We start from the raw sequence: 144,179 nt of genomic DNA on the forward strand, positions 1-144,179 counted from the left end.
CTGGAGCATTCCTGACTGCAATTCATTCTTTATATTCGGTTCCTTCTGCTGATGTTAAATTCCCAAATGCGGCCTCCCGTCTCTTTCCCATACGGATTGGGAAGCGACAGGGTTGCCCCCTTTCCCTCCTAATTTTTGCCTTTTGTATAGAACCGTTGGCTGCTAGAATTCATTCAAACCCGGACATTGCTGGGGTAAAGGTGCGTGATAGGGAATTCAAGATCTCCTTGTTTGCGGATGATGTTCTTCTTACCCGACTTCCCTCCATACTACCCTTCCTAATTTATTGACTACTCTTACAGAGTTTGGTTTTTTTCTGGCTATAAAGTGAATCCTACTAAAACCGAGGCTCTCCGTATTAATATTCTTACCACCTCTTTGCAATTACTCAAGGGTAATTATAACTATCAGTGGCGTATTACATCTCTTAGATATTTGGGAGTTCAGCTCTCCTCCACCTATGCTGGTTTGTATTCTGCTAATTACCCACATTTGTTTGATGAGCTTCGCTCGATGCTAGATAAGTGGCGCCCCCTTCATGTCTCCCTTATGGGGAGGATGTCGGCAGTTAAGGTGTCCCTCCTCCCCAAATTACTTTATTATTTTGAGACCCTTCCTGTTGCAGTGCCTAGAGGTGAGTTGCAATCTCTGCAGAAAAGTATGTTCCATTTTATTTGGAATGCTAAACGTCACCGCATTCCCAGATCTGTGATGCTTGCTGGCAAGGGAGAGGGCGGACTGACTGTCCCGAACTTGCTACTTTATTCTTGGGTTGCCCATCTTGGGGTTATCCCGTTTTGGGCAGCCTCCAAGGCCTACACTAAGTGGGTCGAGGTGGAGAAACTTTGGATGGCTACTGTCCATCCTAATGCACTCCTCTGGTCTCGTCCCCCCCCCCCTCACTTGCCACTCCGCTTCTAGGTCCTATTAGGTTCACTACAGAAGTCTGGAATGCATGTTCTGAATGTTTTCCACTAGCTTCTCCCTCGTCCTCGATGATCTCATTTCTATGTAATCCTCTTCTTTCGGGGGGTCTCTCCTCTGCTATGGTACACCAGTGGGGGGGGGGGGGTTTGTTCCGTATTGCTGATTTGGTTGACTCTTTGACATTGGAGCTCAGACCCTTTGAATGTTTTACTTTGACCCTGGATATGCCAGTCACGGAGTGGCTACGTTACCGACAGCGCATTTTGTTCATGCACAGGTGGGTTCCTCACGGGTATCTCCCCTCCCCCCACGGATTTTGAGAGACTGTGTAAGGCGGGTACCTCTACTAGGGGCCTCATTTCTGTCATCTATAGACTTCTTTCTCTGTCGGAACTGCCCTCCACTTTGCCGCATAAGTACATGTCTAGATGGGAAGAAACCCTTGGACATCAGATCTCGCCGGATTCTTGGCGGGTTATCTGATCCCGGGCTGCTAAGTCGTCCTCGTGTATTACTTATTGAGAAACCCAATATAAAATTCTCATGTATTGGTATCACACGCCAACTTTACTGCATAAACTTAATCCTACCATATCTCCTTTTTGTTGGCGTTGTCAGTCCTCATTGGGCACGGTTTATCACTTATTCTGGGATTGCCCTCTCCTCCGTCCTTTTTGGGAGTAGATACAGCTACTGACGAAGAGTCTTTTCATCCAGGGTGTCCAATTGGACCCAATGGTCTACTTGCTCAATCTCCCTCCTAAACAAATGGGCAAGAAGACCTCCCAATTGTTTTTGTACTTGTGTACAGAGGCTAAAACGCTTATTGCCCGTCATTGGAAGGATGTTCTTCCGCCTACTAGGTCTGAACTGATTGGGCATCTCAAGGATGTGCGCACCCTTGAATACATGACGGCTACGCTGAACCACATGGTAGAGGGCTTTAATTCCATATGGTCGTGCTGGGATGCTTGCTGTATCATGGGTTTTAATTTACTGTTTACCTGTTCACCTTGTATCCCCCCCCCTTCTCGTTTCCCTCTCCCCCCATGTCTTTGTCTGGTTTTCTTTTTGTACGATGTTATTTCTTCTTTGCGGTCATGGTGGTCGTAGCTGCTTTGGTTTTCTATTTGTATTGTTGCTGTTTTACATACATGTTTTTTCTCTTTTTGTTCATCTTTTTGAAAAATTTAATAAAAGTTACAGTTGAAAAAAAAAATAAAAATGAGAGCTTGGCCATGATGGAAATATCCCTTTAAGGCTAAGTTGACACGTGAATTATGTGTGGAGTAATTTGGTTTGGAAAAAAAAAACTTTCCCTAATTAGGAAGCGGTTTTTGGACCATGAGACTTTTTTTTGGAGCATTTTCTGGAGCGGTTTTCTGTAAAAATTGCTTCAGAAAACGCCAGGCTGCTCTCCCATCCCGGGAAAGTGAATGGACCGTAGAAAACCGCATCGTGGTTTCTGCCTCCCATTCACTTCTATTGCCTTTCTGAGGCGGAATCCGCGTCCCCAATGCTGTGAGAGAAATCTCCAGCGCCGCCTCCATCTTCTCCTGGACGGCCTCTCCCTGCGTCTTCTTCCGTCCTGGGTTTCAATCCACAATTACTGTGTAATCGGCCATTTTCTTGTGGCTGCCGGGCATGCGCAGTCGGTTCTGCTCGAGGCCCGATGTCAGAGCCGACTGCGCGTGCCTAGAAGATTGAAACCCAGGATGGAAGAAGACACAGGGAGAGGTTTGAGCGCCCCCAGTTCTGCAAGAGAACTCATTTGCATACAGACGAAAACCGGGATTTCTACTGAACAGCGGCAAGGAGAAGACATCTAAAGGTAGGAAAAGAATAGCCTTTCTTAAGGCTATTCCTACGTGTGATTAAAATCACATTTTTTCTCAATGATAGAATCACTTTAATATTTAGTTTTGTATTTTCTTGTACTAGCCATGGATTTATCAATTGGAGACCAATAGGAAGTATACGTAGGCAGCCATTGTTTATCAGACCCAGCACCTAGGCCTTTATCGGGGCCTCATTACTTCTAAGAAAGAAAGTGGGAGACTGCTGTGGATGAATACGCCATCTTCTCACAGTCCATACGTGTTTATAGCCCATGTCTCCTTAGCAGTGATACAGAGCCTCCCCCTGACTGTACATATGGAGGAACGGGCTGAGTCTGATGAACACAAGAAACATGCATGGAGTTTTGTTTCGAGACACTTGGGATATTGGACAACACTTTCAAGAATCCAGGAGGTCTCCCCTTTTAACATGAGTCTCCTGGATGTTCTGTCATATCCTTCATCACATCTAGTACAATTATAGGCAATAGGATCTTAGTAAGTCATGCAAAACCATTTGCTCTGACTTAGGCCTCATATACACTGCCATGTGCAATACACCTATATCTTAGTAGGGCACTGCATGGTACATCCATGTGTGTACAGGATTGTCCAGAAACACTGCATGCTCCATTACATGCCATACTATACAGGAACATAGTATCTTGGGGAAGGAGGGGGTACAGTATAGCAGTGTGTTATGGTGACTGCCAGGTCGGACTGGACCACCAGAGTGGCAGAGAGTCCACAACTAGACTTAGGCGCTTACTAAATAATAGGCCTTAAAAGTCCCAAACAAACAACTCCATTTGCCTGTGACTTTGTGAGTCAGTCTCTTACCAGGAGGGTCTCTATTTTATGGGCTAATTCACAAATAATCTTTTAGGACTTGGTCTCTTTTAAATCAATGCAAAATCTGTAATACGGCCCTCACCAACCAATTTGTAATACTGAATACCTTTGGGCCTTTTTTGGGTCACTGGGCATTGGTGCTTTTGCTATTTCTGCTCTACAGCCACAAATCTGGATTTATCAATAAAAAATGAGCAATTCTATTTTACTTTTATTATTATTTAAAGGGATATATCCATTTTATCTTCCAGATAGTGTAATAACCCTGAACGACAAGACACTGAGGAACTCACTAAAAAAAGAAATGCCAAGCAAATTGGGAAGGTAGGTATCACCCTTATGGCATATCACTTTATTTGTCCCCTTGTGTTTGGCTGTTTCCCTTTATTATGTTAGATTCAGTGGGTGATGGTGAAATGGGTTGCCTTGGTTGCTGTTAAGAGGAGGGATGTGGTGTCAGCCTAGGCCCAGGCAGTGCCCAATATTGATGTAGGGGGCAGCATTGGGTACCATGAAACTGACATTTGGGTGAGTGTGACTGTGACCATGTGGGCAGACAGAGGGACAGGCTATGAAGGCTGTGATCGCAAGAAAATCAATCCGCATGAGACTATCCAGATGGAGACAGTGACAGCGGGGTTAGAATGAGTGGACAGAGTTCTCCATCTATAAATTGTTGGTATGACGCTCATGTTTTATTGCAATTTAAATGTCTGTGTGATCCTTATTGACATGATGATCTCAATGGTTTGGACTGTAACTGGGACAGTCCTATTGGGCTTGTGATCATTCTCTTGGCTGCCGCTCAGGGATCATCCAACAGGCACGTTACATGTTCACGGTTATTGAAGATCAGAGCTTTGTGAAAGGTAGTGCTGCAGCCACAAGGACCAATGGAGGCACAAAGTGACTACTGCATACCAGTGAGTGGCAGGTGGTGGCAGAATTAATTCTTACTGTGGCATAGGAGAGCAGGCTGCATGGCCTACACTTACTTAGGTGTATCCTGACCTGGTGTAAACTGTAATGAAGGCACGTTTACAACCCAGTTAAGAACCAAGTTGTACCATATATTTCCAAATGTAAAGCACCATGGAATTAATGGTGCTATATAAATAAACAATAATAATATTTCCAATAAAATATGTGTTTGCACCTTTGTGATCAGCACTTCTTTAGTTTAGAAGGCCCCCAATGTCTACTGTTTTCAATCTTTTTGCAGGTAGTATGTTGTATATAGAATTGAGGACACACAATGTTATTACTCCCATCACAGAGTCTGACCCCCATAACACTTGGGATAGGAGATGACATGGAGTTATATGTGATCTGCTCTCAGTATATGGCGCCCCCTATAGTCCCTAATCCTGCTGCAGCAGCCGCCATGTATATAGGAGATGATACACTTTGTTATATTCTGGAGCAGCAGACAATTTTATTTCTAGATGAAAGATCACTCTCATCGTGGTCAGAATATACAGTAAGAAGAAATCGAGTCAAAAGACAAACACCACAATATTTTCTTTCTTATTTTTTTTTTTATTGAATAGCAATAAGCAACATTGTAATAAAATTATTACTGGCCTTTAATAAACTATAAAATGGGTCACAGTGACTCTCAGGTCAGGCCGATGGAGACTACAGACCTCGCTGCATTCTGACCACCATGTCCTGAGATAAGAGCCACCCGACCCAAAGATCCAGAGGAAGGCGAAACAAACCCCCCGGAGAGTTATACCTCAGGGGGGAAAAAAATTCCTTCCTGACCCCAGATGTGGCGATCGGATATCTCCCTGGATCACGTCTGTCCTGCTGCATATTGCTGTATATTTGTATATTGTTATATGGTCCGGAAAGCTGAATCTGTAAGGGAAGAAAGAGACAAAGACATCCTGCTCCTAAGAGCTTACAATCTAATACAATACACATCCTGCTCCTAAGAGCTTATAATCTAATACAATACATATACAAGTATGCAATACATCACCTAAGTAGCAGAATACTTATTATAGTTTACGTTCACACGGAGACATTTTCACATATATTGTGGTGTATACGATGCACCAAAATCTGCGTGAAAACAGCTGTGGATTTAAAATTCACATTGTGGAAACAAGTAGCGGCTCTTACTTCGTGTCCTGGATTCTGCACAAAGTCATGTGGAAACCGCGGCAAGTAGGCACATCTGGATTATCCCCATTGAATTAGGCTAACCCTATAGTCACACTAATGTCATAATAGGCCGTGTGAGGGCAGTTTTTTTAACAACTGTATTAACCCCTTAGCACTATTTCATGTACAGGTACGTCAGGGAATGTGGTTAGTTCCCGCATTCCCACGTGCATGTACGTGATGGAGATCGGACAGGCTCAGAAGCAGAGCCCGTACGATCACCATGGGAGCCCAGCTGTATCTGACAGCCAGGCTCCTGCTGATAACACCGATCCCCGCTGTTTCACCCTTAAAGTGCAGCGGTAAATAGTGACCGCTGCATCTTAAGTGTTTCAAAATTAAACTAAAACTTCCCGCGGCATCGGGAGCCAGTGTTAGCTGTAACACACAGTTAACATCCTGCTCCTTAACCCCCGATCGAAGCCGCGTTTCAATCGGAGGTTTTAACCCTTTGGATGCTGCGGGAAAATATGTCCACCGCATCCTATGGCCTTCACCGGGTTAAGGGGCCGCTGGGCACCCCCCGCAGTGAGATCGGGGGATGTCCATATGAAGTATCTGCAGCCCAGGGTCTGGACAGTGACCCCAGGCTGCCTGCAAGCTCTACATACCTGGCTAATCCTGCCAGGAAGGGAGGAAGTTAGTCTATGCGTCTGCATAGGCTAACTTCCTCTATAGACTGCAATAGAAGTGTATTGCAAGTCTATAATGCTGAATCAGCAATCCAGTAGATCACTGGTTCGGGTCCCCTAGTGGGACATCAATAAAAAAAAAAATTTAAGTGTATGAAAATTAAATAAATCAATAAATTAATCAAGCAAAGAAATAATGATTTTTTGCCATTTTCACAGATCACTTCATTCACTGTATGAGAGATCTGTGAGAATTGGTCTCCCGCTGCTGCACATTTTTCACGGCCATTTTGCACAATGATCATGTGAATGCAGCCTTATGTGTGTGCAGTGTACTCTACTGCAAATACTCACACAAAACACTGTGTGAACATGGCCTTAGATAGCTGTCAGCTGAACACTCATTCAGCCAAGAGCTATTCCTCTAGCTTCCCCGTATACCTGCTATACATATGCAGACTCCGCTGAGCCTGAATGAGCTTTCAGGAGGGAGCAGTAACTGAGCTGCTTACAGACTTGTCACCCACTAGACAATAGGATCAGGCATGTTGAAATGATAACATGTCCCATCCTTCTTTTAACTGACCCCTTCTGTTGGGGAAATTGGGTATCAATGCCAAATGACACCGCTACGGATTTGTAAAAGTTTTCACACTTAATCCAACAACAAGTGTAAAAACTTGGAATCAGCCTGAAACAGATCCTATTCCTGTCCTATTTTACGGTCCTTGCTTCCGTCAGTCCTATTCATTTAATGAAAGTGGCAGCGGAAGCACGGCCAGTGCACTTGTGGCATATGGGTGATATTCACATGTCGCTTATGTGCCGCCCGTGCCTTTAATTCACAACCGGCCAGAAGCACATGGTTTTCTGCAACCGGCCTTACATATTGCATGGTGAAAATATCCTAACGTGAACATAGCCTTACAGCGCCGCACCTCCCATGAGGCGACCTGAAGCGACCACTTCAGGCGGCGCTATGCCAGGGCCCCAGGGAGGGCGGCATTTTTGCTTGCCTAAGCCAGTCCAGGACAAGCTGTCCTAGACTGGCTTAGCACCGAGCCGTGGATTGGGGAGGCCACTGGAGCAGCGCTACTCCAGCGGCCTCCCCTCACGCTCAGGCAGAGAGCAGGTCCTCTCCCTGCCTGAGAACGCCACTAAGCCCCGCTCCCTTTGCTCATGGGGGAGGGGGGCTTTCTGTCGTCCGCCTCGGGCGGCGAAAAGGGCAGGTTCACCCCTACCTTACAGTCTCAGGAAAATTTTCCTGAAGCCTGTGCCATTTCAAGGAGCTATACCAAAGGACCAGCAGATTGAACAAATGGACCTTAAAAATAGCAGACAGCAATGGAGCCCAAGGGACCCCAGTAACTACAGTCCTATGAAAAAGTTTGGGCACCCCTATTAATCTTAATCATTTTTAGTTCTAAATATTTTGGTGTTTATAACAGCCAGACAAACAATTCAAGTTCAGTTAAGTTAGATGGTCGCCGAGCATGGACAGCCCGCTTCAAATCATCCCACAGATGTTCAATGATATTCAGGTCTGGGGACTGGGATGGCCATTCCAGAACAATGTAATTGTTCCTCTGCATGAATGCCTGAGGATTTGGAGCGGTGTTTTGGATCATTGTCTTGCTGAAATATCCATCCCCGGCGTAACTTCAACTTCGTCACTGATTCTTGAACATTATTCTCAAGAATCTGCTGATACTGAGTGGAATCCATGCGACTCTCAACTTTAACAAGATTCCCGATGCCGGCATTGGCCACACAGCCCCAAAGCATGATGGAACCTCCACCAAATTTTACAGTGGGTAGCATGTGTTTTTCTTGGAATGCTGTTTCTTTTTGGACGCCATGCATAACGCCTTTTTTTTATAACCAAACAACTCAATTTTTGTTTCCAAAATGAAGCTGCCTTGTCCAAATGTGCTTTTTCATACCTCAGGCAACTCTATTTGTGGCGTACGTGCAGAAACGGCTTCTTTCTCATCACTCTCCCATACAGCTTCTATTTGTGCAAAGTGCGCTGTATAGTTGACCGATGCACAGTGACACCATCTGCAGAAAGATGATGCTGCAGCTCTTTGGAGGTGGTCTGTGGATTGTCCTTGACTGTTCACACCATTCTTCTTCTCTGCCTTTCTGATATTTCTCTTGGCCTGCCACTTCTGGGCTTAACAAGAACTGTCCCTGTGGTCTTCCATTTCCTTACTATGTTCCTCACAGTGGAAACTGACAGGTTAAATCTCTGAGACAACTTTTTGTATCCTTCCCCTGAACAACTATGTTGAACAATCTTTGTTTTCAGATCATTTGAGAGTTGTTTTGAGTAGCCCATGATGCCACTCTTCAGAGGAGATTCAAATAGGAGATCAACTTGCAATTGGCCACCTTAAATACCTTTTCTTATGATTGGATACATCTGGCTATGAAGTTCAAAGCTCACTGAGGTTACAAAACCAATTTTGTGCTTCAGTAAGTCAGTAAAAAGTAGTTAGGGGAATTCAAATCAATAAAATGATAAGGGTGCCCATACTTTTGCATCGGCCAAATTTTGGTTTAATGCATATTGCACATTTTCTGTTAGTACAATAAACCTCATTTCAATCCTGAAATATTACTGTGTCCATCAGTTATTAGATATATCAAACTGAAATGGCTGTTGCAAACACCAAAATATTTAGAACAAAAAATGATTAAGATTAATAGGGGTGCCCAAACTTTTTCATAGGACTGTATAATGATTGACTATAATGGGGTCTGTTGGATGTCCGTTGTTTTTAACTGGAATTGCTGGGTGAAAAAGTCGGGCTTGCAGGACTTTTTCATCCAGTGTTTTTAGATGGATCTGCACTGGACGGGCACCCGGCACAGATATGAACTAAGCATAACCCATTCTTTTGTAAGAGGGCCCTATAGGTCCTGCAGGGGCAGTAAGTCCCCCAGGGGTAGCAGCTGATCGGGGCTTCAGCTGTCAGACCCGTGACCATCAGCCAATTGCCAGAAAGTCATCATTTATAGTAGGGATGGTCCAAATGGATCACCCCTCTAAGGACGAGTTCACACATGGCCTTTTGAAAGTGCAAAAAACCGATACCCTTATGTGTAGATTTTACATAGATCAGGTTGAGGAACATTTCTTAGAAATTCATCTTCCTGACAGCTAGAAACAAGTAAAAGGTCCTTGCTGAGATTTGTTTGGTGTTAATGGCGCAGTTCAGAACTTCACCACACACCCCCAGTTAATCCATGTGTGAACAAGGCCTCTGTACTGAGTGGAAAGCCACCTACCTGAGCATATCGTCCTCTTCAGGATCAGCGTTGTGTGAAGAGCTTCCTACCTGGAGACGCTGAACCTTCCTCTTCAAGCTGTCAAGATTAAGTGACACAAGATGGCTGAAGTTTACAGCTTTACAGATTCTAAACCACTTGTGATGTCATGTGGAATCTGTGATGTCATCGGAACTGTCCGTGTTCTTTTATGTGTCACATTCACAATGTTAAGGAAGAGTTGTATTAATTATAAAATGGGGAGGAGGGGGTTAACTACAGCCTGGGATTATTTTACTTATTCTTAAAAATATTTTTTCTTTTTTGGTTTTTATAATCTAGATTTAGTTTTACAGCTCTAGATGAATAACGTGTATATAATTCTCAGTTATTTCTATGGATTCTCATCTGATAATGGCTGGTACAGTTTGTCTATATGTACTCATATATGGCTACATTATCTGTCTATACTGAACCCTAGAGGTGGAATAGTCATACTTGCCAACTTCTGTAAACTGGAGAAAGGGACAATGGTTTATGTGGGAATTGATGAAGTGGCGTGTAGCACACTGAAAAATTTTTCACACCGCACAACTGATCTTCCACCACATGTGAACCTAGCCTAAGGTTACGTATACATCTGTATCAGATCATATAAATCTATATATCACAGGGCTCAGCTTCTCTCCCTCTGTCATATAAATCTATATATCACAGACCTCAGCTTCTCTCCTCTATCATATAACCCTATATATCACAGAGCTTAGCTTCTCTCCTCTATCATATAATCCTATATATCACAGGGCTCAGCTTCTCTCCCTCTACCATATAATCCTATATATCACAGAGCTCAGCTTCTCTCCTCTATCATATAATCCAAAGTCCTGCGTCTCCAGCATAAAAAAAAAACCAAAAACTGTTTCACCACGGAAAGGCCTTTGACCGCGGCGCCGAAGGGGTTAATGCCTCCGATCGGTCCGGGGACCGATCGGAGGCATTAGAGCCGGTTGTCTACTGCTTAAAGCAGTAGACACATGGCGGCCACCCGGCTCCCGGGCGGTCGCCATAGTTACAGACCCGACATGCGCCATACTATTACGGCGCATGTCGGGAAGGGGTTATTACTGGTGGTTTTGGATTTAAGAAAGATACAGGTGTGAATGGTGGTGGGAATACACGTGGAGATAGAGTCAGAGACAAGGAAAGGATCAGCTGAGAAAAGTGGGGAGTACAGAACCATCTAAGGCCTTGTTCACATCTGAGTTTGGATTCTGTCCGGGGGATTCTGTATGTGGACCCCCCTGAATGGAATACCGAACGCAACTGCAAGCCGTGTGCCAGTGAAAGGACACGAACCCCATAGACTGTAATGGAGTCCGTGTTCTTGCCGCCAGATCTCCGCAGTGATCATGCGGACAGGAAAGTAGTTCACACTCTACCTTCCTGTCCGTATGATTTGTGCGGGCAGCTCTAGGCAAGCACTTGGACCCCATTATAGTCTATGGGGTCCGTGTGCTTTACTGCACACCGCTTGCAGTTGTGTTCGGTATTCCTTTCAGGGGGTCCCCGTACGGAATACCGAACGCAGATGTGAACGAAGGGTCACACACCAGGGGAATAGAGACAGCTTAAACTAATAGAGGAGCTTCTCTCCCTCTGTCATATAAACTTTAGAGATGAGCGAACAGTGTTCTATCGAACACATGTTCGATCGGATATCACGCTGTTCGCCATGTTCGAATCGAATACCGCATGGTAAAGTGCGCCATTACTCGATTCCCAGGGATAGGAACTGCGACACCGGTGACGTTGAAAAAAGTAGGAAAAACCCATTGGCTGCCGAAAACATGTGACCTCTGATTTAAAAGAACAGCGCCGCCCAGGTTCGCGTCATTCTGAGCTTGCAATTCACCGGGGACGGAGGTTTCCGTCCATTTAGCTAGGGGTTAGATTCTGGTAGGCAGGGGTAGAATAGGATAGGAAGGAGAAGAGAACCAAAAGCTCTTTTAAGAGCTAAATTCCAGGGAGAAGCTTGTCAGTGTAATGTGGCACTGACGGGCTCAATCGCCGCAACCCAGCTTTCCCAGGATCCTGAATGGAGTACACTGAAAGTGTATTCCCGTATACCCTATATACCTCCGATCCACGTTCCAACAGTGTGCCCCCCACCTCCACCCCAGAAACTATCTTGAATACACCAGAAGTCCCCTAGCAATAGAATTGGGGCTACATACACCCACAATTTTTGCTACTGGTATATAGTGCCATTTTCTGACTGGGAATTCAAAGAATATATTTTGGTTACCTACACCCACAATTTTTGCTACTGGTATATAGTGCCCTTTTCTGACTGGGAATTCAAAGAATATATTGGGGTTACATGCACCCACAATTTTTGCTACTGGTATATAGTGCCCTTTTCTGACTGGGAATTCAAAGAATATATTGGGGTTACATGCACCCACAATTTTTGCTACTGGTATATAGTGCCATTTTCTGACTGGGAATTCAAAGAATATATTGGGGTTACATACACCCACAATTTTTGCTACTGGTATATAGTGCCATTTTCTGACTGGGAATTCAAAGAATATATTGGGCCTACATATACCCTCAATTCTTGCTACTGCCATATAGTGCCAGTTTCTGAGTGGAAATTCCCCAAATAATTTGGGGATACATTCACCCTACATCTCAGGCTCTTGCCATATTCACCCAGGTTGGCAGTGCTGCACCAGCTCGTTCCCAGACAGCTCGGCCCAAAAACCCCATTACCTATATAGAGGATTTTGACAATGAAGACAACATGTTCTAAATCTAATGTCTGCACCTTCTCCAGAATTAAAATGAAGGCAGCTATTAACTTTCAAATAGCACTGCACAAAGGAAGATCTTATCAGCTTGTCTCATGACATGCAGCGCCGCACCTCCCATGAGGCGACCTGAAGCGACCGCTTCAGGCAGCGCTATGCCAGGGCCCCAGGGAGGGAGGCATTTTTTGATTACCTAAGCTGGCTTAGCACCGAGCAGTGGTTTGGGGGAGGCCACTGGAGCAGCGCTGCTCCAGCAGCCTCCCCTCACGCTCAGGCAGAGAGCAGGTCCTCTCCGTGCCTGCGAACGGCACTAAGCCCCACCCCCTTCACGGGGCCACGCCTCCTTCGATCCGCCATGCCCCCTCCTCCGGGGGGAGGGGGGTCTTTCTGTAGGTCGCCTCGGGCGGCGAAAGGGGTAGGTTCACCCCTGATGACATGCTACTAAAAAGTGTCATTTGTGTATCTTAATGTAAATATAGTTGTATAAGCTTGTTGGGTTTTATGCACTGCCAAGTTATTTATTACCACCCGCACCCTTATAATGACGACGCCAAAGTCACTGTGGGTGTTCAGAGCTCACATCTTTTATTGACATTTGTCTTGCTCTCTGTCGGTACCAGCTGTCTTTTTGGATACTGTAAAGTTATGTTGACTTTATTAACAGCTATAGAAGCTTTAGCCAGGTTGTGACGGTGTGTAACCCCAACAACACTAAGTGGGATACACATTAATAGTCAGTCTATGTACGCTAAACGCATCACTTAAGTAATTTTTTTTTCCACTCCCCTAATATAAGAAAGGAACAGACATTAGACCTAGACCGTGGTTCGAGGCTTGTAAAAATCCAGTATTATTTGCTCTCCATGATGTGAAGTATGCGTTAGACTCTTGAAAAGCAACCCAACATGAAGTCAGCCATATGTGCCAGTGTGTTACTTGGCATGCCTTTGCTGGCCCCAACTGTAAGGGTCACTCTCCATTTCCTCCATTTTCCACTCCCCTTCACACCATTTGTGGTGAAGCAATGGGATGCACTGAAGTGCACCCTCTAGCCTCGTGTGGGACAGGGACATCAGATGCCACTCCATCCCCCTCGTCTTCCTCCGCCAGCCAACGGTGCGAAGATGAGAGGAGTGTGCTCTGAATGTTTTCTGCCTAGCAGAGGCTAGTTCTCACTTACGAAAATGGCCACACTTTGACCTGTATATCAGGCACAATGGTGTAGGTTTCAAAGAAACATGGCACCAACAAGTTGAAAACGTGGGTCATGTGTGGACCGTGTTTGAGTCTGGCAAGCTCCAGATCTGCTACCAGGTTCCAGCCATTATCACAGGCGCAAAAATGCCAGGCCCCAGGTGTAGCAGGGAAAAAAAACATTGCCATCTCAGCCAGGATGGCATCCCTGACCTCGGAGGCACTGTGCTGTCTGTCCCCCAAGCTGATGAGCTTCAGCACGGCCTGCTGACATCTCCCCATGCCAGTGTTACAGCATTTGCCGCTAGTTGCTGGGGTGGAGGTTGCAGCTTCGTAGGGTTTCAGTCTACTCCTGCCATGAATTTTGTCCTGGGAGAGGAGATAGGCCACCCCAGTTTGCACCCGGGGAGCAGACTCCACCACATTCACCCTGCCTGTCATTAAAGATAAGCACTGCAGCATCCCTGACCACAGGCGCTTGTCCATGTGTCGGTGGTCAAGTGGACCTTGCAGCAAAGCGCAGAGCTCTGGGCCCGACTGATGTTATGGGACACATGCAGGTGCAAGGCAGGGACAGCACACCAAGAGAAGTAGTAACGGCTAGGCCCAGCATAGGGAGGTGCCCCAGCTGCCATCTGCTGACAGAAGGCCTGGGTATCCAGAAGCATAAACACCAACATCTCCAGGGCCAGCAGTTTATCGATGAGGCCATTAAAGGCTTGGGGGAATCTGATGTGTTTCTCAGAACGCAGAACACCTCTTCTGAGATCACAAAGGAAGTTGGCAAGAGATGTGCAGTGCATAAAAAAAGATGAGAAAATAAGTGTAGGCTGTAGAGCACAGAGGGATCGGAGAGGACAGAGCTGGTGTCGGCCAGGTATTCCCACAACATGCGCCTATACTTGTCCCTCCTTTTGACACTAGGCCTCTGAGTGGCAGTAATTTGTCCAGGGGGGGCCATTAACGTGTTCCAGACCTAGGAATAAGTCTTCCAACAGGGTAGAGTTTTGCATGCCTTTGCTTCACCCACTGTTTTTGCTGCTTAGCTTCCCTCCACATCTACACTGCTTTAGCCCCTAGACATCACCCCTGTCCATGTGGGGTCGGTGGCCTCGTCATCCACCAACTCCTCTTCCAATTGCGCACTGTCCCCTTACTGCAAACCGCACATGACCACAGCTTTCCCTGATGGCAACTGTGTCTCATCGTCCTCACTGAGGTCCAGAAACGTCAGTGGCGGGTCCACAACCACAAAATTGGAAGGAAATGGCGGATGCTGCAGTATTTCTAACACCTGTTCCTGGTGCTCGGGCCTGGTCTGTGTTGTACCCTGCACCCTGCTGAACGTAGCTGCCATATCCGGAGTTGTGATGAGCGCATGCTAATGTTTCGTGTCCACTGCAATGGATGGGATAGGATTTCACATAAGTCTGCCACCCATGGCCACTCATGGTTGAGTAACTGAGGGAGCTGACTTTGACGAATCCTAGGGTTTTGCAGTTGGAACTCCATCAAAGGTCTGTGCTGCTCACACACTCTGCTCAAGAGATGATATGTTTAGTTCCAGCAGTGTGGAGACGTCGCACAACAGCCGTTGTTCGGGCAGATACCGGCGTTGTAGGAGTGCATAGAGGCTAGCGGCGGCAACTATAGACTTTCAAAACTATCCACACAAGCGCCGCACTTTCACCAGTAGCTCAGGAACATTGGGGTACTTTTTTAAAAAGATTAGCAGCAATGAGTTAAAAACGTGGCCCAGGCATGGAATATGTTGCAGGCTGCCAAGCTACAGAGCCGATCCCAGGTTACGGCCATTATCACACATGACAACATGCCTGGGCCCAGGTGCAGTGGCAAAAACCACATTGCCGTCTCATCGAGGATGGCATGACTCACTTTGTAGGCAGTGTGCTGTCTGTCCCCCAAGCTGATGAGCTTCAGTACGGCCCGCTGACGTCTCCCCACACCAGTGTTGCAGCGTTTCCAGCTCGTAGCTGGGGTCTGCTTAACGGCGGAGGAGGAGGGTGGTGTTTCAGCCCTCCTCCCAGGAATGTTGTGTGGGGAGACAAGTCAGTCCACCACATTTAGCGACGCAGTCCCCGCCTCAAGTACATTCAATCACTGTGCCAAGATTGAAAGGCAGTGTCCCTGTCCGCATGCACTTCAGGTGGAACTTTGTGCAAAGCGTTGAACTTAGGGACCGCCTCATGTTTGGTGAAAAGTGCTGGTGTGGACGGCACAGTGAGGTGGCGCAGTAGACACTCTGCCCAAAAAGGGCAGAGTGTCCACAAGCCGGGACCCCAACATCTCCTGGGTCAGAATTTTTGAGATGAGGCCGTTAAAGCCTTGGGCATGTGGGTGGGTTGCGCTGTACTTTAGCCTGAAATGAAAGGCCTGGGAGATGGGGAGTTGCTGGGAAGAGGCGCATGATGACACAGGCAAAAGGAGAAGTGGCAGGAAAAGGGGAGGATGAGGGTGAACTCCCCAAAGTGTCAGAGTTAGATTTGGAGGTGACCAGGATGGTGGTCTGGACTGCAGCGCCAGCCCTGTCAACGGTGGGAGAGGCAGTGGTCGCAAGGCCAAACGACGATTATCCTGCGCTTGCTCTCACCCAATGAGCCCAGGGCTTGCTTTCCAAATGATAGCACACGCAAGAGGTGGTGAGATTGCTCTCTGCAGATCTCCAACTCATGTTAGACTTGCAAAGTGAGCAAACGCCACTAAATTTGTCATGTAACTGACATGTATATGATGGGTCTATCCATTGTCTGTTCATTTGGGTGAAAGTCAGCCTGTCGGTGATGATGCCACCGGCTGCGCTGTAGATCCTTTCAGATAGCTCGCTGGCAGCAGGGAAGGACCTCCAAAGCGAACAGCGCAAGTTCCAGCCACAAATCACACTTGGAGACACAATGAGTGTAGGGCGCAGGGGGATGGGAGAGGACAGAGCTGGGGTCGGCCAGGTAGTCCCGCAACATTCACCTATACTTGTCCCTCCTGGTGACACTAAGCCCCTCAGTGGCGGTAGTTTGCCCAGGGGGTGCCATTAACGTGTCCCATACCTAGGGAAAATTCTTGAAACGGGAGAGTTTTGCATCTTTGCCCTTTCTGCCTCTGGACATCCCTTTGCCTCTAGCCACCTTTTTCCCTGCTTAGCTTGCCTCCACATCCACACTGCTTTTGTCCCTAGACATCACCCCAGCCCATGCCTCAGCTTGTATCCCCATTTTTTGCTGCTTAGCTTCCCTCAACATCAACAATGCTTTCACCCCTAAACATCACCCCAGTTTATGCCTGTGCTTTCACCCATTTTTTTTGTTGATTTAGCTTCCTTCCACATGCACACTGCTTTTGCCCCTAGACATCACCCTAGTCCATGCCTCTTCTTGTACCCCCAGTTGTTGCTGCTTAGCTTGCCTCCACATCCAGCCCCTAAACATCACCCCTATCTCTGCCTCTAGCCATAACTCTGCCACCCTTGGAAACTCATGGTGCAGAAACTGAGGGAGCTAACTTTGAGGAACCCTTGGGTTTTGTAGATGGAACTCCATCAAAGGTCTCTGCTGCTCACACACCCTGCTCAACATACGGTATCTAGGGTTTGAGCGTGTGGTGACCTCGCACAACAGTAGGTGCTTCAGGCAGATGTAGGCCTTGCTGGAGTGTATTGCGGCTAGCTCCAGGTACTGTAGACTTGGGAAAATGGGTGTACAAGTGCCGCACTTTCACCCTTAGCTCCGCTAATTTGGGGTATGATTTTAAAAATCATTGCACCACTACATTGAACACGTGGGCCAGGCATGGAACGTGTTGGAGGCTGGCAAGCTCCAGAGCCCTCCAACAAGACAAAAAAGCCTGGCCCCAGGGGCAGCGGGGATAAACAAATTGCCATCTCATCCAGGATGGCATTCCTGACCTCAGAGGCAGTGTGCTGTCTGTCCCCCAAGCTGATGAGCTTCAGCACGACCTGCTGACGTCTCCCCACACCAGTGTTTTAGCTTTTGCCGCTAGTAGCTGGGGTGGAGGTAGGCGCAAATATGCCAGGCCCCAGGTGTAGCAGGGAAAAAAAAAAATGCCATCTCAGCCAGGATGGCATCCCTGACCTCGGAGGCACTGTGCTGTCTGTCCCCCAAGCTGATGAGCTTCAGCACGACCTGCTGATGTCTCCCCACGCCAGTGTTTTAGTGTTTGCCGCTAGTTGCTGGGGTGAAGGTTGCAGCGTAGTAGGGTTTCAGTCTACTGCCATGAATTTTGGCCTGGGAGAGGAGATAGGGTAACCCAGTTTGCACCCCGGGACCAGACTCCACCACATTCACCCTGCCTGTCCTTAAAAATAAGCAGCATCCCTGACCACAGGCGCTTGTCCATGTGTCGGTGGTCAAGTGGACCTTGCAGCAAAGCGCGGAACTAAGGGCCCACCTGATGTTGAGTGACACGTGCTGGTGCAAGGGGGGGACGCCACACCGGGAGAAGTTGTGACGGCTAGGGACGGCATAGCAAGGTGCCGCACTTGCCATCAGGTCCAGGAAGGCGGGAGTTTCAACAAGCCGGAACACCAACATCTCCTGGGCCAGCAGTTTAGCGATGTTGGCGTTCAAGGCTTGCGCGGGTGGGTGGTTAGCGGTGTATTTCTGCCGGCGCTCCAATGTCTGAGAGATGGTGGGTTGTTGTAAAGAAGCGCCTGATGGTGCCTTTGATGGTGCAGGAGAAGGAGATAAGACAGGAACAGGGGAGGACGAGAGAGAAGTCAACAAAGTGGCGGAGGCAGATGAAGTGATGTTCTGGCTCGTCCTCTGGAGTGCATCGCCAGCACTGTGAGCAGAGGCAGTGGCATGAACGGTGGGCGACGTTTGTCCTGCCGTTGCTGCCTGCCACTGATTCCAGTGCTTGGATTCCAAATGACGGTGCATTGAAGTGGTGGACAGGTTGCTCTTCTCAGATCCCTTACTCGATTTCGAGAGGCAAATTGTGTAGACAACACTATATCTGTCCTCGGCGCATTCCTTGAAAAAACTCCACACCTTCGAGAAATGTGCCCTCGAGGCGGGAGTTTTTCGGGGCTGGGTACAAACTGGAACATCTTGGGAGATTCCGGGTGTGGCCTGGCTTTGCCTAAGCTGCTGACCTCTGCCTCTAGCTACCCTTTTTGGTGCTGCACCTGCCTCAACAACCACACTACTTTCCTCGCTTGATATCCGCCCTGTCCAGGTGGGGTCAGTGTCCTCGTCGTCCACCACCTCCTCTTCCAACTCCTGTCTCACCTCCTCCTCCTGCACAATGCGCATGTCAACTGGCTGCCCTGACAACAACTGCGTCTCATTGTCGTCTATGAGGGTGGGATGCTGGTCATCCGCCACCAAATCGACCGGAGATGGAGGAGACTCTAGTGTTTGAGCATCTGGACACAGATACTCGTCTGTTAGGTTTGTGGAATCGCGAAATGGAGGGGCAGGTTGCGGTATAGTCAAAGGAAGGGAGAACAGTTCTGGGGAGCAGGGACAGTTGGGGTTATTGTTCTGGGAAGATTGGGAATTTTGGGTGGAAGGAGGACAAGACTATTGGGTAAGAGGAGGAGAGGAGGTAGAGGCTGACTGGCTGGTGGACAATGTGCTTTAAAGAGGACCTTTCACCATTTTTCCCAAAGGCAGTTCTATATACTGCCGGAAAGCTGACAGTGCGCTGAGTTCAGCACACTGTCGGCTTTCCCGATCTGTGCCCGGTGTGAAGAGCTTACGGTCCGGTACCGTAGCTCTTCTATGGTCAGAAGGGCGTTTCTGACCATTAGCCAGGAACGTCCTTCTGCCTTGCGGCGCCAATCCCGCTGTACTGTGGAGCGGGGAGGAACGCCCCCTCCCTCTCCTGATAATACTCATCTATAGACGAGCTGTGTGAGCAGAGGGAGGGGGCGTTCCTCCCGGCTCCACAGCACAGCGCGATTGGCGCCGCGAGGCAGAAGGACGTTCCTGGCTAATGGTCAGAAACAACACCCTTCTGACCATAGAAGAGCTACGGTACCAGACCATAAGCTCTTCACACCGGGCACAGATAGGGAAAGCCGACAGTGTGCTGAACTCAGCGCACTGTCAGTTTTCCGGCAGTATATAACACTGCCTTTGGGAAAAATGGTGAAAGGTCCTCTTTAAGCATTATCTGACAGCCATTGCAAGACCTGTTCCTGGTTCTCGGGCCTACTAAGGTTTGTACCATTCAGCCTAGTTAATGTAGAACTTTTGTGCAAAGCGCAGAACTTAGGGCCCGCCTGATGTTAAGGGACACACGCTGGTACAAGGCTCAACTCACCCTAAGGGCCAAAAACACTGCTGGTGCAAGGCTCTACTCATGCCAAGGGCCTCAATCTCTGCTGGTAGCTCAGCTTAAGGTCCTGTAACTTTGTTTGGAAGGGCTCATGTTAAGGGCTAGAAAAGTGAATTTTGGAAGGTCTTACCACATCACACACACACACACACACACACACACACACTCAAAATGACAGTTAAGGGTGAGGGCTTTTGGATTTCCCATTGTCTATTCCATCCGTGGTTGTCATGGGGAATGTGATTTAAAGGGGTGGTTGTTACTGTTTGTTGAGCTTAAATTGGGGTTTGTGTCCATCCATTTGGGGAGTAAAGAAGGTTTCCAGGTATTTTCCCACTTTGATAGAGGTTTTTTGGAATGTGTACAGTGTGTAGTTGTTAGGCTGTGATGTTGGGGTAATAGAGGGTCTTTGGTGTGTTAGATGCCCCCAGACATGCTTCCCCTGCTGTCCCAGTGTCATTCCAGAGGTGTTGGCATCATTTCCTGGGGTGTCATAGTGGACTTGGTGGCCCTCCTGAGACGGATTTGGGTTTCCCCCTTAACGAATATATGTTCCCCATAGACTATAATGAGGTTCGAAACTCGTTCGAACACTCGAACAGTGAGTGGCTGTTCGAATCGGATTTCGAACCTCGAACATTTTAGTGTTCGCTCATCTCTAATAAACTTATATATCACAGAGCTCAGCTTCTCTCCTCTGCCATATAGCCCTTTTTATCACAGAGCTCAGCTTCTCTCCCCCTATCATATAACCCTACATATTACAGAGCTCAGCTTCTCTCCTCTATCATATAACCCTACATATTACAGAGCTCAGCTTCTCTCCTCTATCATATAACCCTATATATCACAGAGCTCAGCTTCTCTCCTCTGCCATATAGCCCTTTTTATCACAGAGCTCAGCTTCTCTCCCCCTATCATATAACCCTACATATTACAGAGCTCAGCTTCTCTCCTCTATCATATAACCCTATATATCACAGAGCTTAGCTTCTCTTCTCTATCATATAACCCTATATATCACAGAGCTCAGCTTCTCTCCCCCTATCATATAACCCTACATATAAATTTTCACACCGCACAACTGATCTTCCACCACATGTGAACCTAGCCTAGGGTTACATACAGTCCTATGAAAAAGTTTGGGCACCCCTATTAATCTTAATCATTTTTAGTTCTAAATATTTTGGTATTTGCAACAGCCATTTCAGTTTGATATATCTAATAACTGATGGACACAGTAATATTTCAGGATTGAAATGAGGTTTATTGTACTAACAGAAAATGCGCATTATGCATTAAACCAAAATTTGACCGGTGCAAAAGTATGGGCACCTCAACAGAAAAGTGACATTAATATTTAGTACATCCTCCTTTTGCAAAGATAACAGCCTCTAGTCGCTTCCTGTAGCTTTTAATCAGTTCCTGGATCCTGGATAAAGGTATTTTGGACAAACAATTCAAGTTCAGTTAAGTTAGATGGTCGCCGAGCATGGACAGCCCGCTTCAAATCATCCCACAGATGTTCAATGATATTCAGGTCTGGGGACTGGGATGGCCATTCCAGAACATTGTAATTGTTCCTCTGCATGAATGCCTGAGTTGATTTGGAGCAGTGTTTTGGATCATTGTCTTGCTGAAATATCCATCCCCGGCGTAACTTCAACTTCGTCACTGATTCTTGAACATTATTCTCAAGAATCTGCTGATACTGAGTGGAATCCATGCGACTCTCAACTTTAACAAGATTCCCGATGCCGGCATTGGCCACACAGCCCCAAAGCATGATGGAACCTCCACCAAATTTTACAGTGGGTAGCATGTGTTTTTCTTGGAATGCTGTTTCTTTTTGGACGCCATGCATAACGCCTTTTTTTTATAACCAAACAACTCAATTTTTGTTTCCAAAATGAAGCTGCCTTGTCCAAATGTGCTTTTTCATACCTCAGGCAACTCTATTTGTGGCGTACGTGCAGAAACGGCTTCTTTCTCATCACTCTCCCATACAGCTTCTATTTGTGCAAAGTGCGCTGTATAGTTGACCGATGCACAGTGACACCATCTGCAGCAAGATGATGCTGCAGCTCTTTGGAGGTGGTCTGTGGATTGTCCTTGACTGTTCTCACCATTCTTCTTCTCTGCCTTTCTGATATTTTTCTTGGCCTGCCACTTCTGGGCTTAACAAGAACTGTCCCTGTGGTCTTCCATTTCCTTACTATGTTCCTCACAGTGGAAACTGACAGGTTAAATCTCTGAGACAACTTTTTGTATCCTTCCCCTGAACATCTATGTTGAACAATCTTTGTTTTCAGATCATTTGAGAGTTGTTTTGAGTAGCCCATGATGCCACTCTTCAGAGGAGATTCAAATAGTAGAACAACTTGCAATTGGCCACCTTAAATACCTTTTCTTATGATTGGATACATCTGGCTATGAAGTTCAAAGCTCACTGAGGTTACAAAACCAATTTTGTGCTTCAGTAAGTCAGTAAAAAGTAGTTAGGAGTATTCAAATCAATAAAATGATAAGGGTGCCCATACTTTTGCACCGGTCAAATTTTGGTTTAATGCATATTGCGCATTTTCTGTTAGTACAATAAACCTCATTTCAATCCTGAAATATTACTGTGTCCATCAGTTATTAGATATATCAAACTGAAATGGCAGTTGCAAACACCAAAATATTTAGAACTAAAAATGATTAAGATTAATAGGGGTGCCCAAACTTTTTCATAGGACTGTATTCATCTGTATCAGATCATATAACCCTATATATCACAGAGCTCAGCTTCTCTCCTCTGTCATATAACCCTACATATTACAGAGCTCAGCTTCTCTCCTCTGTCATATAGCCCTACATATCACAGAGCTCAGCTTCTCTCCTCTATCATATAACCCTTTATATCACAGAGCTCAGCTTCTCTCCCTTTATCATATAGTCCTATATATCACAGAGCTCAGCTTTATTGTTGAGCGAGTAGTATTCGTCGAATACCTCGTCGGCATAGGAAAGTGTGTAATCGGCCGAACACTAAGGGGTTAAACGCTTTGAAGATTCGATGCGTTTAACTCCTTGGTGTTTGGCCGATTACACGCATTCCTATGCTGGTGAGGAATTCCACGACTACTGCTCGCTCAACACTACTCAGCTTCTCTCCCTCTATATCACAGAGCTCAGCTTCTCTCCTTTATCATAATCAACCTATATATATGTTCAGTTCAATTCTACCAAGCTGTGCTTCAGCTTATGTATTCGGCCAACATACAAACCATTTCTCCCAGCCCAAGTTCAACTGTGTGAAACCATCCATAAGAATCTGGACACAAGTCCCAACCATTTTGGGGGGATTTATGGAAACGGCCAGCTAAAGCTTTTCTACGCTGTTATGTATGTATGGGAGCTTGTCCATGATGGAAATATCCCTCTAATATTTAGTTTTGTATTTTCTTGTACTAGCCCTGGATTTATCAATTGGAGACCAATAGGAAGTATAAGTAGGCATCCATTGTTTATCAGACCCAGCACCTAGGCCTTTATCGGGGCCTCATTACTTCTAAGAAAGAAAGTGGGAGACTGCTGTGGATGAATACGCCGTCTTCTCACAGTCCATACGTGTTTATAGCCCATGTCTCCTTAGCAGTGATACAGAGCCTCCCCCTGAATGTACATATGGAGGAACCGGCTGAGTCTGATGAACACAAGAAACATGCATGGAGTTTTGTTTCGAGACACTTGGGAGATTGGACAACACTTTCAAGAATCCAGGAGGTCTCCCCTTTTATCACGAGACTCCTGGATGTTCTGTCATATCCTTCATCACATCTAGTACAATTATAGGCAATAGGATCTTAGTAAGTCATGCAAAACCATTTGCTCTGACTTAGGCCTCATATACACTGCCATGTGCAATACACCTATATCTTAGTAGGGCACTGCATGGTACATCCATGTGTGTACAGGATTGTCCAGAAACACTGCATGCTCCATTACATGCCATACTATACAGGAGCATAGTATCTTGGGGAAGGAGGGGGTACAGTATAGCAGTGTGTCATGGTGACTGCCAGGTCAGACTGGACCACCAGAGTGGCAGAGAGTCCACAACTAGACTTAGGCGCTTACTAAATAACAAGACAACTCCGTTTGCCTGTGACTTTGTGAGTCAGTCTCTTACCAGGAGGTTCTCTATTTTATGGGTTAATTCACAAATAATCTTTTAGGACTCAGGCTCTTGTATCTCAATGCAAAATCTGTAATACGGTCCTCACCAAGAAAGTGTGAACCAATTTGTAATACTGAAGCCTTTCTATGTGGGAAAAGGACCTTTGGGCCTTTTTTGGGTCACTGGGCATTGGTGCTTTTGCTATTTCTGCTCTACAGTCACAAATCTGGATTTATCAATAAAAAATTATATTTTACTTTTAGTCTTATTTAAGGGGATATATCCATTTTATCTTCCAGATGGCGTAATAACACTGAAAAACAAGACACTAAGGAGCTCACTAAAAAAAAAAAAGTCAAGCAAATTGGGAAGGTAGGTATCACCCTTATGGCATATCACTTTATTTGTCCCCTTGTGTTTGGCTGTTTCCCTTTATTATGTTAGATTCAGTGGGTGATGGTGAAATGGGTTGCCTTGGTTGCTGTTAAGAGGAGGGATGTGGTGTCAGCCTAGGCCCAGGCAGTGCCCAATATTGATGTAGGGGGCAGCATTGGGTACCATGAAACTGACATTTGGGTGAGTGTGACTGTGACCATGTGGGCAGACAGAGGGACAGGCTATGAAGGCTGTGATCGCAATAAAACCAATCCGCATGAGACTATCCAGATGGAGACAGTGACAGCGGGGTTAGAATGAGTGGACAGAGTTCTCCATCTACATATTGTTGGTATGGTGCTCACGTTATATTGCAAATTAAGTGAATGTCTGTGTGATCCTTATTGACATGATGATCTCAATGGTTTGGACTGTAACTGGGACAGTCCTATTGGGCTTGTGATCATTCTCTTGGCTGCCGCTCAGGGATCATCCAACAGGCACGTTACATGTTCACGGTTATTGAAGATCAGAGCTTTGTGAAAGGTAGTGCTGCAGCCACAAGGACCAATGGAGGCACAAAGTGACTACTGCATACCAGTGAGTGGCAGGTGGTGGCAGAATTAATTCTTACTGTGGCATAGGAGAGCAGGCTGCATGGCCTACACTTACTTAGGTGTATCCTGACCTGGTGTAAACTGTAATGAAGGCACGTTTACAACCCAGTTACGAGCCAAGTTGTAAAGTTGTGTCATATATTTCTAATGAAACATGTGTATACTTTTGTGATCAGTAGAGATGAGCGAGTACTGTTCGGATCAGCCGATCCGAACAGCACGCTCCATAGAAATGAATGGATGCACCTGGTACTTCCGCTTTGACGGCGGCCGGCCGCTTAACCCCCCGCATGCCTGCTACGTCCATTCATTTCTATGCGAGTGTGCTGTTCGGATCGGCTGATCCGAACAGTACTCGCTCATCTTTAGTGATCAGCACTTCTTTAGTTTAGAAGGCCCCCGATGTCTACTGTTTTCAGGTTTTTCAGGTAGTATTTTGTATATAGAATTGAGGAGACACAATGTTATTACCCCCATCACAGAGACTTACCCCCCCCCACCCCATAACACTTGTCATGTAACCTGGGATAGGAGATGACATGGAGTTATATGTGATCTGCTCTCAGTACCGTATTTTACGGACTATAAGGCGTATTGCCCATGAGCGCCTTATAGTCCGTCTCGGTTCATATATAAGGCGCACCGGACTATAAGGCTGTATTCACACAGAGTAACGCCAGGCGTTTTTTGTGTGTTTTTTGCACATAGCACCGCGTTTACGCCGCGTAGCGCCGCGTATACGCCGCGTTAACGCCGGGCAACGCCACGGCTAAATAGCGCGGCGTTAACGCGGCGTATACGCGGCGTTAACGCGGCGCTACGCGGCGTTAACGCGGCGCTATGTGCAAAAAACACACAAAAAACGCCTGCCGTTACTCTGTGTGAATACAGCCTAAGGCGATAATGTTATTGAAAGCGGCGGCAGGCAGACTTTGCCAGCGGCTGCTTAACCCCCTACGTGCCAGCCGCTTCTATTGGAAGCGCTCGGCAGGCGAGGAGGGGCTCTATCAGCAAAATCATGCTGATAGAGCCCAACCGTAAAAGTTACACTAAACTACCCCCCCGCCCCCCCGTTTTAACATAAAACCCTGAAACAGAATGTGAAACTTACCGAGCGGTGCAGGGTGGGCGGGCATTCAGGCCTCCTCTTCTTCCGATGTTCCGTCCTCCTCCGGCACTCGCGAACTGATAATGGCCTGGGCGCATGCGCAGTAGCCGTAGTAGAAGCATTATGATATTGCGCATGCGCCCAGGCCATTATCAGTTAGTGAGCGCCGGAGGAAGTGGTCTGGACATCGGAGGAAGAGGAGGCCTGAATGCCCGCCCGCCCACCCTGCACCGGTCGGTAAGTTTCACGTTCTGTTTCACGCCGGCGTGACAGCAGGGCTGCCGGACACTTCCCATTCATTTCTATGGGAGCCGGCATCCGAGCGCTCCCCATAGAAATGAATGGACTGCTTTTTTCCATTCATTTCTATGGGAGCCGGCATGCGAGCGCTCCCCATAGAAATGAATGGACTGCTTTTTTCCATTCATTTCTATGGGGAGCGCTCGCATGCCGGCTCCCATAGAAATGAATGGGAAGTGTCCGGCAGCCCTGCTGTCACGCCGGTGTGTACGGCTGTGATACACGCTGGCGTTCCGTAGTGTGGATGCACCCTTATGGTGCCTTTTATGTATGTATGGAAGCGGCACGCAGACTTTGCCACCGCTTCCATCCATATATAAGGCGCACCGGACTATAAGGCGCACTTACGATTTCTGAGGAAATCGTAGGTTTTTATGTGCGCCTTATAGTCTGGAAAATATGGTATATTGCGCCCCCTATAGTCCCTAATCCTGCTGCAGCAGCCGCCATGTATATAGGAGATGATACACTTTGTTATATTCTGAATCAGCAGACAAGTTTATTTTTTACATCAAAGATCACTCTCATCGTGGTCAGAATGTACAGTAAGGAGAAATCAAGTCAAAAGACAAACACCACTATATTTTCTTTTTTTTTTTTTTATTGAATAGCAATAAGCAACATTGTAATGAAATTATTACTGGCCTTTAATAAACTATAAAATGGGTCACAGTGACTCTCAGGTCAGGCCGATGGAGACTACAGACCTCGCTGCATTCTGACCACCATGTCCTGAGATAAGAGCCACCCGACCCAAAGATCCAGAGGAAGGCGAAACAAACCCCCCGGAGTGTTATACCTCAGGGGGGCAAAAAATTCCTTCCTGACCCCAGAAGTGGCGATCGGATATCTCCCTGGATCACGTCTGTCCTGCTGCATATTGCTGTATATTTGTATTTTGTTATATTATCCGGAAAGCTGAATCTATAAGGGAAGAAAGAGAGATAGACATCCTGCTCCTAAGAGCTAACAATCTAATACAATACACATCCTGCTCCTAAGAGCTTACAATCTAATACAATATATGTCCTGCTCCTAAGAGCTTACAATCTAATACAATACATATACAAGTATGCAATACATAAACTGTAATAAGTATTCTGCTATTTAGGTTATGTTCACACAGAGACATTTTCACATATATTGTGGTGTATACGATGCACCAAAATCTGCGTGAAAACAGCTGTGGATTTAAAATTCACATTGTGGAAACAAGTAGCGGCTGTTACTTCGTGTCCTGGATTCTGCACAAAGTCATGTGGAAACCGCGGCAAGTAGGCACATCTGGATTATCCCCATTGAATTAGGCTAACCCTATATTCACACTAATGTCATAATAGGCCGTGTGAGGGCAGTTTTTTTACCAACTGTATTAACCCCTTAGCACTATTTCACGTACAGGTACGTCAGGGAATGTGGTTAGTTCCCGCATTCACACGTGCATGTACGTGATGGAGATCGGGCAGGCTCAGAAGCAGAGCCCGTACGATCACCATGGGAGCCCAGCTGTATCTGACAGCCAGGCTCCTGCTGATAACACCGATCCCCGCTGTTTAACCCTTAAAGTGCGGCGGTCAATAGTGACCGCTGCATCTTAAGTGTTTCAAAATTAAACTAAAACTCCCCGTGGCATCGGGAGCCAGTGTTAGCTGTAACACACAGTTAACATCCTGCTCCTTAACCCTCGATTGAAGCTGCGTTTCGATCGGAAGTTTTAACCCTTTGGATGCTGTGGGAAAATATGTCCACCGCATCCAATGGGCTTCGCCGGATTAAGGGGCCGCTGGGCACCCCTGCAGTGAGATCGGGGGATGTCCATATGAAATATCTGCAGCCCAGGGTCTGGACAGTGACCCCAGGCTGCCTGCAGGCTCTACATACCTGGCTAATCCTGCCAGGAAGGGAGGATGTTAGTCTATGCGTCTGCATAGGCTAACTTCCTCTATAGACTGCAATACAAGTGTATTGCAAGTCTATAATGCTGAATCAGCAATCCAGTAGATCACTGGTTCGGGTCCCCTAGTGGGACATCAATAAAATAAAAAAAAATAAAAATTTAAGTGTATGAAAATTAAATAAATCAATAAATTAATCAAGCAAAGAAATAATGATTTTTTGCCATTTTCACAGATCACTTCATTCACTGTATGAGAGATCTGTGAGAATTGGTCTCCCGCTGCTGCACATTTTTCACGGCCATTTTGCACAATGATCATGTGAATGCAGCCTTATGTGTGTGCAGTGTACTCTACTGCAAATACTCACACAAAACACTGTATGAACATGGCCTTAGATAGCTGTCAGCTGAACACTCATTCAGCCAAGAGCTATTCCTCTAGCTTCCCCGTATACCTGCTATACATATGCAGACTCCGCTGAGCCTGAATGAGCTTTCAGGAGGGAGCAGTAACTGAGCTGCTTACAGACTTGTCACCCACTAGACAATAGGATCAGGCATGTTGAAATGATAACATGTCCCATCCTTCTTTTCCCTGCCACCTGCTGTTGAGGAAAGTTGGGTATCAATACAAATGACACCGCTACGGATTTGTAAAAGTTTTCACACTGATTCCAGCAACAAGTGTAAAAACTTGGAATCAGCCTGAAACAGATCCTATTCCTGTCCTATTTTGCGGTCCTTGCTTCCGTCAGTCCTATTCATTTAGTGAAAGTGGCCGCGGAAGCACGGCCAGTGCACTTGTGGCATATGGGTGATATTCACATGTCGCTTATGTGCCGCCCGTGCCTTTAATTCACAACCGGCCAGAAGCACATGGTTTTCTGCAACCGGCCTTACATATTGCATGGTGAAAATATGCTAACGTGAACATAGCCTTACAGTCTCAGGAAAATTTTCCTGAAGCCTGTGCCATTTCAAGGAGCTATACCAAAGGACCAGCAGATTGAACAAATGGACCTTAAAAATAGCAGACAGCAATGGAGCCCGAGGGACCCCATTAACTATAATGATTGACTATAATGGGGTCTGTTGGATGTCCGGTGTTTTTAACTGGAATTGCTGGGTGAAAAAGTCGGGCTTGCAGGACTTTTTCATCCAGTGTTTTTAGATGGATCTGCACTGGACGGGCACCCGGCACAGATATGAACTAAGCATAACCCATTCTTTTGTAAGAGGGCCCTATAGGTCCTGCAGGGGCAGTAAGTCCCCCAGGGGTAGCAGCAGTAGTAACAGCTGATCGCTGGGGGTTTCAGCTGTTAGACCATCAGTGACCATCAGCCAATCACCAGCAAGTCATCATTTATAGTAGGGATAGTCCAAATGGATCACCCCTCTAAGGCTGAGTTCACACATGGCTTTTTGCAAGGGCAAAAAAAATCCCCTTATGTGTAGATTTTACATAGATCAGGTTGAGGAACATTTCTTAGAAATTAATCTTCCTGACAGCTAGAAACAAGTAAAAGGTCCTTGCTGAGATTTGTTTGGTGTTAATGGCGCAGTTCAGAACTTCACCACACCCCCCCAGTTAATCCATGTGTGAACAAGGCCTCTGTACTTAGTGGAAAGCCACCTACCTGAGCATATCGTCCTCTTCAGGATCAGCGTTGTGTGAAGAGCTTCCTACCTGGAGACGCTGAACCTTCCTCTTCAAGCTGTCAAGATTAAGTGACACAAGATGGCTGAAGTTTACAGCTTTACAGATTCTAAACCACTTGTGATGTCATGTGGAATCTGTGATGTCATCGGAACTGTCCGTGTTCTTTTATGTGTCACATTCACAATGTTAAGGAAGAGTTGTATTAATTATAAAATGGGGAGGAGGGGGTTAACTACAGCCTGGGATTATTTTACTTATTCTGAAACATATCTAGATTTAGTTTTACAGCTCTAGATGAATAACGTGTATATAATTCTCAGTTATTTCTATGGATTCTCATCTGATCATGGCTGGTACAGTTTGTCTATATGTACTCATATATGGCTACATTATCTGTGTGTACTGAACCCTAGAGGTGGAATAGTCATACTTCATATAAAAATACTTCACATTGTATAGATTCAGGTAATTAAATGAACATGGCCATGATTAGATAGGATCTGTCTGTCTGTATAAGTGTGCTAGGGTGATGCCTAGATGTGATCTGATAGATTTCTATGAACTACATGTAAGATAGGCTTCCCTCCCGCCCTACTATTGTGGAGTTTCTTTCACATCTTTGTATATTTGCTTTTTGGGATGTCCTTCTTTGTTATTTATGGTGTACTGATTGAGTACTAATATTTATTGATATTCTCTATGGAAGGCGTATCCCAAATGTTTTTGTATATTTAACCCTCTACTATTAGTCGAACAGAGCCTCGATATTCCATATTCCTGTATCTAACATTGTAGTGGTATAGCACAGCGCCTTATGTCTTTTATTCTGTGTCTATTCTTCTGTGTCTCTGGCTATATCCATCTGCCCTGCTGTATAATTTGTTTTCATGGTAATTATTTACCGAATACTCAATAAATATTTGTAATTTTTATTGGTGTTTGACTGTTGATTTGGTTCATAGGCTTGTGCTTTTTCTGTGGTGTCGTGTAATAGTCATACTTGCCAACTTTTGTAAACTGAAGAAAGGGACAATGGTTTATGTGGATACTAGCTGGTACCCGCGACTTCGTCTGCGGTGATTGTAGAAGTGTGTAAATCGAGTCGCGGGTGAAATTTTACGATGGGGTTTACGCGGCGTTAATGCCGTGTAAATGCGCACCGTAAATAGCGCGGCGCAAACACTCCCGTAACGCGGTGCTCGGCGTAAAAATAAGCACCAAATGGGCGCCATGTTACGCCATGTGAATGGACCCTTACACATGTTTTTGTAGACGTGTATTTTCAGCAAATACATGGGCGTTTAGTGGGTGTGAAGGAGAGCAGGGGGTGCGCTGAATAATGCAATGCATTGCCTAATAGTGTGAGTGTATGCAGACGAAATGTTTAGTTCAGTTAGTAGAGTGGGGTATTTCAGAGGCAGGGATAGGTAATGTATGTGTTTCACAGTATTGTTTTTTTGTTTTTTTATTTTAATGCTAATGAGGTTTGCAGGCGGCATCCAGCAGCTTGCAAAACAATACCGTTGTACACCAGCAGGGGGTGTCCTGAACAATTCAATGCATTGTAATCGTAATGTATTGCTACGTATTGCATAATTGTGCCAGTGCTATTGCAGGCTACGTAGCATAGCCTGCAGCAGAGCTGTGTGGGAGGCATGGGAGAGCTAGCGGCTGCTATAGGAACCTTCGCGGCAGCAGCCTAGCCCAGTTTTGGCGGCGGAGATGAGCAGGAGGATGCCTCCGCGCAGCGAGGGACAGACGGGAGCTGCGGGACAGGTAAGAGAAGGCGGCGGAGGATGCAAAGTTGGCAGGAACCGGAGACATGACGGGGGTAGCGCAGTGTATGCGCGATTGTGTAAGCGAAGGGCTATGGCGGATGGATCGTGCAGAGGAAACAGCAGGGGGGTGATAGCGGGTTCGAGTACTGTTGCGGGCTGGAGGCAGGATTTCGTGTGCTGCGGCCTAAGGTGGAGGCGCAAAATGGTGGCGTGCTAGTAACAGGTTGTTTATGTGTGCAAAGTGCGCATGCTCCTGTGACGCTAGTGGAGTAGTGTGGTGGGCGGTGCCGCGGATCCTCCCAGCGGTGGGGGTTGGCAAACATGGCTGGTCCGGAGAGTGACAGAGGTAGCCTCCTGCAGGCTGGTGAAGGTGAGGGTGAAAGTGGGAAAGTATATGTGAATGTGAGTGTGTAGGGTTAGGGGCTAGGCTGTAGAGGGTAATGTGAAGTTTAGGGGCTTGCTATGGTCCAAAGTGTGTGAGATTGCAGAGATGGTGATGTCAGTTTGTTTTTTGTGGGGTTCATGTGGAAAACGTATGTGGGTTATTGTGTTCAAAAGTAGCCTATTGCGCAATCGGGTGTATTAACTATGTTTGTGGAATATTTCAGCCAAATCGGTGGAGTGGGTTTTGCGTGATTGGCCGCCAAACATTCGAACATCCAAAGTCACAAACCCACAAACTCACAAACATTTCACATTTATAATATTAATAGGATTGATGAAGTGGGGTGTAGCACACTGAAAAAAAATCCACACCGCACAACTGTTCTTCCACCACATGTGACCCTAGCCTAAGGTTACATATACATCTGCATCAGAGTCTAGGTTCAGAGGTCATTTAGTGAGACTGACATAATTCCCAGACAAAAAAGCCCTGCAGACCCAAAATTTATATGATAGAAAAGCAGAGTAAGGGAGCATTCACACGGTGTAACGTCCCGCGAGATTTGGCACGTGTACGCCGCGTGACCCTTTGCGTGCCGTACACGCTCCCATTGAGTTCAATGGGAGCGGGGATCGTATGCGCCGCGCTAGTTTGCGGCCGTGCATTTATTCACGGCCGCAAACTAGCGCGGCGCATACGATCCCCGCTCCCATTGAACTCAATGGGAGCGTGTACGGCACGCAAAGGGTCACGCGGCGTACACGTGCCAAATCTCGCGGGACGTTACACCGTGTGAATGCTCCGTTAATCATCACAGGACTCCTAGGAGAGACAGTAAGAGTCCTGAAATCTCCACCGACACAGGATGATTGACAACCTTCTCTCTATACAAACTGATACAGGCAGAGTTGTCAATTACTGTATGGGCGGGTTGATCAGGTCTCCCTACTGTCTTTTCTAAGAATCCTGTCAGAATTACTCTGCTTCTCACTTGGAAAACCTGCTTGAAATCATATAACCCTATATATCACAGAGCTCAGCTTCTCTCCTCTATCATATAACCCTATATATCACAGAGCTCAGCTTTTCTACAGTTATGTATGTTAAATGGGAGCTTGGCCATGATGGAAATATCCCTTTAATATTTAGTTTTGTATTTTCTTGTTTCATGTGTGGAGACCAATAGGAAGTCTAAGTAGGCAGCCATTGTTTATCAGATCCAGCACCTAAGCCTTTATCGGGGCCTCATTACTTCTAAGAAACATCCAACGTTCTCCTTAGACCCCTGACAACGACTGAAGACAGTAGCTCAGTGTCGTACCTCCCAACTATCCTGGTTTTTTTTTTTTTTTTTTTGCAGGATTGTTTCCCCAAAAGAAACTAATAATGTATGGTTTCTATACAAATATGGAGAGGTTTAGGATGACGATACAGTTTAGGACAGTAGTTCTTAACCGGGGTTGCGATTGAACCCTAGGCCATATGCATGGTTCATTTTATGTACCAGTAAAAAAAAAAACATATACCTTTGTCTTGAGTTTGGAAAAAATTCATATTTGATTTATCCTTAACGAAGGTTTCGGTGAATATGCAGATGAAACTGGTGGGTTCGGTACCTCAAACAAGGTTACGAACCACTGGTTTAGATCGACCTGGATTTGGCCCAGATTTTCAGCCTCCTGGGTGGCGGTATGACGCTTGCTTAGCATCCTCTTTCTGGGTGACCTCATGCACTCCAGGTGGACCAGAGAGGCTTGTGATTGGACCTTAGTGGTCACATGGGGTGCCCCAATATCCTGACGCCTGCAACCAATATTACCACAGTATAAAAGCATGCCAGACTAGCTCAATGAATGGTATGTTCTTATATATTCTGATAAACAGTACAAATACATATTTTCTGTATATTTTACTGTATTTTTTTCAAACATTTTACTGAAAGATGCAGAAACAGAGATCAAAACTAGATACAGTTCAGGGTTAAACCGTGGTTAATGGGTTCTATGCTAATAAGGCCGAAATTCAGTGTAGGCATCCCCAGCAAATTATTATAAGTGCCTCCTGATCACTTTAGTATCAACATATGTGAAGATATAGAGTTAAAGGACATCTGTCATATTGTACATGGTGTCTAACCTGCAAGCAGTATGCTATAGAGCAGATTGCTATATGAGATTCAGTATCCCTTTACTTCCTGCCCTTTCTATATGTAGGAGTCCAGTAGGCGGCGGTCCCATTTAGTGAATGACCGCTATCTCTGACTGAATATTCTTATCTCCTCCTGTTCTATAGCATTCTGCTCATAGATACGACTGCATGTGCAACATCACAGGTTCCCTTAAAAGGGATGGTCCAGGATTTAGAACAAACTCAGGGGCGACCAGAGTGGGTGTAAAACAAACAAACAAACCAAAAAAAACATGCCCATCCCCAGTACTCTGTTGTCCTGTCCCGTACTATGACTCAGTAAGGGACCAATCATATATGTGAGTAGTGTCATCGGTCCCTCTCCTGTGACTTTAGAGGGCACTGACTGATCTCAGCGGTCATGTGAGTCTCTGCTCTAGATGCAGCAAGCCTTGGCACAGGAAAGAAAGGGAAGCTGGACAGGACAACGAAATACTGGGGATATGTGAGTATGGGTTTTTGGTTTTTTTTTACACCGACCCCTACCACCCAGTTGTTTTATAAATCTTTGACAATCCCTTTAATGACACACAGGGCAGATCTGTTTGCATACCTCTTACCTACCCTTCAGGTGTCCTTAGGCACCTGCCTTGTTTGACCGGCTGTGTCCAAATGCCACTATAGACCTATGCATAATGTAAATAAATACAGAATAGTGGTTCTCCTGGGAACCTACAGCGTAGAACAATGTTAGAACAGAAATCTATTACTGTCTGGACTTGGCACCACACATGGTCAAATCAATGGAAATCATTAACATATAGAAGGCACCGATTGGCCCCACATAGTGCTCTACAGTATCAATAAATTCTCTTTTGCTACAAGAATGTTTTTTGTCCTTTGTACATGTCCAACATATGAATCCCTTTTATAGAATCTCAGGAAAAAAAGTCTCAAAAGTTCCACCATTCCCGAGCCACAGTCTTCATTTCGCCCATCCCGTACTAGCTTCTCCATTTATGTAGGCAAAGCCCGGAAAATGCTGCATGTGTTCATAGTCAGAGTTACGTCTTGTAGCCAGAGATGTGTACATGTCAGTCGAGCTTCCATATCTGGTAGAGTGCATGGTTGGACTAGAATAACAAGAGTTGCTGGACGCTACTTCTTGCCATCGTGGTGTCACCTGGCTCGGATGGAGTCTTGGCGTACTGGTCATGAGGCATGGCTCCATCCGTGTCTGGCTGTTGAATGGGTACTGCAAGAATAAAAAAAAAAATTACCATTAGATGTAGTACTAAATAGTATCCAAATTGGAATCCCATTGGCAGAAGGTTACAGTGTCACATGTTTGTCTACATGACATGGCTACAGTACATTAGGAACCTGATATTCTAGTCTTGAGCTTTTTGGGACTTTTTAAGGCATCATGAATCTGTGAGAATCCAGAACCATAGAGTGCCATAAAGTGATAACCATGTCAGGTACAATCAGGTTGGGACAATATCAGGGATGGGAGGCATCTAATTATCTTAGGTTGCAAAATGATAGGTGGTCATGATTAAACTTTGAGGGTAGTTGGGAGGGGTTTTTAAACTGAGGGTAACTGGAGAACATAAAACTATTGGTGCACGAGGAGAGGGACTTTATACAGGAAGCGGGGCAATTGGAGGGGGACATTTTAATGTGGGGCGATATCATGTTAGGGCGATTGTAGGAGTGTTATGGTGTGTGGGGGCACAAAGAGAAATGGATGGGAATGGGTGGAGCCAAAGCTGAAAAGTGTGAGGCTAAATTCACTGCACATGCTATCTCTGTTGCTGGGCTTTGAAATTTGGGAGGTATACAGATGAGATATTATTCACGTACGCTAAGCAGCTTTCCTACTGTGCTCATAGATCTCCTATATTATGGTCACTTGGACTTTTCTCAGCTATTTGCATGCTATTGTATAGTTACTCCTGGAAGAATTGCATATAAAGAAACCAGTAGTGTCAGTAATGGATAGGAGTGTGTCAGACTGTTCCTTATTGAACATGCCCACAGACAGAGACAAAATGAAAATGTGCTGCAGCCATAATTATTATCAGCAGAAAAACTGATAGGACACCATGTATGGAGGCTTATACAGTCATAGAACAGTCTGCCAGTGAGACCCTTTAAGTATTCTTGTTGTCCTATTCATATGGGACACTAGGCCATAACTGGCCCTTGCTCACTGGTAACTTGGTCCTTACTGGTCGATCACTATATCCATTAATTCTTTGCCCTGTAGATATTACAGCTCAGCTAAATCTGTTACAATAATACTGTGGTAGTTTTCAAAAATCTAAAAGAAACTCTCATCACTTTTCTATGTTTTTATACATTTGTATTTACATTTTGTATAGACTTTAGTGCTATGGTCTCTACATCCCTGACTCTATATACACTGTGAATATGTTGCTTGTCTCGGGTGTAATATCCTTCCTACCCATGTACAAGCCGAAGAATTGTGTCAAATAGACAACGGCACAGAGATGTTTTATTTTTCCAGCTTCTCGGCCGCAGCTGTGAATGTCAGAAGTTTAAAGGACAGAAAATAAATTCTAAAAATAATACAGACTGTAAGTAACTTGTGCTGTATAATAAACGCTATTATGACGGCGAGATGGAAAGTTTTGGCGTCTTGGGTCAGCTAATTGAAAATGACTCATTACTTTTCTTTTCCTCTAGCTTTAGTGAAGAGACCATTGAAAGACAATGTTTTAAGACCGTGTTGCTGGCATGCGTCTGACCAGCTCTCCAGTGAACTCTCTATTCAGTCCTTATAGGCCATGCCATCTGCACAGATGTTGGCATGTTGCTGCCTCGGTCACCTTTCACACTGAGCATCCGGTTTTATGAAGGATATTTGGGCTCTGTGTTCCCAGTCATCTTTGTCGATGATGAAGGCGACATTTGTTGTGCTATTCTGGACAGGAAATTACCATTTTTCTGGTGCAACAAGCTTTAAGCTAGCAAAAAGTGTTAACCCCTTACTGTATGCAGAATTAGGGGGCAAATGTCAACAGGCTTGTAGAGTTCATTAAAGGGAATGTATCACCAGAAAATAGTATAAAGTCTATTCAATGAAACATTCTGGAGAACTGACAATGCGGCAGACATTTCCCTCTTTTCTGTAGCTCATGTTTCAGCTCTACTGTGTAGACTGGTACATATCAGCAGAGTCATCTTATTACAGCGCTGCACCTCCCATGAGGCGACCTGAAGCGAGCGCTTCAGGCGGCGCTATGTCAGGACCCCAGGGAGGGCGGCATTTTTGATTACCTAAGCCAGTCCAGGACAAGCTGTCCTGGACTGGCTTAGCACCGAGCGGTGGTTTGGGGAGGCCACTGTAGCAGCGCTGCTCCAGCAGCCTCCCCTCACGCTCAGGCAGAGAGTAGGTCCTCTCCGTGCCTGCTCTCTGCCTGCGAACGGCGCTAAGCCCTGCCCCCTTCGCTTCACCACGCCCCCTTCGCTCGGCCACGCCCATTCGCTCCGCTCCCTCCTCGGGGGGGGGGGGGGGCTTTCTGTAATTCGGGCGGCGAAAGGGGTAGGTTCACCCCTGTCTTATTATCATTAAAGAGGGTTTCCCATGAAAGACAGTTATGGCATATCCACAAAATACGTCATAAATGTCTGATAGATGCAAGTCCTACGCCTGTCTCTAAAATGAACCCCCTAGATTCCATCGCCTGGTTTCACCTCACCATGACCTGGCTGACAGTGAAATCCAAGCCGCCCTCTATGATCGAGATTTACGGAAAAGGTAATGTGCTCACTGTTCTATGCTGTTTCTATGAGAGTTACAGAAACTGCATAATTCAGAGAACCTCACCATCGAGGACTGTCTGGATTTCACCTTTAGTAAGGTCATGGTGATGTAGAGTTGGGCAAAACAACCTGGAGGTAGATTCAGGTCCAACGTGTAGGACCTGCATCTATCACACATATCCTATATTATATACTATGCACACATAGACACTATGTATTTAGCTTCTCTGTCTGTACTCCATTTTGTACTAGAGATTTTACTAGCACATTGACATTGCATAGTGACCACATACTATACAGCCATGGTGGGTCTCCTGAATTCTCTTATTGTTATGTGGTCATACGACATCCAGTGATCGAGCAGGTACCAACCTGAGAGGGGCTTCTGTGATACGCTGTATAATGGAGCGGTGTAGTAATCCCAGATTCATGTGGTAGGGATGTATACTGTGATGCGATTGGATGTGGGCTCTGGTTGCTGTAGGTGCCATAATTATAACTCCCTGTGTATCTGGAAAAAATGAGATATAAAAAAAATTGTATGAGAAATATTTAGTGGTGTTTTTGTTTTTTTGTTTTAATTTAATTTCACATTCTGCTTACCCGTGTTCCTCTCGGTGTGGATAGACGGGTATTCTGTGCGTGACAGATGGGGGCATGTGTGGACTTCTCATACAGGGTAACTGCTGGGCGCTCTCTCCCGGTCCATTGGCAGCTGTGGTGACAGTATAGGTCAGTGACCATGTATATGACTGCATTGCACCTGCAGAAATTAAAGGTGATGTGTCATGAGAAAATGACCTGTTGTTTAAATCATGTTTTTATTGTAAACATATTTTTTTAAGAATTTTTGGTGTGTATTTTCCTTTTTTTTTTTTTTTTTTTTTAATTTTCCATGTTATTAATGATTTAACCAGTGTGCTGGAGTTGGAGTCAGAGTCGTGGAATCCGAGTCAGGACCAGTTTTAGGTGAAGTTGGAAAAAGTTACTGACTGATTTCAAAATCAAAGAATTTTTATAGATTATTTTACACATTTCTTGATATTGTATAATTTTTAGATACATGGCATTGTTACATCAGTTCTTGTCGGTACTTGCAGACAATTTTTGAAGGAGCTCAGCAGGGATGTTGTGCCCTCCATCTTGAAGAACTAACCACAGATCTTCTGTGGATATAGGCTTGTTCCAGTCCTTCTGTCTCTCCGTGTAATCCCAGACAGACTGGATGATGTCGAGATCGGGGCTCGGTGGGAGCCATAACATCACTTCCAGGCCTCAAAAAGGCAAAGGTCACTCCAAATATTGATGGGATTTAGATTTTCTTTGTTCACTTCATTTTGTTGATTGACAAAAATATACTATTAACCCTTCTATTTCTGAAAGCATTCTTGCTTTGTAGAATATTTCCACACTGACCTAAGACTTTTGCACTGCACATTGTTTTTTTTTTCATGTATTTATTTAGTATATTTCTTAATATATCTGTTATTTTTATCCAGTAATGTTTGTGCTACTTTGTCAGCCCTTGTGTAAATTTGGCTTTGTAGTATCAGGCCGCAGTTGAGCATCTACAGTATCAATTGAAGGCTATTGTTGTGGGGTCTTTTCCCCTTACAGGAAGGATTTTGCTGTGCGGACCACCCAGCTAGTCGGCTCATTAGTATTTACTTATGTAAATGAGTCAGTGAAAAATGTCAAACGCGACAAACAATGAGGGCAATAAGAGCTATCATTTGCATTCCTTTAGAGACTTATGTATATACAGCCAACCAGAGCAGTCAGTGACACCGGTCTGCATCACAGAGTTTCAATAAAAACTGGGAGTTGGCGTAATGAAAGGGAATATCTAATCACATAAGCTGAAGGACGCAACGTCTACAGTATGTTCTTTGAGGCGTATGGATAGATATAATTAATCCAAAGGTGGGCCATGTGGGCTTATAATTAAAATATAAGTACATACAAAAACAACAAAAATAGAAAATAAACATTTACAGTGAAAACTCTTTGAAATAACCACACAAAATTACATTTCTCTTGTGGTTTTAGAGAGGTTTTACTGTATCTCTTCTGCCTGAAAAGAAAAATCTATAAGCGTCTTGGACTTCCATCAATTAGCTGTCTAGAAGTAGTGTTACTCTCTCAGGAGGACTTCACCATGTAATGCTTGGTTTCTCCTGTGGAGGTGCTACAGGGGTACTGAGTACTTGCTAGACAAACAAATACTTAATTTGTCTGTGATTACTGGTGTGTTCAATAAATAATATGTGGGGTACATAGTATATCACCTTCTGATGAAGTCTGGATAAATAACTTCTATTAAGGGTTAATTACTTTAACTATAGTTTCTCTACAAGGTGGTCCACCAAAGAGAGATCCTCAGTAGCTGCTCTTCATTAATGGCTCCCTACTCTCGTTCATAGAAAGGTGTCCCTAGATGACATCTGTGGGGCATGACTAATAGGACATATGGGAAAAGGTTGTCTTTATACAAACCAATTTGAAAGGATTTTCCCACAATGGACAAGGCCTTCCAATAATCACTATAAAGATGGTACTGAGCCCGCCATTTCTTCTTACTGCAGCCAGGAGTAGTGTGTGAGCATGAGCAGTGCCGCACCATTCAAAGTCTATGGGACTGGTGGAGACTGCCAAATACAGCGCTGGGTGTTTTCTGTCAGCCCCATATACAATGAATGGAGTGGCAGAGCAGAAATGTGCCCATCACCCCATTCTAACTCCTTGAGATTGTACAGTGAAGAACAACAGGGATCTGAGGATCCCACTTCTGGTCATTCTGGAGGTCCGGCAGTAGAACCCCAGTGATCAGACATTTACCACCTATCTTTTGGCTGTGCGATAAATGGCCATAGTCAGTCAAACCCCTTGATGCAGATGTGAACGTAGCCTAAAAGTGTCTGCTTGGAGCCTCTAGCTCAGGGTCTGTCAGAAATCTTGGACTAGAAAAGTCCTGCAAGTCTGACCTTTTCGTTTGCCGATGTCTGTTCAACATTAATGGACGCCTAATGGATCCCATTATAATCAAAGGGGCCCTCAGGATCCACTGTTGCCTGTCATTAGACATGTCCGTTTTCCATTCTACTGGTCCTAGCAACGAGACAACGGTGCAGACGTGACCGTGTCCTCCAGCAGACTTTTTTGTTACCATAAATAATTCCGCCATTATAAAACATCATATGAGATCTGAATTCCTGTTCCTATCTGGTGTAGGGAACGTTTACAAACAAAAATCGATTAGAATGGCCCAAATTTAAAAAATTTTAAAATATTTTCTTTGCAATTTATTTTTACAGTAATTATAATTTTTGTGCCAACATTTATATTCTAACCCTTTTGATATTTCACATTCAGATTCCCAGGTTTTTTATTTTTGCTACATTACTATTTTTTTACTCTGTACACAGCTACAAGATTTTATGTTCGCCTCTCAGACCATGTAAATAACTTTAGTCCTTTTCTAAATCCATTAAGGTTCTTAAATACAGATCGTTGACTGAAAGGTTAAACTTCCTTTCAGGTCAGCCCGGCCTCTATGCAAAGTTTTTTCTTCCCCGTATTTTATAATGTTTGCACTGTAGGTCACCACTTCTGAGTCCTTAAACATTTCACTGGAGGGTAAACTTGCTGCGAGTACCCAAACAAATAGCTCCCGAGTGTGAGAATGGCTCAGTGTTCTAGGCCGTAAAGTAAAGGCTCCATTGGAAGCCAGTAAGATAGATGAGCTGAATAGAAGCTGTGCGCGTTTGTAATGGCCAACAATGTCCCATCATAAGTTGTAGGCCGGGCATTGACCAGAAAGGCATACATCACAGCTCTATAAACAGCCAACTTAACAATACAGACATCCGTGGAATGTAAAGCAGAATCCTTTTGCCCAAGGGAAAGTACCAAGACAATAAAGGCAGCCTTATACTGGTGAATAGGGGTTTACATAAGAGATTGTAAACTGTTAAAGCGGCATCACTTTACTAGAATCTACCTGTTTTCTGGGATCTAAAGTTATGTTCACACTAGTCTTTTTGAAATTTATGTCTGTTATTATAAGAAAGGAGCTGCTGTATTGATGGATCCCATTGGGTTTAATAGGACTGGCTGCATAATGGTCTCTTTGTCATCCACTTGCATTCATGTCTATGGAAAACTTTTTTTTTTTTTTTTTCCGGGTCTTAAACTAACAATTGAAGGGTAAAGCTAACTAATTACAAATGATGAAAACTGTGAGCCCAGAGGGTTAACTTCACATTCTTGGGCCACAATGCAAAATCTGGACCATTGTCTGGTCATTTATATCATGGGTCTTCTTATATGTCCACCGAAATCTCCAGGGTCTTGTTGCTCTATTTGCATCCTCTAGCTCCAGCCCTGATAGTGACCTCACTTTCTGTGGGTACATAGCAGTAGGGGTCTTACGGTGGTCAAACACCTTCAGTAACTAGCAGTCAAACACTTGTTCAGCCTGCAGCTATTCCTTCCCACTCCCTTTTACATGCACACTTGGATTTAATAGGGAGAGTAAGCCACTGCCAAACACCTCTAGGGGCAGATAATCTCCATGGAAAGCATAAGAATTGGGCATTGAAATTCAACATGCCCAGTCCTTCCTTTCCCCAACAGATGATGTAAATAGACTGGATTTTGGATATTTTTTTTTTTTTGTTAGAAGGATCACCAATATTTGACCAATTGTAGGATGTTCTGCTGCGAGGACCTTCAGTGATCAGCTCTTATTCGTAGTACAATCCAAGAGCAAGTATGCAATTCCCCTGCTGGGCCAGTACCAGAGCTTCCATTGGTATTGACTGGCGGTCTGTGTATACTTGGATGTCCGCGCTCCAAAGAGAGACCAAAGTTGAGCCTGGTAAAGAATGGAAGCACCTGATGAGTGTCCTACCTGTTGTTACCACCAATGCACTACTCTCTGGAGAATGGTTGCTCACAGGGGATATTGTTGATGGGAGGTCAACGGAGGTTGAAGAGGTGTTTGGTGAGAATGGTATTGGAGATGGTGTGGAAATTGCAGGTTCTGCCAGTATAATTTCTTCTGTGTCCTCTGAGAAAAAAAATACAAGCTTAAAGGGGTTGTTTAGGAATTGTAGCAAAGGTAGATGTGAAAGAAACAAAAAAAAGTCTTGCTTTCCTATTCCCGTATCTCTGTTGTACAGTGTCAGTCCTCTTTCCCTCCTGTACTAGGACAACTATCCCTGGCCTCAGCAGTCGCTACAGAGACACCAGTGATATCTCTGACATACTTCACCAGTTCCTTACCAGTGATCTCTAAAGCCACTGGTTGGTCTCAACAATCATGTGAGCCTCTCCACTTCCATCCGGGTGAGTCCTGGCACGGGAGGGAACGGGCCCAGAACTGTGTACCAAGGATAGGTGAGCATGACTTTTTTGTGTGTGTTTTACACCCACTCTTTCATAAATACCCCTGAGTTTGTATACATTCCTGGACAACCCCTTTAAATATTTATACAATTATCAAGAAGTCCCAACATTGTGTGGGTGGTACTAGATGTATAGCGCCAAAGCCATGGACAAAATAGTCAGCGTATCAGCTACATCTTTCCAGAAGACATTACAGGTCAAGTTCCCTCAAGGTTGTCTAGGTTTATTAGGCTGGTTTCATAAGTATTAAATGGGTAAGCAACTTACCGCTATGAGCTTCACCTTTCATTGCCCTCATAAGTTCGTTGGCTCGTTCCTGGCAGTGTAATGACTCCAACAAATAAAGGACGTAGTCATCAAACATCAAGTGAATGAGGTGAAAGGAACCTGGTTTAAGGAAGGAAATTACACATTAGATGTTTCCATATCATCAAGAACATCTATGTCATCGTTATACAATGAAGACATACATATGATCGGCATATTGTAAGAGTCAATAGTCAATGGTTCTTATCATTGTGTGCCCTTTATATGACTAATCCCAGGGGGTAGTTACAGGGTAGCAGAAGGGGGTGAGAAGGCCTAAAGGTCCCTCTAAGAAAAAAAAATAAGAGGACACCAGTATTATAAATACACATGGAAAATGCGGACCCTGTTTCAGATTTTGCATTGGGGTCCAGGAATGTCAAGTTACACCTCTGGACAAACCATCCTTTCTAGATCTCCAATGACTTGGAATTGATTTGGAGACTTGGAGTTTCCTTGATTTGCCATTGGGAGTTATTTGGCATAATTGGTTCATTCAGATTTTTAAGTAAATTTTACCGCAGAAACAACAGAATTTATAAACATACCAAAACTTGGTGCACTATGTAACGTCATGTCCCGAATAACTCGTGTACCAAAACAGGACCAGATTAAGAGGAACTGCTGTGCCACCCTCTTTAATGAGCCCGGTTTCTTGGACGCTACCTAGAATGTAAATCAAGAAAAATTATATAACAAAGCTCATACCAGTTTAGTTTACCAGTAGTACACAAGGGGTAGCACTTTTTGTGGTTTAATTAAAAGCATCGAAAATGGAAAAAGTTAATTTCTTGTGTAGATCTGTGTGTCTCCATGGTAACAGACTACAAACATACCCTGTGTGATTGTGTAGTTATGCTCCCTTCTATCTGTTCCCTACTTCTTGGTTCTTAGGGAATGAGAACCTTCACAGGCGCATGGAGACTTACAAGCCATTTTCTCTCCACTGGGGGATTATGGGAAAAATATGCCAATCTGTTTTCCAGGATGTAGGAAAATAGTGCCTCTGTTTGTTGTCTCTTAGGACAGCCCCCTTAACATCATGCATGCATCCCCTGATCCTGGTCTATAGTCTCTCACTCTGCCAAACTAGTATCCCTACACTGTGCTGAAGAGATCCAACAGATCGAAACAGCGCTGTCCTTTTGGAATAGAAATACTAGTTTGGCAATAATCCCCTCGTTATGTCATTAGGCTTATTAAAAAAAAAGTCATGCATGATGTTAAGGGGGCTGTCCTAAGAGACATCAAACAGAGGCACTGTTCTCCGAATTACATCCTGGAAAACAGATTTGTATATTTTTCCTACTTCTTGGTAACATGTATACGATAGGTTAAGAAGTAAGGAGAAGGTGGAAGAGAGTGGGATTGTAGTTGTGTGCGCTTTTTTTTTTTTTTTTTTTTTAGTGGGTTGTCCCATTAGTCTCCTACTTGACATCAGACATACATAAACTTACCTTCACAACACACCTGTCCACCATGGAATCCAACCAGTCAATGTAGGATTCAATTGGAGACTGTTCTTCCAATAAATGGTCAAACTCCTGATACACTGCAGAACAAAGGCCAAAGTTTTACATGTAGTATTTGTCACTTAGTCAGCAATGTATATACCGGCCATGTATCCAGAAATACATATCCATTTAGTGTTATTTGGCAGTTAAATTCTGCATAAAAACTTTAGAAAGACTTTATTATGTATTCTGAAAAGCTTTGTCTTTTTCTCAATTCTAATACAGTTACTTTCTAAATTTTGACTGTTGTCCTTGGAAACAGACTACAGTTTAGTTCGACCCTGCAGTCAAAAGAGACGGCCTGATGTCTGGCCGGGTCCTCTGGTCTTCTGTGACTACTCTATGCGCTCTCTGTCTTAGTAGTCGGACACACACCCTGCACTGGGCTGGTACACCCAAGATACGTGGGAATGTCTCAGGCCACCAAAACACCGTGTGCGAGTCTGAAGAGTTGGTGGGTCATTTTAGAGAAATGAAGAGGGGATTGGAAATTGGAGGAACCAAACCAGAAAAAAGGAGGGGAACCAGGTATGTAAACTATTCATTATACGTTTATTGTGCTATTTTTAATCCGAGAGAGTCTGTTTAAGGAAGTTGTTTTAATCTTTAATAGAGATGAGCGAACAGTGTTCTATCGAACTCATGTTCGATCGGATATTAGACTGTTCGGCATGTTCGAATCGAATCGAACACCGCGTGGTAAAGTGCGCCATTACTCGATTCCCCTCCCACCTTCCCTGGCGCCTTTTTTGCTCCACTAACAGCGCAGGGTAGGTGGGACAGGAACTACGACACCGGTGACGTTGAAAAAAGTAGGCAAAACCCATTGGCTTCCGAAAACATGTGACCTCTAATTTAAAAGAACAGCGACGCCCAGCTTCGCGTCATTCTGAGCTTGCAATTCACCGGGGACGGAGGTTTCCGTCCAGTTAGCTAGGGGTTAGATTCTGGGTAGGCAGGGACAGGCTAGGATAGGAAGGAGAAGACAACCAACAGCTCTTGTAAGAGCTAAATTCCAGGGAGAAGCTTGTCAGTGTAACGTGGCACTGACGGGCTCAATCGCCGCAACCCAGCTTTCCCAGGATCCTGAATGGAATACACTGTCAGTGTATTCCCGTATACCCGATATATACCCCGATACCCGTTCCAACGGTGTGCCCCCCCACCTTCACCCCAGAAATACCCTGCAAGTCCCCTAGCAATAGAATTGGGGCTATATACACCCACTATTTTTGCTACTGCCATATAGTGCCATTGTCTGACTGGGAATTCAAAGAATATATTGGGCTTACATATAACTTCAATTCCAGGGAGAAGCTTGTCAGTGTAACGTGGCACTGACGGGCTCAATCGCCGCAACCCAGCTTTCCCAGGATCCTGAATGGAACACACTGACAGTGTATTCCCGTATACCCCATATATACACCCCAAATCCCCGTTCCAACGGTGTGCCCCCCCACCTTCACCTCAGAAATACCCTGCAAGTCCCCTAGCAATAGAATTGGGGCTATATACACCCACAATTTTTGCTACTGGTATATAGTGCCATTGTCTGACTGGGAATTCAAAGAATATATTGGGGTTACGTGCACCCACAATTTTTGCTACTGCTATACAGTGCCATTGTCTCACTGGGAATTCAAAGAATATATTGGGGTTATGTGCACCCACAATTTTTACTACTGGTATACAGTGCCATTGTCTGACTGGGAATTCAAAGAATATATGGGGGTTACGTGCACCCACAATTTTTGCTACTGCTATACAGTGCCATTGTCTGACTGGGAATTCAAAGAATATATTGGGGTTATGTGCACCCACAATTTTTACTACTGGTATACAGTGCCATTGTCTCACTGGGAATTCAAAGAATATATTGGGGTTATGTGCACCCACAATTTTTACTACTGGTATACAGTGCCATTGTCTGACTGGGAATTCAAAGAATATATGGGGGTTACGTGCACCCACAATTTTTGCTACTGCTATACAGTGCCATTGTCTCACTGGGAATTCAAAGATTATATTGGGGTTATGTGCACCCACAATTTTTGCTACTGCTATATAGTGCCAGTTTCTGACTGGTAATTCAAAGAATATATTGGGGTTACGTGCACCCACAATTTTTGCTACTGGTATATAGTGCCATTGTCTGACTGGGAATTCAAAGAATATATGGGGGTTACATGCACCCACAATTTTTGCTACTGCTATACAGTGCCATTGTCTCACTGGGAATTCAAAGAATATATTGGGGTTATGTGCACCCACAATTTTTACTACTGGTATATAGTGCCATTGTCTGACTGGGAATTCAAAGAATATATGGGAGTTACGTGCACCCACAATTTTTGCTACTGCTATACAGTGCCATTGTCTCCCTGGGAATTCAAAGAATATATTGGTGTTATGTGCACCCACAATTTTTACTACTGGTATATAGTGCCATTGTCTGACTGGGAATTCAAAGAATATATGGGGGTTACGTGCACCCACAATTTTTGCTACTGCTATACAGTGCCATTGTCTCACTGGGAATTCAAAGATTATATTGGGGTTATGTGCACCCACAATTTTTGCTACTGCTATATAGTGCCAGTTTCTGACTGGTAATTCAAAGAATATATTGGGGTTACGTGCACCCACAATTTTTGCTACTGCTATACAGTGCCATTGTCTGACTGGGAATTCAAAGAATATATGGGGGTTACGTGCACCCACAATTTTTGCTACTGCTATACAGTGCCATTGTCTCACTGGGAATTCAAAGAATATATTGGGGTTACGTGCACCCACAATTTTTGCTACTGGTATATAGTGCCATTGTCTGACTGGGAATTCAAAGAATATATTGGGGTTACAAATACCCTCATTTCTTGCTACTGCTATACAGTGCCATTGTCTCACTGGGAATTCAAAGAATACTTTGGGGTTACGTGCACCCACAATTTTTGCTACTGCTATACAGTGCCATTGTCTCACTGGGAATTCAAAGATTATATTGGGGTTATGTGCACCCACAATTTTTGCTACTGCTATATAGTGCCAGTTTCTGACTGGTAATTCAAAGAATATATGGGGGTTACGTGCACCCACAATTTTTGCTACTGCTATACAGTGCCATTGTCTGACTGGGAATTCAAAGAATATATGGGGGTTACGTGCACCCACAATTTTTGCTACTGCTATACAGTGCCATTGTCTCACTGGGAATTCAAAGAATATATTGGGGTTACGTGCACCCACAATTTTTGCTACTGGTATATAGTGCCATTGTCTGACTGGGAATTCAAAGAATATATTGGGGTTACAAATACCCTCATTTCTTGCTACTGCTATACAGTGCCATTGTCTCACTGGGAATTCAAAGAATACTTTGGGGTTACGTGCACCCACAATTTTTGCTACTGCTATACAGTGCCATTGTCTCACTGGGAATTCAAAGATTATATTGGGGTTATGTGCACCCACAATTTTTGCTACTGCTATATAGTGCCAGTTTCTGACTGGTAATTCAAAGAATATATTGGGGTTACGTGCACCCACAATTTTTGCTACTGCTATACAGTGCCATTGTCTGACTGGGAATTCAAAGAATATATGGGGGTTACGTGCACCCACAATTTTTGCTACTGCTATACAGTGCCATTGTCTCACTGGGAATTCAAAGAATATATTGGGGTTACGTGCACCCACAATTTTTGCTACTGGTATATAGTGCCATTGTCTGACTGGGAATTCAAAGAATATATTGGGGTTACAAATACCCTCATTTCTTGCTACTGCTATACAGTGCCATTGTCTCACTGGGAATTCAAAGAATACTTTGGGGTTACGTGCACCCACAATTTTTGCTACTGCTATACAGTGCCATTGTCTCACTGGGAATTCAAAGATTATATTGGGGTTATGTGCACCCACAATTTTTGCTACTGCTATATAGTGCCAGTTTCTGACTGGTAATTCAAAGAATATATGGGGGTTACGTGCACCCACAATTTTTGCTACTGCTATACAGTGCCATTGTCTGACTGGGAATTCAAAGAATATATGGGGGTTACGTGCACCCACAATTTTTGCTACTGCTATACAGTGCCATTGTCTCACTGGGAATTCAAAGAATATATTGGGGTTACGTGCACCCACAATTTTTGCTACTGGTATATAGTGCCATTGTCTGACTGGGAATTCAAAGAATATATTGGGGTTACAAATACCCTCATTTCTTGCTACTGCTATACAGTGCCATTGTCTCACTGGGAATTCAAAGAATACTTTGGGGTTACGTGCACCCACAATTTTTGCTACTGCTATACAGTGCCATTGTCTCACTGGGAATTCAAAGATTATATTGGGGTTATGTGCACCCACAATTTTTGCTACTGCTATATAGTGCCAGTTTCTGACTGGTAATTCAAAGAATATATGGGGGTTACGTGCACCCACAATTTTTGCTACTGCTATACAGTGCCATTGTCTGACTGGGAATTCAAAGAATATATTGGGGTTATGTGCACCCACAATTTTTACTACTGGTATACAGTGCCATTGTCTCACTGGGAATTCAAAGAATATATTGGGGTTATGTGCACCCACAATTTTTACTACTGGTATACAGTGCCATTGTCTGACTGGGAATTCAAAGAATATATGGGGGTTACGTGCACCCACAATTTTTGCTACTGCTATACAGTGCCATTGTCTCACTGGGAATTCAAAGATTATATTGGGGTTATGTGCACCCACAATTTTTGCTACTGCTATATAGTGCCAGTTTCTGACTGGTAATTCAAAGAATATATTGGGGTTACGTGCACCCACAATTTTTGCTACTGGTATATAGTGCCATTGTCTGACTGGGAATTCAAAGAATATATGGGGGTTACATGCACCCACAATTTTTGCTACTGCTATACAGTGCCATTGTCTCACTGGGAATTCAAAGAATATATTGGGGTTATGTGCACCCACAATTTTTACTACTGGTATATAGTGCCATTGTCTGACTGGGAATTCAAAGAATATATGGGAGTTACGTGCACCCACAATTTTTGCTACTGCTATACAGTGCCATTGTCTCCCTGGGAATTCAAAGAATATATTGGTGTTATGTGCACCCACAATTTTTACTACTGGTATATAGTGCCATTGTCTGACTGGGAATTCAAAGAATATATGGGGGTTACGTGCACCCACAATTTTTGCTACTGCTATACAGTGCCATTGTCTCACTGGGAATTCAAAGATTATATTGGGGTTATGTGCACCCACAATTTTTGCTACTGCTATATAGTGCCAGTTTCTGACTGGTAATTCAAAGAATATATTGGGGTTACGTGCACCCACAATTTTTGCTACTGGTATATAGTGCCATTGTCTGACTGGGAATTCAAAGAATATATGGGGGTTACGTGCACCCACAATTTTTGCTACTGCTATACAGTGCCATTGTCTCACTGGGAATTCAAAGAATATATTGGGGTTACGTGCACCCACAATTTTTGCTACTGGTATATAGTGCCATTGTCTGACTGGGAATTCAAAGAATATATTGGGGTTACAAATACCCTCATTTCTTGCTACTGCTATACAGTGCCATTGTCTCACTGGGAATTCAAAGAATACTTTGGGGTTACGTGCACCCACAATTTTTGCTACTGCTATACAGTGCCATTGTCTCACTGGGAATTCAAAGATTATATTGGGGTTATGTGCACCCACAATTTTTGCTACTGCTATATAGTGCCAGTTTCTGACTGGTAATTCAAAGAATATATGGGGGTTACGTGCACCCACAATTTTTGCTACTGCTATACAGTGCCATTGTCTGACTGGGAATTCAAAGAATATATGGGGGTTACGTGCACCCACAATTTTTGCTACTGCTATACAGTGCCATTGTCTCACTGGGAATTCAAAGAATATATTGGGGTTACGTGCACCCACAATTTTTGCTACTGGTATATAGTGCCATTGTCTGACTGGGAATTCAAAGAATATATTGGGGTTACAAATACCCTCATTTCTTGCTACTGCTATACAGTGCCATTGTCTCACTGGGAATTCAAAGAATACTTTGGGGTTACGTGCACCCACAATTTTTGCTACTGCTATACAGTGCCATTGTCTCACTGGGAATTCAAAGATTATATTGGGGTTATGTGCACCCACAATTTTTGCTACTGCTATATAGTGCCAGTTTCTGACTGGTAATTCAAAGAATATATGGGGGTTACGTGCACCCACAATTTTTGCTACTGCTATACAGTGCCATTGTCTGACTGGGAATTCAAAGAATATATTGGGGTTACAAATACCCTCATTTCTTGCTACTGCCATATAGTGCCAGTTTCTGACTGGTAATTCAAAGAATATATTGGGGTTACGTGCACCCACAATTTTTGCTACTGGTAGATAGTGCCATTGTCTCACTGGGAATTCCACAAATAATTTGGGGATTCATTCACCCTACATCTCAGGCTCTTGCCATATTCACCCAGGTTGTCAGTGCTGCACCAGCTCGTTCCCAGACAGCTCGGCCCGAAAAACACGTTACCTATATAGAGGATTTGGACAATGAAGACAACATGTTCTAAATCTAATGTCTGCACCTTCTCCAGAATTAAAATAAAGGCAGCGTTTAACTTTCAAATAGCACTGCACAAAGGAAGAGCTTATCAGCTTGTCTCATGACATGCTACTGAAAAGTGTCATTTGTGTATCTTAATGTAAATATAGTTGTATAAGCTTTTTGGGTTTTAGGCACTGCCAAGTTATTTATTACCACCCGCTCCCTTATAATGATGATGACGCCAAAGTCACTGTGGGTGTTCAGAGCTCACAGCTTTGGTTGACATTTGTCTTGCTCTCTGTCGGTACCAGCTGTCTTTTTGGATACCGTAAAGTTATGTTGACTTTATTAACAGCTATAGAAGCTTTAGCCAGGTTGTGACGGTGTGTAACCCTAACAACACTAAGTGGGATACACATTAATAGTCAGTCTATGTACGCTAAACGTATCACTGAAGTAATTTTTTTTCCCTCTCCCCTAATATAAGAAAGGAACAGACATTAGACCTAGACCAGGGTTCGAGGCTTGTAAAAATCCAGTATTATTTGTTCTTCATGATGTGAAATATGTGTTGAAAAGCAACCCAAGATGAAGTCAGCCATGTGTGCCAGTGTGTTACTTGGCATGCCTTTGCTGGCCCCAACTGTAAGGGTCACTCTCCATTTCCTCCATTTTCCACTCCCCTTCACACCATTTGTGGTGAAGCAATGGGATGCACTGAAGTGCACCCTCTAGCCTCGTGTGGGATAGGGACATCAGATGCCACTCCAACCCCCTCGTCTTCCTGCGCCAGCCAACGGTGCGAAGATGAGAGGAGTGTGCTCTGAATGTTTTCTGCCTAGCAGAGGCTAGTTCTCACTTACGAAAATGGCCCCACTTTGACCTGTATATCAGGCACAATGGTGTAGGTTTCAAAGAAACATGGCACCAACAAGTTGGAAAACGTGGGCCATGCGTGGACCGTGTTTGAGTCTGGCAAGCTCCAGATCTGCTACCAGGTTCCAGCCATTATCACAGGCGCAAAAATGCCAGGCCCCAGGTGTAGCAGGGAAAAAAAAATGCCATCTCAGCCAGGATGGCATCCCTGACCTCGGAGGCACTGTGCTGTCTGTCCCCCAAGCTGATCAGTTTCAGCACGGCCTGCTGACATCTCCCCATGCCAGTGTTACAGTGTTTTCCGCTAGTAGCTGGGGTGGAGGTTGCAGCTTCGTAGGGTTTCAGTCTACTCCTGCCATGAATTTTGGCCTGGGAGAGGAAATAGGCCACCCCAGTTTGCACCCGGGGAACAGACTCCACCACATTCACCCTGCCTGTCATTAAAGATAAGCACTGCAGCATCCCTGACCACAGGCGCTTGTCCATGTGTCGGTGGTCAAGTGGACCTTGCAGCAAAGCGTAGAGCTCTGGGCCCGACTGATGTTATGGGACACATGCAGGCGCAAGGCAGAGACAGCACACCAAGAGAAGTAGTAACGGCTAGGCCCAGCATAGGGAGGTGCCCCAGCTGCCATCTGCTGACGGAAGGCCTGGGTCTCCAGAAGCATAAACAAACACCAACATCTCCAGGGCCAGCAGTTTATCGATGAGGCTGTTAAAGGCTTGGGCATGGGGGTGGGTTGTGTTGTACTTCTGCCTGCAATGAAAAGCTTGGGAAATGTGGAGTGGCTGGGAAGAGGCGCATGATGGTGCAGGCCAAAAGGGCGCATGAGGGTGAACTCCCCAATGTGTCAGAGATAGGTGTGTAGGTGTCCTTGCATCATATACTTGCACCATATTTGGCTTTGGAAGTTAATTTTGTGCCAAAAAGTAGTTAAGACAGCGATCCCTCAGCTACTCCCGTTACACTGTCTATTGAAGTTACCATCTGTGGAAGTGGACCACCATTTCTAAGATCCCAAAGGAAGCAGGCAAGAGATGTGCAGTTCAGAAAAAAAGATGAGAAAATAAGTGTAGGCTGTAGAGCACAGAGGGATCGGAGAGGACAGAGCTGGTGTCGGCCAGGTATTCCCACAACATGCGCCTATACTTGTCCCTCCTGGTGACACTAGGCCCCTGAGTGGCAGTAATTTGTCCAGGGGGGCCATTAACGTGTTCCAGACCTAGGAATAAGTCTTCCAACAGGGTAGAGTTTTGCATGCCTTTGCTTCTACCCACTGTTTTTGCTGCTTAGCTTCCCTCCACATCTACACTGCTTTCACCCCTAAACATCACCCCAGTTTATGCCTTTGCTTCTACCCTGTTTTTTTTGTTGAATTAGCTTCCCTCCACATCTACACTGCTTTAGCCCCTAAACATCACCCCAGTTTATGCCTTTGTTTCTACCCTGTTTTTTTGTTGAATTAGCTTCCCTCCACATCTACACTGCTTTAGCCCCTAAACATCACCCCAGTTTATGCCTTTGCTTCTACCCTGTTTTTTTTTGTTGAATTAGCTTCCCTCCACATCTACACTGCTTTAGCCCCTAAACATCACCCCAGTTTATGCCTTTGCTTCTACCCAGGTTTTTTGTTGATTTAGCTTCCCTCTACATCTACACTGCTTTAGCCCCTAGACATCACCCCTGTCCATGTGGGGTCGGTGGCCTCGTCATCCACCAACTCCTCTTCCAATTGCGCACTGCCCCCTTACTGCAAACCGCACATGACCACAGCTTGCCTTGATGGCAACTGTGTCTCATGATCCCCACTTAGGTCCAGACAAGTCGGTGGCGGGTCCAAAACCCCAAAACTGGAAGGAAATGGCAGATGCTGCAGTATTTCTAACACTTGTTCCTGGTGCTCGGGCCTGGTCTGTGTTGTACCCTGCACCCTGCTTAACGCAGCTGCCATATCCGAAGTTGTGCTGAGCGCATGCTAATGTTTCGTGTCCAGTGCAATGGATGGGATGGGATTTCACATAAGTCTGCCACTCATGGCCACTCATGGTTGAGCAACTGAGGGAGTTGACTTTGACGAACCCGAGGGTTTTGGAGTTGGAACTACATCAAAGGTCTGTGCTGCTCACACACTCTGCTCAACACATGATATGTTTAGTGCCAGCAGTGTGGAGACGTCGCACAACAGCCGTTGTTCCAGCAGGTACAGGCGTTGTAGGAGTGCATAGAGGCTAGCAGCGGCAACTATAGACTTTAAAAACTATCCGCACAAGCGCCACACTTTCACCAGTAGCTCAGGAACATTGGGGTACCTTTTTCAAAAGATTAGCAGCAATGAGTTAAAAACGTGGCCCAGGCATGGAATATGTTGCAGGCTGCCAAGCTACAGAGCCAATCCCAGGTTACGGCCATTATCACACATGACAACATGCCTGGGCCCAGGTGCAGTGGCAAAAACCACATTGCCGTCTCATCGAGGATGGCATGACTCACTTTGTAGGCAGTGTGCTGTCTGGCCCCCAAGCTGATGAGCTTCAGCACGGCCCGCTGACGTCTCCCCACACCAGTGTTGCAGCGTTTCCAGCTCGTAGCTGGGGTCAATTTAACAGCGGAGGAGGGTGGTGTTTCAGCCCTCCTCCCAGGAATGTTGTGTGGGGAGACAAGTCAGGCCACCACATTTTGCGACCCGGTCCACGCCTCAACTACATTCAACCACTGTGCCCAAATTGAAAGGTAGCGTCCCTGTCCGCATGCACTTGTCCATTCGTAACTGGTCACATGGAACTTTAGGGCTAAGCGCTGAATTTAGGGACTGCCTCATGTTTGGGGGAAAGTGCTGGTGTGGACGGCACAGTGCGGTGGCGCAGTAGACACTCTGCCCAAAAAGGGCAGAGTGTCCCCCAGCCGGGATTCCAACATCTCCTGGGCCAGATTTCTTGAGATGAGGTCGTTGAAGCCTTGGGCATGTGGGTGGGTTGCGCTGTACTTTAGCATGAAATGAAAGGCTTGGGAGATGGGGAGTTGCTGGGAAGAGGCGCATGATGGCGCGGGCAAAAGGAGAAGTGGCAGGAAAAGGTGAGGATAAGGGTGAACTCCCCAAAGTGTCAGAGGCAGATGTGGAGGTGTCCTGGCTGCTGGTCTGGACTGCAGCGCCAGCCCTGTCAACAGTGGGAGAGGCAGTGGCCGCCAGGCCAAACGACGATTATCCTGCGCTTGCTCTCACCCACTGAGCCCAGGGCTTGCCTTCCAAATGATGGCACCCGCAAGAGGTGGTGAGATTCCTCTCCGCAGATCTCCAAACCATCTTGGACTTGCAAATTGCACTAAATGTGTCATGTAACTGACATGTATATGATGAGTCTATCCATTGTCTGTTCATTTTGGTGAAAGTCAGCCTGTCAGCTGACAGACAGCTGTGCTTGTCAGTGATGATGCCACCGGCTGCTTGTACCCCCAGTTTTTGCTGCTTAGCTTGCCTCCACATCCACACTGCTTTTGCCCCTACACATCACCCCTATCCATGCCTGTGCCTCTAGCCATAAGTCTGCCACCCATGGAAACTCATGGTGCAGAAAGTGAGGGAGCTGACTCTGAGGAACCCTTGGGTTTTGTAGCTGGTACTCCATCAAAGGTCTCTGCTGCTCACACACCCTGCTGAACATACGGTATCTAGGGTTAGAGCGTGTGGTGACCTCGCACAACAGTAGGTGCTTCAGGCAGATGTAGGCCTTGCTGGAGTGTATTGCGGCTAGCTCCAGGTACTGTAGACTTGGGAAAGTGGGTGTCCAAGTGCCGCACTTTCACCCTTAGCTCAGCTAATTTGGGGTATGTTTTTAAAAATCATTGCACCACTACATTGAACACGTGGGCCAGGCATGGAACGTGTTGGAGGCTGGCAAGCTCCAGAGCCCTCCAACAAGACAAAAAAGCCTGGCCCCAGGGGCAGCGGGGATAAACAAATTGCCATCTCATCCAGGATGGCATCCCTGACCTCAGAGGCAGTGTGCTGTCCGTCTCCCAAGCTGATGAGCTTCAGCCCAGCCTGCTGACGTCTCCCCACACCAGTGTTGCAGCGTTTTCAGCTCGTAGCTGGGGTCAATCTAACAGCGGAGGAGGAGGAGGGTGGTGTTTCAGCCCTCCTCCCAGGAATGTTTTGTGGGGAGACAAGTCAGGAAAATTCTTGAAACGGGAGAGTTTTGCATCTTTGCCCTTGCTGCCTATGGACATCCCTTTGCCTCTAGCCACCATTTTCCCTGCTTTGCTTGCTTCCACATCCACACTGCTTTTGCCCCTAGACATCACCCCAGTCCATGCCTTAGCTTGTACCCCCAGTTTTTCCTGCTTAGCTTGCCTCCACATCCACACTGCTTTTGCCCCTAGACATCACCCCAGTCCATGCCTTAGCTTGTACCCCCAGTTTTTCCTGCTTAGCTTGCCTCCACATCCACACTGCTTTTGCCCCTAGACATCACCCCAGTCCATGCCTTAGCTTGTACCCCCAGTTTTTCCTGCTTAGCTTGCCTCCACATCCACACTACTTTTGCCCCTAGACATCATCCCTATCCATGCCTCTGCCCCTAGCCATAACTCTGCCACCCCTGGAAACTCATGGTGCAGAAACTTTGGGAGCTGACTTTGAGGAACCCTTGGGTTTTGTAGATGGAACTCCATCAAAGGTCTGTGCAGCTCACACACCCTGCTCAAGATATGGTAATGTAGGGTTTCAGCGTGTGTGAATGATGGAAAACAGCCTGTGTTTGGACAGATGTAGGCCTTGCTAGAGTGTTTTTAGGCTAGCAGCGACTCCTGTGCACTTGCAAAAGTGGGCGCACAAGCGCCGCATTTTCAACAGTAGCTTCGGTACATTTGGGTATGTTTTTAAAAAACTTTGCACCACTAGGTTAGACGTGGGCCAAACATGGAACGTGTTGGAGGCTGGCAAGCTCCAGAGCCGCTACCAGGTTCCAGCCATTATCACAGGCGTAAAAATGCCAGGCCCCAGGTGTAGCAGGGAAAAAAAAATGCCATCTCAGCCAGGATGGCATCCCTGACCTCGGAGGCACTGTGCTGTCTGTCCCCCAAGCTGATGAGCTTCAGCACCGCCTGCTGACGTCTCCCCACACCAGTGTTTTAGCGTTTGCCGCTAGTAGCTGTGGTGGAGGTTGCAGCGTCGTAGGGTTTCAGTCTACTCCTGCCATGAATTTTGGCCTGGGAGAGGAGATAGGCCACCCCAGTTTGCACCCGGGAAACAGACTCCACCACATTCACCCTGCCTGTCATTAAAGATAAGCACTGCAGCATCCCTGACCACAGGCGCTTGTCCAAGTGTCGGTGGTCAAGTGGACCTTGCAGCAAAGCGCGGAACTAAGGGCCCACCTGATGTTGAGTGACACGTGCTGGTGCAAGGCAGGGACGCCACACCGGGAGAAGTTGAGACGGCTAGGGACGGCATAGTGAGGTGCCACAGTTGCCATCAGGTCCGGGAAGGCGGGAGTTTCAACAAGCCGGAACGCCAACCTCTCCTGGGCCAGCAGTTTAGCGATGTTGGCGTTCTAGGCTTGCGTGGGTGGGTGGTTAGCGGTGTATTTCTGCCGGCGCTCCAATGTCTGAGAGATGGTGGGTTGTTGTAAAGAAGCGCCTGATGGTGCCTTTGATGGTGCAGGAGAAGGAGATAAGACAGAAACAGGGGAGGATGAGGGAGAAGTCAACAAAGTGGCGGAGGCAGATGAAGTGATGTCCTGGCTCGTCCTCTGGAGTGCATCGCCAGCACTGTGAGCAGAGGCAGTGGCATGAACGGCGGGCGACGTTTGTCCTGCCGTTGCTGCCTGCCACTGATTCCATTGCTTGGATTCCAAATGACGGTGCATTGAAGTGGTGGACAGGTTGCTCTTCTCAGGGCCCCTACTCGATTTCGAGAGGCAAATTGTGTAGACGACACTATATCTGTCCTCGGCGCATTCCTTGAAAAAACTCTACACCTTCAAGAAACGTGCCCTCAATGGGGGAGTTTTTCTGGGCTGGGTACAAAAGGGAACATCTTCGGACATTCCGGGTCTGGCCTGGCTTCGGCAAAGCAGCTGACCTCTGCCTCTGGACATGTCTCTGCCTCTAGCTACCCTTTTTGGTGCTGCACCTGCCTCAACATCCACACTACTTTCCCAGCTTGACATCTGCCTTGTCCAGGTGGGGTCGGTGTCCTCGTCGTCCACCACCTCCTCTTCCAACTCCTGTCTCGCCTCCTCCTCCTGCACAATGCGCATGTCAACTGGCTGCCCTGACAGCAACTGCGTCTCATCGTCGTCGATGAGGGTGGGTTGCTGGTCATCCGCCACCAAATCGACCGGAGATGGAATGGAGGAGACTCTAGTGTTTGAGCATCTGGACACAGATACTCGTCTGTTAGGTCCGTGGAATCGCGAAATGGAGGGGCAGGTTGCGGTACAGTCAAAGGAAGGGAGAACAGCTCTGGGGAGCAGGGACAGTTGGGGTTATTGTTCTGGGAAGATTGGGAATTTTGGGTGGAAGGAGGACAAGACTGTTGGGTAAGAGGAGGTAGAGGCTGACTGGCTGGTGGACAATGTGCTTTAAGCGTTATCCGACAGCCATTGCAAGACCTGTTCCTGGTTCTCGGGCCTACTAATCTTTGTACCATTCAGCCTAGTTAATGTGGAACTTTTGTGCAAAGCGCAGAACTTAGGGCCCGCCTGATGTTAAGGGACACACGCTGGTACAAGGCTCAACTCACCCTAAGTGCCAAAAACACTGCTGGTGCAAGGCTCTACTCATGCCAAGGGCCTCAATCTCTGCTGGTAGCTCAGCTTAAGGTCCTGTAACTTTGTTTGGAAGGGCTCATGTTAAGGGCTAGAAAAGTGAATTTTGGAAGGTCTTACCACATCACACACACACACACTCAAAATGACAGTTAAGGGTGAGGGCTTTTGGAATTCCCATTGCCTATTCCATTTGTGGTTGTCATGGGGAACGTGATTTAAAGGGGTGGTTGTTACTGTTTGTTGAGCTTAAATTGGGGTTTGTGTCCATCCATTTGGGGAGTAAAGAAGGTTTCCAGGTATTTTCCCACTTTGATAGAGGTTTTTTTGAATGTGGAAAGTGTGTAGTTGTTAGGCAGTGATGTTGGGGTAATAGAGGGTCTTTGGTGTGTTAGATGCCCCCAGACATGCTTCCCCTGCTGTCCCAGTGTCATTCCAGAGGTGTTGGCATCATTTCCTGGGGTGTCATAGTGGACTTGGTGACCCTCCAGACACGGATTTGGGTTTCCCCCTTAACGAGTATCTGTTCCCCATAGACTATAATGGGGTTCGAAACCCGTTCGAACACACGAACATTGAGCGGCTGTTCGAATCGAATTTCGAACCTCGAACATTTTAGTGTTCGCTCATCTCTAATCTTTAACCCTTTCAGGCACATACTCCAAACCTCATTCACACCATCACATGCTGTATCTCTTACATTGAATAATGAGTTTTCTGTGCTCATCTCTGGAATCTTCTATAGTATAAAGACTTTGTTTGGTAATGCTATTAAGGTCAACATTCCTCCAGTCTTCCAGCATCTGAAATGTGATATCGGCGCTGTGTATAACCGTCCTCGAGGCCTGAAAAATCACAAAAAAAATTTTTTACTATGTAAAATGGGCTCATATCTGAGAACATTTCCAGTTATGTAAAATTGTCCAATACTAATCTAGTCATTTACTAATATTAGATGCAAATGCTTTAAAAAATATCTACTTTTACTACTACTAATATAGATGTGGTTACAACTGAGTCAGGGCCGACTCCAATAGAAAAGGCCTTAGCATGGTTAGTAAACGGTAGAAAAGTCACATTGCTGAGGATAGCTGGGCGGTCCTGGCACCAACTCCGATTCAGTATTGACACGTTTTCATCATTCGGGGGCCCAACACCATTACACTCTCTACCACGCCTCTGGTGCTTTTTAAGGGGTTGTCTGGGCCACAGTTAATTGTGGCTTTAAAGGGAATCCAGCCCCCAAAAAGGAAAAAAAAATAGGGGGGGGGGGGCTTAATCCTGTGGGGACACTGCAGGAAGATTGAATACTTGTTGCCAGATTTACCAATAAGTTATAGCAATCTCTTTGAATGGAGCAATAACATACTGTACCTGCATGACTGCTGCACCATATATATCAGGAGACAAGGGATGATCCATAGGGGTCCCAGTGATTGGTTCCCTACAAATCTGCAGTTTACTTCTTGGGGATATGTTGTTAACGAAGAACAACCCCTTTAATGTTACAATATACAGTATAATACAATAGATTTCAGTCTAATATTGAAGTGAATTAGGAGAATTCTTACTTGGCATAAGTGGTTCAATGATGTCTGTCGTCGAAGAACTTGGGAAAATCTTTTTGATACTATGAGAAAAAAAACCAAAGTAAATCTTTAATTTCAGCTATTGAGATCCAGTTTGCAATAATCCAGTACAACATATTCCCATGGATTATACAAGATCTGCTAGGAATAGATCCTTTTTATTGTCATCTATCATATATAGATATATATATCTACCTAGTCTCATTCTTCATACCTTTATCCTATCTATCTATCTATCTATCTATCTATCTATCTATCTATCTATCTATCTATCTATTTATCTTTCTTATATCTAACCATATTCTATTTTATCTTATCTATTATCAATCTGTAGTGTGTGTATGTGTGTATACACACACACACACACACACACACACACATATATATATATGAACAATAATAATTTACCCCATAGCTGTACAGTATGTTCAGCTCATCCGAGAACAAAAGGATCGGTTCTGGAATTGAACATGCCTGATCCTTCTTTTCGCTGACCCCTTCTGTACAAAACCTCATACACAGTAAATAGTTGACTAGTCCTGACAAACTCTGGTTTGGCCACTTTGCTGTAATGTGTATGTGGGCCATTCCAGAGGTATAGGCCTCTTGTGCCTAATGGAAACCATGTAGTCCCAATTAGGCAGTCCCATACAGACCCCATCCTCTATTCTGTGATATATTCAGGGTTGTTGGAATTAGACGCCTCCTTTTATGTTCTACTCTAATTAATAAACACTTTTATATAAAAAATGCAAAAAATTGTAAAAAAAAAAAAAAAAGTCACTTTTTACATGTTGTCTTTATTATTGACATATCCCCATATTGGGCGGTTATTCGGGTATTATGCGGCTGATGACATCCTCCTCGCTCTTGGTATTGATCGCCCGCTAATCCCTTTTCTTAATTACTAGATGTTGCTGAACGTTTTTTCTTAATGGAGAAAGCGTCTGAGCTCTGAAAGGATTTATGTGCAGGTGATGGACTCCATCCACCGCAGGATCCCGCAGCACAGTCAGAAGGGGCTGACTACCTGCTGAGACCAAGTCATCTGATAACGTCCGTCTGCACACGGTATTAATAATCTGCGCCTTTTATTCCTGAGTGTAGATTAAGAGCCTTTTATCATAGAGCGATATTGTATTATCCAAACCATTGAATGGAAGGTGCCATAATGAAGGACCCTACACATAAAAACACTACACATGCACTCAAAAAAGCCCTTAAAAATATTAATTAAGCCGCCCCCTACCCAAACTTCATAGGAATATTGGAAGATTAAGCGCATTCAGTATACAACTTCATCAGGATTTAGCAAGGTGAAAGAAAGTGAAGCTGCTACCAAGTTATAAAATGCTGCAGAATATGTTGGCGCTATACAAGTAAAATGTCTTCGTCTTCTTCTTCCTTTTTTATTATTATTATTACCGTATTTTCCGGACTATAAGGCGCACATAAAATACTAGAATTTTCTCAGAAATTGCAAGTGCGCCTTATAGTCCAGTGCGCCTTATATATGGATCTGTCCTACCTCTAATGAGAGTTGCAGAAACTCAATTTGAAGCTGTCTCTTCCCCAATACAACTGGTTGGGTCCCGGTCGTGCTGTCGCTGGTCTCTCCACCACGCCGAAGTGACCGCTGTGTGACTGCTGCACTCTGTGGCACGATGTTAGGACAGCGTCCGGCCATGTTGGCTGCTGGCCACGCCCCCTCGCTGCCTTACGTGTTCTTCACAGCAGTCTGTTGTGTGGGCAGGGCCTGGGCCGCAGCCCCGCCTAGTTTGTGTCACACTGGAGAGCTGGGAGCGCATCATCCCCCGGAGCTGCTGCTGCTTCTGTCCCCTGTGTCTCACACAGAACAGAAGCAGTAGCAGCTCTGGGGGATGTTGCCTTCCCCGCTCTCCAGGCAGCCGCGGGCAGGAGGTCTGTGGGGGTCTGTGCTGAGGGCACCGGCATTACTGGCAGTGGTGTTGGCTCTGTGCTGGGTGCCCGGGCAGTGCTATGAGCCAATCAGAACATCTGCATCAGAGCAGGCCCCGCCCCTAAGACGTGTTAAGCCCCGCCCAGTTTTGGTAAACTTGTGGGCCCCGCTCACACAGCAGCCCAAGCCTCTGCCCACACAGTAGATAATTTTAAAATGGTCAATTTATAAGTAGCTCAACCCCTATACAAGTGTGAGCACCCCTGCTGTAAATGGTTTGAGCACTACGGCCACCGTATACAGAAGCTGTGATATGTACAGCTCTGTGTGCAGCAGCCCAGTGACATAACTGTGCTTCATTCAATATCCAATGTACAGCGTCTTATAATTCAGCACATCTTATAATCTGGTGCATCCTATAATCGCACCCTATATGGTGCGCCTTATAGTCCGGTGCGCCTTATATATGAACCTAGATGCCTTAGCAGGCATTTTTTGCAGGTGCGCCTTATAGTCCGGTGCGCCTTATAGTCCGAAAAATACGGTATTATTATTATTTATTTAACATGAGCAAAATATGCATTAAAAGGAATCTATCACAATTAAAAAAAAAAATGTATTAAAGCCAAACTTTTTTTCTAACGTTCTTAATTTCTGATTGTAGATTTTTGTATTCTATCTTCACTGAGCTTCTCCTCTGCTCTGTTAACAGCATTTAGTGATGTGCTTTACAGTAGAGATATGGTCATAGGCATGAGGTCTATAGGAGAGATTCCTAGACATTCTCTGTGCAGGCAGGTGGAGTAGATAAGCTGTGACATGATCTATTACCAGTAGTGGATGTAATGATGGTTCACTGGTACTCTCTATAGAGGCGTTATCTTTTATTGTAATAATGCCTCTGATGGCACATGTCAGTATATTATTAGGGTTAGTAACCAGTGTAAAAATTAGGATTAGTAACCAGTGTAAAAATTGAATAATTTAGTACTTTTTTTTTTCAAAAATACCATGAACACAGTTTAAAAAATTTCATTTTGCGGCAAAAAGTTCCCTTTAAAGAGGACCCATCACCTTTTCTGTCATGTCTGTTTTATTAAATACTGCTATTAGAAATCTTCTTTGTGATGTTCCTCTAGTATTTCTCCTGGAAATGTCTGAATAGGTTCTAGAGCAGGCATGTCAAACTCAGGGTACCCCAAGGGCCTCATGAGTAACAAGAGGTTGTTGCGAGGGCCGCACACAGCAGCTAGGGCATAGGGGACTGATCACTAATACCATGCATTGCAAAAATCCAGCATTTCTATTGCAGGCTACATAGAGTAGCCTACAATAGAAAGTATAGAATGACAGGCTGGAGCCTCACAAGGCTCCCGGTTGCCATAAAAATGCACGCAGGCCCCAAATCTTGCTCCGGGTGCTGGTAAAATGGCACCTCAGTTAAAGCTGGCAGACGCCATTATTGTGTTGGAGTGCTGGGGAAGGGGGGGGGGCTTCTGGATGTCTGGCCCCTCCTTGGGCCTGAGGACTGTTTTTTTTTTCCCACCCACTTGCAATTCTTGCACTTGGGGGTTAATAGGAGCACTACAGACTGTAATGCTCCAATTAACCCCCAAGTGAAAGAATTACAAGGTGGGTTGGAAAAAAAACAGTCCTCAAGCCCAAGGAAGGGCCAGACAGACATCAAAAAGCCCCCCTCCCCCAGCACTCCAACCCCCCCCATCATCATAAATCTAGTATTTATCCCCTATCCGTAGGATAGGGGTTAAATACTTGAAAAATCACAATTTCTTCTGCAGAAGCTTACCTGCTTCTGCTCTTCAGCCTGCGCAGCGGTCTTGTGAGACCGCGTAGGATGCAGGCACACGTCGGGTGCGGGTCTGATTACGTGTCCACGTCACCCGGCATGTGGGGAGGAGGGGGTGGAGCGGAGGAAGGAGGGGTGGAGGGAGGAGGGGGAGGAGCGGAGCAGGCAGGGAGACCTGCTCTCTGCGAAGGGTGAGGGGCGGCCGCTGGAGCAGCACTGCGTCCAGCAGGGCCACCCCAATCCACCACTCACATTCCTTGTACATCTGCGGCCCGCACAAAAGTCTCAAACTTTGTCTCTAAAGTTTAGAGACAAAGTTTGAGACTTTTGTGCGGGCCGCAGATATGCCTGTAAAGGGCCGCATGTTTGACATGCCTGTTCTGGAGAGTTCCACCTGTCAATAGAGATGCAAGGAAAATAGTAACACCCAATGGTCAATTTATTCATACATTTCCATGAGGAATAACAGAGGAAAGGCAAAATGCAGAAATTAACAAATACCATGAGGACTACAAGTATTTACGAACATGTCATGATGACTGACAGATGCTTTTTAAAAGGAGTATTCCCCTCCCTGCCCTATTACTACCTCCCTTCTAACCAGCAAGTAAGAGCGGCAATGCACAAGGATTTCCTAATGATCATGATCTAACTAATCTATATCACAGAGAATATCCCTTTAAAAAAATAGAATAAAAAATATTTACTTTCCTTTGGCCCCAATAAGTCTGATTATCTTGCCTCTACGCGATTCTATTGATGCTATTACTAGTGAGTCACTTATTTTATGGGAACATTTTTACTCTACTAAACACACAAGACAAAAGAACACAAATAGAATCAATACCTACGCTCAAATTTGATATTCCTTAAATTTTCAGGAAGGTCATGAAGAGCGACTTTCAGCCATTCGTCCAGCTGCTTTGCAAATTTTCTTATCACTTGTGTCAGACTTGAGGAAAGAAAAAATACTGGTTATTCTTGATATCATATAGAGGGAAATTGTAACCTGTAGAGGCAAACATTTCCATGACCTGGCCTACAGAGAACTGCTACAAAACATGAGCTCCTAGGGGGCGTAGTCAGATAACTCATGGGTGGGGCTTATGCACGGTTTCTAGGTGTTTCCCATCATACACTGTTATGGCATAAGATGTGTGCATGAAGTGACACAATGATCAGCCCTATAATCTGCATACATAAATAAATACTAAATCCGATGGATCTTATAGTATCCATCTGTGTGTGCTTATATACAGAGGGTGGAGCAGACAACATAATTCCATCTCTAAATTAATAGGAAACAATTCCCTGAAGGGAGCGGGCTTCTTGGGCTTCAGTGCACAATCTGTACCAGGTCACCCAACTATAATGTATCATTTAAAGTACTAGCCTCCTCGTATTGGGAAGAGACTCCCATATGGGCCCCCTAAGACTCCTGGGCCTGGGTGCAATTCCACCTTCAGAACCCCCTCAGGTTATACCCCTGGCTGGCCCTTCTGACACATAAGAAAACAATAGTATTATAAATGGAACATGGTGTGTGTGGGGGGGGGGGGTGATACAGTCCTATGAAAAAGTTTGGGCACCCCTATTAATCTTAATCATTTTTAGTTCTAAATATTTTGGTATTTGCAACAGCCATTTCAGTTTGATATACTTACTATGTTCCTCACAGTGGAAACTGACAGGTTAAATCTCTGAGACAGCTTTTTGTATCCTTCCGCTGAACAACTATGTTGAACAATCTTTGTTTTCAGATCATTTGAGAGTTGTTTTGAGTAGCCCATGATGCCACTCTTCAGAGGAGATTCAAATAGTAGAACAACTTGCAATTGGCCACCTTAAATACCTTTTCTCATGATTGGATACACCTGGCTATGAAGTTCAAAGCTCAGTGAGGTTACAAAACCAATTTTGTGCTTCAGTAAGTCAGTAAAAAGTAGTTAGGAGTATTCAAATCAATAAAATGATAAGGGTGCCCATACTTTTGCACCGGTCAAATTTTGGTTTAATGCATATTGCGCATTTTCTGTTAGTACAATAAACCTCATTTCAATCCTGAAATATTACTGTGTCCATCAGTTATTAGATATATCAAACTGAAATGGCTGTTGCAAACACCAAAATATTTAGAACTAAAAATGATTAAGATTAATAGGGGTGCCCAAACTTTTTCATAGGACTGTACATGTTTTGTATTCTTTTCCACTTCAATTGCTTTTCCCATATTTTGTTATGGGACAGTAAAGCCATTTGTAGATGAATACAAAAATCTGTTTTGGGTCTCAGTTCCCTCAATATTGTGTCCCCTTCCTCTTTCTCCAGTCGCCACTTTATGAGTTGACATTATCTGTCACATTTTCGATCTTCTAAGATATTCACAAATAGACAAGTCACTTTCCTCCATAAAATCAGATCACTCTTCTACTGCTGCCATAATTGATATGAATATCTATCTCTACCCAATCCAGCAGTCACTTTCTGTGTGGTCACTGAATATACACAGCATATGGCACAGGATTGTAATAATAATAATACACACCCACCTGTCTGGCAAGGCCTGTAGTACCGTTGGCATCAAGACGCCAGAGATTGCTTTATACAGTATGGAATCACACACTCCCACTATGTTCACCACTGTGGACGAGCCTAGGACTGGCAGCATGTGGGGGGGCATGCCTTGCCAAAAGTGCAGAAGAAAACTTTGAACCTGGTAAAATAACAGTAATATAGTGTTATAATAGATCACGACTGTGCACATGAACCGCAGTGATATTCATTACGACTGTACCTCGTCAAAGTTGGCTCGTATCACAGTGTCCAGAATCCTTTGGCAGTGCGTTCGATACATCATTATAAATGTCGAAATCTGTAGTCCATGAAAAAGAAAGAAATATTTTTCATAAGGATGGAAAAAAATTAGGATCTAGTTTTGAATATTTTATTTTTATTATTTTCTTGATAAGGGGGCATGACTTAGATGTAAAGGGATGGATTAGTAGAAATAGGGCCTGGTTTACATGTAAAGAGTGTGGCCTAGTAGTAGAGGAGCATGGCTATGATATAAATTGCGTGGTTTAGTAGAAAAGGGCGTGGACAGGAGAATTGGAGCATGGCTAATATTTAAAGGGGAGTGGCTTAGTAGAAAGAGGGCATGGCTAATATGTAAAGGGCACGGCTTAGTAGAAAGTGGGCATGGCTTAGATGTAAAAGCTTGATTTATTAGAATTGGAGCATGGTAAATATGTAATAGCCAAGGCTTAGTACAAAGGGGTGGGCTATTTTATAAAGGGTGAGACTTAGTAGAAGGGGCAGGGTTTAGTGGAAAGGGGCATGGCTGAATGAAAAAGGATACATTTTTGATTCTTTTCACACCATATCTCTTTTTACCCAACCATTCCCGTTTCTACCTTATGCACCAAAACTGCCCTAAGTTTTGGCATAGAATTTTGGTAGAAACAAGGTCAACCAATAGGTGGTGAAAGTTTTAGGTAGGTGTATGGTACACCAGATTTATGATACACCCTGAGCAATTGTGATGAACTGATGTATTTTCTGACTGTCCGACTGTTGGGCATCACAATCACATATTGCAATGCATCATTGGAGTATTCAGGTCATGTGACCAAAGTCATCATGTAACCCTAGCTTTACGGTACCTCCCAGGATAGATAGTCCTGATGATTGTTTCTCGCTCTGTACCTTTTCTATGACCCTCAAGCTAATCCCCCTACCTAATAATGCAGTTTGTCTGGAAATAGTTTTCTACCACCCAGTAGCATCCCCGCCACCCAATAGCAAATGGATAGGACCAACCAAGTTTGGGCTTCCCTTTCATCAAGGACCACTTTGGCTGCTCCCATGGAATGTACGCTTTGGCCCCTACTCTAAGAGGCCTCCTTTTTGTTTTACTTCTCTCCTCTTGCCATTTCTAGTGATGGATCTAAATGAATAGACAAGAGACTCCGGGAAGTCATTTGGCTTTATAGATACCTTTTCTTCTGGGATGCTGGCTGGCAGATTTAGATCTTTGACATTTGGGAATTCGGGCAGTAAAGTTCCAAGCTTGGATCGTGGTGAATACGCCACTGTCTGTTTGGTGACTTCTTTTTTCCCCGTCTCATTCACCCACGCTGCTCCTTTCTTGGAGTACATAACGTCATAATACTGGGAGCTTTCTTTGACAGCAATGCCATAATAATGATACCTAAGGGAAAAAAATCTCTACATCAAATGGTATTCACTAGAGGGCACTACAAGTATAACACAATGAGATGAAAATGGAGAAGGGATGCTATGTTTAAAAAACAACTCCACTCCTGTCCAGAGGCTGGGTTTGGTATTGCAGTACTCAAGTGATTGGAGTTTAGTTACAATACCATACATAGCTCATGGACTGGAGGGGTGATATTTCTTGAACAAGCAGCCATATTTTTCTACTTTCAAAAAACTTCTTTAAAATACACCTTTCCCCAACTCCACCTCCACCAACATCCTTCTATAGGCTACACTCCACTAAATTCCAGCACAGATTTTTTCTCTAGCCCCCACCGTTCCTGAGTAATACACTTCTGTTTCAGCACAATTATATTTTCTGCTGGTCAGTGGGCGGTCCCTGTCTGTCTATTCCAGCCTAGGACCGCCCCCCTTACTGTAGAGAATATGTTTGTGCTGCAAGTAAAAGAAGTCATTACTTGAGAACCGTGAAGGCTAAAGGAAAAATTCCAACTGTGCCGTTATTAGCGTAATGGTGTCTATTGACATACACAAGTAATTGGAGTTGGTGGAGGTGGTGAAAGGTCCCCTTTAAGGTCTCCACTCAAAGTAACATCCTGTTAAAATACAGTTTCTCATTCTAATAATACATTGGAAGTCCTTTAGTTTGCTTAACTTTTTTTTTTTATTAAACCTCTAAATATGATCAGTAGCTGCTTAGAAAGATGCGCTGTGGTCAGTGGGTGACCTCAACAGAGTTCAAATGTATGAGGGTGGATTAACAATGTTACTCCCAGGTGTTCGGGATCAAAAAGCCATTTCGCCTTGGCCACAGTAGTTAGATGTAGTTAGCACTTATGCCCTAGGTGAAGTAACTAATATTCTAGTCAAGTTGTACACTTTAAAGCTGGCCACATATTTTAGATGCCAGGTGAGTGTGTGTTTAGCAGTGGCTTAAAGAGCGAGAGAGACCTTTCACCATCTGCGGCACATGCGGTTTAATACACTGCTAGAAAGCCGATAGTGTGCTGAATTCAGCGCACTACTGGCTTTACTGTTCTGTGCCCCCAGCGAAGTGCTAGCAGTGCCGATACCGTAGCTCTTCAGGAACGCCCTTTCTCGCAGTAGTGCCTATAGCGTTGTACTGTGAGAGCGGTGAGGAACGTCTCCCTCCTCTCCTGATAGTGCTCGTCCTCATCACTCAGCGTTATCACCGAGCGGTAAGCAACGCCCCCTCTCACAGTACAGCGCTATACTGCTGTGAGGAAGGGCATTCCTGACTCACTGTCGGCTTTCTAGTGGTGTATTAAACCGCATGTGCCCCAGATGGTGAAAGGTCTTCTTTAAGGATCAAGAATGTTGAACCTCAATAGGCTGATCTTTCTATCCCCCAACATCCACCAAACACTCCCCAACTTTAACCAACATTAGTGTGATGTGTATGGCCATCTTAAACCTTTGTAAGTAATGAACAGGCTGGAACCTCAAACACCCCTGTTAAAGCTCAAATAGTAGTCATATTGGTTATCACCAATCTCTGCCTGAAACTGATGTCAACAATTTTTGAAATAACTTGAAGTATCTAAAAATGTCCTCTATATTTATAATGTACCATTCCAACTAAAATAATCGAGAAGTGTAAAAACCAAAGATGGTACTCTATTAGATAACTTTGTTTTATATGTGCAGAAATGTAAAATGACAATCTTGAGTGAAGTGACCCCTGATTCGGGGTCATACACAAAGCTAGAATTCCATTCTCCACCTTTGTACTCACTTTGATTGTCCCCTTGTCCCGAGTCTCCTTGTGGTTAATTGTGGGAACTGCTGTCTAATTATCTGCAAGAAATAAAATATATTACCGTAGGTCACTTATCTTTATTAGAAGGGAACGGGTTCAAGGTCATAACCTTGGCTCAGTGTGAGACCTAAAGAAGCTTTGTACTGCACATTTCTGTATATGACCAGCTCACGCTATATTGTGCAAATACATACAAAATAAAAATAGATTACATTTAAATATAGAACATATATATATATATACAGTCCTATGAAAAAGTTTGGGCACCCCTATTAATCTTAATCATTTTTAGTTCTAAATATTGTGGTGTTTGCAACAGCCATTTCAGTTTGATATATCTAATAACTGATGGACACAGTAATATTTCAGGATTGAAATGAGGTTTATTGTACTAACAGAAAATGCGCAATATGCATTAAACCAAAATTTGACCGGTGCAAAAATATGGGCACCTCAACAGAAAAGTGACATTAATATTTAGTACATCCTCCTTTTGCAAAGATAACAGCCTCTAGTCGCTTCCTGTAGCTTTTAATCAGTTCCTGGATCCTGGATGAAGGTATTTTGGACCATTTCTTTCTACAAAACAATTCAAGTTCAGTTAAGTTAGATGGTCGCCGAACATGGACAGCCCGCTCTCAAATGATCTGAAAACAAAGATTGTTCAACATAGTTGTTCAGGGGAAGGATACAAAACGTTGTCTCAGAGATTTAACCTGTCAGTTTCCACTGTGAGGAACATAGTAAGGAAATGGAAGACCACAGGGACAGTTCTTGTTAAGCCCAGAAGTGGCAGGCCAAGAAAAATATCAGAAAGGCAGAGAAGAAGAATGGTGAGAACAGTCAAGGACAATCCACAGACCACCTCCAAAGAGCTGCAGCATCATCTTGCTGCAGATGGTGTCACTGTGCATCGGTAACAATACAGTGCACTTTGCACAAGGAGAAGCTGTATGGGAGAGTGATGAGAAAGAAGCCGTTTCTGCACGTACGCCACAAATAGAGTTGCCTGAGGTATGCAAAAGCACATTTGGAGAAGCCAACTTCATTTTGGAAACAAAGATTGAGTTGTTTGGTTATAAAAAATGGCGTTATGCATGGCGTCCAAAAAGAAACAGCATTCCAAGAAAAACACTTGCTACCCACTGTAAAATTTGGTGGAGGTTCCATCATGCTTTGGGGCTGTGTGGCCAATGCCGGCACCGGGAATCTTGTTAAAGTTGAGGGTCACATGGATTCCACTCAGTATCAGCAGATTCTTGAGAATAATGTTCAAGAATCAGTGACGAAGTTGAAGTTACGCCGGGGATGGATATTTCAGCAAGACAATGATCCAAAACACCGCTCCAAATCCTCAGGCATTCATGCAGAGGAACAATTACAATGTTCTGGAATGGCCATCCCAGTCCCCAGACCTGAATATCATTGAACATCTGTGGGATGATTTGAAGCGGGCTGTCCATGCTCGGCGACCATCTAACTTAACTGAACTTGAATTGTTTGTCCAAAATACCTTTATCCAGGATCCAGGAACTGATTAAAAGCTACAGGAAGCGACTAGAGGCTGTTATCTTTGTAAAAGGAGGATGTACTAAATATTAATGTCACTTTTCTGTTGAGGTGCCCATACTTTTGCACCGGTCAAATTTTGGTTTAATGCATATTGCACATTTTCTGTTGGTACAATAAACCTCATTTCAATCCTGAAATATTACTGTGTCCATCAGTTATTAGATATATCAAACTGAAATGGCTGTTGCAAATACCAAAATATTTAGAACTAAAAATGATTAAGATTAATAGGGGTGCCCAAACTTTTTCATAGGACTGTATATATATATATATATATATATATATATATATATATATATATATATTCATTCTGTGATTTAGAATTGTTATTCCTAATAACTTTTCTCTTCCACTTCCCAGGTCTCTTTCTTCTTTGTCTCTTTGGCGTGGCAAACATAACCTGTTTTTTAGCTTTTGACTTCTCTTTGGAGCTCCTCATGGGTGTCACTGTTGCCTGGCCTCTTCCTCCTTCCCTTTATCTTCCCTTTCCATTTTATTATTCTTTCTTCCTCTTCTATTTTCTTGACTTTTTGTTAACATTTTGCCCCAGTTTTGCAACACTTTGATATTGGCTCAGTAAAGCCTTATGGTCAATACTGGGATGGCAATCTCAATATAAGAACCAGGGGTGCACAAACCACAAAGGCTGAAGACAGCCCATTTAAATTGGGCACCACAACACCCTGATGACTGGTGTAAAATGTACAAGAGCTCCTTTCACCTCAAGCACCACAACACTAGTTAGAAAGGGAAGTTACAATGGACTCTTCTTTCGCGATCTGTGGATATGTTGGCATGGACTAGCACCAATAGGATTTTAACTTTTGCTTTAAAATCCAACTTGGCGACTCATCCGCGTGTCCTCTCCTATCTGTTTAAAGCGAGTCTGTCTCCAGAACCCAGCATGTCAACCGCATAGGGCAATGACTGAGATGGTATCAATAATCCAATCACAGGATTGTCCATACATTTCCACAATTGTAGTACTGATTATAGTCAATTGTGTGTGTAAATCCTTAAAGGAGTATGTGACCAGAACTAAGAATAACAACCCATACCTGCAAATAGATTGATTCATGTGACCTTCAGAATTGGTGTCTCCAATGCCAAGATATGGCCATTTATGTTAAAATACAAATGATCTCTTTGGAGCAATGAGGCCATTGCAGCTGACTTCCTTGAAGCAATGGTAGCCCTCGTTTCTTCAAATAACTCATTTATATGTTGTGTCAGGACCAGGGGCAAAGTGGTAGAAGGAGTATACATTTCTCCCAGGTTCCTGTCATACACGATCTAGATGCAGCTGAGAAAAGCTGTGTTCCTTGCTTGGGGGGGTGGTAAGGTCTGTCCCAAGAACTGGATTCCAGAAGAAGCCCAACTCCAGAGAGAGAGAGTGTGCTGCTGGTGACCTGCAGGGGCATGTGGATCATAGAGACAGACAGCAGGTCTGTCCCAAGAGAACTGGAATCCAGAAGGGACTTGGTTAAGCTCAGTGTGATCCAGACTGCTGAGAAGAAACCTCAGTAAAGTATCTTGCCCTCAATAGATTAGTCAGGGTTCAAGAAGTGAGGTATTGCCCTGTGTGTGGGCTAGGCTGTTTGTTATTTTTGCTCCTGTTCTAAGCTTAATAAAGCCACTTATTTTGTATTGCCATTACATGATATGGTGTATATTTGGCACCCAGCGCCACCAACACCTCTGTTGAGTCCAGGAAACCACTACCTTTGATGCCAAACTACCCCCAATTGTCAACAATTGTCCCAACAGCCTTGTGATTCAGGTGACCCTAACCTATCTATCTGTGGGGCTATGTTGATAAGCGGGGGTTCTGATAACAGACTCCCTTTAAGGCTTTACATACACAATTCACTTCTTATAGTACAAACGTGGAAATTTCTGGAAAATCCTGTGATTGGCTTATTGATACTATCACATTCATGGCCCTTTGTGGTGACACTGGGCACATGCCCTGACATTACTGATGATTTGGGCCTCTGGAGCTTGCACCTCCAATCTTTCACTTGGTGCCAAAGTAGGAAACTATGGGAAGTCAGCTTACTGGATCCAACAACATATCCAAGTAAATGGTCAGGTTATCTTTGCTTGTTATGACAATGTTATTTTGACAAGGTATGATATGGTTACTTTCCCTCTATCATTAAATTATTTGTGCACTATGTAGTATGGTTGCTTTTGCACCGGATCATTATATCATATTGGCTTTATATGGTACGACACAAAGTAGGTGGGCATCAACAGAAGATACTGCACAGGTCACCATCCAACCAAAGACTGGCCCAGATGACACTTTTTTAATAGCATGATCATGTGCCACTAGACTGGATATTTTTAAAGCTTTGATCATGATTTCTAGGAACTTCATTACAAACTAGGACAGGTCCACAATCACACTTCCCCATCCTCTTTACACTACATTACAAACATGGCATCTTCCTTCCAAAAACAGTACCGCATCTGTCCATGGGTGTATACTTGTCGTAGCAGCTTACACCATTCATTTCAATGGAGCTGAGCTGCAATACCAGACACAACCCATATGGTCACATTTTTTAATCCTGGACATCCCTTTTTATAAATTTCAACAGGAAATAGCAGATTATAAAAAGTTCTTAAAAATGGCCATTTGGTGCCGTGGGTTAGCCACCACAAAATCTCATCCACAAGCTGCGACTAAAACTCACAGAGCAAAGTCAATAATTTCTGTGGATTTTACCCATAGAGTTGAACCATTGCAAGGCAAAGGTCAAAAACTTCAGGGGGCCAGTGGAGAAACCTGCAGGTGAACCGCAGCAAGACCTTCACAATTTGGGATGCCTTTGCTTCAGTGGCTTGCAGAGGAATGCACTGATGGAAATTCTGCATTGTATCCCATGTGACCCTAATCTGGCAACAAAAATTTCATAAATTGTCACATCCCAAAATTTCAGGGTTCAAGCAAAGACAACAAGTTATGAGAGTCCTCTGGCACTTAGGTGTGCTTTGTGTTATTATGGTTTGTGCTTTCTTATTGGCGGTTTTATACATTTAAGTGGATTTTATATACTTTATGATAGCTATCTGAAAAACCTGCATATTTCATAATAAATGTTTTCTATGTCTAGGCACATGATCAGTCGCATGGCATTATCTTTGGGCCTAAGTAGGGTTAAAAGCTGCATAATTTCCCAAAGAACAAAACCTTCTTAAACATCTTTTAGGGTCTCACATTTTCTCTATAGAAATAGTTGGCGTGGAGATCACTGGTAAAATGATGTTTTCCTGGTTTAGTTCATGTAAGTGTGAATACATAAACCTAAGGCTAAGAAAAAAAGAAAAAACTTTATTACAAAACATTTGTGTATTTGCCAAACAGATGGCCGCGGACGCATTCAGCTGTTAATATCGGGACAAAAAGGAGGTGTAAACTTGATGAATTTCCAAGATGTTCCTCTATCCATTGTATCCGAGGGTTTATTTTATTAAAAGCCATTCACGGGGAGAATGTATCACCTTAAGATCACACATTTCCAATAGCTTTGCCCTTATTTACACATCTGCACTAAGCCTTGGCTTTTCTGGATTCTCCCCCCATTGGTTTTATTTTTGGAGCAGAACTTCAGCAAACATTACGAGGAAAAAAAAAAAAGATAGAGAAACTTTGTGAGGAGGTGCAGAACCTTGATAAATGAGCAGACAGGCTGGCCAGTTGTCTTTCTGCTATTTTTTGTATAGACTCAATGAAGCTTGCCATAAGAACACCCCATGCTGTTCCAGCTACTGATCTAACATTCCTCGACTCAATAGCCAAATTCACTTAACCCTTTCCAAAGGGGGCGATGGGGGAAAATCACCATGGGGCGGTGTTCAGTCAAGGAGCTCGGGGGTTAAGCCATTGAAGGCCAGTTAAAGGCAGCACAGAAAAGGAAAAGCAAGTGTTTGGAAAAGTGAAAGTTTTTGCTTTCTTGGGTGCTACACTTTGCAGTGTGTTAAAAATGAAGACAAAAGGCGCTCTGTTTCCTATTGAGGGAGCGATGTCCTCGGCTCAACATTTTGGCTCTTATATTATTTGACATTGAATTTTGACACGTTTAGATTCTTTTTATCGAGTGTTAAATTTTTTTGTACAATTTTGTTGTTTCCCTTCGGTTATGTCTTGGTGATTCATTTGCTTGTGAAAATGCTGCTAAGAGTCAAAAGCAATAAAATTCTAACAGATGGACTGTGGTTCTCAGAAGTACTCCGAGATCCCTTTGGCCTTAGATTTAGATGACATAACATCCAGAATTTTTTTGGTTGGTACCTGGCATCACCTACTCATTTTTCACATAGCCTCTAATGACATTTAACTCAGTAGAACTTGCTAAAATAATCTTAACTAGACACAATTTCTCTTCCCTAAGGATTAATAACATCAATGAAGAAGACAAAATCCAATATCTTTATCTTGCATAAAAATTCCTTCCCGATTCCAAATCTCACAATTAAAATAAATATCTGGGTCAATGAACCATCTCCAAAAATCTAGTAAATATAAAGTGTAATATTAGTATACTCCAGAAATGAGACTCTTTGTGAAATTTCCCATGAACGCTTCCTCTGGCTAAGAGTTTCAATGTCTCACTTCTCTTGAAGTAAGGAACACCCTTCTATTAAAGGGGTTGTCCCATCACAAGGATCCTATCTATACTGCTAGTTTATGTGGATTTAAGACTTTTCCTAAATGCATTGCTTTATCACAACTGCTTTGTTTGGTCGCTATTTTAATTTATTCACTTCATTGTTTACACTCCATTTCTATGGCCCTTGGGATTATCTGCTCATTTGTCAAGTGATGTAGCTGCCTGCTCTCAGGGGGGAGGGAGGGGCTGGGAGCAGCTCTGAGCTGTTTGTGTCTGATAAGTAGCAGAGCTTCTCAGATAGGGGAGGTGAGAGCTCTGGGATTTCTAAGCTCTTATCAGTTGGTTTAATTGAATTTGGCTGATAAGGGCTGAGATAGGGAGTCCGTTACCTCTGTATGTAATGCAAACTGACTCAAATCCAGCTCTGCTACATCAGCTTCACACTGTGGTAATTAATTTACAACCAATCCCTTGCAAGTGAAACCCCGCCCACCTATGTGCCGAGAAAAGCAAGAAGTGAATAGATCACAACAGCCTGCAGGTTGGTGAACAAGCATCATGGGAATACCCCTTTAAGCTGTAGAAACTTCTTTAGTCTAGATGTAGATGATGCTTCCTTGTTATAGTTACAGTCCTAGGTGTAAATAGATCTTGGGAGAGATCTCTGTATTGACTTATTATATATATATATATATATATATATATATATATATACACACTCACCGTCCACTTTATTAGGTACACCTGTCCAACTGCTCGTTAACATGTAATTTCTAATCAGCCTATCACATGGCGGCAACTCAGTGCATTTAGGCATGTAGACATGGTCAAGACAATCTCCTGCAGTTCAAACCGAGCATCAGTATGGGGAAGAAAGGTGATTTGAGTGCCTTTGAACGTGGCATGGTTGTTGGTGCCAGAAGGGCTGGTCTGAGTATTTCAGAAACTGCTGATCTACTGGGATTTTCACGCACAACCATCTCTAGGGTTTACAGAGAATGGTCCGAAAAAGAAAAAACATCCAGTGAGCTGCAGTTCTGTGGGCGGAAATGCGTTGTTGATGCCAGAGGTCAGAGGAGAATGGCCAGACTGGTTCGAGCTGATAGAAAGGCAACAGTGACTCAAATAGCCACCCGTTACAACCAAGGTAGCCAGAAGAGCATCTCTGAACGCACAGTACGTCGAACTTTGAGGCAGATGGGCTACAGCAGCAGAAGACCACACCGGGTGCCACTCCTTTCAGCTAAGAACAGGAAACTGAGGCTACAATTTGCACAAGCTCATCGAAATTGGACAATTGAAGATTGGAAAATCGTTGCCTGGTTTGATGAGTCTCGATTTCTGCTGCGACATTCGGATGGTAGGGTCAGAATTTGGCGTCAACAACATGAAAGCATGGATCCATCCTGCCTTGTATCAACGGTTCAGGCTGGTGGTGGTGGTGTCATGGTGTGGGGAATATTTTCTTGGCACTCTTTGGGCCCCTTGGTACCAATTGAGCATCGTTGCAACGCCAAATCCTACCTGAGTATTGTTGCTGACCATGTCCATCCCTTTATGACCACAATGTACCCAACATCTGATGGCTACTTTCAGCAGGATAATGCGCCATGTCATAAAGCTGGAATCATCTCAGACTGGTTTCTTGAACATGACAATGAGTTCACTGTACTCCAATGGCCTCCACAGTCACCAGATCTCAATCCAATAGAGCATCTTTGGGATGTGGTGGAACGAGAGATTCGCATCATGGATGTGCAGCCGACAAATCTGCGGCAACTGTGTGATGCCATCATGTCAATATGGACCAAAATCTCTGAGGAATGCTTCCAGCACCTTGTTGAATCTATGCCACGAAGAATTGAGACAGTTCTGAAGGCAAAAGGGGGTCCAACCCGTTACTAGCATGGTGTACCTAATAAAGTGGCCGGTGAGTGTGTATATATATATATATATATATATATATATACAGTCCTATGAAAAAGTTTGGGCACCCCTATTAATCTTAATCATTTTTAGGTCTAAATATTTTGGTGTTTGCAACAGCCATTTCAGTTTGATATATCTAATAACTGATGGACACAGTAATATTTCAGGATTGAAATGAGGTTTATTGTACTAACAGAAAATGCGCAATATGCATTAAACCAAAATTTGACCGGTGCAAAAATATGGGCACCTCAACAGAAAAGTGACATTAATATTTAGTACATCCTCCTTTTGCAAAGATAACAGCCTCTAGTCGCTTCCTGTAGCTTTTAATCAGATCCTGGATGAAGGTATTTTGGACCATTTCTTTCTACAAAACAATTCAAGTTCAGTTAAGTTTGATGGTCGCCGAACATGGACAGCCCGCTCTCAAATGATCTGAAAACAAAGATTGTTCAACATAGTTGTTCAGGGGAAGGATACAAAACGTTGTCTCAGAGATTTAACCTGTCAGTTTCCACTGTGAGGAACATAGTAAGGAAATGGAAGACCACAGGGACAGTTCTTGTTAAGCCCAGAAGTGGCAGGCCAAGAAAAATATCAGAAAGGCAGAGAAGAAGAATGGTGAGAACAGTCAAGGACAATCCACAGACCACCTCCAAAGAGCTGCAGCATCATCTTGCTGCAGATGGTGTCACTGTGCATCGGTCAACTATACAGCGCACTTTGCACAAATAGAAGCTGTATGGGAGAGTGATGAGAAAGAAGCCGTTTCTGCACGTACGCCACAAATAGAGTTGCCTGAGGTATGAAAAAGCACATTTGGACAAGGCAGCTTCATTTTGGAAACAAAAATTGAGTTGTTTGGTTATAAAAAAAAGGCGTTATGCATGGCGTCCAAAAAGAAACAGCATTCCAAGAAAAACACATGCTATCCACTGTAAAATTTGGTGGAGGTTCCATCATGCTTTGGGGCTGTGTGGCCAATGCCGGCATCGGGAATCTTGTTAAAGTTGAGAGTCGCATGGATTCCACTCAGTATCAGCAGATTCTTGAGAATAATGTTCAAGAATCAGTGACGAAGTTGAAGTTACGCCGGGGATGGATATTTCAGCAAGACAATGATCCAAAACACCGCTCCAAATCCTCAGGCATTCATGCAGAGGAACAATTACAATGTTCTGGAATGGCCATCCCAGTCCCCAGACCTGAATATCATTGAACATCTGTGGGATGATTTGAAGCGGGCTGTCCATGCTCGGCGACCATCTAACTTAACTGAACTTGAATTGTTTGTCCAAAATACCTTTATCCAGGATCCAGGAACTGATTAAAAGCTACAGGAAGCGACTAGAGGCTGTTATCTTTGCAAAAGGAGGATCTACTAAATATTAATGTCACTTTTCTGTTGAGGTGCCCATACTTTTGCACCGGTCAAATTTTGGTTTAATGCATATTGCACATTTTCTGTTAGTACAATAAACCTCATTTCAATCCTGAAATATTACTGTGTCCATCAGTTATTAGATATATCAAACTGAAATGGCTGTTGCAAATACCAAAATATTTAGAACTAAAAATGATTAAGATTAATAGGGGTGCCCAAACTTTTTCATAGGACTGTATATATATATATATATATATATATATATATATATATATATATATATATATATACTTATTTAGTCACCCCATTTTTTTTTTTTTTAATGAATTAAACCTAATTTTGATAAATTTTCTTGGTTATGTAGTATCATAGTAGATGAGCTTGTACAAAGACACAGTTCCATGAAGTCCAACCTATACCCTACAGTGTTGATCCTGTGGAAGAAGAAAAGACCATGTGACTAATACCAATTGCCCTATTTCAGGGGAAAAAATTGCTTCCTGACCCCAAATTCAGCAATCCATATAAATGCCAGGATCAACTTGTCTTCACCAAAACATTTGCCGTAGTCCAACCATATCATTGATGACTTTGGTTGCCCATCTCATTATCAAAAAGATCCATTTAATCCATCCAAACGTTGATTCATCTAATGTACCGAAGAGCCAGGTGCACTTGAAGGATTTTAGCCATATCTAAACAATTGAATCAATCCAATATCTGGTGTGAATACTGAGCTTACCTTGCCAAAACTGGCAGCGTTCACTGGTTGTGTGTCGTTTTTCTCACAGAAATCCAAGTAATGCATATAGAGGGCGCTCCGGGGGATGCAGACACCCTCTGCAATTTCATAGTTTTCTTCCAACCTTAGGATGAATGTAAATCTCATATGAGACAAAATATATCAGGAACATTTTTGCTTGAGGCATTTGATGTTTTTTTATGCCACACAGAAAATGAATGGGAAGTTTAAAGGGAGTGTGTCATCAGACCCCAGCATATCAACCCAGCCCTTGGTTATGTAGGTTAGGGTCACCTGAATCAAACAGTCTTGTAAATCAGTATCTCTGCTGCCAAGATATTGCAGTTTTTGTCAAGTAGGAAATATGCTGTTTGGAGCATTGGATGAGGGCATTGCCACTTAAGTTTTTGGAGCAATGGCAATGCCCTTGTTGCTCCAAAGAGCTCACCTGCATATTGACAAAAACTGTTGTATCTTGGCAACAGAGGCAGTGATTCACAAGGTAAATACACACGCTGGGGTGGTGAAAAACTCCCTTTAATACATTTAAAGGGAACCTGCCATGTTGAAGATGGTATCTGATTTGCCATCCGTATCTTGTAGAGAAGGATTAGCTGATTAGTTTGATATATAATTTGTGGGAAGCTTCATTATAAACTAGGACAAGTCTGCATTTAGGAGTCCAGTTCTGTACTTAGGAATCCAATGATCCTTACTAATATTAGGTCGCTTAATCCACCTCACCCCCCGATCTTCATCAGCTGCTCCCCTCTGCCAGTCCCTCCACTGGCTACCTATAGCCCAGCGAATTGAGTTCAAGCTACTAACGCTAACATACAAAGCCATCCACAACCTGTCCCCTCCATATATCTCTGACCTCATCTCCCGCTACCTGCCCACACGTAACCTCAGATCCTCCAACAACCTCCTACTCCGCTCTGCCCTCATCCGCTCCTCACACAACCGTCTCCAAGATTTCTCTCGTGCATCTCCCATACTCTGGAACTCCTTAACACGACACATAGGACTTCAAGGCTTCACAGGACTTCACAGGACTTCACAGGCTTCAAGAAGGCGCTGAAGACTCACCTATTCAGGAAGCCCTACAACCCCCAATAACACTATCACCACACTGCCATCTGTACAGTCTCCCCCTCTCCCTCTGTCTCTACCCCCTTCCCTCATAGATTGTAAGCCCTCGCGGGCAGGGCCCTCTACCCCACTGTGCCAGTCAGTCATTGTTAGTATTATATCTACCTGTATATTCTGTGTATTGTATGTAACCCCCAAATGTAAAGCATCATGGAATTAATGGTGCTATATAAATAAATAATAATAATAATAATTGGCCATCATCTCCATAGACAGGGAAGGATGCCAATTACTGAGTAGGACCGCCCATTGGACTCCTAAGCACACAATGAGCAGGAATTCCAATCATTATGTTACAAGTAATCCCCAATTTTTCCCAATACCACTACATATTAATCTGATCAGCTCTTCCTGCTCTATAACACAATGCTGGTAGATTGGCTAGTCATTTTATGGTAACAGGTTCCATTTGATTAAATTAGTAAGCCATAGAGAACATAAATACAGTATTATGCAAAAGTTTTAGGCAGGTGTAAATGCTGCAAAGTAAGAATGCTTTCAAAAACAGAAGTGTTATTAGTTTATTTTTATCAATGAGCAAAATGAAATGAATGACGAAAAGAGAAATCTAAATCCCATGAAGGCTAATGTATTTGGCAAATCCTGGAGCGGTTTTGGTGCCCATGGCAGTACCTTTCCTCTTTCCTAAATTGAATTTGCCACTGAATGGTCACATATTTCTTCTTACGGCAGGTGATAAGTGGGGTAGCACTATTATTCCTGGGCACCAGGAAGAGGTACAAGATGGGGAATATTAATGAGATCTGAGGACTGTTAGATAATAAGCACCAAAAATTTCCAGGATGTTCCTCTTCCTCTGCCATATCCTCATTAAGCTGACAACATACTGAACACCATTGTACCTGGGTTTTTAATGATCACAAACACCCCCTACCCCTACTCGACTTTCTTGCTTTTATCTATGTAAGACAATATAATTCACCCTTACCTAACATATCCTCCTATGTGTACAGTCCTTCTGTATTTCTGTGATCTGCCGCGGAATAACTCCATTTATTCTTTGTCGGCAGGAATTTTAATTGACCTAAACTTTAACAGTTTTTTATCTATACTGATGGCTGGTTGCTAAGTGCGGAGGGCTGAATGTGTGTGGTATGTGCATGTAATTAGATTTAATAGAGACACGGAGAAGTGATGTCATAGTTCACAGTTTGCGAGATAATAAAGAGACGGTATTTGTCGGTGAACATCACAACAATGCCAAAATTTGGAGCATCAATCACATAAGGGTTGGCATTGGGGTTCTAGAAATTTTCAATGGATAAAGTCATATTTGCTTCACTTTTCTTTGAATATCCTTACAATATCAAAGCCTTGCATATAACAACATAGAACATTGACATAAAAAGGTCTGAATACCATTGTAGAGTGGCCGGGGTGGAGTGCGGTTTCGATGCCCTGTTTTCTTTTTCTTCATCTGCTAGAAAAATAAGACATACACAATAATGTTAAAGGGGTTGTACAAGATTAGAAAAACTTAATTGCTTTAGTCTGAAACAGCACCACACCTATACACAGGTTGTGTGGAGTATTGCTGCTCCGCTCCATCGAAATGAATGAGGCTGAGCTGCAATACAAGGCATGACTCATAGACAAGTGTTGTGCTGTTTTTGTAAGAAAGCCGCCATGTTTTTCCAATCCTTGACCAACTCTTTAATATTTCAATTTTACACCTGCGATATAACATATATAATAGAAGTGATAAGTGCTACATATTAGTACTATGGTAGTAGCTTTGTTTTATACCGTTCCTTAGCGTAGGGCCGGCAAGACTGCCGGGTTGTAGGTGGTCCAGGAGGTGAAGGGGGGTGTGTGTCTTATTTTCGGGGACACAGGGGTATAATTAAAAAATAATTAATCATTTTATTTTGTTGTTGGACTGGAAGTTGGAATTTTTTTCTGACTCTAACTGCACCCAAAATTGGTCCCGCTATGAGTCCACAGCCGTACTTAGAGGTCTAAGCGCAGGAAGCCAGGAGAGGTCTATCGCCCGCAAAGTGAAATTCTTTACTAGAATATAGAGAACTAGAATATTGCTCCTAAGTCTTCTCATAGTGCGCTCATTGTTAAAGAAGTTTGTGCTGTTTTCTACGGTAAATGAGGAAGTTGCAGCCATTGCCCTTCATTTTGTAAACCATGGGTAGCTTATTTTGGTCACCCAGTCATTGAGTATGCAAAGAGATATACACCCCTTCATCTTCTTTCTCTAGGCCCATGTCTCTTTGGTGCCCAATTTTTGGGCCCAAATTTTTTTGCCCCATTATAAAGTCTGATTTAGGATATGTAAATCTCCTTGAACATAATGCTTCCCTCAAAAGGTCCAAGGCAGTACAGATTTCTTACTGACGCTAAGGAAAATATACTTACTTTCTTCATTAGAAACATTGCCCAGGGATGTGTGGCTTGAATACCGCTTGTTTTCGCTTTCACTGAGACAACGCTCAATCCAACTTTCTAGAGAAAAAAAGAAATCTTGTATTACATTGTTGTGTTATATATGAAGATATTTATGCAATTTTTTATATTTATGAAATTTATGTTAAAATTGAACGCTGTTCTCACAACAGCCCTACAGGGTACCAGAGGAGTGATTAAAAAAATCCTCCTGGGCCTCAATGCAAAATCTGTAACGGGGCCCCTATGTACCACATACTATCTGTAATACTGATGTCCTCTTATATTGTACAGAGGCCTTTGGACTCCCTCTTACTCCATGGCCTGGTACCCCTATAGCTACTCCCCTAGAGGGTAATGCTTCAGGCCCCTGGTCAAATAGGTTGTAATGTCTGTCAGCTACTCTTTGAACCTGTTCAGTTTCACATTACTTTCATAGGGCCTCATTTAAAATGGGTTGTCCAGGAATTACAGTACTTAGGCATGAGGCAGACGAAGGTGCCACAAGTGACCACTGAGACCACTGACAAGCCTCAGCAGTCATATGGGGTGAGGACTTCAGTGAACGCAAGCCGCAGCGCTGGAACGGACTGTCATGGGACAAACAGAAAGGCCAGGGACAGGTAAGTATGAGTAAGTATGACTTTTTATTTTTTTATATTCCACCTTCCCTGGCCTCCTGCCCAAGCACTGTAATTCCTTGACAATCCCTTTTAACTTATATAGTCATATAATACAGTAGCTGAGAGTGAGGGGCTTCTTTATAGAGACTGCAGAGGTAGCTGGGATGCCCCAAGCTCCTGTCCATACAGTACTATGCTAAAGTTTTAGACAAGTATGGAAAATACTGCAAGATAAGAATGCTTTCAGAAATACAGTCCTATGAAAAAGTTTGGGCACCCCTATTAATCTTAATCATTTTTAGTTCTAAATATTTTGGTGTTTGCAACAGCCATTTCAGTTTGATATATCTAATAACTGATGGACACAGTAATATTTCAGGATTGAAATGAGGTTTATTGTACTAACAGAAAATGTGCAATATGCATTAAACCAAAATTTGACCGGTGCAAAAGTATGGGCACCCTTATCATTTTATTGATTTGAATTCCCCTAACTACTTTTTACTGACTTACTGAAGCACAAAATTGGTTTTGTAACCTCAGTGAGCTTTGAACTTCATAGCCAGATGTATCCAATCATAAGAAAAGGTATTTAAGGTGGCCAATTGCAAGTTGATCTCCTATTTGAATCTCCTCTGAAGAGTGGCATCATGGGCTACTCAAAACAACTCTCAAATGATCTGAAAACAAAGATTGTTCAACATAGTTGTTCAGGGGAAGGATACAAAAAGTTGTCTCAGAGATTTAACCTGTCAGGAACATAGTAAGGAAATGGAAGACCACAGGGACAGTTCTTGTTAAGCCCAGAAGTGGCAGGCCAAGAAAAATATCAGAAAGGCAGAGAAGAAGAATGGTGAGAACAGTCAAGGACAATCCACAGACCACCTCCAAAGAGCTGCAGCATCATCTTGCTGCAGATGGTGTCACTGTGCATCGGTCAACTATACAGCGCACTTTGCACAAATAGAAGCTGTATGGGAGAGTGATGAGAAAGAAGCCGTTTCTGCACGTACGCCACAAATAGAGTTGCCTGAGGTATGAAAAAGCACATTTGGACAAGGCAGCTTCATTTTGGAAACAAAAATTGAGTTGTTTGGTTATAAAAAAAGGCGTTATGCATGGCGTCCAAAAAGAAACAGCATTCCAAGAAAAACACATGCTACCCACTGTAAAATTTGGTGGAGGTTCCATCATGCTTTGGGGCTGTGTGGCCAATGCCGGCATCGGGAATCTTGTTAAAGTTGAGAGTCGCATGGATTCCACTCAGTATCAGCAGATTCTTGAGAATAATGTTCAAGAATCAGTGACAAAGTTGAAGTTACGCCGGGGATGGATATTTCAGCAAGACAATGATCCAAAACACCGCTCCAAATCCTCAGGCATTCATGCAGAGGAACAATTACATTGTTCTGGAATGGCCATCCCAGTCCCCAGACCTGAATATCATTGAACATCTGTGGGATGATTTGAAGCGGGCTGTCTATGCTCGGCGACCATCTAACTTAACTGAACTTGAATTGTTTGTCCAAAATACCTTTATCCAGGATCCAGGAACTGATTAAAAGCTACAGGAAGCGACTAGAGGCTGTTATCTTTGCAAAAGGAGGATCTACTAAATATTAATGTCACTTTTCTGTTGAGGTGCCCATACTTTTGCACCGGTCAAATTTTGGTTTAATGCATATTGCACATTTTCTGTTAGTACAATAAACCTCATTTCAATCCTGAAATATTACTGTGTCCATCAGTTATTAGATATATCAAACTGAAATGGCTGTTATAAACACCAAAATAATTAGAACTAAAAATGATTAAGATTAATAGGGGTGCCCAAACTTTTTCATAGGACTGTAGAAGGGTTAATTGCTCATTTCTGTCAATTAACAAATGAAGAAAAGAGAAATCCAAATCCCATCAATATTTGGTGTGACCTTCGCCTTCTATCAGTTCTTCTCGGTGCTTGCGGACAGTTTCTGAATGAACTCGGCAGGGAGATTATTCCCGTCATCTTGAAGAACTAAGCACAGATCTTCTGTGGATGTAAGCTTGGTCCAATCCTTCTGTCTCTTCCTGTAATCCCAGACAGACTGGGTAATGTTGAGATCAGGGCTATATCTGTGGGGGCCGTATCATCACTTCCAGGACTCCTCCTCTAAAGGGCAGAGGTCACACCAAATATTGATGGGATTTAATTTCTTTTTTTTTTTTCATTCACTTCATTTTGTTCATTGATACAAATAAACTAAACACTTCTATTTCTTACTTTGTAGAATTTCCCTCCCACACCTGTCTAAAAATTTTCACAGTGCACATTACTGTGTAAGACACAAATACTGCAATTGGCACATAATAGAGGGAAACCCTATTACAGATTTTGTATTGGGTCCCAGGACCCTTCCCTGTGCCTCATCTTTGCATCTATGAACATTCCCTCCTAACATGGATAAATACTCTCTATCCCCTTACTTACTCTCTCTCAATCAATATTCAGTACATGTTGCTGCTTGTTATTTTTAATTATTTAGCTTACTTGTATAGAGCCATCATATTCCGCATTGCTTTACAAACATTGACAGTCACCGACACCGTCCCATATAGGGGTCACAATCTATATTCCCTATCAGTATGTCAATGGCCATACTGTGCTGTGAGTAATAAACCAATGCTCACTGCTCGCTCCCCAGACCTTATGTACTAATAGAAGTGTCATTGAGATTCCAAATTGCTATGACTGGCAGAGATAAATACTTGCTGGGATGTCTCTGAAAATTAGGGATTGTCTGGCAAATCAGGACAGTTGGTGAGTATCCTTTTTTGAAGACACTATATTGCAATATTGTTAGGACACATTTTGTGTAGTGTGAACTGCATGGAAGTATTAATTTCGACCTGCAACGTAGTATTATATAATCTTTATGGTGGTATTATCTTCAGCTCTGTGTAGCAGTATTATATAAGCTTAGTATGGCGGTATTACCTTCAGCTCTGTGTAGCAGTATTATATATGCTTAGTATGGCAGTATTACCTTCAGCTCTGTGTAGCAGTATTATATATGCTTAGTATGGCAGTATTACCTTCAGATCTGTGTAGCAGTATTATATAAACTTAGTATGGCAGTATTACCTTCAGATCTGTGTAGCAGTATTATATAAACTTAGTATGGCTGTATTACCTTCAGCTCTGTGTAGCAGTATTATATAAACTTAGTATTGCGGTATTACCTTCAGCTCTGTGTAGAAGTATTATATATGCATAGTATGGTGGCATTATCTTCAGCTCTGTGAAGCAGTATTTGTTAAGCTTAGTATGGTGGTGTTATTGTTAGCTCTCTATAACCGTATTATGTAAGCTTAATACAGCAGTATGATCTGCAGCTCTGTGTAGAAGTAATATGTATAGTATAGCAGTATTATATTCAGTTCGGTCTGGAAGTATTATATGAGCTTAGCACAATCGTATTATTTTCAGCTCTTTGTAGCAGTGTTATATGAGCTTAGTATAGTAGTATTATCTTCAGCACTGTGCAGAAGCTTAGTAAAGTAGTATTATGTTCAGCCCTGTGTAGCAGTGTAATACAAGCTTAGTATCACAGTATTATCTGCAGCTCTGTGTGCAATTATTATATAAGACTCCAAGTTAAAAATAGGAAGGATAAAGGGAAGTCATTTTATCTTATGAGAATAACGAATATTCTGTTGTTTCTGCCCCAAAACACAATCCTCATGGAATGGAGGCATTTTGGTGAAATATAAATCGACAGGGCCATTTATGAAATCATAAGAATAACACAAGTATGAACAGAGCCTTATTTTATCTAACTATTGCTTGTACAGCAATCACTATTCTTCTATGTATCAGAAGGACATGTATGCTACAGACACTGAACCAGCAGGAGCTGCAGGGAGATGTGAAGTCATGCATCCCCTAAAGATAATGACATGTTATTATCAAGGGTAGCTGAAAAGTACGGCCTGCTGGGAGTTGCAGAACACTGGACTCAAGTAACAAAAAAATTGGTAAAATGTACTGCTCTTTTTTATGAAAAATGCAAAAAATAACCACTTTTCAACACAGTGATAACACAGCAGATAATGTGCCGCCCTTATTACAACCCACAAGACCCCATTGTATCCCTCACTAAGCACAAAATCTGGTAATGCGTAACACATAGATTATCTAAGAAAGTATCCTTTGAACTCACTAGGAAACCACAATGTCAATATATTAATTAAGGAAACCATTGTACATGCCATTAAAACGCATACTCCCAACCATCTTGTCAGAGACGTAACATGGCGCTCCTGGGCCTAATGCAAAATCTGTATCATTTATAGTACAGGTTTCCTTATATTGGGGAGAAACACCAGATGGGCCCCTGAAGGGTCCTAGGCCCGGGTACAGCCGCGTCCTCAGCAGCGCTTCATGTTATTCCCCTGACTCTTCAACTCAGCACAGTTTGTAGTGGGCATAAAAGACTGGGCAGTATTGCAAACACTGAATGTGCCACTGTCATGAAACTTGCCAAATGCTCATAAAGGGTTAAAGAGGACCGTTCCCCCAACTTTATGCATCTTTCAATAGGTGTCGCTTCACTGATTCTGGCACAGTTGGAATTTTTTTCTAGCCCTATCCATTGCTCAGCAATCATTGCTGTTAGTTTCTGCAGAGTTATTCTCTCTGTTGTCAGGTGGGAGGTCCTACGCTCGAACAGATTGACAAGGACCACCCACCTGCCAGTAGAAAGCTAAACTGTGCTGAAACTAACAGCACCGATTGTTCTAGAATGGTGGGGGCTAGAGAAAAAAATTACAACTGCGTCAGAATCAGTGGATGGCGCCTATTGAAGGATGCAAAGACTTGGAGTTGGTGGAGGAGGTGATAGGTCCGCTTTAAATCCATTCTGTAAGTTCACTCCACAATAATAATTGGAGAAGTCATTGACTGACGGGCTCTTGGGCCAAAGCGTTTACAATACTGCAACAGCTGAAGAGGCAAAAAGCACCCTAAAACTTTGCTCCCACTGTTTAAATACTGTATGGACATCTGATAGATTTCCTTATAGAAAGTGCCATTGGACCACAGACATTAGAAAACTATTGAAGTGTAATGAGATCGCACCTCCCATTACACCAGTCTACTGCGCCAGCGCACTTCACATGGAATCGCTGTTATTTGCCCCACTGTCTTTTGGGAGAATCTTGGGTCAATGTTGGGTCACACAGTCACTATTCACAGACGAGTAAACTCGCTGGTTACACTGAAACCCCAAACCAGACTCTTTCCCGAATGGTATGGGAACGTTCCTACTATACCCTGGTATGAAAGAAAATGTCAAGCCCCATTATGAGTAGGCTATATCCTAGGAAGCATGGAAATATGACACAGCAGTGAAGTGTCTAAAGGGGAGCCCTACAAAAGATTCACATAGATATACAGTATATACTTGTGGTCTTCATTTTATTTTGCATCTGTGCCTTTAATGGAGCAAACCAATGGACAATGCTGAGTAGTTGGTACAACCTTGGCTTAGACCTTTAGTTAAGAGCAGAGGAAGAGACAGTCAGTCTTTCCCTTACTCAGGAGAGCCTCCAGTTAGACTGGAAGACATCAGCTCTAGAGCAGTGCCTGGAGGTAAAGTTATATGGACCTTATAGCTATGACCCGGGGAAGGTGTGGATTAGGAAGGGCACACTGATAAAGTGGAAAACTGCCCAGCGAGAGAGACAAAGACTGTCATCAGGAAGTGCCATCAACCAGTATAGCCCCAGCCCTCAGCGAATGCTCCATAAGAACTGCCCCTCTGGTATCTGTAAGTAGCTGAATTGATCCTATTCTACCTCAAGTAAACACCATCAATTACTTTGTTCTGCAAAACCTTGCTCGTGTATTATTCCTGCATGGCCATCATAGGCATTCCAACTACCTGCAGACTCTGGGAGGCTTACAACCAGTAGGATATGCTCAAGGGGAGAAATACTACCGCCATCAAACACCCTACAGGCCCCACCACACTTTACCAGCCTTGGAGGATCTTGTAGCGATCCTTGACACCATGGCCACAGCGACTACTACTCCCAACATCCTGGCCTTCCTCCCAGTGGGTTGCTGCAGCACCAGTTAAAGTGACAGTAGCATAAAATCACGAGTCATCAACATGAACGTCAGCCAACCATGCAGCACACAGGGAACACTTTATTGTCACAAAGAAAAGAGAAGGCCACGTGGTAGAAGGCCTGTCCTGAGAAGGGACTTTTTCACATACCACAAGACCTACCCTTAAAGGGGTTTTCTGGCCCTAAATTCAATTTCAATACTGATGACCTATCCATCTCATCTGTGAGGTTTTGACACCCAGACACCACAAAAGGTCAGCTTTATCAGCAGCCTCCAGGACGGGGAGTGCTTGCAGGCTGCTCCTATTCAAGTAATAGGACAGATGCTCCAGCCTCATCCACTGTATAGCAATGGTTTGGGGGAATTGAAGCGCTGCTCCTATAGCTCTTATAGCTCACTCTGTCTAGATAGGATGTCAGTCTCTCTTGTGTGGCTGACTTTCTGTGAACATCATCACCTATCAAACCTATCCTGGCAGTTCTCCTCCCCACCAAGCTCTGTCCTCTTGGTGTCTTTTGTATGTCGCCATACATAGAGTGCTTCTGAAGATATATTTTCTGCGTCATCTAAGAAATCAGGAGTGCAGTCGTATACAGTAGTAGGTGAATCCATGCAATAATTAGCTGCAGAGTTATAAAACGTACTAGACTCTGATACTGTTTATGCTATCTGTGAGTGCTGTGTGCAGAAGGTCTAGTGTATCCACTGGTTTATTATTTGCTGCCATTAAAACAAGTGCAGTTTGATAATACGTATTTCTCCCCATCTGCCTAATGCAAATCCAAATGTATAATGGTTCATATAGACTACATTGCTCTATTTGAGACTTCATTAAGGGAAACACATCAGAGGATAGGAAGATTAGGATAGGAGTTGCAATGCCCATAAATGCTTCATCAAATAAAATAGTCTTTACAGTAATATAAGATAAGATAAGATATTCCTTTAATATATTTAATATATCATAATAACGTATGTTGCACTATATAGGCAAAAATAATTTTTTGTTGGAGTGTTTTTAGTAGCACTTAGTAGAAAATGAAGGATACAATATAAAGCAGGTGTTTGACAGGTCTGAATATGTACAGTACCATGTGGATATCAATGACCAGGATCCTATTAGGTCACCAGACTCAGGCAAGCAAAGGAACAATCACACAAAACCTAAGTAGGTGAGCAAATGGATACAAGTAAATGCTGAGAGGTTGTGTCTACCCAGACACAATGAAACAAATCTGAAGGTTGAGTACCGGTTAATGCACGCACTATAGAGAAGAGGTTGTTTTAATGGGGTAATGGGACAACAGAATTACTAGTAGGAAAAGGGAACGCATCAAGTGGATCTGGGATATTGTGAGCTCATCGAGGACGAGAAGAAGATGTGTTTAGCAGTGACAAGTAAAAAGAATGTAAAAGAAAAAAGCATTACAAATCTACTGTACTCCTATTTTGGGTGCAAGCTCTCTAAGTTCAACCTTTACCCAGTGGGCATATAGAGACTACAAGTTATAGGACATATCAGGCTTTGTTAACTGGTGGATATAAGAGATGGGCGAGCCGCATGTCACCCTGGAGTATAATAGCAATTTATCATTGACATATTCCAACAGTTTTGTTGAATCTAAAATATTTGGGAAATTTGTTAACAAACCGATTCACTCATGCATAGTATAGTATAGTACTGATTCTGGAAGGAATGTGGCCCATCAAATTTTGTGCTGCCCATTTGCCCAGCCATGTTTGAGACCCTTGATCTAATTGCTAGCCATGATTTATTAGGGGTCTGTAGGAATATGAACATGAATCTGGAATTTTTCAAAACTATTGATACTGAAGAAGGTAACAACTCTCTATGCGGTAGAAGCCAGTTTTCTCCATCTTAGGGGAAAAATCTTTCCTGACTCCAAGGAGTCAGAATGAATCCCTGAATCAAAGACCCATCTACAGAAATCTAGTAGCTATGACCTTTAATATTATTACGCTGAAGAATGGCACCCAGACCCCTCCTGAATTCTTCTAGTGAATTGACCAGGACAACTTCCTCTAGCACAGACTTCCATAGTGTCACTGCTTCTACAGTCAAGAATCCTACTCTGTATTGGTGTAGAAACCTTTCTGCCAGACACCAAGGATGCCTCCTTGTTACAGATATAGTCCTAGTATACTATGGAGGCGGTATATAAAACACTAACTTAAACAAGTAATAAATATGATTCAATTTAGCTGCATGTGTTTACTTAATACTTACCTAACCGGATAGCCCAGGTCAGTAACAGGTCAATCTACAATGGACAATCCTTACTTCTTAGAAGAGTCCCGTGACAATGAGCTGACCACAAAATATTCTCTACTCTAGGAACTTCTGCGATCTGTAATCTGTGGTTAAAACTGCCAGTAAATTCCTGCAGCACCACCACAGGGGAAACCAGGCATTACACTGTGTCCATTCAGATTACTGGGTTATCCATGTAACACAGGACAAGTCCTCCAGAATAACAGGCGCTCATTGAAAATACTCTCCTCTTGTTATCTGTGATAATCTTGTGATTTCCCCAACAGAATATATGAAAATGTGTTTTTTAATACAATTTTAACCCCTAGAGAACCAGAATTGTCCTTATGATTTAAGTTTGAGTAAATTGAATTATAAGGCTTACTGCATATAATGATTAAGTGATCGGATATCATACTGGGACACACAGTTGTAGGAAATGTTTAAAGGGGTTGTACTGTTATGGACACTTTTCCCTATATACAGGACAGGGAATAAGTGTCAGGTTGCTGTGAGCCCGATCACTATAGGCCAAGCGCTTCATTCACTATTGTCTCCCATCCTCCTGATCACTGATGGCCCCCCGCGAACAGAAACTTATTCCCTGTCCTGTGGATGTCCATAATGGCACAACCAATTTAAAGAGGTTTTTTGGTCCTTAATGGATCTTTAATACTGACACCCTTATCATAGGATAGGTCATCATTATCTGATCTGTAGGGGTCCAACACCCAGAGCCCGCACAGATCAACTGTCCTGGCAGCGTCCAGGCACCAGACATGGAGTGCAAAACGTTCTGCTCTTATTCAAGCAATAGGCACAGAGCTGCAGTTCCCCAGTGCAACCACTATACTGAAATAGGAGCAGACTGATTCTGCACTCCATCCACTGCTGCAACTTCAGCTGCCTGAACAGATGATCAGTGAGGGGTCAAGGTGTCGGATCCCCACATACTATTATACTGTATATGTATATTTACAGCTGTATACCATCAAGGTGCCCATACACCTTCAATAGCTGTTGGCTGAATGCTTGTTTGACCAACGTGTATTCTTTCCTGCACATACACAAGTAACTTGGCTATGTATACATGCAGTTTAAATGAAAAGACTCTTAGGCTAAGGCCCCACGTGGCGTCCCACAGCAAAAAAGCGCTGCGGGAAAAAACATGAACGCATTACATTTCTTCCCGCATCGCTTTAGACTAAAAGTTCGCAGAGGTTTCCTGTGCAGACTTTCTGTTTCAATTATACTATACTATATACTATTATATGTGGTAATCGCCGACGTTTCCATAGGTATAATTGACATGCTGCGATTTCCAAAACCGCGCTGGTTTTGGAAATCGTGGCATGTCTACAGTTTTTAGCGCAAAGTGGGCATGAGATTCGCTAGAATCCCTTCCACTTTACTGTAAAACGTTGAGATTTTTTCCTCGGCATTTCCACCATGTGGGGTCCCAGCCTTAAGGTCCTTATACACAGAAGATAGTCAGTGAATCAGTCAGTCCCCCCAAAATCAAAGCTGTTACCATTGCATAAACAATTTATATCCTCTATAAAGACAGGCAGATTCTTTGCAAAGTGGCCCCAAACACAGTGTGCAACACGATTAGCATGAGATCTGATCCATTGGTAGCTACAGGCGGAGAGGAGGGCACAGAAGGATCCTCCAATTATCATGTGGCCTCAACAGTATCTATCCTTTGTTCCACCATCCACTATTTCAGTAGCCCATAGACACTCCAAAGTGGCCAAAGCCATGTACAGATGTATAAAGCTCACTGGTATATTTCCTAGGAATTGTAGTGTTGGCATCTGTGTAGCCCTTATCGCTTACTCTTTTTATTTCCAGATATTTCTATAGCACACAGGAGCTTACAATCTCAGTTCTCTATAACCAGTGCTATACGGCTACCTTGACCGCTTACAGAAGTTTTTTGGTTGTGGGAGAAAATAGTCAATCCTGTTTAAGTAGACCCCTGAGTTAGCGACAGTGGTAACATGTTCTGCCATGGCAGGCAATGCTCTGCTGTGCAGTCTGTCGTCTCTCATGTTGCCACCTAGACACTGACTCCCGCAAGTCACCTGAAGCTCTGCCCTTCACTGAACTCCTCCTCACTGAGGAAGATATTGTACTATTAGTGACATTCAATGACAGATGTCAAGTAACGGTACAATGTAAGGCCTAGTTCATGATCAATTCTAGATTGAGTTGTCGCAGGAGATGACCGGCCCACCACTTCTTACTCACAAGTGTACTTAGGTACTTGGTTCTTGGAACTGAGATGGAATCTTTTGCTAAGAGTTTTCCCTTGGCAATCTGGTGATGTTATAAGCTATCCTCTGCTCCTACAAGCTGTCCTCCTTGTAAACTGTCCTTCAAGCAGACTCATTCATTGAGAGTGCAGGAACGGGAGTTCACAGGAACTTGAAGCTCCTGGGCCCCCAATGCAAAATATGTAATGTGACCCCCACTTATCACGTGTTATCTATAAAACTGGCCTTTTCTTATGTTGAAGAGAGGTCTTCCTGAGTCCAGTAGCAATTGCTACCTCTCTATTCGCTATAACTACGCCATTGTGGGTAACTTTGTTGACATTAATGAGTCTCACCATGGGAGAAAAACAAACAACTTTTCCCATGGTGCATCTTACCGGAGTACCTTCAGTTCGCTTCTAAAGAAATCAGCGCACAATGCTGATTCCCTAAAACACTAGACTTCTGACTGCACCAGTAAAAGTGATGTGGGCACATCGCATATCACACGTTATACAACACAGTGCAAATACACCATAACACATGATACAACAACACACCAAGTTGGTGCACTAAACTCTGCTAACTACGCTCCAACCATAACTGTGTGCACAGTCAGGACAGGGATATAAATCCATCCCATGCTAAAAACCAAATGTTCAAGTTAAACGCTCCACACCACCTTACACCTGGAATAAACCCATAGAAACACAAGGAGGAGATACAAACCCCATATAGATGTTGCACCTGGTTGGATTGCTGCAAGACAGCAGCGCAACTCCAGTGAGAGTACAGTGACATACGTCTAAATCTCCATCAATTTTCAGACAGTCCTCTGCCAAGGAGATCATTTTAGAACATTTGGCACCATTGGGTCATATCGGTATATTCTCTCCAGTGTACATAGCAGTACTAGACCTGCTTGCTGCACTGTAATCCACTCCACACAAAACCTCTCATAAAATACCCATACGGTTTCAATGAGAACATATAGAATTAACATAAAAAGTCATAAAATGCGGAGCTGAAATCAAAGGAATTCTGGGCAATTACAAAATAACAAAGAAAACATTGAAGGGAGGTAATAGGGGAGGAGATGAACTGCCAACGACAGGGTCATGCCGAGAAGAGGGTGGTCTGATGCGACTGGAACCTCCAAAACCACCACAATAGACACAAAATCAGCTCCTGGTTGTAAAATGAAAATTAATTGGCAGGTCAGAAGGAAATTACCAAATAAAACCCTCATCATGTCCATGTAACATACATCTCACTGGTATAATGATTTTATATTAATCCTGCCAATTTAATCACTCAGATCAATAGATTTCCTTCCCCAGGTAGCTCACAGTCCTTTAGGTTTTAAGAAAATGTCTTGGATTATTTATTTCCAGAAACAGTGCCCCTTTTGCTCATGGACTGTGTATGGTATTGCAGCTTAGCCTTATTCAAGTAGATTGGACTAAGGTGCAATACCAGACCTGTCCAAATAGCAGGATTTATACTTTTTTACTTTATGTATTACATTGGTGTCTGTACTTCACCTATAGAAATGGAAAGGCAGAACATATGTTTTAGAATAATCAAGTAAAATGTAATGGTGAGGATCCTTGAGCCCACCAAATAAAATGAATCTGGGGCTCACCCTCCAACAACCCCTAAAAAATGGACCATAATACCCTTCACAATTGGGTGTCTTCTGCTGGACCATTATTGCGTTAGATTCTGGGCCCATTGGAAGTTTCTCTGGTACTCTGGAAGGCCAGTCCAAAAATGATGGTGAGCACCAAATCGCTGGCGATCACTGATTGGAGAGGAGGAGCCACTGCTCTGCCACCTAGCTGTCCAATGCTGCAGTGCAGTTGAAGGGAATATCAGTTCCTGTGACTACTAGGGTCTATATATTATAGGATCATTTAGACATAACCCATTAGATTTTATTAATAATATGTCCAGGGTGCAGAGCATCAGTAGTAAAGCTTATGATGCCATTAAAATGATGTCATTAAAAGCTGATATATACTTATGCTATAAATTTAGAGAGGGGCTAAGGACTCATGTTCAATGTTAGGCCTCACGTCAGACACAAAGTAATGCAACTTTTTGTTTTATGATATCTCATGAAGGGAACACTAATTATATAAAATATTGATATTAAATAAATTCCTGATTCTTCCCGTAGGAACCTCCTCTCCTGAGATTGTGCCCTGCCACATATTGTAATGATAGCTACAGTGACTTCTTCTACAGTCCTTTGCAAATGTTTTAGGCAGGCGTATCAAAAATAATCCAAAGTAAACCTTGTACTTGCTGGGAAAAGATATAACCACCGTCATGTTCTTTAAGAATTTACTCAGAAATAGAGCTGTTAATAGTATATTTCTGTGTGTGAATAAAAGAGATATCTAAAGTCCATCAATATTTGTGTAAGTGCCCTTTGGAGGAGGAGACCTGGAAGTGATGATACGGCCCCCACAGAGCCTGATCTTAACATCATCCAGTCTGTCTGGGATTACATGAAGAGACAGAAGGATTGGAGCAAGTCTACGTCCACAGAAGTTTAAAAAGGTTGTGGGAACAATCTCCCTGCCAAATTCCATTGAAAACTGTCTACAAGTACCAAGAAGAATTGATGGAAGGCAAATGGCGAATTGATGTTGAGATCAGGGCTCTGAGGGAGTCATATCATGACTTTCAGGACTCCTCGAAAGGGCGTTTACACCAAATATTGATGGATTTCTCTTTTCTTCTTTCATTTCATTAATTGAAAAAAATAAACTATTAATGCGGCATTCACACTTGCACTGCTGTCCGCCCTTTGGGTTTCTATCCTAATCCCTGGAAAAACTGCATAGGGGATGGCTTGTCGCCGGTTAGTTTAAAAATCCATTCATTTCAATGGGTTTTTAAAGCAAACCACCGGTGTCTGTATGCAGCCTCTCCGCGGTGAAACTGTTTGGGTTTTTTTTGCATTGACACAAAGTCCTGTATGTCCGACTTTGTGTCCATTTTCTCCATACCTGCCTACAGTACTGTTTATATGCCCTAGGTCCTTGATGGTGAACCTATGGCACGGGTGCCAGAGGTGGCACTCAGAGCCCTTTCTTTGTGCACTCATCTGTGGAAAAGATTGTACTGTGTCGTGGCCACTGTGGAGCAGATTATACTGTGTGGGGGCCACTGTGGAGCAGATTATACTGTGTGGAGGCCACTGTGGAGCAAATTGTACTGTGTGGGGCCACTGTGGAGCTCATTGTACTGTGTGGGGGTCACTGTGAAGCAGTTTGGACTGTGTAAGGGTCACAGTGGAGCAGACAGCTCTATAAAGCCCCATTCAGATGACCATATTTTGCAGATCCGTAAATGTCTGCAATTGTGGATCCATACATTATTAGGGTTAAATTGCGTGTTGGCACTTTGTGATAAATTAGTGGGTTTTGGGTTTCAGTTTGTGCACTTTGTCTCTAAAAGGTTCGCCATCACTGCCCTAGGTGAGGATGAACCATTTCACTGCCATCTTCTTACATGCTTCAGATCGGACCTGTTTCTGGTCTGAAGATTCACCCCATTCATCTCTCTGAAACAGGAGTCTAGAATTACAAAGTCTCACCCTTTGACTATTTTTAAAGACAAAAATGCATAGTTGTGTTCTTTGCAAAATTTCTAAAATGATTCCTAGTATGGCGTAGACATGTTTCTCTGTATTTACTCTTACCAACCATAACTAGGTTTAGTATGCTTTTAAAAAAGTTATTTCCACCTTATAAAGATAAAGTGAAGGCAATATATCACTAGGCTGTGACGTCACTTTTTGGTCAGGAAGGGGGGGAACCTTTGAGAGTCCACTCATCCTGAAAAGGGACGCAGCATTGGTTCAGCATGGCCTACTCTGCTAAATTTTTCCTGTACTATGGTGCTCCTGGCTCCCCATTTGTGCAGAAAACTATAGCCTCCTGATAGACTGTTACCAGCTCAGTGGGTGGCTGCCTCCCCTTCATTCTCAGGACTGGTGGATTTATCAGAAGACAGATTCCCACTGATCATAAAGTGGCAGGCTCTAGCATATTCTGGCCCGTTATCTTATAGAAATTCCATTTTGATAAACTGTATGTTGTATTTAGAGATGGCTGAACTGTTTCATCGAGTTAGACCCGAATATCCAAAATTGTTTGTTTTTTAATTAAACCAAACAATTGGGGATTCATCTCGGGCAAACTAAAATGGTCATTGCATTGTGGTAAATTATTATACTCTGGGGTCTCTTCAGATGTCTCTTTTGGGCCTCGTGGCTTCCTATGTTCTCCTGATGACGCCATATGCCCATATCTCACCCAATCACACGCCTCAGCAATGACCCAGGGTGCATAATGTTACTGAAGAGACAGAGAGGGAGCGTTGGTGACTGTGAGGAGGCCCAAAAGAGATGTGATAAGGGGAGTATAAATGTTTTTTTTTTTACATCTTCCCTGGCCTCCACCTATATTCTGGCATCTGAACAGATCTGAGAGAATATTAATGTCTCTCCTGGTTCTAATTGAAATTGTTTGACCCAAAACAAAGTAAGAACCGGAGTCACCTGAACCTAAAATGGAACAAATCTTGGGAGGTTTGCCCATCTCTAGTTGTTTTCTTCAAGGCTATCAACATTATGTTGTGTAGATGGAGGCACAGTACAAATATATATCAAAGTATAGATTCACCTAATCTGAGCTTCATAGCTTTTCTCCTTTACCCCCCAAGCCCCCCCCCCCCCCCCCCCCCCGCGAAGAGGGTGACTGTAAGGGAAGCAGGTGTTTGGAATGGGATTGCCCGGTATCTTCTCCTCCCTGTTTACTACTAGTGTGGCTTGTAAAGACAGCTATGTGGGTAATAAAATCTACAAACAATAAAATAAAATTTCGCACTGAGTTGAAAATGATCAACCAGACGTACCTCAAATAACTATTTTCTTGGTGTTATGGAGTCCGCCCATTCCCATCCATGTCCTTTTGTGTCCCCCACAGTTTAACAACTTTAAAGTAGCCCCGACACACTATAGTGTTTTAATCCCTACGGTATAATATCCGCATTATTGCTGCCCCCACATGATAATTCCCCCCTCCCTGAATATAACACGCCTTATAATGTCTCCCTGAATTTGACACACCTTATAAAATCACCACATTATAATGTCCTCCTCCTGGTGCCCTCACTGTATATATATTGTTCCCTTCAGGTACCCCAAAGTAGTATTATATTATTTATCAAACAAGAAAAATAAAACTACTCAACTGCCCCATACCCCAGTCGTCCTCCCCTGACTCTGCTGCTAACCACTTCAGGGAGCAGCAGGTGAGATGTAAGTGATGTCACTAGATTGTACCTTCTGCTGACAAGACACTGGCGGCAAGGGGCGAATGGGGAAGCAGTGAGCACACAAATTCTTTACCATTTTCTTCAACTCATTTGCATCTTCCGGATGTAGGTGAGTTGAGGTCGGGACATAGCTTCAAGAATCCGTGAGTATCCCACTAAATCCGGGACAGTTGGGAGGCTCTGTATTACTAGTAAGGTCGAATATACAAACCAAATATTGTGTAGTATATGGGATGGAGTAATATTTGGGAGCCATGTCTCTCTAATCATGAAAATTTCAGTGTGTATATGGAGCTTTGTACTTTTTGTCATGTCTTATAACTTCCTATATGGTTCTCCATGCTGAACCCATTTTCTATAATACATATTAGGAATGGATACCTTGCTGCATTATTCTTTTTGTTCTTATCTACTCAATTCTACTTTTTGGGTCCTTTTATAACTGCAGATACAGGCATGAACAGAGCACCAATCAACCATAAACATGTCGATAATCACACGTTTGCATCATCTTATTATACAGGCTCATAGAAAGGAATGATTAGTACTGTGATTGTTGCGTCTCCATACGGCTCCACTGCATATTGGCAACACATCCCTGTTTATGTAGAGTGACATGCAGCCAATAATCCTCAATCTTTTATAGTGCGTTGGCTCATTGGTTGGCTAGTCGTCAGTGAAGCAGGGCAAGTATCAGGAATGAGTTTCTAGAATTCTGGTTTCCAATAATTGGTCCAATCCTTAACCCACGTACGAGGGCCTTTTAAGTGACCACAAATGACAAGATGTCTCATCAACACTTATAGAACTTAAAGAGAGTCTACCACCTCCCCTGAGCATATTCAACTTCTTCCAGTGATACTGATGTATATATCCTGGAGATGGATTTCAACTGCCTGATCTTTATATTTTTGGGGAACATATTTCCCAAACCGACTAAGCGAGTGTATGGTGAAGTCAGGCAAATAAGCTAAACAGGTGTTTAGCCAACAACAATCTAATGTGTACAGCCAGCTTTAAAGGGGTTAAGTCTAGTGATTTAACTTCAGGAGGAAGGGGACGGAGTGAACCGAAGGTCAGGGAAGTTCTGCTCATGTAACTCGAGGTCGGAACCAGCTCTAGGTCCATGATGAAGAATTCGCCTCGCAGCAATGTAAGTTTAAGTCCCCGGCCAACCCCTTTAAGATGCCCATTAACTTTAGTCAGCTACCAATCTAAGGGTCCATTCACATTAAAATTTTTACATCTGTTTAGGTGATCTGTGTACCGTAATTGATTTTTTTTCCGCATCCATTAAACTTTAATAGATACAGAAAACAGATACAAAATAACAACAATTCAAACAGATGGCCATCTATTTACATAAAGAGCAATATAAAAAAATACCAAATCCATTTGTTACTTATTATTTTTAAGGACTCAAAAAAATAGAAACATCTGGGGGGGTTTTCTTTCTTTTTTTTTTACACTGAGCGCTATGTAAACAAATGCTGAGCTTCTTGCATCTGTTTTTGCACGCATTAAATGGACCTGCTATCTGGATATAAAAACCTTAATGTGAATGGGCCCTTGTGTACATGTATTCAGCCGACAGCTATCCCTCTTATCTTCACCAATAACATACACATGTTTTTCCATAGGCTATAAGAGAAAACGTGATTGATAGACACCTTGATCTCGCTCAGGAACAAAAGATTGGGCAAGTTGAAATTCAGTGTCCAATCCTAGTTTTCTCAAACATTTGTGGTGGAAGAAGAATTGGTATACATGTCATTCTAACTCTCTGATTTCTTATAATGTGTATGGCAGCCATGTGTTAGGATTTTCAAGAGGAGTTCCTGTAAAATGCCTCAGGTTGCCTAGCAACAACCTCACTTCCTGTCCGGTTGACCACTATGCAGCACCATGCACATGTAGTTCACAGGAAGTTCTACCTGATATACCAGAGACTTCATTATGTTACCTGAAGTATGGCACAGACACAAGAAATAGCTGTGGACTACATATCACTTTGCTTTCTGTATACCTAAAGTGAGACTGAGAAAGATACTGAAGCTGTTTTGAGAAGCTTCCATCTGTAATCTAAAGAGTTTGAATAAGATATCATAAAAGGTTATCATATAAAAATTCTGTACAAAATCCATGAGAATAGACTGGGATGCAAACAGAGGTGAGGCTGTCAAAGAGCGTCTCCTCCACCGGAGGACCCAACATGTCCACACCTCACATTGATGACCAGTTGATTTCAATGAGAACTTTGTAATGCTTTATTTCCCCTGTGCTGGCGCTGTAGCTGGATTAATGACTGTCTGCCAGGGTCCATCACAGATTACAGCGGATCGCTGTGAAGCAGAACACCCACTGAATACTTATAACAATAAGTTATAGTCCAAGTTTTCAAAATTTTTCATTTTCACTGCTCTATAACCCACAAAATGTTCCTTCTACAGTTAGGTAGCTTATTGTAAATCTATATCTAGATCATCAGCATGTCTACCATAGACATATGCAATGGCATCATTGCAACTGTTCTTGACACTCTGTCACATGTCCCAGCAGTGTAGGGGTATGCATGCTAGTACTTGTACCGCTGCAAAGAACGATTGACTACAGGACTCATAGCTGATAAAATGGCCTAAATCTCTAGAGTCAACATTATCTGCCAAAGGAGCAGAAGCTCTGAAATCCCGGGATGGGATTTGGGATCATAGTCATAACTACCACCAAAGGCTACCAATCTCAACTATCAGAAGAGGCAAAGAGGAGAGAGACAATGGCTCAATGACTACGGCCTTTCCATTTCTTGACGGTGGCGGCATATCTTTGCGCTATATTATCACTTGTTATGGTGGGAAAACCACTCTGAGATTATTTCAGCATTCTGCTTTTTGAGCTCAATTTATCTAAACATGATATTACACATGAGATTTAATACATGGTTTCCAACCCATTGCGAAACAACAACTCTCAACATGCCGTGCCAGCATTCCAAGAGTTGTAGTTTTGCAACAGTTGGAAAGCCGCAGGTTGGAGTTGACTCATTTAGGACTTAATTTACGTCACATTACTACTTTATGCTACACATGGCCTTAGGGGGCCAGTTGGACATATCAAAATCCTTGGATGTTTTTGCTAATAAAACTATAAGTAGACAAAGTAATTTACAATTGAACTATTTAATGCCTAATGTATCTAATATAGCTAAATATATCTAAACACTAAATATCTCATGCCTGCTATATCAATCCTAATACCTAAGCAATACCGTGCAGAAAAATGTTCACAAAAACATTCAGCTCTTCTTTTCTCGATCATAATAGATCCCGCAGTAGCTGATAGCGACGTAAAGTTGGTCTATGGAGCAGAGATCTACTGTAGCTCCCCGTAATATGGAACTTTTTAGCAATTTGGGGCAATAAAGCGGCTCAACTCTTTAAACCTTTATCTTTTATCTCATCATCATAAACTGGAAAAATTTTTATTTTCTTTTTTCTGAACATGTAGCTAAAATATATTTGCAAATTCTAACGCTATAAAACCTGTTCAGTCAGAAATGTATTGTCGTTATCCAGAAATGCAACTCTTCTTTTTATCAGTTTTGGGGATAGTAAGGTAGTTAAACTGGAAATTTTTCTTTTTTTTTAGTGAATAATTTTTTCTAGTACTATATCCCCTAGAGAAGTCAGGAGTTGTTTTAGATATTACGAGTCGACCAGACCAATCCAGACACCCATTAGATTTTTTTTTTTTTCTTTTAGTAAGAATTTTCATGGATATCAGAAGAAAACAACCTAAAAAAAGTTAGGTGCCAGAAAAAAATTACCAGGACTCCTCGGACACTTGGTGCCCAAGATAAACATTCTGTACTGTATATGTGTATAGAAATGAAAGTACTCGTATCAATTGTGTTTAGTGTGTAGTAGATTGATGTCACCTTCTCTGATATACAATTCTATTACTAAAGGAAGCATTGTGTAGCAAGTTAGGAAAAAATATAAATGAAGTAATAACTTTTCAGCAATTTTATGTATCGGATTCAGAGGTGATAAGATAGTAAGATCTGTGGCATAGATAGGGCAACATTGGATATATAGAAAGCTGTTGAAAATAATAGTAGAATAAAGATTAGATAGATAGATAGATAATTAGGCAATATTATATAGATGTATATTAGATATATAGATAAATTAGATATAACATGAACAGATAGGCAGGTAGGTAGATTTTAAGTAGACAGATAAGAATAAATCAGATAGATATTACATAGACAGATAAAAAAATATAGTATGATAGATATTAGATGGATAGATAGATAGATAGATAGATAGATAGAGAGATATTAAATAGAGATACAGATATGTCCTTCTTAACTTGTGTCCTTATTTACTTTACTTACGGTTTTACGCTATACCAAGATTACTATTATGAAATACAAGCTTTAAAGAAATATTTTTGTGCCATTTATCTTAATAGATTAAATGGATAAGAAAGGACACATCTGTAAGAGATAGATATGAGATAGATAGATAGATAGATAGATAGATAGATAGATAGATAGATAGATATGAGATGAATAGATAGATAGATAGATAGATAGATAGATAGATAGATAGGAGATAGATATATAGATGGTAGATAGATAGATAGATAGATAGATATGAGATGAATAGATAGATAGATAGATAGATAGATAGATAGATAGATATGAGATGAATAGATAGATAGATAGATAGATAGATAGATAGGAGATAGATAGATAGATAGATAGATAGATAGATAGATAGATAGATAGGAGATAGATAGATAGATGGTAGATAGATAGATGGTAGATAGATAGATAGATAGATAGATAGATAGATAGATAGATAGATAGGAGATAGATAGAGAGATAGATAGATGGATAGGAGATAGATAGAGAGATAGATAGAGAGATAGATAGATGGATAGGAGATAGATAGATAGATAGATAGATAGATAGATAGATAGGAGATAGATAGAGAGATAGATAGATGGATAGGAGATAGATAGAGAGATAGATAGATGGATAGGAGATAGAGAGATAGATAGATAGATAGATAGATGGATAGGAGATAGATAGATAGGAGATAGATAGATAGGAGATAGATGGATAGGAGATAGATAGGAGATAGATAGATAGATAGATAGATAGATAGATAGATAGATAGATAGGAGATAGATAGAGAGATAGATAGATGGATAGATAGATAGATAGATAGATAGATAGGATGATAGATAGATAGATATGAGTTAGATAGACGGATCTAGTAGATGGGAGATGTCTGTAGCCTACTAGCGGGTGATTTGTGTTGCTGGAGTATTCTACAGACTTGTGTTATTTGGAGTCGGCAGGAATCCTGTATTATGTGATGACACGCATGCTCTATAGCATCCACTGTTGTGTTTGGGTCTCTCAGAGCAGCGGCCCGCTCGGTGTCTTTAGCTCAGAACTGCTAACTCATAATATTTTGCTGTCGCGGATCTCTTTCCTTCACACTGGTGTCCATGACAACAGGCCAAGGGACAATTGCCATAGTAACGGGCCCCGGCAAACTTTACCCGCTGCTTCCAAAAGTAACTTCTCAGCAAATCCTCCTGACAACACTCGGCATCACCTAAATAGAAATATTACCCACTGTCATCTCAGACTATTTTTGCTTCTTTAACTCTTTTATATGAGACTATATGTATTTATTTTATATACCTTTTTTTATGTATTTTATAATTTTTTTTAAAAAAACATATCTTCATACTACATCTCCTACATTAACTCTATACATTTTAGGTTTTTTTCCCCCATACTTCTATAGGACCTATCTTCATCAACAACCAGAAGAAGAATAAAAATGAGACATTAGAGAAAACAAATACTGTATACAAATAAATAAATAATGCAACTATATTGGGATATTCCAAGAATTTTTGCCTTAAAATAAAAATTCAATTTTTTTTTAATTCAATCATTTTTTTTAAAGTATTTTTTTTATTTTAATTTTGCTTGTAAGTAGTTATTGTAGATTTTCTAGCAGCGGACACATTGGTGGGGTGACTGTGGGGAACTTTTTGTAAGGAGTGAAGTCACTGACTGCAGCTGTGGTATTAACATTCTAGTGAATAATGAGATCAGACGGGAAAGGATGAGCCATACAATGAAATATAGTGATCTAAAGAAAGTCATTAAACAGATTATAGTGATGGCCGCCTACTGTGCCCCATTAAAGAGAGAGCGAGGCACCTAACACTTGTTGCTTCCACTATAAGCAAGTGCTTTATGACAGTGCCCAAAACTCTTACCTAGAAATACAGTATAGAAATGAGAATAGAATCAATAATGATCAAGGACAGTATGTGAAAATATACATATATATGTGTGTATGTGCTAATGTGACAAAAATGAAAAGGAAAAAAATTTCAAAAATTTTTGAAACTTTTTTTTCTTAATTTTGATTCTGATTCCAAATCATGACTTATATTGTAATATTTATATTTTTAGGACCACGTACTACTTGATGTTATCCGGCCTGTTACATATGTTGTATGTACAGAGATGTTCAGAAAGTTCTACATTTGTTCATATTACTACCTCACCCCCTCCCCCCCCCAAAAAAAAAAAAAAACAACTACTAAATGCTCTTAATATCACAAAGCTGTTAGTATATTTTCTGCTTTAGTTTTTAAGACTTAGTAGAAGTGATAAACTGGAGTCAAAAGAATTGGCCATAATAGGGGTAAAAACTTTATCAGGGACTCAATTTTTTTTACCCCCGTATGTAGTAAGGCTGAAATAGTAACTATATAGTATAACTATATAGGAATATTGGGGATGGGGTAGTGTATGGCATCCATATTCAGAAGGGTATAGGATTTGTTATATAAGTATACATAGGATTTAGTCCTTTAAGTAGCAGAAACTGTAAAGCTTTGTAAATATAAAACACACACACACATATATATATATATATAGTATATATTATAAGCATTCTATGTTCTTGTATCTGCACTTGATATAGTTATTCAGTTGGTGGCATAGTGATATAAAAAAGAAGGCAATGTCCTAATATCGGTTATATATACTATGTTATATACGGATACTGAATAACGTTACATATTCCATGGGTACATATCTGGTTTTATGTTTATACAGTATACTTTTTTTTACATTTATTTCATGTTACAATACTATTTGTATTACATTCTGTTATCAGATTGTTTCTAGGCAACAGGTGTATTAAAATAAGAGTTATAAAAGTTACTATTAAAGTGCAAAAAAACCATGAAAAACATACAAACAAAAATAAAAATAAAAATTGAATTTATATATACAAGGATCTAAAAAGTGTATGGGCATCAATTCAGAAAGTAGCTTACAATATACCAGCCAATGGAGTATTTATCGGTTTCGTAGATTTCTTAGTGCAATAAACACACATGAGATTTCTTAGTGTCCATAAGAAAAAAAAACACTTTTTTTTTTTTTAAATTTGGGAGATTTACTAAATGTAATATAACGTGGCCATCATGTGCAACCTATGGTTGGCATACTGGGTGGATAGGTGTGATATATGCCCCCTAGCGTATTGTATAATTCATATACAATATTACAAAAAGTTCCCCAGGAAAAGTAAGAGGATGGAGGGAGCTCCAGGACTGAAAGGGTTAATTGATCTAGATGCTTAAGCCAAAAACTTGAACTAACCTGTGGAATCCATGTCTGGTTCCTCCAATAACCCACAATGCATGATCTTCCCATGGGCAGAACAGAAGACCAAAATCCTAGGGGATGTGAGACCCCCTATCTCAGTGAAGGGAGCAAGGAGTGAAAATGGACTCTTGGTAAATCCAGCAGGGCAGAGACAGACCAGTCACAATGTTTGCTGATGTTGCATGGGAAAAAAGCATCATTTTATAAGAGCCCTGATGGGAGACATGTCATTGATAGGCCAGGCTGCCTGATGAATGGCTGGTAGTCAGATGGGGATGTGGCAAGGCTCTCTGTGAAGCCCATTGTGGTGCTGTTTTGAATAATAAAGACTTTCCTCTAAAAAGGGGGGCTTAAATCTACGCAATCCCAGCACTTCAACCCCCCTTCTATTATAAAACCTCTTTTTTTTTATTACTTATACTTCCACAGCCTTGTCCTCCCTTCCTTACATAAACCGATGTTTGCTCTACACAAATCAACACTCAATTGTACGATGCAAAAACTAAATCGCTGGATGCTCGCTGCCGTGAATAAGACATAACCGGGCATTAAAATCTAATAATTCACACATGTTGCTGAAAATCTGCACATCGTTACGTGTGACGGGGGCTGCGCCACTGCAAAGTGGGAAAGAGAGAAGGAAACAAAAACAACAACAAAATAAAAATCCAAAAAGTTCCATCTGCAAACTTTTGCAAAGTGTTTAGATTTTTGGGGTTCTTGATCTCTTGGGGCTTTGGGGCAGGTGATAATCTTATTTTAGCAGATTTGAAAGGTAGCAGAGTTTTTAGGAGTTGGAATTAGATGTTAAAAGTGAAAAGCCAGGGCTTTGGGGCGATGATAAAGTGGCTGGTTTTTTTTTTGTTTTTTTTTAGGAAGGAAAATCTGTGATTAGAATATGAATAGATCTCCAACAGGGAAAGAGAAAAGAGATTACAGATGAATTGCTTTCACCGTGTATACGGGCACTGCTCCCTCCTCCGCAAACAGCAAACTATACCAGTGCTACACAGGAAACAAGGCAGCTCTGACTAAATCACTTTCCCTTACCAGAGATTTCCACTTACAATTTATTCGTCACTATTGATACGACTAATAATATTGTAGCTCCGAGGAACGGCTCATTGACATGGCCAATTATTTGTACAAAAAGTTACTTTTATTTGCAAATGTATCATTTTTATTCACATTATAACTAAGCTCAACTTTTTTTTTCTCTGTCAAGTGTCATGCGCATGGCCATATTCGGGATATGGATTAAACAGGTCGTGTATACAATGTCCACAGATCGTTTTGGAATTTTCTTGCAGGGTATCCTAAGGATAGGTCATTAATATCGAATATAATGGTGTAGGACTCCTACAACTCCCCTTGATTAGATGTTCTCAGGAGCTGATACACAGAGAATGGAGCATGAAGTAGACAGCGCTCTTCTCTGTGTAGTGGTAGAACTGAGTCACTGCAGCATAGGCAACATTGAATGGGAAATGATTGGCAATACTGTGTCTGGCCACTACATACAGAACGGCACTGTTAGCTACCTGCTCCATTCTCTGTATCCGCTCTACCATACGTCCATGGGCATGGATGGTATAGGACCCCAGCAATCTGATATTGATGTCCTATGTTTGGGATAGATCATCAATACTTTTAGCTCCCTTTAATGAAACTTTAATGTGATTTGTAATTTTTTTTAGAGGTATAACATGGCTCTTAAGTAGAGATGAGCGAACACTGTTCAGAACAGCCATTCCGAACAGCACGCTCCCATAGAAATGAATGGACGTAGCCGGCACGCGGGGGGTTAAGCGACCGGCCGCTGGCAAAGTGTACATGCCAGCTGCTCCCATTCATTTCTATGGGAGCATGCTGTTCAGAACGGCTGATCCGAACAGTGTTCGCTCATCTCTACTCTTAAGGACTCATGGGCCCTCATACAAAATCTTAGGGCCCACAAGGATCATGTCACGTTTATAACATTTTTGCCACTTCCTCAAAATGTCTGGGAGGCTCTTGCAATAAGGAGTGACCTCCCAGATTCCCGGAAGAACTAGAAGTCTCCTTGGCTCAGTATAATACTCCTGCATTAACCAGACTCTGTCATTCTAGGGCACATTATGTACCGTTCACATCTCAAAAAAGGGAGGATTTGCCAAAATGGGACATTTGTCCCTCAAAATCTTTTTGCACCATTCCTAGGAAGACTCTCAAGCTACTGCTCAATAGCGCTACTTCAAGATCTGCCTCCTCTATAGATATTAACCTACCACTTTAAGTTGCCCCTCCTACAGTAGTCACCTGTCATTTCTATGAGAGTGCGGCTGTCTCAAAAAGTTGTGAACAACTGTGGTGATATCATGATTGCAAATTAAGGTGCAACCTACACTCACCGGCCACTTTATTAGGTACACCATGCTAGTAACGGGTTGGACCCCCTTTTGCCTTCAGAACTGCCTCAATTCTTCGTGGCATAGATTCAACAAGGTGCTGGAAGCATTCCTCAGAGATTTTGGTCCATATTGACATGATGGCATCACACAGTTGCCGCAGATTTGTCGGCTGCACATCCATGATGCGAATCTCCCGTTCCACCACATCCCAAAGATGCTCTATTGGATTGAGATCTGGTGACTGTGGAGGCCATTGGAGTACAGTGAACTCATTGTCATGTTCAAGAAACCAGTCTGAGATGATTCCAGCTTTATGACATGGCGCATTATCCTGCTGAAAGTAGCCATCAGATGTTGGGTACATTGTGGTCATAAAGGGATGGACATGGTCAGCAACAATACTCAGGTAGGCTTTGGCGTTGCAACGATGCTCAATTGGTACCAAGGGGCCCAAAGAGTGCCAAGAAAATATTCCCCACACCATGACACCACCACCACCAGCCTGAACCGTTGATACAAGGCAGGATGGATCCATGCTTTCATGTTGTTGACGCCAAATTCTGACCCTACCATCCGAATGTCGCAGCAGAAATCGAGACTCATTAGACCAGGCAACGTTTTTCCAATCTTCAATTGTCCAATTTCGATGAGCTTGTGCAAATTGTAGCCTCAGTTTCCTGTTCTTAGCTGAAAGGAGTGGCACCCGGTGTGGTCTTCTGCTGCTGTAGCCCATCTGCCTCAAAGTTCGACATACTGTGCATTCAGAGATGCTCTTCTGGCTACCTCGGTTGTAACGGGTGGCTATTTGAGTCACTGTTGCCTTTCTATCAGCTCGAACCAGTCTGGCCATTCTCCTCTGACCTCTGGCATCAACAACGCATTTCCGCCCACAGAACTGCCGCTCACTGGATGTTTTTTCTTTTTCGGACCATTCTCTGTAAACCCTAGAGATGGTTGTGCGTGAAAATCCCAGTAGATCAGCAGTTTCTGAAATACTCAGACCAGCCCTTCTGGCACCAACAACCATGCCACGTTCAAAGGCACTCAAATCACCTTTCTTCCCCATACTGATGCTCGGTTTGAACTGCAGGAGATTGTCTTGACCATGTCTACATGCCTAAATGCACTGAGTTGCCGCCATGTGATTGGCTGATTAGAAATTAAGTGTTAACGAGCAGTTGGACAGGTGTACCTAATAAAGTGGCCGGTGAGTGTATATGTATCAGTGTAGAATATAGTTGTGCTCATGAGTGTGCCGTAGACTGCTGATACACAGAAAATCTGCAAATAAAGATGTCAGCCCCTCTTGAGCCAGTACAATAAATCTGTAAGGAAGATGATGTTCCTTCTCATGCCAGGAAGGGTAGAACCTTACCCTACTTGGTCATGATCGCCAGTTTTATGGCAGGGCCAGGTGTGACTTCATTGTTTCTATCGGGAAGTGATTTCAGTATGGACTAGGTCCGTTGTGGCGAACCTATGGCACTCAGAGCCCTCATCTGTGGAGCAGATTGTACTATGTGGGGGCCACCATGGAACAGATTGTAATGTTTGGGGGGCCCACACTATTTATATCACACAGTATCTGTTTTATAGCAGATGTGATATCGGTACAGGCTGTAATAGCATTACACAGTCTCTATAAAACAGATCCTGTGCAATGTGAATTATCAACGTTAATTGTTCAGAATTATGCCAAAGGTAAATTTCTGCCTTTCAGTACAAAAAGTTATTTTGTATCATTGAAAGCTTGGTAAAGCCCCATTCACACCACCGTATGTTTCAGGTCCATAATTGTCCACAATTGTGGATTTGCACAGTATTAAGGTTAAATTGCCGTGTTGGCACTGTGCGATAAAGTTGTAGGTTTTGGGTTGCACTTTGGGTGCTCAGTCTCTAAAAGGTTCTCCATCACTGCCCTAGGTTATTCCGCTCTGTACAACCAGAGCATGTGCATGCTTAGCAAGTCCACTGTGTATGGAGAGCTTGGGAGGAATAGCTGTCATCCGGTCAATGTATGGCCAAATCTGCAGTCACATTTGGTACATGATGCGGCCTCGGTGTTGCAATGGCACCAGCAATCCACTCAGCCACTTAGTGAAACATCCGAGCACTATGTGGTAGGAGCCGCTAATGTTGTATATAGACGTAATGAGCCTTCCATTACCATCAGTGATACAGAGATCTGTGAGAACTGGAGGGATACCCACTAAATCATGTAAGTGAGTCCCAACAAGTTGACATGTTCATATTCGTGGCCCGTATCTTTGCATTTTTTGAGAAGCGTCTGGTGGTGTCTTTTTGGCATGTCTAGAGGGCACAGTACAACACTCCCAGGACTGTGTGAGTGGTTTGATAAAAGTGTTGTAAGTATATAAGTGTCAGTACAACAGGAAGTGTGCCCCATGTCTATCGGTCCCTCTCCTGTCATTATCTCTGTCCTACTAATGACGTGATGCCCCGGCTCATTAGGCTCTCATTATCGCTGACAGGTGCAGTCATGGAGCCTGACCTCAGATACTCATCAGGGCAGGGGCTCGGCCTTTTCTGTTACTGTAGGTGATGGTAAACCTTTAAGCCAATTACTGCAGATAAAGCAGAGCTGGTTGGGCTACATCGGAGCAGGCCTTTTCTTTACTGGAGTCAATGAATGAATGGAGAAGACCTATCCCTTTATTATAGGAAGACAAAGAAACAACATGCGGGTCATAAGAAGAGACAACATATTAGTGGCCATTGTATAATGGTCCAGGGCATGGGGTCATGTATAGATTCATCCTACACAATTCTACAGTATTCTGAATTATTTAGAGAATTATCTATCTACAACTAATTATTTATCTATCTGACTGTAACTATTTATTACATTTTCTTTCTGTCTGTCTACCTAGTACCAGAGAAAGGCAGCTCTCCAGGATTAAGTGCAAAAAATAACATGTTACAAATAGCAACGTTACAGTCCCAAGTGACTGGACCTCTCCTAAGCAAATAATGTGTGTACATTCAAAATAGATAAAGCCAATCCATCATAATAAATTAATCCAATTAAGAAAATTATATGCAAAATAACTAAGTAAAATGAGTAATAAAAGTGACAGTGCATTACAGATCAGGGAGTCCATTCTACATCCGTATATAGTAGTGTACAATATATAATAATCATAATATACTTAATTATCAAAATAAATAAGTCCAAATAAGCTCATATGTGTGTGTGATAAGTCCTCCAATAGGAATCCAGCAGATATGCCGAACATTCTGCATCCATTGCATGCTATCTGTCTATCCATCTATCTATCTATCGCTAGGTATCTATCTAATGACTTCTGTGTAGAGTAGCACCTTGTACAGTAGATGGTGCCAATGGGCCTCTGCTGCTTTTTTTTTTTTTTTAATAGTAGGCCCTTACCTGCTGGAGTAACTCCAGCAGGCAACTGGCCATATTCACTTTACTATCCCTGTTCCTTCTCACTACTGGTAAGAAGGGGAAGCGGATGTGGCCGTGAGCAGGAATGGGGACCAGTATGTAAGACTGCGAGCCCATGGCAAGAGTATTTGTTGGGTGAACCTGAAAAGACCCCAGAGTAAAATAATAGTTTGAGGGAGGTGCAAACCAAAAAATTACATTTCTGTTGAACCAAAAATTGACACCGTTGAACACCATTGGGGCCACTACAAGACATAATACTGTGTGGAGTAGCCGCTATATGACATTATACTGTGTGCAGGAGTTTCTCTCTCTCTCTTTCTGTATCTCTATATCTAATTAGCTATTTCTAGATCTGTATGCTACAAACTACCTGCTAGTAAGCTTCAGTCTTTCCAGCAACCCCTTCCGCGATGTACTTACATCACTCTTACAACCCTTATCATTTATTAATCTAACTATGAATAAAGAATAAAGGAGAGGGCAGCACTGTATGAAAATAAGGGGTGTGCACACCTCAGGAATCTGGCTTGGTTCATCTTGAATATATCTACAAAAAAAGGCAGCATCACATTTCAATGAGAAAATGGACTTGTTTATTCCTTGTGCATCCTATCTATCTATCTATCTATCTATCTATCTATCTATCTCATATCTATCAGACAACTATGACAGTAATGTGGGGGTTCAGGTAGTTATACCGACAGTCGCTATTTGGTGGTTACTTCACTGATCTAGACAGTCCTCCATAGAGCTAGTGCACCATTTCAGTACTGATCCCTGTGCACATTATTCCAAAACTATTCACGTAACTGAGAGACAGACGGGTATATTTATGAAGATTGATATTTCTGACTCTTTAAATATTAGATTTCTGGTGCCAACATAATAAATATGCCCCACTGAGGCCGATTTATGAAACTGTCTAAAAGAAAAACTGACTTTGTTGCCCTTCGCAACTAACCACAACACAGCTTTCCGTTCATATTCTGCTCTTGAAAACTAAAAGCTGTGCTGTGATTGTGTGATTGGATACCATGGCCATCAAAGACAGTTTTCCTTTAATATAAGGAAAAATATATCTTTGTACCATATTAGTCAGTGAATATGAAATATAAAGATTGAGAGTCTTCAGTAGTTGATACCTTTTTAATGGCTAACAAAAATGATGACAGATTGCAAGCTTTCGAGACTACTCAGGTCTCTTCATCCGGCATGGTAGAACACAATTTCTGAAGGGATGCATATTTATACACAAAAGGACACAGGAATAAAGTCTTCCTTTAAGGCTAGATTCACATCCTCATTGGAGACTCTTCCAAAAATTGAGAGAGAAAAGTCCTGCACAGAGGACTTTTCTCTCTGCCAGTTTCAGTATAAAAATGTACAGACTGAGATAGAGAAACTGGCTAGCACCCATACACCCCAACACTTATCTGTGGGTTGGCTCTCCCTCCGCTCACCCTACCTATTATATACTTGGCCTTATCCATTTCACTTGCTCTATTTGGTTGACTTGTAGTGCCAAGTTCTCCCTGATGTCCCCTCGGTCGTTGATGGTATCCATCCTCTATAATCCCTCTCTCCCGGCTTGTTTGTCTTCTTCCATGGGCAGAATGTGGTCTGAGGCGGGCCTGTTTCGGATTGCTGATTTGGTTGACCCTGTGGCGTTGGAGCTCAGGCCCTTTGATTACCTTGTGGCCAACTCGGGCCTTCCTCAGGCCGAGTGGTTTCACTTCTGGAAGGAGGTCAGGGCTCTGACACTCTCTTCCTTCAAGGAGTCCCTCTGGATCCCCTCCTATATTTATATTGGACCTTCCTCCCAGACACCTAGGTAGTAAGACCTCCAGGCTATTTCTTCATCTCTGTATGGCTGTCAAGACCCTCATTGCCAAGCACTGGAGGGACGTGAATCCTCCCTCTGGTGCTGAGCTCCTGGCCCGTATTAAAGAGGACCTTTCACCACCTGGGGCACATGTGGTTTACTACACTGCTAGAAAGTCACCTTTCATGTTCTGTGCCCCCGTTGAAGAGCTATCGGTGCCAGCATTGTAGCACTTCACCGTCAGAAGGGCGTTTCTGACAGTCAGCCAGGAACGCCCTTCCTCACTGCAGCATCTATAGCGCTGTACTGTGAGAGTGGTGAAGAACACCTGATAGTACTCATCCATAGACGAGTAGTGGGGGGGCGTTCCTCACCACTCAGCATCATTGCTGGGCAGTAAGCAACGCCCCCTCTTATAGTACAGCGCTATAGCTGCTGCTGTGAGGAAGGGCGTTCCTGACTGACTGTCAGAAACACCTTTCTGACAGTGAAGAGCTACGGTACCGACACCGTTAGCTCTTCATCGGGGCACAGAACGTGAAAGCCGATAGTGCACTGAATTTAGCGCACTGTCAGCTTTCTAGCAATGTATTAAACCGCATGTTCCCCAGATGGTGAAAGGTCCTTTAAGGTCTTTAAGGATGTGGAGCCTTGAATTCTTGGCGGCTAGCCTTAACAACCCCCTGAACGCCTTTCAGTCCATTTGGTCTCCCTAGGACACTCAATGCACTTTACGTGGTCTCTTATCCTAGATTTTATTCCTCCACCCTTTCCTATCCCCCTTGTTTTTGTGTGTCTGTCCTCTCTTTTCCTTCTTTTTTTTTTTCAGATCTTTTTCTATTCTGATTGTACGTTTCATGGGTTTCTTGAATGGGATTTGGCATTTTGGCCTCTTCCTTTCATTATTCCTTGTTATGTAAAAACTTTCAATAAAAATTACAGTTGAAAAAAACCCTCCAAAAAAAACTTAGAGACTAGTGTTGAATGTTTGTCAAGGTGAGCCATGGGAGACTACACAGGAGGAGAGGGAGACTTTCTCCCCATGGAAGTGCCGCTGAAGATGAGGGATCTTCATTGTGCAGGTCATTTCCTGCCTGTGTTCATTTCAAGTTTTATACTGAGTTGTAATTAATATAGTTCAGTACACAGTTATATAAAGTAGCCATGTATCATCAGAGTCTGATGTCACCATTATTATATGTTACAACAAGGCCCTTAAATTTTCATGGAAAGTAAAATGTCCTGTGAGGACTTGGAGTAACTCTGTGATATCCCCAGTCCCAAGAAGGATGGAGTTGGTAAAAGTCTTTGGACTTGGAAAGTCATGATGAGACCCATGAGAAGTCCTGAAGCCTTAAAAGTGAACTAATGACTTGCGTATAGTGGGAGGCTAGCTGCCTTGTGGCCTATGTATCCTCTGATCCTCCAACCTAGTGGACAATCACATGGGGACCCAAATGATGGAGAGCCCATCCACCAAAAAAAAAACAAACAACAAAACAGTTACTCAGGGACCCCATACACTATTATGGGGCTTGCCAGGTGCCCATCGGGTTTCCGTCAGTTTTATACTGAAACCTGTGGAGCGAAAAGCTTTCTGTGCAGGACTTTGTTCTCCAACGATTTTAGGTGGAATATATAGCAGAGTCTCCATTCCAGTGCAGATTTGAAGCTAGCCTTATGAAAAAAACTCTCATCTTGCATATGGTCAAGGTACAAGTTAGACTTGGTCTGTGGACATTGACTTGAGTGATGTTATACCTGTACCTAGAAGGACAACATGGTGGCTGGTGCAACCATGTGAGTATTTACTTAGGTGGGCATGTTGAGGGTAGGGGGTAGCCTCCCAAAGACTCACAGCAGTATTGAAAGATGGAAACAACCCCAAGCATAACTGAACTCTTGGAGGACCCATGAAATAGCACACTGTTTCTGGTGAATGACCACCATATTATTGTTTCTGGATGAAAATATTGATTACCCCTACTTAGGATAGGTCATTAATATTAGATTGGTGGGGGTTTGACACCTAATATCCCAAAGTTTAAAGAAGCAGTGGTGCTTTAGTGAGTGGTAATTCTGCTTCACATCAGTCATATTGTCTATTTTCAGATCAGTCTCATTCAAGAGAGTGGGGTTGAGCTGCAAAATGAAGCACAGCTACTATACAATGTATGACGCTGTGCTTGGTAAGTAGTGAAGAGTCCATTGCGTTCATCCAAAAGATGCAGTCTCTTCAAATAGCTGATCGGTGGAGGTGTCAGACTCCCAGCAATGAGATATTAATGACCTATCACATGAAAAGTGATGAATATTTTAGTTCTTTGAAGCCTACAAGTGTGAAGCCAGCGCCAGAAGAAGATGCGAAGAGAGCCCATTCCTGAAGAAGATGGAGCAATGCTGGAGAGTTCTCTCGCAACAATGGGGACGCCCCCAGTGCTGTGAGAGAAACCATTTGCATACCGACGAAAAGCGTGATTTATTCCAAACGGCGGCTATTCCTGCGTGTTATGGACAAAAAAAATTGAGTTTTAACGATAGGATCCCTTTAAACCACACTGCCGAATTAGTGAAGTATATAATAAGCGAAGTATAGCTTGGCTATGGGCAGCAGCCCCTTGGAGTAAATGGAGTAGGGGGCAGCATTTCTGAAACTAGGGTACCAAATACTTTGATTCTTGTGACTGGTAGGGGCCCCAGCAGACAGACTACTACCAAACAGCAAGTTACTCTCTATCCCAGGGGTAGGGAACGTATGGCTATCCAGCTGTTGCAAAACTACAACTCCCAGCATGCATACTTGCTCTACTGTTCTTGGAACTCCCATGGAAGTGAATGGAGCATGCTGGGAGTTGTAGTTTCACAGCAGCTGGAGAGTCGAAGGTTCCCTATCCCTGCTCTATCCTGTTGTACCCAGAGCAATAGTAACCTGCTCATTGCCCCAAAGAGCTCATTTGCATAAACAGAAAAGGCGATATCTCTGCAATGGAGGAGCCAATTCACAAGGGGATAGCACAGCTTGATGCAGGTGACCATAACCTATCTATCTGCAGGGCCAGGATGATATTCTGGGTTTTGGTGACACATTCCAATTAAACTACAGGAGAGTTCCAACATAAAAAAAATAAAAAAATAAATAAATCATACTTGCCTGTCCCCAGTGCTCTGTTCCCCACCACTCACATATGTCACTCATTCCTTTACTGATTCCTAGCGCTGAGGCTACTGTTTGGTCTTAGCGGTCCCGTAGGGCACAGGAAGGTATAGCACAAGACCAAATGGACAGCAGTGGTGGACAATGGAGTGCAGGGATAGGCGTTTTTATTTTTTTAATGTTACACCTCCCCTGGCATCCACTGGGGTTTGTCTAATTCCTGGACAATCCCTTTAAGTGCAGTTTCTAGCATAAAGTTTACTTTGCTAAAACATCAAGCACATGCGCCTCTCTGACCATTGTTTAAGGGGACCTTCATAGGCCTCCCATCTACACACAATACAATGCAAGCCTCTCCTCTTTCCCAAATTATACTTTGGCTTTTAGCACCCAGATATGGCCCACACTGTATATACACATCAAACACAAGTCCCATGTTTTGTATTCCAGTCCCTTTATTTTGTGCCGCCTCCTGTTATCCCCTGCGGCCTCTGGGGGCAGCTGAATGTACTGTAGAGGTGACATAGCCCCACTGTGTATTATGCTGCTTAACCAGACCAGATTGTGCGCACGCTGTGAGTCTACACATCCCTGCCGAGATCTGCTCCTGGGCTTTCACAAATAATGTACCATAACTGGGACTGTCACCTCCTTCTCCGAGAGGTCATGCAGACTGCTGGGACATAAAGAACAGCACTCAGCGAGAGGGATCCCTATATATTACATCACTATTATGCCTGGTAATAGCCTGAAAGTCTACATTAACTAAGCTCATATATTATTATCTAACAGGATGGACAGAGTTTGTGCTTAGACCTCCTTTATAGTGATGGGGTATCAGTGTGCTTCATTACCATAGCATTGTTAGTACATAGGTTGAGTAACAATTTAGGTTTCCCACCTACATTCACAATTCTAAAAGCCCTTAGGGTAAGTTCACACGTAGTTTTTTGGACCGGAACCTGAGGCGGCCTCCGCTCTATATCCAATGAATATTAACTATTGCTAATCATACTGTCAAAATTGGCCATATCAAGGTGCTCTAGACTGGTCTCAGGTAGAAGATCACAAAAAGCAGGAATAATCTATCTGCTCATTCAAACCATTTGGCGCTATGGTATCCATCCTGTGGATCCATTGCGCCTCTTTTTTTTTCTGTCCCAGTCCCCACCCCTTGCAGGTCTGATGACCTCCATGACCTGAAATCTCAGGCCATCCGTGGAACCTGAATGGTATCTTTGGAAATGTCTGGCAACTGGAGTGTCCCTATCATTCTGTATATCAAGGATGTGTTCCCTAATTCTCCTCCTCAGCTGCCTACGTGTCTTGCCCACATAATTAAAGGGACACGAGCATCTGAGGAGATATACCACTCCAACCCTGGTGCAATTGGCAAATGACCTACATCTAAACATCATCCCTGTTGACACACTATGGAACCTTGGATCTTTGTCAATGTACGGCCACGCCGTACATTTTCCACACATAAAAGTCCCTTTTGGTTTCTCGCTAGAGAGCCATGTTACCGGCTGCTCGCGTTGTGGTAGCCAGCTGTGAACCAGACGGTCCTTTAGATTTTTCCCTCGCCTAAAGGTAATGTTGGGATCCATACCAATAATCTCACTCAAATCCTGGTCCCCTCTCAAGACACCCCAGTATTTCTGCAGAACATTTCTGACCCCCTTGTGATGGGTGTCAAAGGTACCAACAATTCTAGAATTTTCCTTATCAGGTTTTCTATTTTTTGGGACCAGCAGAGATCTCCGTTCCGTCGGAAAGAAATGACATATAACGTTCGCCTGAAATGGCATCATATCATGTGGGGTAATGTGGGAGCTGGGACAGAGGAGGGTTCATTTTTGGGATTCTAATTACGGTATGTTTTTTGTGCAACACATAGGTTCGGTTCACATCTGCATTTGGGGAGCCCACTTGGGGACCCCCCTACCCCAAGAGAAAACTATATATGCATTTGAAAAGCGATTACTTCGAAAAACATGCAGACACCATAGACTATAAAGGGGTCCGTGTCATTTCCATTCGGTTTCTGCACGAAACATGCAGAGAGAAAAGTGCTGCTTGCAGGACTTTTCTCTCCACATGTTTCATGCAGAAACCACACAAACCCCATTATAGTCTATGGGATCTGTGTGTTTTCCGAAGTAACTGCTTTTTTATGCATATATATTTTTCTGTTCGGAGGGGGTCCCCAAGCGCATAAATCATGTGAGCACACAAATAGTGGGAGTATTTTGGCATATGCAGAATGTGCTCTGTGTTTAATGTAACACATTTTAAAATCAGCAGCCACCACTAGGGGGCACTGTCTGCAAATAGTTATACAGGCCTTATTAAATTCAATGAAAAATAAATCCCCCTAGTGGTGACTATAGTTAGCCAGAACTTAAAGGGGTATTACTAAAATATGCTATACTTTTTTCATCATGGGAGTCCAAACCCCGGGATCCCCACCAATCCTGTGAATGAAAAGCCATAAACCAGTACTGCGCTCCTTCCTCTCCCAGCCACTCATATGTGCAGGGAACTTCAGTTCGACCCATTCACTTGAATGAAACACTGCTGTAATTCCCTCACACAGTGGGTGGGTGGCTGGAGAACAACTATGCAACGAAAAAAGTGATGTGGGCACAGGGCCAAATTAGTTTTGCAGCCTCTGTAAGTCTCATGAATATCAGCACCCCTACCAATCAAATGTTTGAAGAGCCAGTGCTGTGGCACAGCGCCATAAATTATGTAGTGGTTGTGTCTGGTACTACATGTAGCTCTGTTCCATTTATTTAAATGAGACAGAATTTTTTTTAAAAAGTATGATACTGTGTATGGTAAAGAAGAAAATAACGGACTCAGTCAAGCAGTGTGACCCCTTCGATCAGCCCAATATGGGTGTGCTAGGAGTTGGGCCCTCACCAATTTGATATTGATGGCTTACTCTAAAATAGGCACCTCCGCGAATAGCTGATTAAAAGGGGCTACAGGAGACAAATAGATGGCAGCCTGATGTAGACCCTGAGGAAGAACCTGGAGAAGCCAAGGAACTAGAAGCACTCCGGGGAGCAGGGCTACACGGCTAATACTAATGAAGTTTTCTGTGCAGAATTCTCATTACAAGAGGAGATAAAAATTTCTGCAGAGGCTTCCAAGCAAGAACTTTATTCAGATTGTTCACAGTCTTCAACATTAAAGATGACTCAGGAGAAGACGAAACAAGACTAAGTCTCGAATGAAAAAAAATTTTGCAAACTATGTTCCATGGTACCAGAAGAGAACAATGAACAACCATACAGACCAACAGTGGGGTCCAAATAAGACACGTCAAGATCCAAAATGTGATGCTGAAGGTCAATTACATTAGATTCACACTAGTGTTGTGGGTTCTGTTCTTCTGCTCTGCTTGGGACCCTGAATAGCGGAAATCCAATCTACTTAAAAAGCGGTTACCTAGAGGACTGGGGGGACGGAATTCCCGAATGGTCAAACAAGTGCTAGTGTGACCGTAGCCTTAAATAATACTGAATGCTGTTCCTGCAAGAATTGTACAATTTTGCCATCTGTTGAGGAATGCAATTGTTGAAATAAATTTCAAATTCTTGATCAGAATATTTATAATCCTCAAAAATGTATAAATGAACATCCAGAATTGATGAATTTGATTTCTCACCAAGAAAAACATGTGACTAGGATTATGTGGATAGGATTAAAGGGGTTGTCCCATCACAAGGATCCTATCTATACTGCTTGTTAATGTGGATGTAAGACTTTTCCTAAATACATTGCTTCAGCAAAACTGCTTTGTTTGTCCACTATCTTACTTTATTCATTTTTTTTTTTTTTTACACATCCCTTGACTTATCTGGTCATAAGTCAAGTGATGTATCTGCTGCTCTGAGGGGGAGGGAGGAGGGGCTAAGTGCACGGGAGCGAGTCTGGAGGGGGGTAGTTTACACTTTGGGGGGGGAGGGGCCGTCAATACAGACCCGGCATCCGCTGTAATAGAGAGGCGGATGCCGGGGAGTGTAGACGCCGGCACATGTGAGGCCAGCAGTGACAGGAGTGATTCTGATATTGCGGAAGAGCGGAATAGCAGCATCGCTCCTGCCGCTGCTGGTTTCACCTGTGCCGGCGTCTACACTCCCCGGCATCCGCCTCTCTATTACAGCGGATGCCGGGTCTGTATTACTTTGTGAAGGCTGTACGTCCGATGCCTAGTGCATCAGCAGCGCACATGCAGGGCCAGCGGCATAGAAGCGACGACTTCTCGCCGCTGGCTTTGCATATGTAACCCCGCCCACCAATGACACAACAAAGCTGGAAGACAGAAGAATTTACTGCAGCGAAGAGTGGTGAGTATGCAACGTGGGAATACCCCTTTAAGATCTCAGTCAACTCCTATTTCCGTTTCCTGCACCTTACAGTTTTAGTTTGCTTACATTAATTTTTTTTTTTAGAATTCTTTTTTATTTTCCTTTAATTAAATTTCCTTTAATTAAATCATCACAATGGTATATAAATATGTTATGCCATTAGAGGACCTTTCATGGTACGGGGCACAGGCAGTTCTATATACTGCTATGTAATGCTGAATTCAGCGCACTGTCGGCTTTCCCCATCTGTGCCCCGGGTAAAGCGCTATCGGTGCCGGTACCGTAGCTCTTTACAGTCAGAAGGGCGTTCCTGACAGTCAGTCAGGAACGTCCTTCTTCATAGCAGCGCCTATAGCACTGTACAGTGTGAGCGGGGAGGAACTTCCCTCTCCCCTCCTGATAATACTCATCTATGGACGAGCACTGTGAGCAGAGGGAGGGGTGTTCCTCCCCGCTCACACTGTACAGCGTTATAGGCACAGACTGTCAGGAACGCCCTTCTGACTGTAAAGAGCTACAGTACCGGCACCGTAAGCTTTTTACCTGGGGCACAGATCGGGAAAGCCGACAGTGGCTGAATTCAGTGCACTGTCTGCTTTCCAGCAGTATATGGAACTGCCTGTGCTCCAAACCATGAAAGGTCCTCTTTAATATATATATATATATATATATATATATATATATATATATACATTTAATTGTAAAAAAAAAGGGGCTGCAGCACACAGACCAGAGCCTCTTCATTACCAGACAGTGCCATACATTCTGCAGTGGCTGAGCCTGGTACTACATGTAACTCTGTAGGCTGTCAATATTGAAGGCATAATCCAGAACTATGATACTGAGCTCCACTTCCTCCTCTCTGTAAAATTGGGCACCCTTAGTCCTCAAGATATGAAAGTATATAGTGACAGCTAACAAAAGAACAATAGAGGCAAGTCCAAGCCTCCCACCCATCCTGGATTCATCGGGACAGTCCCGTTGTACCAGTCAGCAGGGGGTATCTCCTGACTTCAACTCATATGTTCAGGAGAGGGGATATTATACTGTAGGGGCATCCAAAGGGGACATTATAATGTGGGGTCCACAATGACTTGGTGAATTATATCATAGGGCTTTCAAGGGAACATTACACAGTCTCAGGGTACCAATAGGGACATTATACTGCATGGAGGCTCAAAGGGACATGGATGGGAATGGGTGAAGCCAAAGTGGGAGAGGGCAGGGCTGAATGCACATGCTACAGATTTTGTCCCTCTTTCAATCCTTTGAACGTTGTGAAGTCTGGCAAGCCCTGTAGGCAAAAAATCATAGAAAATGGTTATCCGGTCCCCTGTCTGCAGTCATAATAAATGTTAAATGGTTTTGGGTGTAACGTAACCCCAAAGACTGTCATGGCAGAGACAGTCACCCTCCTCTGCGGACTGACGTGATAGGTGCAGGGTTATGGGGTCAGATCCAGCTGTCAGAATATTGCGGTAAGTCAGTGCACTTAATATAGAATAACTGTAGGCCTCTCCTCTGAAATCTATCAGGCCGCTATTCACAAAGGAAGAGAGATTTACTCCACAGGCCGGGGACTCGCCGCTAACTCCCACTGAGCCAAGTTCAGAGGAATATTAAGAACATGTAAGGCAAGTGCGACAGACACGTATGGCCGACTGTGCACCGGGCCTGGGAAAAGTGATCACACAGTCACTGGGGAGATTAGAAGACTCTGCAGCCATTGTTATACTTCAGAGAACTGGGGGTGGGTGGGGATCACTACACAAATATGTCATCTGTCCGTCGCTGGGACTCCTGAGATTGTGATATTATAAGCTATCTAAAAAATCAATCCATCACAAATGAAGAATTTTAGTCAGTGACCAAAAGTGTTCTGCACGTAGCGACCTCTACTGACTATAAGATAAAATTGCAATTCAGTGTTAATTTTTATAATGGAGTTGGTGGATATTATAGGTGCGACATGAACTAGATATCACAAGGGTAATTTTATTCTATCTATATAATAGCTCTTTGATACTATAACCAGAAACCTAGAATCCCATAATAAAGCTCACAGTGGTCCCCACACGCTGCTGACAACACACCATGTCCACCATAATATCATAATATAGCTGTATAGGGCTTTGGATCTGCATTTTCACATATGGAACTGCTATATGAAGAGTTAGAAAATGATAAAAGTCTGGCATCTTTCTCCACCACTAGAGGGAGCTAAGTGCATAAGCTTTCTGTAGTGGTGGTTGGAATTATGAGTTTATAATAGGGCCTCCAGTCAAATACTACTATTGCTTGCCTTTATGTTGCCAAGATCTGGTGATTTTCACTCTGACCACTAAGCCTTATAATAGAATGATGCTTGCCAACTCTGTAGGAGTTTTGTTTCAAGCTGTCACCACATTGACATCACATATAGCATTACAATAGAAGATAACACCTTAGATAACACCATTGACCCATCATTGCGTCCAGTACTGACAATAGATGAGGTCACAGCTTATCTACTCCACCTCCCCACACAGAGCATCTCTAGACAATTTTCCTGGGAGACTTCATTGAGCTAGCTCTAGACTATTGCGGTCTATGGCCATGATTGTGCGGTAAAGCATGTTACTAAATGCTGTCAAACAGGGAACAAAAGAAGCTCAGGCAAGATGATGCCTCTATAATAATGTGCAGAGAATTAAAAAAAAAAAAAAAAAACTACAATCAGAAAAGAAAAACAGATTAGAAAAAAGTAAAATAAAATGGTGATACAATCCAGTTTAGGAAGACGTTCTCACCTCACAGATCCCGATCGGATCCTGTTCTAATTTTACCAGATGCTGTTGGACTAATTCCTATTTCGATATACAGGAAATGCGCAGTCAGCCGATAAATGGCTGCAGTTGTGATCTGTCTCGGCCAGTGATACAGGATCAGGAAGTAGAGACCAGCAGGGGACCCCATAAACATCACAATGAAAGTAAGTGAGGGACTGGTCAGGTAAGTATGGCTTATGTTTTAACCCATTCTGAGCCAATTTTATAAAAATGCTTTTTCCTCTGGACAATTCCTTTAAGATTTAGATCTTTTAACTCTGAAGCCTCCCGCACATGGACAAATACAGGCTGGAAAATTGGCTTGAACGGAGTCCGGAGTCTATGACACTAGAAGTCCCAGCCTCCGCGGGCTCTACTACAGGCCTCCCAACCGTCCTGGATTCTGCGGGACATTCCTGGATTCGGGGCCCTGTCCCACAGTCCGGGTCGCAGGAGGTATGCCCTGTTTTCAACTCATCTGCGTCCGGAGGACGCCCACTCCGGGCCCAGAAGCTTTAGGCGCGATGTGATGATGCCACTCACATCACGCCAACAACTCAGTGACTGAGACTGCAGACGGAGCTGCAGGGGATCAAGGAAAGGTGAGTATGTGTTTTTTTTTTTTTAATGTTAAATGTTGAGGGGGAATATGTTGAAGGGGGGAGGGGCATGAAACTGGGGGCAGATGGAGGGGGAGCATGAAACTGGGGGTAGATGAAGGGGGACACTTAAACTGGGCGGATATTAAAGGGGACATTAAACTGGGGACAGCTGGAGGGGAACATTAAACCATGGGATTAAATGGAGAGTGACCTGTCTGCCTCTAGTTGCCCCCAGTTTAATGTCACCCTCCAGCTACCCCTATGGTTTAGTGTCTGCTTTCAGCTGCCTGAGTTTATGTCTCCGTCTAGTTGCCCCCAGTTTAATGTTCCACTTCAGCTGCCATTAATTTATTGTCCCCTCCAACCACCCCCACTGTTTAATGTCCCCCTCCAGCTGCCCCAGTTTCATATCCCCCTCTAGTTTTCTCCAGTTTAAACTGGGGCACCAGGAGAGGAACTAAATACTGTGGGGCAGTTGGAAGGGAACATTATAATGTGGGGACATAAAGCGTACAGGTGACTGTAGGAGGATTATACTGTGTGGGGGCACATAAAAAATGAATGAAAATGGGCAGAGTCAATGTAAAAGTGGGCGGAGCTCAATTGGCCATGACACGCATAGCGCACCATACATTTTGTCCCTTTTTCTGGTCTTCAAAAGTTGGGAGGTATGTCTACTATTTTATACTATATACAGTGTGGGACAGTGGAGCATGGGGAGGCCGGGACTCCTAGTGTCATAGATCATTATGGTGAAAGGAGTCCTGGTCTCTGAACCAGAGTCAGTCAGGGAAATGGGAGAAATATATGGTCTAGTTGTTCTCACCTGTGTTTGCCCAAGTGCAGTTGGCCTATTTGTGCCATATAAAAAAAATAAATGAAATTTTTTTTTTTTTCTTTTTGAGAAACAGTGCCACATTTGCGTATGGCCTGTGCCTGGCATTGCAGCTCAGTCCCGTTTACATAATTGAGGCTGAATTGCAATACCAGACACAGACTTGACCAAAAGTGGCGCTGTTTCTTGGGTATAAAGAGCAAGCCCTGCATGGAGAGCAGATTTTACACTATATAAGATTTTTTTTTTTTTTTAAACAGATGAGACTGACACAGAAATAGGGAAACATTTAACACACCCCTACAACAGTAGTAAGTACCTTAGACTGAGTATCTTTTCAAATGTCAAACTGAAAGGTTTTGTACAAGATTAGAAAAACATGGTTGCTTTCTTTCAAAAACAGCACCACACCTCTCCACAAGTTATGTGATATTGCACTTCAGCCCTATTCACGTCAGTGACACTGAGCTTCAATATCACACAAATCCTATGGACAGGTGCGGTGCTGTTTCTGGAAGGAAAAAAAAAAAAAAGTGTTTTCCTAATTACTGCCCCTTTAAATTTTGTTTTAGGACAAGCCATTGTCCCTGGTAGTAAAACCGCCATTGGTCATTTTAGCTACTGTAGTAGTCCATATATTGGGCATTCCTGGCCGTTCGCTCATATACTTCCACTTTGACAGATCCTAATTAAACCTGAAATGTGACAATAAATATCTTTTATGTCTGCTGCTTTTCTCAGGAATCTTCCAAACCTCCGAGAACGAGAGTCTGTAGCTTTAATTGGGAGACTGATTTAGGGTTTTCAGCGCCTTGTAAAGTGAAGTGCGAGCCACATGTGGTACAACCTGATAAGTCCACCGTCTGGAGGGATAAGGAGGGGGTAATCTCAGCTGTAAAGAACTTTCTACAGATCCAGATGATGTACGGATGCAGGCCCAGATCCAAGGTCTTTGCTAAACCTCCTCCTGTGAACGACACATTCTTCCACCACCTGTCACTGGACACCTGGAGGCGTCATATTCCTGTCATTACTAATGTATATTCACTGTCTACAGGGATCCATTATTATTCCGTATCATCAGTGGTAAACCAGGCGGACCCTTGTATATCACTACAAGTATGGTGTGGAAGTGCTTAACTAGTCATATCTATCTATCTATCTATCTATCTATCTATCTATCTATCTATCTATCTATCTATCGCAGGGGGAACCATGAGCAGAACTACCGGGATTGCAGAGATGGCAGCTACTATAGGGCCCAAAAGGTGGCCCATTTCCTTCAACACCTACAGTAGAGTGTAAATAGTGATAACTTAGATGATGGAAGGGGATGTAGAAATTGAATGTGCCTCCATTACATTCCTAAATAGGACAAAGTCCACCAATTAAGAACAGAATTACGATTGATGTTGGGTAATACTTATGCTATTTTCACACTTGCATTGGGGTTTCCATTCTGCTTAAATAGCAGTTATCCATGGAAACTGTAGACTATTATGGGGTCCACCAGGTTTCTGCATTCAGCACACAGTCGGCTTTCCCGATCTGTGCCCCGGGTGAAGAGCTATTGGTCCCGGTACCATAGCTCTTCACAGTCAGAAGGGCGTTCCTGACAGTCTGTCAGGAACGTCCTTCTGCACAGCAGTGCCTATAGCGTTGTACAGTGTGAGCAGGGAGGAACGTCCCCTCCCCTCCTGATAATACTCGTCTATGTACGAGCACTGTGAGCAGAGGGAGGGGGCGTTCCTCCCCACTCACACTGTACAACGCTATAGGTGCTGCTGTGGAGAAGGACGTACCTGACAGAGTGTCAGAAACGCCTTTCTGGCTGAAGAGCTATGGTACCGGGACAGATAGCTCTTCACCCGGGGCACAGATCAGAAAAGCAGACAGTGCACTGAATTCAGCGCACTGTCGGCTTTCCAGCAGTATATAACACCGCATGTGCCCAAATCCATGAAAGGTCCTCTTTAAGTGAAATATTTTCTGACTTCAACAATTCTGTTCTGAATCCAATGGTGAGATTTTTAAAATGAAATATTTTCGGATTTGTGCATAGTATTAAGTTATTTACATGATGCAATGCCGTGGTGCCCCTTAATATATTGGCAGGACCACGATGCCCATGAGGGGAAGATTAAACAAACATTGGTCAAAATGCAAAACAAAATACAGCCTTAACTTCAGGCAAGAACAAAACAAAATCCTGCTCATCTGAGCGACTAACTAAACAAACAATAACCTAACTCATGTGGCTTACTACCAGCCACACAAACAAAACAAGCACAACTTTGTCTCACCGGACTCAGGGATAAAGGACAGATCCGGACGCCTCCTCTCATTCCCTGGATTTGCCCTGTAATGCAGGAGCTGCAGCCTTTTCTGGCCCAGTAATGAGTGAAGGACTCACACCTGAGGCTGAGGCCACTCAAGATCTGCACTGGACATACAAGTTAAAAACCTGGGGGAGATATAGCGTGATGTGTGTACCTGGGAAGGGCCCCACAAAACGCATTGTACTTATGTATTTTTATAATAAATGCATTCTGTATTTCTTTAGCAGTACCTTGTACTTAGCTCATTTTTTTTCTCAGTTCAATCTCAGTTCTTGTACTCTTCATTCTATTCATCTGCTAGTGGATTACAGGTAAACCCCCATTGTTGCATAAAAACACAGCATTTTTGCCGCAGCAGGAAAAAAAAAAAAAAAAAAAAAAAAAAAAACAGCAATGTGAATGATATTCTGGCTAATCCTGTCCACACAGTGCAGAAAAAAAAGCTGCAGAAAATCTGCAGAGAAAAGTTCAGCAAAAATGCATTGGAAGACAATATGGAAAATAGCGCAATGAGTTTCCACTGTGTTCTGCAACGTGGGGGCCTTAGCCTACCTTTGGTTTTCCTCAGGCTGGAAGCTGCAGCTTGTGGAGACATACCCAGACTGGCACGATTCAGTCCTATACATTAATTTGTATATTTTCATCTATTTTGAAGATATTATATCAGGAAGTGCACGCCATCTCTATAAGTATGTTCTTGTATTGAATGCTACAGTGATTAAAGGAATGAGGATGAACTGAAAAGCCAGATCCACCCCATGGACAGGTTGGGGTCGCTGCTTCATATATTGGAAAAAAAATAATTAAACTTCACTTTAGCTAATAGACTGTAATTGAGATATTAATGCAATGTATAAAGCAAAAATATTGCTTTATTTCTCCCAAAGTAGAAAAAAACAAGTGTTGGTAGAGAGTAGTTCTACTGAACACCGTGTGAATTAAGCCTAAGCATGGGGTAAAGAGGGATTTGACGTTCATATGTATCACATACAAATGTTCAACGCTGCCACCTGGTGACAAGTGGCTGCACAATAAACAGCAATTTGCAGTGTAAAAGCAACCATAGGGATCGAGGCCCCTTTATATGTCTTATTTTACAGCAATGTAATGTAATACTGGGAATTACAAACAGGAGTGGACCAATTGCTGAAATAACAAAGGGATGCCTTCTGGTCCTAAATGGCACAATCCCCAAGGACTCCATGCAGTGTAGGTGTACTGCCATTTTCAAAACAGAATAAAAAGAGAATAATGTAAAAATTAAGTGTCTTACTTTTTCTTCAGGCAGATTCCACCTGAGAACTCCCATGAATTCCCACTTATGGGAGTTCTATACACCTTTTTCGCAGCACAGAAATTGTCAAAATCTACTCATGGAATCTGGCTCTGGCCATTAAAGGCAAAATACAGCAGCTCGTCTCAACATTCTGTGTGAAAATCTGCTTCAAATTCAGAGACAAAATCTGCATCGGTTTTTGTCAAACAGAAAAAAATCTGCTTCAAATTCCTGAAGCTGAAATTTTCTGCTTGACCAATTTGGTGTCCAATTCCTACATGTGATCACCCACTAAGACAACGCTGTATATAATGAAATGGACATGTTAGGAGCCTAGACAAGTATTACACTTGGAAAAACAATTCTGGAGTATCTTTTTTTCTGAATTGTGACATTCCTTTGTTATTCCCCCTGGAAATCCATGATTAGTTTGTCTGCTAGGTGTTACTGTTAGTGTTTTGGATGTGTCTTTCTTGCTGTGACATTGTCCAGAGTGTAGCGCCATTTCCTTTTAGCGAGGGGAATAGTTGCACAGTTTTCTGTTTATTCACGCATTTCCAGGAGGAATAACATAATGCAAAGTTACAAGAAAAGCTGTTCTAGAACTTTTTCTTTGAGTATGCAAGTATATACTAAAACAGACATGTCAGACGTAGATAGAAGACATAGTTTACGCCTCACGTTTCCCTTTGTCAGAAAAAACACCACATACAACCACTTGTGACTGCCGGCCTGCAACTTTTTGTGACTTTTTTTTCTCAATAATAAATAAGCCCCATAGTATGGAAACACTTTAGTGAACACCACAGGAAAGAATATGGTGGTCATTTCCATTCCACACGAGATGTCACTCAGCTTTACCAAACTACAGGACATAGACTCTAATACTTTGTGTACTGGTTGTCACTCAGCTTCCCTAGAAACAGATATGAAGGGTTTATACTAAATAACATCACATACCTGCTATGTAACAGTCTATCAAGGAATGAGAGTACAAGTTGATTGCTGTGTTGCCCATAACAACCAATCAGAGCTCACCTTACATTGCATAATCTGCTCTGGAAATATGAAAGCTGTGCTGTGATTGGTTGCTATGGACAATAAGGCCTGTACAGCAGTTTAGAGAAATGAAGCCTATGTAGATTAATTTTTAGTGTGACTGTAAATGGGGCAAAATTAGCACTGAGGCATGAAAGGAGTCATTTCCATATTTTATTAAAGTCTGATCGAGACGACGGTCATAAATATTTGACATGAATTCTTCTCACGTCAATGACTTTCAATGTTCTCTGAACATTTATCATTTTACAAATATAATACAAAGTTTCATGAGCTGTACAGTACTCCTCATACAAACTGGAAACCACACTGCTTCCCGCCTGTACCCATGGCATGGAGCCAGTCCTACAGGCAGCGAGCGGTCCATAAATAAATCAGTGTCTACCGCACACCGGCTCAGTCCTAATCCTTACTTCTCCCAGTTTTATTCATTTTTAACAAGAAGCCTGAGGTCTGTGGCACAATGGTCACTCATTGTATCTTGACAGCTTAAGCCTGGGTATGATATTCATCGACTGGAGCTCTTGGAACAGGAGTTTGCAGGCGTAGGGGATCCTTAGCGAAGATACGTGGCAGGATGATTTACAGTAATGGCACCTGACAAAATAGATATGGATTAGGGATTAGGACTGATGCCACAAGTAATATGGAGGATGAAGATCATGGTAATAGTGACTGATGGAGGAGGGTGAGATTATGACACTGGTGAAGCTTACACACTTCCCAATGTCACCATCACCACTCACATATCACACACATATAGAACACATACTGCCGACACTCACTTCCCAAAATCACTATCATACATACTGTCAATAATGATTTCCTGACAATTATCACTCACATATCACACATCAGGACCTATAATACACAACGTCTACACATTCTTACTGATGTCACTGCCATCACGCACAATGACAACACTTCCCGAAAGTGACGATTATCGCTGTGGTGGTGAGAGTCACAATTCTGACATTTGTGATATATGTATGAGAACAGCACTCTCACTGATGTCACATCAATCATGCCATATGGTAATGATGGTGGGGGATGAGGGTAAATGGCATCACTCACTTGGGCTGACAGCATTTGTGCTCCTGACACACTGATGACGTTTGCACACTCACCAATGTAAATATCACTTACACATGACTCATTCTGGTATAACATACACTGCTGACACTCATATGAAACACAATGATGACACATGATGGCGAGAGTAATAAGGACACATGGGTGAGAGTGATGAGGATTGTAGTGATGATGATGGTAATGTTGCTGAGAGTAACTATAAAGATAATCATGGTGAGTGACAATAAAAATGGAGGTAGTGACAGAATTTGTGGTTTGCAAAAGTGAATGACAACACTCACTTCACAACTGCATTCATGATACACTGATAATTGCGTTCTCAATCATCTCATTACCATTACATATAGTGGTGTTGGCAGCAGTCGCTGACATCGACTATGATGATGATGATGGTGGTTGCAGTGGTGACGGTCAGTGATAATGTCACTACCATCACTCAAAATTATGTGTTTGGTGGCAGTGATTGACAAGGATGATGTCGATGATGATGGTGGAGGTGGTGGACAGGGATGATGGTGCTAGTGACTGACAGGGGTGATTGTGGTGGCAATATTTATTAAGGTAGTGATCATGGCTATGACTGAGAACAATGATGATGATAGTCCAGCACTAGAAATTCATGGCTGCCTTGGTTCAGAAACAGCACCACACCCATCCAACTCAACTCCATTAAAGTGAATAGTGTTGAATTCTCACTACACACAACCCAAGGGCATGTTTTTCTAAAGCTGGGCTTCAACTACAAAGTCTCATATTCACAGGTCAGTAAAGAGTTCCACCCTAGCCACTATCCATGTTACACTCTAGACATCTATAGTGGCAGGTTATAGGGTAGGAGAACTTTTCTCTCTTGAAATGTTACTGGAACAAATCAGAAAGTATCAGAAGGGCTTAAATGGATGGAACCAGAACAGAACTTTCTAAATGATCATTTTACTCCTAGGCCGATGACAAGGGGACATCCTCTAGGTCTGGAAGAGAGAAAGTTTCACCAACAACATAGAAGGGGATTCTTTGCAGTAAGAACAGCGAGGCTATACAAGTCTCCGCCCCAGGAAGTGGTAATGGTGGATTCATTGAGCAAGTTCAAAGAGGGCCTGAATGCCTTTCTAGAACTGAACAATCTTACTGGTTCTGAATTTTGTTAAGGATAAGTTAACCCAAGGTTTTTCATACTGACTGCCAGATTGGAGTCAGGAAGGAATTTTTTCCCCTGAAATGGAGCAATTGGATCAACACTATAGGGTACTAGGGTTATAGGTTGGACTTGATGAACTGGTATCTTCATCCAACCTCATCTACTATGTAACCCTCTATTGAGGGGTCATGAGACACAAAGGAATTCCAGGGGGTTAATATATTTACAGGGCTATGTCATCATACACACATGTATACTTACCAGCCTGAATATCCCAATAATCCACACTGTCCACAAACATCGACCTCAAAGGCATCACTGGAAATCATCAGTCTCTCCAGCAACAGCATGCTGGCCCCATAACCGATCAAACAGTCACGTTCCATTTCTCCAAGACGCAATCCACCATCACGGGATCGGCCTTCAGTGGGCTGCCTTGGGAAAACGAAAGAGAAGAGCAAAACCATAACCAAAGATTTACAGGGAGAAAACCTTTCCTCATGTTATTACAAAAGGCCTTGGTTATACCACAATGTTGCCCATGTTACGGCGCCTCTGAGTGGTCACTAATATTCCATACAATCATAAATGGTATAAATAGATGTGGAAAAGTTTAACTTGATCTTAGAATACAACAAGTCACAGGTATTTAAGAAGTTTTTGGGAACATTTTGTATAGTTTTAAATCAACAGATTTTTTTTTAGCAGACAATACTAAACCCAATGCTGCCATTTGCTTTGGAAACCCTCCACTACAATAGCTCACAGCCCGACACACTGAGTACACACAGGAGACGTGGTAACAGCTTTTACTGACAGCGGCTATGTCCGGAGCCTTTTCTGAACATGTCTGGAACAGATGCCGTCAGGTCAGCTCTCCCCACACTGAGGACTGAGCGCTCTCATCAAGGCCGACAGGTCGGATGTCAACAAACACCCAAGTCTGGGAGAAACCGGGCAGAGCCCCCACGTAACTCTGAGTAATCCACTTTCAAAAAGTATAGCCTATTCATTGTACAATATATAGATATACAGCTTTCTTATATACTGTGTGGTTCAACCTCTTGGTCACCTCTAGTTTTTTTTCTCAGTATGTAAATGACCTCTTTAGAGCAACAAGGGTGAAGCCATTACGCCAAAGAACTCATTTGTATATTGACCAAAACATTGGTATCTCAGAAATGGAGGCAGTGATCCACAAAGGGGAAGTACTGTTTACTTCCGGTGACCCTAACCTATCTATCTGCAGGACTTGGGTCGTGACAAACTCCTTTTAAGCGGAATGTATTTATTAAATCTGGATCCAGTGAAGGTTTTACTTTTTTTTTTTTCCTGCTTTCTTTATACGATTAGGGGGGCGGCCATCTTGCCTAAGCTTCTCCTTTGCACTTTTTACAGTATTTACTGATGTGCTTTACAGCACAGTCATGGCCATAGACAGCAATAGTCTGAAGCCAACTCATTGAGGTCTATGGAAGAGTTTTCGAGACATGCTCTGTGCGGTGAGGAACAGTTTATAAGCTGTGACATCATCTATTCTCAGAATTGGATGTAATGACATGTCAGTGGTGTTATCTATAAATTTTTTATCTTCTACTGTAATACTGTTTTTGATGTAAGTGAGGTAACTGCTGCAAAAGAAAACCCCTACAGAACTGTAAAGTGTCAGTCTATTAAAAAATAAATATGATAAAGCATAAAAAAGCATGATAAAGCAAGATTAATTTAAAAAAAAAAATGCAAAAAAAAATAAAATTACAGAAAAAATGTTTAATGTAAAAACAGATAAAGGGAATGTGATGATGATGATATTAAGTAATGAGCTCTATGAGCATGTGAATCAATGTCATCCTAGACATTGCACATGGTGAAATCCTTGGTTAAAATAAACAGAAAGTTGACATAGTAACATGAAATTCGGTATTTTTAGGAACTTGTCCATTACTTTTCATACATGACCCCCTGCACAGCATAACATGACTCGTGAAGGTACCTGGTGAGAACAGCTCTGGGTCCTCTTGCTCGGGCGTGCATCTTATCCAGCACCATGTGCTTCAGCTTCTGGTAGTATACAGGGCCAAAGTATATGTAGGCCTCCAGAGGCTCTCTAAGAGGGAGGACAAATATGGACAATTCATTGTAATATGCGGTAACTCAAAATATGATTTCTAAAGCTACACGGTGAAATCCTTGTAGCACAACTCTGCACACCATGATGTTATTGCTATAGACCATGTCATGACTATTAGTAAATCAGTGTTACTGCACATAGTCGTATCCAACAGCGAAAAAGCCACATGGCAGAACATCAATATCGCTCAAATTTACAGATCTGCTTTTTTATTTTTTTTTCCTCTCGGAAACAGTGCCACTCTTGTCCATGGGCAATGTCTGGTATTGCATCTCAGTTGCTTTTAAGTGAATTAGGCAGAGTTGTAATATCAGGTCCAGCTCATGGATGACTTTGGCAAAGTTTTGGGAAGGAGAGGCGATAGACTTCCCCTAGGAAAGTGATGTTCAGTGAGTGCATTAAAAGAAAGTTAAAAAAAAAAAAAAAAAAAAAAACAGTAAAAACACTTCCAATGTGCAAATATATACATTGTGAATCCAGCTTTATAATCCCCTCCACAACAGCCTCTGACGGACAGCTCAGGGCATAGTGCAAGCTATATAAGGCCTCTGAGGTCTATGGACCACATTCAATTTAGGAAATAAGGCCAATACACAATCTGGATTTTCCGTACTGTATTTGCTCAAGTGCATGTATTCCCAAAGATGGAACAATACAGAGGAGTAGTCAGTTTACCCTACATGTCTACTTAGGAAATACTAATATTTACCCTTTAACAAAATAAAATTATAGCAAAATGCTTTTTTTTCAGATTGTGCCTTCCTCTGTTTTTTTTGGCTTGCCAATAAGTAAGTGTCCCTAGACTCTCCGAGACTGTCCCAACTGTGCTGACTTTGTCAAAGTATGCAGAGCAGACCTCCTAGACACAAGGTGAATGGTAATGCCCACTTGTCAATTTATTCATACATTTCCAAGAGGAATAAAAAGAGCATTGTAAACTTCTAGGAAGAAATGTCATTTCATGAGGATTATTGGTTCCATTTAGCAGTAAAAAGGTTTTTTACTGAAAGAAATGTATCATATCTATCTATGAAGCAGAGAAGATTTGGTATATCAAATACAAGTTTGTGGCTTAATAGGGGTTAAAACATCACCTTTAAAGACGACCTTTCACCACCTCTACCTCTTTGCATCCTTCTTCTCCAGCACCCATTGTTTCTGAGCCATCAGTGCGGTTAATTTCAGCACCCAATATACTAATGCGGCTCTGTACTGTCAGGTGGGCGTTCCTTAACTTGAGCAGATAGTCTAGGAACGCCCACCTGACAGTAATGAGTCTACTTAGCATATTGGTGCTGAAACGAACAGCAGTGATTGCTCAGGTACAGTGGGGGGCAAGAGAAAACATTCTAACTGCGCCAGAATTATTGGAGCGCCATCTATTGAAGGAGATGGTGAAAGATAAGATTGCAGGTTCTTACCCAGTTATCCCAGATGTTACATAGTCTTTTCCTAGGTAGTTATAACCATATCGAATGAGGTCTTCACACACATCTTTTACTTTGCTGCCCCCAAAGGCTGTTCCGTAGTGAAATCTGCCATCCAGGACGCCAGCCTTACCAGCCAGGAGTTCAATCAACTTCCCAACCTGCACAGACATAGGGAGCAAAATGTATAGGTGAATATAAGTGTCTATGTTTGCATTAAAATATTCTTCATATCCATGTGTCACCAGGGTTGCAGCACACTCTCTACAAAGTAAAAGATGGGGCAGATGAAAAAGAATACATGAGTGAAAGTCAGACTACACACAAGGTTTGTTTGTAGTCTATTACCATGGAGACACAGGGTTTCATAGAAGCTGTGAACAGAATACAGTATATTAGATATTACACCAAGGCCAGTTACGCAACTGCTAGAAGCTTCATTTTAGAAGCAAAAAAACCCAAACAGATGTACATCTTTACATATCCTTTAAGTGTGGACAGTCACATATACAGCTGACTGGTGTTGAGATTAACCCTTAAAAAGTACTAATAAAACCAGAGTCTTATAATGACTGCACTAAATGACAGTGTTTCAGCCTGACAGTTATCTCATAATAATTGCGATCCGGAGACCACCGCAATCTTATACACCGTGACAAATAACATTGCACCGGATTACCACTCATCTTCCTTACAGGGACTCGCAGACGCTCCGTGATCACATTGTCTCTTAAGTCATCGCTCCAGACAGCTGGAGGTTTATTAGTTTCACGTTCATGTAAACACCATTAACAGGATTCTGCCCTTTTACACACAGATTGTCCCAATAAACAGCCTCATGTGCTTGGAATTTACCCGGTGCCTCTCAGACTACAACAGACTACATCTAACTAATGTGCGAACAGGAAAGTTAGGACTCCAAATATCGCCCATAAATCGGGAATCTGCAAGGAGTGTATGTGTGTATAACATATATAGTGTATATGTTAAAGGGTTGTCTCTTTATTGATAAAATAGAAATTAATATAAGATGGATGGGGGTCCCACACCTGGAACCCTCACTGATCACTGGCTCCATTCTTTGTGTAGTGGCTGAACCGAGTTACTGCAGTTTAGCTACAATTCAAGTGAATGAGAGCGAATCTGCAGTAGCTGATCTGGCCACCACACAGAGAACAGCAGTGTCTGCTTCCAGCTCCATTAATTGTGTATCAGCTGCACAAAACATCAGATTCATAGGGGTGCCAGGATGTCAGACCCTCACTGAATGGATATTGGTGACCCAAATCAATATCAAGACCCGCACTGCAGATAAACTGCTTTTTTCTTTGCTTTTTTGCAGCGTTTTTTTTCTTAGCTAAGGCCAGGAGTGAACGTTGCAGAAAGGAGAAGTATACTTTGCATCTTAGATATTTCCCATTTCTTCAGTAGCTACTACTATGTTTGGCAAAATCTACAATGTGGGGCCTTAGCCTAAAAGGTGTTCCTGGGCCTAAATTGAATTTTCATATTGATGACCTATCCACAGAATCGGTCACCTAGACCCTGCACAGATCATCAGAAGCTGAAAGCTGGTCTTGGATGGGCAGTGCCACTCCTAATCAAGTAATAGGAGCAGCACAACATAGTGGTGGTTCTGGTGAACTGCAGGGATCAGGAGCAGGATAGGAGCAGGATCTACTATCAGGTTCCAGCACCTTGAGAAGGCTACAATAGATAATCTATGCTGGATCCAGGTGTTGCCCCCCCCCCCCCCCCCCCCCCCGATCACTTATGACCTATCCTGTTTATTTGTGGCCAGAAAACCACTAACTGTAAGAACTATAGCTGTGACACAGATTTCCTGCACACATTTATTCATAATATATTATATTTGTGTGTAATATATATTCCAAAGCAGACTCCACAATTGCCAGTGTTCCCACTAAATGAACCATTGAAAGATATTAGATATGTTTTACCCAAACCAATTTTTGTGAATTTTATATCTCACTCAGTAAATGCAGTAACACCCACCGTCATACGAGATGGGAAACCATGAGGATTCATGATAATATCAGGGCAGATTCCGGTATCACAAAACGGCATATCTTCTTGCTGAACTATTAAACCACATACACCTGCAGAAAAAAGAATTTGGATTAAAAAAAAAGTTAATTTTTTACAATACAGATTTATTCATAAAATTATTTAAAATAACATTTTCCACACCCCTAAGTGTTCAAACTCTCCTTTGGAATCACCACACAATGCTGCCCCTTTAATGGGGAATGATATTTTCAGTTGAAGGCAAATCTAACAAAACCACCCTGCCCCCAATGTATATATAAAAAGACGAATAGCTCTGCTGTGCTTCATCAGGATGTGACCCCAAAAGTATTAAAGGTCTCTACACAGTAGTAGTATTAGTTTGGGAGACATTTTGGACATGACAGACTCCCTTTAAGTATCACATAGAAAATGCATTGCACTTTACAGGCAGGATGTTATAGAGCAGGAGGAGCTGAGCAGAGGTTCCTCATACAAAGTTCAGGCTTAAGAGTTCAGTGGGCGGTCCTACCCAGCTATTATCTCTGTGTAGGACCGCCCAGTGGACCCCTGAACCCGGAATGCGCAGAAATTAACTAAATAAATGACAAATTATACCATATTTGCCAACATTTGGCAGGGGACATTCAGGAGAACAGTGCATGAAACCAATGAGAACTTTTTTATATAGCTATGGCCACATGGGAGTGGCTATGCCCCATTTTTTTGTCACATGAACACCAAATGAGTCAGTCATATTACCTTTTCAGACATGACCAGTACATAAAGTACCAAATAATGTTTAAAGAGACTATTAGCCTGGTGGCTGAAGGAGTATTCTGCCAGGTCTGGGAAATTTGCCTGCTCTTCCAGGAAGGTCTTGCCATTTTTGTGAACCTTAATACTCATGAATACTAGATCTGCGCAGGTCCGACATCTGGGACTCCCGATGCTCAGCTGTATCGAGACAACTCGACTCCCGGTAATGTTTAGATTTCGAAAGCAGTGCTGCTCATACTCTGTACACACTGTAGCGGCGGGTCTAGGTACTGCATCCTACCATCCCATCCCATCCCATTCTTTTAACATGATTTCCACAATAATTGTAACTGATCATTACGCAACATTTTTTTTTTCTGACCCCCAGCGGACAAAAACTTTATTTGTGCAACTTTACAAAATGAGCATTGATTTATGGTGTTTTCTTCTTTGATGTCAATGGGGGGGAAAACCACAATATACTGTAAAATATCCGTATGTGCAGTTTTTGCCTTTGCATGAGAAGTTCTGTTGGATCTGAATCTCTCACTGCTTCGCTACCGTTTACTGCTGTGTAACCTCCTAGACTTGCTGCAAAGAAAAAAGTAAAGAAAAAAAAAAAAAAATTTCTACAAAATGTTTTGGTTTTTTTATGGCAGGTTAACATTGTAACAGATATAAAAAGGTGAAAAATGGAGGCATCTACAAAGCCTTCCATAAAGCTGCTATCCAGACCCTAAGCTCAAGGTAACATCGAATGCGCCAACCCCTGAGAACCCCTTTTATATGCCAAAGCGGTTCCCATAGCAGACAGTCGCTGTGTTGTTTGTTTTGTGTGAAAGTGAGTGATAAAAGAACCATGAAATCGACACAGAAAAGCAAAACAGCAGAAAGAAGTGGGGACTCTCCATCATAGCGGCTCCTACCCTCTGCTGACTCGTGTAACAATGGGATCTACACATCCATCCGTAGATCTAACACAGCTGTGCATTTCATTAGATCAAGAGGCCGAGTGACACAAGTAAATAATTAACTTATTCTGCTCTGCTGACTGTGCCGGCAAGACCAGTCATAGCTGACAGATTTTAATACAGGATAACACAAAGGGGCTGTAATGAGCTTAGAATAAGTTATAGTCGGAGAGTAATGAATACTTACAGGGCTAATATTAAAATTAAGAGCTTTTAATATCCAATGAACTAAGAAAAAAAACAAAAACCGTTCAAGCAAATTTAGATTTTTTTTTAATAGTTGTAGTAAAGTTTCAATTTTTAAAAACATTTTTTAAAATCATTTCTAAATTTGCAATAAAAATTTTACTTTTCAAACTATTTTTTTTTTTTTTTTAACACAATTATAAAACATTCATAAAATAACTAATTAGATTCTTAAAAAGTCAGGTTTTTTTTTAGAATACTTAATTTTTGGGAAAAAAAAAATGTTTTTTTCATTCTCCACCATATCTTTTTTTTTTTTTTTTAATTCGTAACATTTACAAAAAAAAATTTGTCACCATGATGTACTAAAAAAAGAACTTCAAAAAGGTACCTAATATAATAAAATATGATTTATTCCTATTAAAAAATAAATAAATATGAAATATGATTAGGTTATAGATTTAAATAATTTGTTAATGTATTTATTATAAAACATAGAATTTACTAATTTAATAAAATCAAAACATGCTTAGGACACCGTATGGTATCTATGATAAAAAATATGATTTTTATTCTTAAGGAACGTCATAAAAAATCAATACAATACAAGTTAAAATATGCTTGAGTTAGGCTAAAAAATTATGATATTTAGAAGTAAATATTTTATATGCTTCATCATTTTAAAAGCATAGAAAATATTATTAAAATTAAGAATTTAAATACAAATATAAAATTTAACTAAGTAACTTTAAATATGCAAAATATTTCTAACCAGCTACCAGATATAAAATAAAAATCTGAGGTTTTTAAAAGCATTAAAGTTTGAGATATAGTATAAAAAAATGATAAATAAAAATAAATATAAATATATATATATATATATATATATATATATATATATATATATATATACACACACACACATATTAAGTGTGTGATTATTCTGTATTTGTATTGTATCCCTCATCTCATTACAAGTGGTAAGTGAAAGTTAAAAAAAAAAAAAAAAAAGTGAAACACTAGAATGAAAGCGAAAAAACAAAGAAAGAAATATAAAAACCCACCGTTTTAGGTAAATATTAAAAACTGCTTGTTTATGTCTTTCCTAGTTAAACAGGAGAGTGAAATTATATTAGCTTTGTACTTAAAACTTGCGTGGAGGACAATACATTTGTAACACGGCATTCCCAGAAGCCCC

The 144,179-nt window shown here is 42.9% G+C and overlaps 2 protein-coding genes across 4 annotated transcripts in view; both read right to left on the minus strand.

Annotated features, from left to right (window-relative positions):
- Positions 1-34,992: 34,992 nt before the first annotated feature.
- Positions 34,993-109,289, minus strand: RFX4 (regulatory factor X4). Of its 3 annotated transcripts, none has more exons than XM_075274860.1 (18): positions 109,148-109,289; positions 84,784-84,870; positions 83,776-83,836; positions 81,244-81,367; positions 70,971-71,032; positions 68,972-69,185; positions 67,770-67,847; positions 67,525-67,688; positions 65,827-65,927; positions 61,233-61,291; positions 60,362-60,506; positions 45,390-45,484; positions 44,481-44,598; positions 43,894-44,013; positions 43,130-43,288; positions 38,821-38,932; positions 38,590-38,728; positions 34,993-35,680 (listed from the first exon to the last, which is right to left on the minus strand). In XM_075274860.1, the coding sequence occupies exons 1-18, from the start codon at positions 109,188-109,190 to the stop codon at positions 35,411-35,413; spliced, it is 2,151 nt and encodes a 716-aa protein (XP_075130961.1). In that variant the 5' UTR covers positions 109,191-109,289; the 3' UTR covers positions 34,993-35,410. The 3 variants fall into 3 exon arrangements, with proteins under 3 accessions (XP_075130961.1, XP_075130960.1, XP_075130962.1); XM_075274859.1 differs by having other exon boundaries at positions 38,821-38,980; XM_075274861.1 differs by lacking the exon at positions 43,130-43,288 and having other exon boundaries at positions 38,821-38,980.
- Positions 109,290-133,396: 24,107 nt separating this feature from the next.
- The window catches only part of POLR3B (RNA polymerase III subunit B), a 76,251-nt gene continuing 65,468 nt past the window's right edge, over positions 133,397-144,179 (minus strand). Inside the window, exons 24-28 of the mRNA XM_075274822.1 lie at positions 141,054-141,157; positions 139,032-139,198; positions 137,473-137,586; positions 135,741-135,914; positions 133,397-133,846 (exon numbers count right to left, since the gene is read on the minus strand). Of these exons, the coding sequence (XP_075130923.1) occupies positions 133,717-133,846; positions 135,741-135,914; positions 137,473-137,586; positions 139,032-139,198; positions 141,054-141,157 (689 nt within the window). The 3' untranslated portion in view covers positions 133,397-133,716. The remainder of the gene's footprint in view (positions 133,847-135,740; positions 135,915-137,472; positions 137,587-139,031; positions 139,199-141,053; positions 141,158-144,179) is intronic.

This window comes from Leptodactylus fuscus, chromosome 5, assembly GCF_031893055.1.
Source record: "Leptodactylus fuscus isolate aLepFus1 chromosome 5, aLepFus1.hap2, whole genome shotgun sequence".
Classification (NCBI taxonomy): domain Eukaryota; kingdom Metazoa; phylum Chordata; class Amphibia; order Anura; family Leptodactylidae; genus Leptodactylus; species Leptodactylus fuscus.

Excerpts from the sequence above, each read along its gene's own strand:
- RFX4 (XM_075274859.1), bottom strand. The coding sequence starts at position 109,190 with ATGCATTGTGGGTTATTGGAGGAACCAGACATGGATTCCACAG. Across the intron at positions 71,033-81,243 it reads ACGCTGCCAGTTTTGGCAAG|ATAATTAGACAGCAGTTCCC; the intron begins GTAAGCTCAGTA and ends TATTTCTTGCAG. Across the intron at positions 67,689-67,769 it reads TACGAGCCAACTTTGACGAG|GTTCAAAGTTTTCTTCTGCA; the intron begins GTACAGTCGTAA and ends TTATTTTACCAG.